Here is a 144,179-nt window from a genome sequence, read left to right as displayed (position 1 = left end):
CACCTCTCACCTATTTAGAAAAAATAAAATTTATATTCATAAATCACAATTATTACAATGCAAAACATAACAAAACTCATACTACTTTAATTAAATAAACAATACTGTATAAATTCAAAACATAAAAAAAAATTACCATAGGTAGTGAAAAACACAAAATCCCTATATTTCATAATTAAGGGTTATAATAATTTAGGAAAAATTATAACTAGGGTTCATACCAATTTCATAAAAGAATCCCAAAAATCATAATTAGAGTTTATATTAATTTGGGATAAACTTAATTTGGAAGAAACATCCTAAAAAGAATCATAAACTAACTAACATACATAAATCATAATAAGATACTAATCTTGATTTGTGAGAGATCATGCAAGAATGTATACATGAATCTCAATCTATGTGTTTCTAACCTCTATTTTCCTATCTATCTCTTTGTATTTATCCCTCTTCACACACTTTTATGATAATTTACATGGTGGAAAGATCTTATAGTCAGAAAAAAAAAACCCCTAATCTCTTTTATAAATTAATGTCTCTATTAAAAAAATTTATTTTATCTTTTATTATAATTTTCCATAATATAATCTTAATATAAATAATATATAATATAATTTTAAAAAATATATAAATATATATAAAAAAATTCAAAAAAAAGAAAATGGGGGAGGCGTGGCTCCCCGTGTCATATCCTAATTTCGTCATTGCCTATCCCCATTTACCTTATTAAAATATTCATAATCATTTAAGTAACCTTAAATGACTATGAATATATATATATATATATATATATATATATATATATATATATATAAAATTGTGCACTTTCTATTTTTAACATTTTTTAATTGTTTGGTTTTTCATGAAACTTATTCGTATCTCCAATATATTTTTTATCTTATCATACCCTTAATTATATATTTTTTTTTGTTTTTCTTTTGTGCGATTTCATTCGATAGTCTCTTAGATTGTTTCTAAGACACACATTTGATAATTTTTTAATATTTTTATTTTTTGTTTATTTCTATCATGTAAAATACTATTTTCATATATTTTATATAATTATTTTTTATCTTCTAACTCATTATCATATTGTAATTTTGTCGCTATAATTGTATAAAAAAATTATTTACTATAATATAAAAAATTTAATGTAATTGTCATGAATTTTTTTATCACCATCCAACATATATTGAAGTTCAAAAGTTACAAAATTTATGTTAAAATTTTATTATTATTAGTTTAATCTTTTTTCTTTACGTGATTTTGATCAAATGGTGTATTATAATTTTTATTATTGTATAAAAAAAGATTCATTAGAATTTAAGAAATTGAAGTAAACAGACATTTAAAATATATTTTAATTTGAATATTTGTTTTCCTTTTATATTTTTTTAAATATATTTTTAAATTTTATCAACTAGATTTCATTAATGTTTGCAAAATTAAAAAAAATGGTTCTAATGAAATTTTATTTGGTATTCTAATTTGAAATATTTACAATTATAATTTCTTTCTCAATATTTGATATCGAAGAAAGAATCTTCCTCTTAATATTGAATATTTGATAATATTATATTTCATATACTGTAATTTTTTATTATTTTATACAAATTAATTAATATTGAAATAGTAACAAAGCAAGTACAGGTATGAGTACGAGTATCTACACGTTGTCTAGTGGGAACGAGGATGAGATAAAAGTTTGATATCCATTAAGTTTGGAAATGGGGATGGGGATAATTTTTTTTGTATGCGGATGAAGATGAATTTTTTCTATTGATATGAGTATGAGATAGCGAAATATGTTCCCGCCACGTTACCATCCTTATACCCATCCCAGTAAGGACCCATAAATATTAATATAAATAACACATCACACGAGATAAATTAATTACATTTTTATTAATCACTGTATTTATATTTACTGACACACTTAGCTAACTTGAGCGTCGAATGAGTACCTTTAAAGTTAAAGGACTTTGGAGTCTTCAGAAGATATATTCAACTCGTAAGAAATTACTAATTCATGAGTAACAAATTGTTTTTAATTTATAAACATCAAACTAACAAATTAGTTTATTGTATTAGAAGTATTTAAAATAAACTAATATATTAAATATTTAGTAAATATAATTATATAAATAAAATTTGAGTTTTTTTAGACAAAATTATATTATATAATTATTTTAAATTATTTAAATGATTAAATTCTTAGTAAAATTATTAGTACTTCGATTTATATTTCAAAAGTTATATATCTTTTTTATTTTGATAATATAATGATAATATAAAAGAATTAATATAATGAGTATTAGTTAAATTTATGTTATTTTTTCAATTTAAACTAATGATACATTGAATTTGTATTTTATAATTTCTACGTTAACATGATCAATTTATAATGTAATTTGTTTTCAATTTGAACTAAATAAAAATTAAAAAGTAACTCAATAAATACTAAAATAGTGATAATTAATTGCCTCTATAAAATTTATATAAGTAATAATAATATATTAAGAAAATATATTAAAATATAAAATATTATAATAAAAAAATTAAACATGCTGCAAGTTATATGAACTAAATACTTTGAAGGACTTGCTAAATTTTTTGTGTTAATTAATTTAGATTTAAAGTAATCAAATAAATTAATAACCAATTTATATGTTTTAAGGTAAAAAAAAAATTAGTCAAATCTAGTAGCTTTTACCAAAGTAATTGTTATTAACGGTGAAAGGATAACTCACAAGAGAATAAATACGAGAAAAAGTGGACTCCAGAATTTTTATTAGTTTTGTTGGCTGTCCTTTACCGAGTATTAAAAATATATTAATATTTTAAATATTTTTTTAATATATTTTAAAACATTAAAATTAATAATAATCAATATACTATAAAAACACCATAGAGAAACAATACATAAAAAATCAGCAAAAAAATTCAAATTAAAAAAAAAAAACGAGTATAGGTCTACTCCACCTTTTTCACAGTCCAAGTGGATCAATGACCGAGCAACACCGAAAAAACAATTTATCATATTTTAATATATAACTTAGACAAAAATCTTATTTTATTTTATTTGTTTATTCCTTCACTCCATATTTAAATTTTTAATTCAATTCTCTTGATTTGCATAACCCATCAATTATTAATCTCATTTTTTAACACAAACAATTTGCTTGATGAATACTAATATTATTGGAATTTCAACTTTAAAGTTTGAGTTGTGATTAGGAATTCCTTTTATAATTTTATGTCAATAAGAAATTCTGGTGCGAGTCATTATTATTGGATTTCATAAGTTTTCTTCCTATCAAAGAGCTGTGTCCCAACCAAATACTCAGTTTCATCTCCCCAAATCATTCAAAGAAAGTTATGAATAGTTTTCTTCATGTCAAGAGTAAGGACAAATTTTCTCTTTCCTAACAACTCCAAATTATTTATGCTTTGAAGTAACTTTGGAAGTGTAGCAACAAAATCTTCTTATATTTTAACGTAAAGTATAGTATAATTAAAATTGTGCACAAATATAATCTACTAATATTTCTATCCAAAAGAATTGTTCCCGTTAAAAATGGAGAGACTTGTTAAAACAAAATTATATGATAAATTTTCTAAAAGAAATTAGCTGAAAAGACACCAAGTCAAATTCTCATATAAGAAATATATTGTTTTTAATTTAAAACTTTAAAATAATGAGTTTATAAAATTAATTTTCTCATAACATACTGAAATTTTTTATTTTTATTTAATGTGAGATTTAGTCTCACTTGAATTTCTAATATAATGAAAAAGACTAATTTTTTTAAAAGAAAATGTAAACAAAGTGTTATTTAATGAAATAAGAAAAACAAATTTGGAGAGTAGATATGATACTTTGGAAAGTAAAAGGGTGAGTTTAAATTTTTATAATAATGGATATGGAAAAGGAAAAACAAGAGAGAAGATAATGGATGTGGAGGAGAGAAAAAGTAAATGTGTAGAAAATTAATTATTTAAAAGTTAACATGTATGTAGCATTATTCTAGCTGAAAAGGGACACATGCATGCATGCACAAATTATAATAGAAGTGAATTCGACAAATATCACTTTTGATAACATCATCAAATAGTTAGATCCTGAACAAAGAGACAAGAACACAAAAGTGGAGCATAATTATAAGTGATATGATGTTTTTTTTTTCTCAAGTAGGAGAAAAGCTGGCATGGTCTAATGGAGAAGAATGAAGTTTGAGAGAGGAGATGATAGAGACTGTTGGAACACCTGCAACACTGTCTGTTTCCTCCATTTGTGTGCAGAAAAATAACATGAATCATGTGGGTGATACTTTTAGTTATGTTCTTTTGTTTACAAAATTCAAACCCAGAAACTTCTTAGAAGGTTTGATTTCAATATCACTCAATAAATTATATGTTAATGCAGAAGTGGTTTTTATATATAAAAGGATTGTTGACCAAATATAATTTTAAATAAAATTGATTTTGATTAAAGTTAAATTTAAAGTAGTGTCATTTTTTAAATAATTCTTTACTATATAAATTAATATAATTTTTTATGCAAAGTAAAAACTATAAGAAAGAAGGAGTTAAACCAAAAAATCAAAATAAAAATATCCAACACTTTTGAATAATGCATAAAAAAACTCAGCATTTTGAATATAACACTACTTATTGTTAACATGAATATATTTATTAGTAAAAAAAATAAATATATATATATATATATATATATATATATATTATACTTATTTTAATTTTTGTTAATCTTATTAGTATAAAGCAACTTCTCGAATTAAATTATGATGAATTTGTTCTTTAATATGGTTGATTGTTTTTAGGCTGTATTTAGAGTTGAAGATGGATTTAAAAGAATGAATTTAAGTGGATTTAAGAGAAAAAGAAAAGATTAATATGAAATTGTTTGAATTAGGAAAAAGATGATAAGAAAGAGAGGAATTTGAGATGAAAGTTTATAGGGATTAGTGTGTGATGTAATATGTTTGATAGATTAAAAAACATTTTAATTGATAAAATTGGATTATTAAAATAAAATACAGTTAGTGTAAATTATGTTAAAATGATATGTAAATTCTATTTATTATTAACTTTATTATTATTACTACAATTTATTATTTATAATATTATTATTATCTATAATTAATATTATTATTTCAATATTAATTTATATTTTATTATATTATTATAAAAATATAATAAAATCTAATTATATAAAATTATATTGTATATATATGTACATATAACAAAAATAATGTTTTTCTATCTAAGAATGTGGTCTCTTGTGATTATTGATTTGGAAGAGAAGGAAATGATGAATTTGGGTGGATTAGAAGATGAAGTTTGTGTTGTTCTTTTTATGGAATTTGGAGGTGAAAGTGAGTAGATACACAAGTAAAAATTATGAAAGTTTGTGAGTGATTTGATTAATGTGATATATTAAAAATTAAGTCTAATTGAAAAAAAACAAGATTCTAAATTGCCTTGATGTTGAGAATAATATAAAATCATATTTAGATAAGTTAGATTTACTTAATAAAAAATATTTAAATTAATAAACTAAACAAATATTTTAATAAAAAAATAATAATACAATATATTTACTTTTCCAACTATTTTCTTATAAACAATTTAGACATTTGGGATATTAATTATTATTGTGCATATTTTTAAAAGTCGCATTTTTATATTATTATCATAATTATGCAACATTATTAGTAAATTAAGAAAAAAATAAAGAAATGAATGGAAGACATAATAGTAATCTTTCTCAAATCATCCTTAAATCACTCTCAAATCATCTCACACAAGGAGAGATGCTAAGATAAGGGAATCCACATATTCATTCATTTTCCTCCTTCTGAAATCTCTAATAATGAACATGTTACTCACCCTCAAATCATGTCTCTATAATCTCTCTAAATAATAAATTCTTTCAAGTGAATAAATCATAAATATTTCTTTGTAACTTGACTGAGAGGAGAATAAAAATTTCAATCTTAATTTATATTATTTTTCGAGTAATGTTACATTGATTTTTGAACTTTTAACTCAGTACAAAAGACAATACATTCTTTTTAATTTTTTCACACTTATATAAAGATTTACAAAGAAAGATATGTAAATAATATATATATATATATATATCTAAAAACATATAACATAATAAAATATTTATTTTTATTCTAATATAATAAATACTTAAAATATATAAACAAAAATTAATTTTAAAAATATATTTAATTAATTAATTTAATTAAAAAATTATTTATTGATTCATCAAATCATTCACAAATTTTAATAAATTTTTCATTATTTCTCAAAATCTTTCTCTTATTCTAAATAACTTCACTTTCATTTTTTTTTCTCAAATCCACGCCCACACATCCATTCAATTCCAACAAATTACATAAATTTTACGAAAAATATATATTATCCCACTAAAAATAGTGAACATTGTCATTGATAAGGTTCCAACTATTATGATTGATGGATTTTGTGACATTGCCTTTAGAAATGACTAAAACGTTAAAAAAAACAAATAAATTTACCCATTAATATTTGTTTAAATCTATAAAAAAAAATACATCAGCAATTAAAATTTCCCAATCTTTAAGCTTCTGTTTTCATGCATCAATGGTTAACTGGGTTTTTCATATATATTTTTTAATGTTGTATTACGCTAACATAACACTTAAGATTATATATAAATCACCAAAATTTGTTAAACCTACTACAATGAAATGAAAATCCGCACTGTAATTTGGATAAAGAAGTTGGTTGTGTGATCCTTTAGATTTTCTGATCATGTGAAAAAGTCTTACCAGGGTAAGGGTACAAGTGGTCCACATTAGATTGGTTTGGTCTAGTTTAAAATGGTAAATTATATTTGATTTAAAAATTTGAAGAAAAATAAAAAAAGTAGTGTTTCTATTTTATAGTCACTATCTTACAGACTACAATAAAAAAGTAGTAGGGTAGGACTTCCCAACCAAAATCCTTCTTATACGGAACCCAAACAATGACTTGACACTGACATCCACGCGCTGCTAACGTGCGCATCCTCTCTGTCCTTTCTCTTTCTCTCTCACTGCACCTCTCTTCTATCTCATGCAATTAATTTCATATTTATAATATATATAAATAAATAAGTGTACGTATATATTAAGTAAATCAAAAATTGAGTAAATCTTTGGCCACCATTAGTTTCTTCATTTTAGTTTCCTACACAGCCAATAACTGCCTCATAAATCAAACTTTCTACTATTAATGTATCCTATGAATTTATCTTAAATGAGTATTTTTCTTAGAAAACCAGGAACATGCAAACGGCTTAAGAGAAATTAAAGCTCAAATTGTTTACACAGGAAGTTGTCGCTACTGGAATGAAAATATTGTTAGTGTTAGAAACGAAATCACGTTATTAAATAAGATTTACACCAAACTTGAACTTCATCCAAGGAATTATTTACCTCAAATATAGATAGAATTATTAACTTATATTTACTGCAAAAAACAGCACTTGTGGTGTGATTCACTGGATCGAATATATGTACACATGAAGTTTTAAAGTGGAATGAGCTACTTCGAACATTATTCATTCATATCACTGGACATGAAACGGTTTCCTGGGTGTGGTAGATGCTCGATTTTCCATTGTTTGCAATCTCTGTTTGAGATGAAAAACTTCATACTGTACAACACGCAACAAAGATAGGAGAAGTTCGGTTAAAACATTGTAGCAACATGAACCCGATACAGATGAATGGAAACATTAATTGGAAACAAAAAAGGCCATATCTTAAACTAATCGATCCAAAGATGTACCTGTAGTTGAAATGCCCTTGCTCTTTCTCCTGCAATGACTCCTCTTGTAGAATGCAGCTCCTACAGCAAATTTTAATCAATCAATAATAATAATAAACATATATGCAGAAGCTCCAATCAAATGAGGTGTCATGCATGTACTACCTTCTGAGTATCATCTAAAACAGCCTTAAGGAAGGCCACATCATGCTCAAGTCGTACGTTGTCAGAATGTACAATGTTTGATAGGTTGTTGGCCTCTTCCTGGGCCAACTCTAGACTGGCCAGCTTCTCTCTCATCATTTCCATCTCCTTTTGTGCATCTGCCATTTTCCTCTCCATTTCCTGCTTACTTTTAAGAACAGAGGTCAAGCTTTTCTCTGCAGCTTCTTTGCTTGCCAGGGAAGCTGCAAGTTGTCCCTCCAGAATTCCATTTTTCCTTATCAGGGAAGCCACTTTACTTTCATAGTAATGATAGACATTTGATGCTGATTTATTGTTTTCAGAAAATGACAAATTATCACTTTCTGGCATGTCATTTTCAAATACTAGGTTTTGTTGGTTTGAAATCCCGGATAACATGGCCTGTTCCTCTATATTGCTCTTGGTTCCACCAGTGTTCATCTGTTTGCCATGGTCATTTTCGTTTGTTCTGTGATCACCAGCCTGAAATGTGTCAAAATAAAAACACCGTGTTCGATCTTTTCTTGTCAGAGACATTAGCACAAGGATAGGAATAGGAATTATTGCTAAAATTAGCATGTGTTGAGATCTTTTAACATTAGAATATCTGGTTTTGACAATGGACTCTCAAATTATAAAATAACATCTGTATTATTTGTATTACACAATCTGCATACCAAATACATGATATAAACAAATCTCATTTACATTTATATTATTTGTATGCATGTTGAAACAAGATGCATAAAGCTCTTTAGATGTTTCAGATAAAATGCCCAAGGTGCCAAGACTTTATATATAAGAGAACACAAGGCTAATGAAAGAAAAATTTTTTACCCGAGGGAAAGAACTTCCATCAGAGTTCTTGTCCATCTTGAGATCAGTATTGTATTCTTCATCATGATCAAATTGTTTACGGAGGGAGGTGTTGGTGGGGGGGAAATTTGGGTCAGCAACCAAGGATTCTGACAGAGATCTCCTGCCAGAACCATGTTCAATTGCAGAAGCTAGATTTTGTCTAGCAACTGAGTCAACTAAATGCTGGGAACAATCTTTAAGTTGGGAGGCAAATCTAGCAGATGATGAATGCTTTTCAAGTAATACAGAGGCTGAACATTTACTGGGAGCTGATTGTCTCCCTACTACTGATTCGTTCTTTTCCATTATCAACACTTCCACCTGTTAAGTCAAGAAGAAAAAATGTTAAATTCAAATGAGAATAAACTCAAATATTAACTTCATATCTTCTGTCAAACCTGATTTGATGGCTCCTTTTTGGATCCCCCAAATGCAACAAGAAAATCCTTTTCCTTGTGCTGCACAAGTACCATGCTGAAACCCTGGTAATTCAACATAGATCTGTTCAATTTATCAAGAAGAAAGGATGGCCATGCATATCAAATATAAGACATCAGAAATAATAATTATAAGAATGAATTGATTGGCTTGAACAATGAATGAGAATATCATATTTGATAGATATCTAATTCACAGTTAACCACTTCGCAACAGCGTGGTGGTCTATCTAACTGATTCTATGAAGAAAATATCACCATATCAAAGTTAACCAAGAAACGAAAAATCTATTGACTAAAACTCATTTGAATGCCCATGGACCTTTGGCAATGGAATCAGCATATCATAATCACTTAATTAGCCATTATTCATTTAATATAAGCTTTTAATTAAATAATAAAAGAAATGGAAGTTGAAAAAAGTGAGGCCAGTATGTGACAGCAGATGAATGAGAGCCATACCTTGTTTGTAGAGATAGAAGATGGAGGAGAAGTGATCGCCACAGACCATTCATTTTTTACAATATCAAATATTACAGTCTCTCCATGTCCTGCAATGTGAAAAAAAAGGAATATTGAGAAAAAGATAACAGAATAAGGCAAGTATTTAGATTGTGAAATAATGTACAGGACGCAGTAAAACGCATAAAGAAGGCAATACTAAATATAATCAAAACTACTTTAACAATATTTGCTTATATTACATATAACTTCAGCTAGGCCGCTTGAGCCAAGGGTAAAATCTTGCAATGCTTCCTTTCTAGTCAGAATTCCCAACACAATCAGATTTTTCCAGATACCCCTAATACATCAAAACTCACTGCCCCATGGATAAAGAAAAACCGTTTCTATAAAAATATTGATTTTTCCAGTTAAATAGCCCAACAAGCTTGAAGAATAAAGTGAAATGCTGACAGTTTACACAACCAACAGAAATGACACCAGACAAAACACTTCAGGCCAATGTATAAATTATTACTCCACAGTTATAAGATAGCAGAAGTTCAAAAGACACAAAGAATAGTAGGTTTAATGTCATGAACAAATGCTTCCATTGCAAAACATACTTTTTTTCCTGCTTCCACCCCCTGTAATAAACCATTTAGTACCACATAGGACACCACAACAACCAGCTCTTGGTGATGGATGAAAACCTCGTATCTTTACTCGTGACCATGCCATCTGAAGAAATATATACTTTTATCAGGTTAAATGGTCGATGAAGTCATCCGCATGGTATTTCAGTATAGAATATAGACACATATGGACCTACAGAACTTACTCACCGTTTCGAAGTCAAGTGAATATAAATCATTTAAGGTCCTGGACTTTGATGATCCTCCAAATATATAAAGAATTTTATCATCATAAAGAGCAGCTACATGGTTGAATCTAGGAGAAGGTGCTGTTCCCCTACAATTGATATAATTGCAAAGCAACATAACATCAGAGTATTGGGTGATTATTATGCCTACATAAACACAACTAAGTCCAACTTTTTTCTTTCCAAAGTTTCTTTTTCTTTCAATCACTTACGTGTAGTGAAGTGGAAGCCATGTAAAGGACTTGAGATCGAACATGTGCAGATCATTCAGTTTCCTCCTTTTTGCATCCTCACCACCAAACAATATTAAAACAGTGCCCGCTCTAACAACACTATGACCACTGCGAGCAACCTACCAAGAACAAACTCGAAGTGTTAGAGTCCATATATAGATTTTAATTCAAGGAAAAGGATGATACATTAGTTATAGTAAATGTGCAATTACAGGTTGTTACAGTAACTAAACAGCATTCAAATGCAACATGACATGAGAATTACATGCTTGTTGAGTGCGAAAAATATCAATTTAATTGCAAAACAAAGCTTTTCCATTCACTGGGAAGTAATCAATCATAATTTATGATCTGGTTCATTTTTTTTACGTTCTAATCATCAAGATTTAATAATATGATGGAGCAAAATATGTATCATAACATCACAGTTACTAGCATTTGGTTCAATATATCAATAAAGACAATGCCCAAGAGCAATTTATATCAGAAACGGATATCCCTACTGGTATGTCTCCTTTCGCCTCCATCAGTGACCAGCATTCTGTCTCTGTATCAAATGCCCATACTAAACAAATACAAAAAATTACAATCAGAATAATTTCACAACATTAGACAGAAAAGAGCCGTTACAGGTAGATAGCGTGAAAGTGAACCTGAAATTCTGTCACTTCCCGGGTCTGTTTTCCCTCCAATTAAAAGTGCCTTTTTCCCCCAGGATACCTTGTCAGTTTATCAAGTGTAAGAGACTCAAAAACAGACACAAATCATATCAATTATTACTATAACTTATATAATTGATACAAAGCTCAAGCATAAGAGTACGTTGAAGTAGTCAACTAGCTATGGTACTTCTCTTGTTCCTCACATCAAGCTTCTACTTATTACCGTGAAACATATTCTTGGTGGATTTTCCTTTAGTTTTTAAAATTGGAAAATGCTGTCTTTTCCATTCTAAAATTTTCTCTCAAACCTCTCTTTCTATGAACATCGTATGTTGGAGGGCCCAGACTTTCTATATAATATATAATTAATAATTCCTCCACTTGCTTCATCAGACCAAGGGGTCATGCAACGAGATATGATTGATTATCATTATTAAGTAGAACATTCATTTGTTGCAGACAGGACTTGCTGACTGTCGCAACCGGAATCGCGACGGGAGGGCGAACCAAAAAAAGAAAACGGGTTTAAAAAAGATTTGGGAGTCACCACCGACGAAATTGGGTGTTGACACTGACGAATAGTGTGTATATGGACACTCATTGGGCCCCTTATTTGCTTTTTCAACTTGTTTGAGAAATTCAATTTTATGACCTTTACATGCATTGAGACATGTTATCCCATGTTTTGCACAATGAAGCAATGTCGATAAGAATATCTTGCTAATAGGACATAAGTACCAAACTATGGCCCTTGCATGCTGGAATCTTCAGTGGCAGACTGCTTGGTGATAAGTAAAGCTTTGACGATGCCTTGGTCCATGAAAATCTATCAAAATTCAGCACCTGAAAATAAAAATGTATAGCACCTAGTTGAGATGACCAACAAACAAGCTAGTAAAAGTAGTAAATAATGTTCATGTTTCTGCTCACAATCTCAGTAACAATCTCCCACTTATACCTGTACATCATCCAATAAGCCTGTCCCAGATTCACCGCCTACCACCACCATCTTATTCCCAATGACTGCTGCTGCATGCTGCACATTTGAAACAAATCATGAATGTATTACAATATCATTTGTTGATACTCATTTTACCATTGTTTAGTCTATAGGAGCCAAATCCCTGTATACTAGTACTAATGGAAAAATAAAACTTGCAGTCCAGAAAAAGATGAGAAGCAAAAGAATGATAAGATTACAGACATTGGATCTAGGAGTGGGCTTTTCCCCAGCAATAGATAGCACCATCCAGTTCTCTGAGCTACCTGATGCACAACTACTTATCTCAGCTGAAGGCAGACAATCAACTTCATCAGAATGGCCACTGGACCCTGCATCTCCTTCTCCCTGAAACAACCTTAAAACTTAGGCAACATCCCACAATCCAAACTCATAATTTGAGTGGAGATGAAAATATGTTGGAAACCCCACCCACATTGACTATGACAAAAATATCCAGTATATAACTGAAATTGAGTTAGCTGAAAAAAAAAAAAAATCTTACATTGGAGTTTCCATTTCTTTTGGGTTGCCTGACTGGAGTTCTGGTTCCCGGGTTGGCCTCAGAAAGCTGCACCTTTAATCTGACACAACACAAATGTCACACTATTACATCACACAAACACACTCTAAAATTGCAACTCAGGTTACCAAATCAAGTGATTGAAGAAAGAAACGGTTGATATACCTGCCAAGTTTCATACGACGACGAGAGAAGCCAAACATGTTGATAAAAGGAAGGAAGAAGAAGAAAAGGTGCAGCAGAGAAGAATGAAGATTGAATGAGTGAGCAAGTAACCCTAAAAAGGCAGAAAGGGAAGACACATTATTTGATATCAGTCTCTGGAAGAGTTTCTTTGCTTTGGTTTGGGGTGTCTGTGCCCAGAAAAAAGTGAGTAATAATAGTAATCAGATTCACAATAATGAGAGAAAAAGGGGAAAAAAGAAAAAGGTAAGAAGATAGTGAGTGCAGTTTTTTTATAATAGATTGTGGTGTGGTTAGGAAGAAGAGAGAAGAAAAGATGATGGAGTGCAGACAGAACATAGCATTGATGACAATAAGAGACAGAGACAGAGGATGCGCACGTTAGCATGCTAAATAGTGCAGTGTCAGTGTGAGGCCCGCAAAAGAGGGATTTGGCTGGCTACGTTGCTGCTTTATTAATTATTAATTATGCATGCATATGCTTTTACAACTTACCGTTGAGACCGCAAAAATAAAACTATTTAATCCAAGAAAAATAAATAAAAGTAAAAGTATACTAAAGTTCTTTAATTTTTACTCCAATTTTATTCTTCCAAATAAAAGTTATTGCTTTCATAGTTTATGTTGCTCGAATTCTCTTCTCTGAAAATAATAATATGTAATTATTCTAACTTTTTAGGTTCATTTTATTTTTAGTATAATAAAAAATTATAATTTTAAAATAAAAAATTTAAATTTCATTATTTAGTTTAAGGTTTTTTAATATTTAAAATAACTAAACACTTGTTTAATTGTAAGATGTGTTTGTTTAAAAAAATATACAAATTATATAAAAATTGTGAATTTTATAGAATATGGGGTATAAAAAAATAGAAAGAATAAGTACTTTACACTTGTAATTTAGTTCACAAAAGGAGTAAATAGAATTGACTTTGAGTTAGTAATATTTGTCTCTTTGTTGAATATGTAATTTTATCTTGTATTTTTTTTATATGTTATATTCTTTATTTTACTTTTTATTTCTAGCATCCTAAAATATTACCTATAAAAATCGAAAGTATTTTTAACTTATAACTATAATCATAATTTTCAAATAAATTTATAATTGTACATTCTTTTATGCAAATTATTATATAACTTTAGGATTATAAAAATATTGTTCTTATATATATATATATATATATATATATATATATATATAATTGTCATAATTTTAACACAAATATTAGACTTATTTTTTATTAAATTTATTATAATTTTTTTAATTATATTTTACTTTTATTACCATAAAAAATTTAAAACACATGTTTCCACTATATAATAAATTTAATAATTTTTATGACAATTATCTTAAAAAAACATAACAAGGATGATTTATAATTTATTCATGATATTCACGATAGATAATATTATTAAATCTTTTAATAATATTTCTAGGGTTTGTATTTTTCTCTTAAAAGTTAACAATGTTAGGTTAATAAGTTACTAATTTTATATGAGAAAGCATAGACTATATCACAAGTCAGTGTTTGTGTTTTCGGACCCACCACATATGCAGTAAAGGACAAAACCACATTAATGTTTTCAATTGTATTTGTTTGTAAGACTGAATCACTAACACCTGTTCCTAAAACTGAAAATAGCTGACACATCATGGGAAAATGAAGAAAACTGATCACAAAAGATAAAGAACATGAAAATGGAAGAGAAATAAATTAAGAAAAAATAAAATAAAATGTTATGAAAGTTTTGTAATTTGATTGATCCAATCAAAGATAAGAAAGAAATAAAAAAAATATGCAATTAAATTTTGTAATTTAATTGAACATATTAATGTTGGCAACTGCCGTTAAGGTTTGTGCTTGTGCTGGGTGATTGATGTTTCTTCTTTGAAGCAATCCAAGAAAGCTTAAATGGTAGCTACCAAATTGGTAACCTTGATGAAACAATGTTCAACTGTGAAACAGGCAAAACAAATCCATGCCCACATATTGATCAATGGTTTTACTTTTCTTCAACCCCTTTTAATCCATCACATGCTTCTTTGGGATGTCACTAACTACAGAACTGTGGCACACTATGCCTACTCAATGCTTCACCATTTGCACAATCCAGATTCGTTCTCGTGGGGTTGTGTGATTCGGTTCCTCTCTCAAAAGGGTCTATTTACTGAAGCTGTTTCTCTATATGTTGAAATGTCCAGGATGAGATTGTATCCAACTTCACATGCTATCTCCTCCGCACTCAAGTCATGTGCTAGGATTCAGAACGTGTTGGGAGGTGTATCAATTCATGGACAAGTTCATGTGTTTGGATTTGATACTTGTGTTTATGTACAAACGGCCCTTCTTGATTTGTACTCGAAAATGGGTGATATGAGGACTGCTCGACACGTGTTTGATGAAATGGCTGAGCGAAGTGTGGTTTCTTGGAATTCTTTGCTATCTGGGTATCTAAAAGCAGGTAACTTGGATGAGGCCCAAGATTTTTTTGGTCAGATTCCCAATAAAGATGTTATATCTTGGAACTCTATGGTATCTGGATATGCCAAAGCAGGAAATATGGATCAGGCGTGTACTTTGTTTCAACTAATGCCAGAGAGAAATCTGACCTCTTGGAATGCAATGATCACTGGTTTCATTGATTGTGGAAGCATAGTGTCAGCAAGAGAACTTTTTGATTCAATGTCCAGGCGAAACTGTGTATCTTGGATAACAATGATTGCTGGATATTCGAAGGGTGGGGATGTTGATTCTGCTCGTAAGCTCTTTGACCAGATGGATCACAAAGATTTGCTCTCGTATAATGCTATGATAGCTTGTTGTGCTCAAAATAGCAAACCCAAGGAAGCCCTTGAACTATTTAATGATATGCTTAAACCCAATATCTACATACATCCTGATAAAATGACTTTTGCTAGTGTTATATCAGCTTGTTCTCAATTGGGGGATCTGGAACATTGGTCCTGGATTGAATCACGTATGAATGACTTTGGAATTGTTTTGGATGATCATTTGGCTACTGCTTTAATTGATCTGTATGCAAAGTGTGGAAGCATTGGAATGGCATACGAGCTATTCCATTCCCTGAGAAAGAGGGATTTGGTTGCATATTCTGCAATGATATACGGATGTGGAATAAATGGAAAGGCCTCTGATGCAATCAAGTTATTTGAACAGATGCTTGCTGAATGTATTATTCCTAATTTAGTCACCTACACTGGACTCCTAACTGCCTATAATCATGCTGGATTGGTTGAAAAAGGTTACCAGTGCTTTAACTCCATGAAGAACTACGGACTGGTGCCTTCCATTGATCATTATGGAATCATGGTTGATCTCTTAGGGAGGGCAGGATATTTGGATGAAGCATATAAGCTTATAACAAATATGCCAATGCAACCCAACGCTGGTGTTTGGGGAGCTCTGCTTCTTGCTTGCAGATTACACAATAATGTGGATCTTGGGGAAATAGCTGTTCAGCATTGCATTAAACTGGAGAGTGATACAACTGGTTATTGTTCTCTTCTTTCAAGCATATATGCTACTGTTGGAAAATGGGATGATTCCAAGAAGATGAGAACGGGTGTGGAAGCAAAGGAAATCATCAGGGTACCTGGATGTAGTTGGACAACCAACTTAACTTCTCCATGATTGGCAGTCTTTGAGGGATTGAATAACAATGAAGCAGTGACATGAGGTAACGAGGAACGTGATTTGTCTAGTGACTCAATTTCATAATTTATCCACTATGTTTGAGTAATTTGAAGCTCATGATCCATAGCCTTTCCTTAACCTTTTGCTCCCATTCCATTGCAAATCTAGAATGCTTTCGGTCTACACTTTAGAGCTGTGTTCCATCAAGCCTGCTTGTTTCTCTCATAAAATTTTTAGAGGTTTTGAGAGGAGTCACAAGAGGGCAAGGGCACAAGGGAACTTGATGGTTTGAGATGCACGTTGTTATTTGATGCCTAACTGCCCATGGATGGTGATGAATTTTAAGTTTTAGGGAAAATTTTTGCTTTCACCTCTCCTGTGGGATAAAACAGGATTGTGGTGTTTAGCTGTAGGCTATTTTAGATTCTTTATTGTATATAGAGAGACGTTGTTGAACATTTTTGTTTGTTGTGGTTTTTAAATTTATACTCTCGGGTTTCTTCTTCAGAAATATTTTGGTATTTATAATAATTGATTTTGGAATATAATATATTTTAAATTGTTTAAGAAGCACCCTTTAGCTTAGATTTAATATATTGCATTGTGTTGAATCCCCTTATAGGTCATTTTTTCTATAAGACAGTTTATGGATTTCTGGACTTTAGATTTGGATTTCTTTGGCCTTCATGTGAGACCCTTAATGTGGATTCAAACAATGGTACACTCTCAACATCATCAAAAACATGAAGAGGGGTCAATCAGTTACAGAGTTCAGAGATTGGCAAGTATCAGTTTCTGAGGGTATCATGTTCTGGCTTACCCCTTTCTAGGTTATACTTGCTTAAACAGATGATATTTTCTTAATTATCGACATTCCCCGTGTTTATACAGAAAGAATATGATCTTTTGCTGAATGCTGGTGATTTGGATGCAATGTGGGGGTGCTTGATAGAACTGTGTGATTGATGATTCTACTGCTGCAGAAAAGGTTTGGCATTTTCACATTCGTGTTTTGCTCCTCCATATTTCCAGAATTTATGGCATATTAAAACTAGATTTGCCTTATTAAAAGTATGATAAATATTTCAAATCTACCATAAAACATATCATATGGAATTTTTCTGCTGAGACAATCTTATTTGTTTCAGTGATGATTTAAATTTACTCAACCTTCAAAGATGCTGCCTATTTGCCTGTCTAAATTATTATTTTTTGTTGAATGGGTCATAAAAGTTTATTTTATTGTTGGCTGAGATTTTCAACTTGATAATCTCAAAGTTACACTAACACTCTTTATATGGATATTATTTAGCTTTACAGCAACCTAGTGCAAACTTGAATTTGTTTCTTATAGATAAATTTCGGAAACTTTTGCCACATTGCTTCTGTATGTACAGAACAAATAGGTCCTAAATGCCGACGGTTTTTTTCCTTCAAACTTTATGAAGTTTTGAGAAACGACATGGCTGATGTATACACAAATTCTTCTTTTACTCTTAACAGAAGAGTTTACCGAATCATGGCTAAACATTTGTATTATCTGCTTAAAGATAAAGAGGAAACAGCTTAATATTTGCACTGTCCAATTGTTAGCACGACTTGTAGAAACTGTCTTACCTTCATCTATTAATTGTATTCGCTAGGGTATCTATTTTACTTTACTCCCTTCAATAACATGAAAAGGATAAAAAGATCAGATACAGAGCAGCATACCCTGAATACATAAGAATTTCCCTTTTGTAACTTCAAATTCATCATATATAAAATGCGTTATTACCAATATATTGATTACACACTTTTAACACGCGGATCAAAATTTAATTATATTTTAAAAATGCAATAATTTACATGTGGTAAAGATTTCCAAACCTAAGCGCTCATTGTATGTAAAATGTTTTTTAAATTACTTCATAAATCTTTAATCTTTAAATCATTTAAAAATTAAATAATTTTTCATAACCAGGTTGTTGAGCTTCTGAAAACTGCTTTGAATTATTTGTCATATTTCTGTGAAAATGTTACAAAATATAAAATTTTCAAACAATTCATGAATTAGAACTTCAGTTTAATTATCTCCGTAATTGTAATTTAATATCTATTTGTGACGTAACGATCTAACAAAAATGGGGACAAAAACTCGATTAAATTGTTTATGAATTCAAATTCAAATTACAAACTTTTATAACGTTAATGCCTATTAAAAAATCTCAATATAACTTGTTTACAACTTTTCAACAAAGATTAATTTAATAAAACAAACAAAAAAAAAGCCTATTCATGCTCCAATTGAATGCGCAATTGAAGGAAAAGAAAATTTACCCAATTAATTTTGATTTATCGCAATCACACTGATTTTTTTTCCCGTTGGGTGTGAAAATGTATAAAGTTTCAATTTATTGTAAGAAAAGAATCCTCTTAGAAGTATCAGACAACTTTTAGCATAGATAATAACAAAGCAATATCATTACTTTATCTCCAATCATCATAAGCATTTGGCAAAAGTTTAGGACCGAACTTTGAACCCATGGCTATACTACATACACACTAATTTATGATGTTTTTACAGTTAACATGTCCAGAAACACAACTAATTCAAGATTTAATAATTCAAACATATGAGCAGTGTTTTACATCTTGTGATTGTGAGGAATCCTAAGTTGAAATGTACCCGAGGCAGAAGTTTTATGTTAGCAAGTCCCCTGATCAGAATTATTCTTCTTCAGGTTCTTCTTCCTCCTGGAGAAGATTCTCTCTATTGTCATGAGCCCAGAAACCACGCACATCTATGAGCATGCTGGCTACAGTTCCACCCTGTTTGCAGGCCAGTAGGTCTGCCAATGTTATCTTGAGTGGATCAACTGGCTTAACCATATCCCAGATTTCATCCCTCACATCTTCAATACAAAGTTCATAGTTTCCACCCTCAATCCATTTATGGTGTACATCTCTGTTTTTTCACAAAAAAGGGCTAGTCAGTCAAAGTTTAAATAGCAACGTCAAATTATGAGTATTACATCCAATTGCCAGTTAAAGGACGCCAACGATCTCCGTGGGTTCCATCTTATAACTAATAACTAATGTGTGACTGTCTATTTGAGACTTGCAGCACTTGCTCAAGCACTGCAAGCAGGAAACAACAGCTCTTCTTTGTAGGAAGATTGTATCAGGCAACATCTGACCATCTAGATGCTCCCCTTCTATTCTTCCAATAATAGCATTAAATAATCATTACTTACTGGTTTAAAAGTTTGATAACTTATTGTGAAAGAAACTAGTATTATCACCATAAATGAAAATAAAAAAGCCCAAGAAATATAGTGAAGAAAACAAATACTAGCAAAAGATCGAGGAAAATACTTAATAAATACTAGTATACCAACGGAATGACAGTTTACCTGAAAAGGGAATGAATGTCAGCTGTAGTGAGGTAACCCCTCCCTTGAAGATCAAGGCAACGAAACAAGTATGTCAAGCCTTCTGGAGTGTCTTTGTTTTCTAAAGCCAGAACAAAGTCCAGGAAACTCTCAAAATCCATCTCTCGAGCATTCCCACCACCACTCTTTCCATGACGAATATGTTCATCATATACTACAAGAAGTGCATTGTTTTAGTTACTCATTTACAAATGAGTATCAAACTATCAATCACATACTCACGTTAAACATTGCTAAACTAAACTAAGATTATGTTCCAATTCAGCACTAAAAATTAGAAACACGAAAAATAGAGAACATATAAGGGCATCAACCATAACTATAATTATCAATAGGAAATTGGAGGAAACCAGCATATTGGAGTTCAGAATATGTAAATAGACGTCCGTACCAGTGGTGAATATGTACCAAAAATTACACCATATCTGAAAAGGGTATTGCCATAGTAAATTTTACCTCTCTCTATAAAAATATCAGTCAGAGTCCCATCGGCATAGTCTCGCAGCTCTTGCTTGCTTAATGTACCATTTGTATCTTTATCAAGAGCAAGAAACATGTCTGCATAAAAATTCAGGAAATAGTTTTAAACCTACTTATATTCATGATTTCAATTCATCATGACGGACAAGAATGGAGCAGAAGATTTGGGTAAATGAATCTCAATCCCATAACTATACAGAAAACCCACCACATATGCGTTGAGCAGAAGTCAAAGAGAACCAGTTTTCGGCTTGCTCTGTGTCTGTGACTTCTTCTTCACTTTCCTGAAATACACATTATAACAAAAAATAAGTATTCAAGCTTATGCAGAGTTAGAACAAAATACAGTTCACGGTTCCTAAAAAACAAAGCGAATTAATCATGTGAGGCAATGCTTTTAAACACCAGAAGGTCCCATGACAATATCAACCAGCAGAGAGAACATTTTAAACAACCTACCTGGTGAAGCTCCATGAGTTCCTGGAGACAGTTACTAAGCAACACTTTCTTGATGCAAGCTTTTCCTATACAAAAAAAAAAACGCCATATATAATACTAGGATAAAAATAATCTGCATTAGCTCAAATTCAAACAGAAAAAGTACTTGAGCACAAGCATTTAAAAGATAAATATGATTATGATATGACTAAATCAACATTTTATCGAGCCCTAACCTAACAACTTATTTACTGACCCTTACTACTTAACTTGAAAACCAAAACCACCAATGGGAACAGTTTTTCATTTCTACATCATACTATGAACAAGGTACGTTAATACGTTAATGCATCCCACCTTGTGCTCAAGGCCTTATTATATTAGTAGCCTTATTATATTAGTAGTAAATTATTTGCAACATAGTATCTAACTGAACATTCATGAAAGAAATTGAAAATTATATTTTAGGTGCTTGAAGGAACAGTAATTTTTAGTGGTATTCAAGAAACTAATTTGCAATGCACAAACTACCATTGTCGATGTAAAATTCAAGGTTGTCTCGTGAATAACAAATAAGCAATAGGCAACAGACAGGATGACAGCACCAATATTAGTTACTAACTAGATTCCACAATAAACCAGCCAACGGTAGTTCAAAGTGTTTTATGGTACAAAACTTTATAACACGGCAATCAACTTCAGTGGCAATTGAATTGGGTTAGAATCTAAGCATCAATTGCTTTTATTTGATAAAACCCAGTATAGAGACTGGGACATTCAGTGGGGACATATTTGGGAAGATTGTGTTTCATCAAGGTGTCATCTAGTCATCAGTAGTACCACACGTTGGATTCTGAAAATGGAAAAACTCAGATGGAGAATGGCAACAGATGCTGCTCCCTTGAGTGCTAAATATGACAAGCAAGGTGTTGATTAGATGCAGATTAGATACTCCTTGAATCTCAGAAACAATAGGTTTAAATATTGGGACTTTCTCCGTGTAAATGAGTTTAATGATTTATTGATAGCTTTATGGGGTCAACAGTCCACTTCAATGACAATTGCTAAACCGCATCCCGTATTTGGATAATCGATTACAGGATGAATATTGAAAATGATAGGATTGCAAGCTGTAACAATTTGCAAACTACAATGAAAACATTGAAGAAATCTACTTTATATATTCAGTACTCAAATTTCTGTCTTTTTCTCTTATTTAAAGAACATACTGAAAGCTGCTATATGAGTTATGCCCCTTTGGATTTGCCTCAATATATTTCTTTTTATTATTCTAAAATCTAAAAAGAATATCTTTTGTAAAAATACCAATATTCAAACAGAGGAAATACAACTACGAAGCAACATCTAAACTTAAAAACCAAAAGATATCAGCCATGCAAACCTCGTCTATGAGGATCACAAAAGAAGAAGAATTTGTGTGCAGCAATACGACAATACATCTGAACGAAGGCAGCCGGCATGTCACGTAACTGCGCCAAGTTGGGTATCAGACCTCGGATATAGGACTCCATTTCCTGAAGAGTAAAGTAAATAATAACAATAATAAATAATAATGAAGGTTAACATAATAAGAATGTTAGAAATTGTTCAAATAAAATTTATTTTCCAGCTTCATATTGAGCATACTAAATAAACCACTCCAGAGATTACAATTGTCAAAAACAAAATTTGGCCAAAAGAGGAGTTTGCTCACTGTATAAACATAAGGTTAGAACATACGAACCATATGCACACCAATAAAATAAAGGATATGTAATCATAACAAGGTGAAACATGTGATACCACTCCATAAGCATCGTTGACCAGTGAAATGCTTGCTATTTGAAGAAAAGCAAGCATATAAAATTATATCAAGGTAACTATTTCCTATAATAGAATACTAATGTACATGCGTACTGCAAAGTAAAAAGTGAATAAATGAAATAGTGACTTATGGTTCAATTTAAAATGATTGAAAGCCTAACAGCAATAAGAATTCATACATGTGGCTGAAGAAAACCATCAGAATCCTCATCAAGCTCACTCATGTCAATTCTTGCCTGTGTAAGTGAAACCTGCATAACCCATAACCAGTATTCAGTAGCTGCCACAAACATTAGATATATTCATCATGTTCAGGTACATGCAAACAACACCAAAAGTTTTAATGAAGAAACTATAATATAGCTGCATTTGTGCTGAAGTATTCAGAAGAGTTAAACAGCAATCCCACTGAAACATTTTACATTGGCAGGTGACATACCGTTCGCATCACATAAAGGTAAAAAGGTAGAATAGCAATTCTTCCCAGCTCATCTTTCTCAAACTTCATAAAGTTTGAAGGACTGAAAAACCGTCGGCATTTAGGACCTATTTGTTCTGTACATACAGAAGCAATGTGGCAAAAGTCTTCATAGTTCATCTATAAGAAACGAATTGAAGTCTGCATTAGGATTACTGTAAAAATGGCGTATAAAGCTAAAACATATCCATATAAACAACGTTAGAGTAACTTTGAGATTATCAAGGATAAAATCTTGGCTAAATTATAAATTAGGTGAATAAAAGCAACTTATATCACCCATTTAACAGGGAGAAAAATAATTTAGATAGGCAAATAGACATCCTTGAAAGTAGAACAAATTTAACTCATTACTGTGAAACATATACGATTGTGTCAGCAAAATTCCATTAAGAGTTTTGAGGTAGATTTAAAAGATTTATTATAAGGCAAATCTAGTTTAATATGCCGTAAAGTTGGGAAATATGGAGAAGCATAACACAAACGTGAAAATGCCAAACCTTTTCTGCACCAGTAGCATCATCAATCACACAATTCTCTCTTAAGCACACCCACATAGCATCCAAATCATCAGCATTCAGCAAAAGATCCGATTGTTTCTGAGCAACACACACTGGGAATGTCAACAATTAAGAAAACATCAACTGTTTAAGCAAGTATGACCAAGAAAGTGGTAAGACAGAACGTGATACCCTCAGAAACCGATACTTTGCCAATCTCTGGACTCTATGACTGATTGATCCATCTTCAGGTTTCTGAATGAAGATGAGAGCGTATCAATGTTTGGATCACACGAAGGGTGTCACATGAATGCCAAAGAAATCCAAATCTAAAGTTCAAAAATCCACAAACCATGCTATATAACCCGTAATAATAAACAAAGTGACCCATAAAGGGATACAATACAACACACAAGGGTGTGTTCTGTCTGTTCTAAACATCAGGGCACTAGTAAATGACAGTTATCTTATTGATTTGAACTCGTTCCATAACCTAGTCAATCTGCGTGTTGTTACTTTTGTGACTACAACAAACATATTCATACAGAAATACTGTGAGAGAAAATGCAAAGGCAACTGTAAAGGTGCCCATCCTAAAAAAAAATAAAACACAACGATGTCTTCATGAGTCCACCATCGGTAATAAAGTATATAAGAATGTAATAAGCGTAAGTGCAATCAATTCGTGCATAAAATATACAAGAAAAATGAATATGATGAAGCGATGCTTTGTTTCACGTGCCTTCTTGTAGAAACTTGGAATTGTACCAGCTTCGGCGCTTTTCTTCTGCTTTTCTTTAAAAATGTCGAGAAGAATTCTCTTCGTTTCGAGTTCTGCGAAAGGGGGAAAATGCATTGAGCAATCATTAGGGTTTGAAAAAAAAAACGGTACCCAATTAACGGATTCCTGATCATGACGACGCCGACACAACTCATCAACAATAACGAAATGTAACCACGAAATGGGGCGAAAGCTGACCCATCAAGGCTTCAGATCCGAGACCGGCGCCGGATCCGATGAAACGGCGAAGATTGCGGACCCACAGCATGGATGACGCCGGGGGGATTTTCCGATGAGGGGCGTCATGGGTTTCGCCGTCGCTGGAGCCGCTATACATGGCGAAGTGAAGTCGTAACTCGTAACTAACTAATTGGTTGGAGAAAGGATCCGAACGAAACTCAGTCAAGTTTGTTTTCTTTCAGCTTCAGCTTCAGCTTCTGAATTCACCATAACATAATCATCTCACTCACTCACTCACACACTCATCCACCGTTGGATCCTTTTACCACACCTCTTCCTCTTCTTTCAATCCCTAACCAAACTAATTTTTCAACTCTCTACTTTCATTTTCAGCTTAGGAGAAAATTACTCTACAATTACAAATTAAAAAATTTATACAGTTATAAATTTAAATTTCAGTTTTGCATTTTTTTAAGTATTTTATATGGACGATATGAATACAGGAATAATCATATGGAAATACAAAAATAGTTTTAACTAAAACAATCACATCACTGTAGTTACATTATTTTATCTTACTAATCAACAAGTATTTTATATTGTAAGCAATAGTATACAAATATAATTGTAAATACAATAAGAAAAATGATATTTTAACCTACTTTTTTTATCCACTTTTAATCCATTGCTTTAATTACCATTAGATCATCTTTTTAATGATGTGATAATCTAATGGTGATTAAAGTAATGGGTTAAAAATGGGTTAAAAAAAGTAGGTTAAAGTATCATTGTCCATACAATAAACTCCTATAAAGGTAAATGTAGCATGGCCTATTTCATAACTTTGAAATAACTGAAATTAAGAGTAATAATACGACAGACACAGTAGAGTTAACTTACAAAGATAATACTTTTTTTATGCTCTGGTTTGCATTTATTTATGATATGACCAATAGAATAGAAGAATCATTGTCATTGGTGACACTAGACATCTATAAAATTGTCAATGTCATATTTATAACAAAGCCCAAAGAATATTGAAATTTATAATTTTCCACCATACTTTTTCAACTACTGGTTTGGTCTCATAATAGAAATGCATAAATGCAGGGGCAAATAGTAGAATCAAGAAGAAACAATGTCCAATGTGGTTGAACACATTTTGAGAAGATTGAAAGAACGTGAAAGAATTTGAATTTCTCAAACTACTCTATTTCAAATGCATTGTTATTGTGGACCCAAACGCAAAAGATAAAAAAGATTGAACTCACATCCACAATTGTAATTTCAAAAATAGGGTGCACAAATCTTGAAATTAGTTTAGACAGAGGGTAATTTTGGAAAAATACGGGTCATAAAAGCGAGGTGTAATAATCAAAAAAAGGAGGTTTAAATAGCAATTATCTAGATTAAAATTTTATTAGATGAGATGGCAAACGATAAGGTTGGTTAAAGTGTATTTCCCTCAATGGGCTCCTAATCAGCAAACAGCCCACTTGCTTTAGAGTTTGGGTATTGCTTTCTGCACCCCACAATTATTGTAATAATTTTAGAATTTTATTAAAATATTTTTTAAATAATGTTTAAAATATGTTTACTTTTATTTACAAATGGATTTTTTTCATGAGTTGTGAAATTTTTTAATATGAAATATCATAAAATTTCATTATTTTTTTAAACAAATATGAGTTATCATTATTGAACATCAGAAAAACTTATTTATAATATTTAGAAGTGTTAATTAACTATTATAAAACGCTCTCATTAGAAACAAATCTATTGAAACTTTAGTTCAGTACAATCTTATAATATTTTTAAAATTGAACCACTAGGTCTTTGGAACAAGGTGAAAAGAGGAGACATAATCGGAGAAAAAAGCTGTCATCATCTTCTGTTATATGGGAGGAAAATGCGAAAATTGAAGAAGAAAAACATGTTTTTCGACACAAGAAAATAAGTTCAAACTAATTATTATCATAAAAATATTTATACATATTTATGTTACACGTCACAAATGCTTTATTAAGATTTATATTTTTATTTATTACAATAAATAATTTAAATATTAAATAATAAATAAAATTAAATTGTTGACAATAAAAATACCAATCTCACTTTTCATCGTGTTATAATGTTTTATATTTGATTTAAAAAATTTCATTGTTCACTTATTTTTACTCCCTGTTCTCTTTCTGTTTATTTACTCTTATTTTCTATCACCTAATAAGGAAAAACACAAAAGAAAATTATTGGAGTTATATAAAGTAAAAAGAGGTGATGTAACTTGTGAGGGCCACAGAAATAAATTTATACAACTAAACTAAAATAAGTATCATTAATAAAGACACTAATTGGTTTATGAAGGCATGTGACTTTGGTAGACCCTAATAAACAATGACATATGCAGCTAACCAATCCCTTAAAGATGTTTCTTTAGAATTAAAAAGTATAAAACACGATGTTTAAAAAATATATATATTAAGAGACTCCTACACAGCATTATTAATGACAATATTTGTAATTATAGTTTTTTAATTAAAACGTTTTCAATTTTTCATTCTAATTAAAATAAAAAACAAAAACTAATAACACTTGTAAATTTTATCTTGTCCTTAAGAAAATGATTAAAGAGAGAGAAGAAAAAGGGGCATCATCTTCATAGGTTTTCCCTTTCTCATTATATGCTTAATAAACTTTGTTCTATTCCGAAGGGCTAAGACCGATACAAAATATTTAATACAACCAATCATACACTTTGTCCCTATTCTTCATCACGAACAATAATATATGCACGTCCTTATACTTACTACAACGTTAAACAAGTTTAGGTATTACGAAATTGGTTTTGGTTAACATTTGCATCTCAAAAAGTTTTTAATGTTCTAAGCATTTAGTAATATACACATAACTTTATTATTTTTGAATTAACAATATTAAATCATTATTCGTACTGTTTTTCTGACTTCTCAATTATTATCTTCAATGTCAATAATATCTTTGGTCAAGTAAGTATGTGTCTACACAATAACATTTTTATAATCAATCACTGTTCTCGACTTAAGTGAAGGTTAACATTCTTATAATCGATCACTTGAAAATTATATACGTTAACGTTCCTATAATCGATCGCTTCAAAGTTTTTTACTTGAAAGTCTCAACTTGAGTATTCGGTTTGTAGTGACTACGGAAGGTGTAATGTACAATTTGATTACTTTAAACCTAAGTTTTCATTTGAAAAGTATGAGTGTTGTCTCCAATCACGTGAGAGGCTTGCATGTTATCATGTCACTTTGACTAAAGCAACAACAATGCATAATTGGATGGCATGGTTGCGAAAGAAGAGGGTTTAAATTCGAAAAAAAACATTAGTTTGTGGAAGGACACGAGTGTGAGCAGAAAGAAGCCGAAGCATCAAAAGCTAACATGGGACAGCTTTGAACCAAAAGTGCTTCCAAGAACACTTGTCACTTAATTAAACACCATTACTTAGCTTCTTCTTCCGTCAAAATCCAAGTCCTAAAAAACATGTTTATCTTTTTCCCTAAATCCCGGACGACCTTTAACATTAGCAAAAAAGTGTGTGCCACTTTTGGAGAATGTGCACAATTCCCTTCTGACCATAAAAAGTTACGTGCTAAAAACCATCTCAGACAAAATAAAAAACAAGACATAATAAACAATATAAGAAGAGAGAGCTACCTTTCTTTGCGGTCTTGTTTGGTCATTATGGAAGAAAAACATCTATTTTAGGGATGTCTAAAGCACCTTGTCAACAACAATATGTACCCTTTGCCAACCCAACTTCAAAGTCACATCTTTTGAGACACCCATTGACTAACCTTTTTTCTTTCTTAATGGTAACTTCCAAAACCTTCCATTGCATTTCATTCTTCTTCCTCTCTTCTAAAAACACCTTCTTTCCTTAATTAATTACCCATCACTGTAATAATATATGTATACTTTTCCAATGAGGGTGTTTTTTTCTTTCCTATTTACCAGATATTATTCACCAGCACTCTTGATGGAAAAAAGAAGCAGAAAAACTAAGACAAGAGAAAACTCCATGTCCATTTTCTGAATTTTCTATTGGTGTGTGTTCTTTTCTTTCATATTGGTGTCTTGATGCACGAGAGCACTATGATACCGTGATCAATACTAATATTTTGCTCTTTCTCTCTGGGGCCCAAATGGAGCTAACATACTATCTTTCTGCCTCTTGGAATCTTTAGTGGATGAGTCAAGCGTCTTGGATTGATTCAAACCCCAATCAATTAACAAACACAAATCACTAATCAAAAATCTTAAACAAATGTAGTTGAGTCCGTGTGACATCTCTATCTTTTCATGGTAGCAAAATTTTTGGCACTGTTAAATCCGTATCCTACTGGTTAAGAAGTTTTAAACAGGGTTTTTCAGTTGAAATTCATGCATTGAAAGTCATTGCGGAGATACATTACTGATGTTTTTGTTTTGAAATTCTTAATGATGGTCAAAAAAGAGAATTGGCACTATGGAAATAATGTGCTGAGAACAACAAAACGGCTTGACCCTTTTGTATGATTAGTATTGTGCTATTTCCAATGCTTATAGGCATGTGATTGCAGACTTATTTAAGGCATTACTAAATTACATTTTCCTTGTAGGAACTGTTAACTAATAAAAATATGCCCACTAGCTTAAGCTTTGTGGGGGCTGTTTAATCCAACCCAACTTGCTAATCTCCTTTAAACTTTTCATTACCCTTTTGACTACACCTTTTAATATTGGCTTTTGGAGATCAGAGATAGTAAAGGTGATTAACCAAAAAGGCATTTTTATGTTATCTTTTTTAGTTTTATGCCATTAAGTCATTTCCTTTTTCCTCCACTAGCCTTAAAACTCTGCAGTGTAGATTCATAAGTTAAGTTCATCTTATAATCTGTATAATAATACACAGTTGTAAGTATCCATGAAAAAGTCCAAAAATACAAGCATAATAATGCAGGCAGTTTAAAAATAAACTCAAATCTTCTGGAATGTTTTGTTCAAGGATGTGAAAACTAATTCTAGTTCAGTAATAAAAGAACTGATCTACACTTTCATCTAAGAGGTTTAGCTTACATGAATGAGTCACATAATCATAACAGGGCACTAAGCTAAGACCACGGTCAACAGCTATGATCAGTTTGGCCCAAATAAACTCTTGTACTGGAATTAAAAATTCTGCAGTTGAATTGCCAAAAAGAAAATGGAGGAAAATCTACTATTTTTATGTGAAACATGATGTGTGTGTGTGTGTGTATTATAAATATAGAAGAAACAAAGTTAAGAGTTTGTGTTGTGGGCCATTGAAAAGAGAACTTTATAATTTTGTAGTCGAGTGTGGGGTTGTTTCCATGACACAAGACAGGGAAGGGTCACAGAATATAAAATTGTTGGATAATTTTGTGTGTAGTTAGAGATGATTTTAACTGCTCCCTTTGAAAATCATGAAGCAAACAAGAACCTCCGATGTAATTGGTTGATTATTTTGCATAAAACGCGGATTCACATGTGCATAATGATAAATGCAGCTAGTGAATGTCATGCTAAGATTAGTACCTCAAAATTCAAATGTTTGAGACTCTCAAGGAGTATGTATGTAGACAAAACCACGCAGTTGTTTTTCCCTTTCTGGTTTTTGTCAGGGACTGAATCCTGCATAATTAAATTTTTTCAGATTTCATTTACACCAATCATTCAATCACCCAGGAAAGTTCTCTAAAAACAGCAGCGTATGTATCATCTCAAAAACGTAACCTTATAGGTCAATATCTATCTGTCTATCAAGTCTAGAGCAAAAACTGAGAGGTTTTATTTCATGTTACAGAAATTATAAATAAAAATAGTAATTTACTGGGAAAGTTTTTCTTTTTTTCTTGCGTTGGAAATAGCACAATAGAGCTTAGCAGGTCAATTCCAGGTAGTTAGTTGATTAGCTGGGCCTTTACACGTGAACTGATATGAATAGAGATTTAATCTTTGTCAATTGTTATCAAATCCCAATAGCTTGCATGGACCTGATGTAATAATTACCTCACTAACTTTTACATTATTCAAGTCCAATGTAATAATTTTTTTGGTGTATTTTCCAACTCATTGTCTGTGTCTGTGCTTGTTATTGCTAAGAAACAGAAAACACATTTTATGCTGTCGTTGGAACTAGAAAGAAAGTGACTGTTGCAAAGAAATAAGATCTCAAAAGTGCAGAGTGTAGAGCCCCATTTAAGGTACTTGACAAGTGAAGGGAATCTTTATTTTCACTGTTTAGTTGTGAGTCTTAACTAAATGGGATGGAGAAGTAGAGGTTTAATAGAAATAAGAAAAAGAAAGACTTTAAAAAGTAGGTGGAAAGGGGAGGATGGTCTCCAAAGAATGACATCTGCAAAATGTCCTTTTTTCTTCCTTCCATGATCAAGTCACAGTCTTTAAAACACTCTCCAACACACTTCACCATTCATCATAACATAACATCACATAATAATAACAACATAACATAACATAACCTTCACTGCACTGCACTACTGCTCCTAAGTCCTAAATCCTGAGTCCTAAGTTGTGCTGTCTCCATTCTCTTTTGTCCTCTCTTCATTTGGCACACTATTTAACTCCCCCTACCACACTCACATTTCCTCACCCCATTTCACTCCAAATTTTCTTTGCCATTTCCCTACCCATGTCAACCTCTAGAACCTCAGATACACCCTTCAAAGGATATGATCCCAACCAAACCCAAATGTGTCTCTCTCTTCTCCAACGCAACACTTCTCCTTGTGGTGAAAAAAGAGGCAGAAGGAAGCAAGCAGAGCCAGGAAGGTTCCTCGGGGTCAGAAGACGCCCTTGGGGTCGATATGCTGCTGAAATCAGAGACCCCACAACCAAAGAAAGACATTGGCTTGGCACCTTCGACACTGCTCAGGAAGCAGCTCTTGCTTATGACAGAGCTGCTCTCTCCATGAAAGGAACACAGGCAAGAACCAACTTTGTTTACTCCGACAACATCAACTTCCACACTACACTTTCTCCTGAGGATGTTCAACTCCAACTTCAACTTCAACTCCAACCTCTCCTCCCACCTTCACAGTTCCTCACCAACACCACTCACACAAAACAACCAAACAACCACCAGAATACCCTCGTTCACACTTCAAACTGTGGAAACCCCTCCCCATTGAACAATGACGTCGCGTGTGTTGAAATTGAAACTTCAGATAGTTTCTTCTTTTCCAGTGATTCTAACTCGGGCTATCTGGAATGCATTGTTCCTGATAACTGTTTCAGACCTTCTGCTTCTGCTTCCGGTTCCTCCAGAAGCAACAGTTCAAACTCCAGAAAGAGCGATGTGAGCGATCAAAAGGCTCACACAAACTACTCCATTGAGAGTACTAATCATCATCATCATGATCAGCAGCAGCAGCAGCAGAAGCAGTACCCACATGCTGACATGAGTTCATTCTCTCAAGAAATGGCAGCAAGGGGTTCTAACTTTTCAGAGTTTTGTTATCCAAGTGAAGTGAGTCAAGGATCATGGGATGATCAACAGTCATGGGATTGGAACTGCAGTGAACTTTCAGCCATATTTAAGAACCCATTAAGGGTGGAAAATGGGTGCATGGATGCAATGTACCACCACCCCATCATGAGTGATGATGATCAGAGTGGAAGCTATGGAGTAATGAATAATGAGGGTGCTTCTTCTACTACCTGTTCTCCATCACTTCCACCCTTTGGGGACGTAGACTTGGGATACCCACTCTTCTGAGTCTCAGAGTGAGAGGTGCATTTATCAAGGAGTTTGTGTCTTAGTTAGCCCTTGTGTACTTGCATTGCATGCACTTGTACGTTTTTTTCTTTTTAATTTTCCTTGTAACTTGGGTCTATAGCAACCCTTTTATCCTTCTTCTAATGTAATTACTAAATTGCACACATCATGGGATGAGTGATTTAGGTTTTGAGATGTTGAAAAAGGCTCCACTACTACTTTCAAATCAATGGAAACCATTTTCTCTTATAAATGACCAATTTTTCTTTCAACGTAATAGCAAGCTTATTATTCAAAATCCAAATGAAAAAAGATGTGAACAGAATGGGAGAAACAATTCAAAATAAAGGTTTCTGAGTAAAAAAAAGAAGAAGAATGTAAAGAAGAAAAGTACAGGAAAAGTGATTATTTATATTGATGCATATTAATGGCATGATTTTATCCTTGTTTTGGGCTAGTTGCCTAAACTTTAGGGTACAATAAAGGTGGTGATGGCACAAGCATATCCATCAAACAGCATATATAGCTTCACAGAAAGACATATTGTGAAGCCAATAACCCGCGATTCTAATCTATTGCTTGCAGTACATTCCCTTTTTCTGACTATTGATTGATTAGATAATGAGTTGTTTTTTCTTCTTTTCCTCTTCCTTTTTCCCCTTTTCTTTCATCACCTTCTAAAACAGGTTTAACATTCAGACCAAAAATAAAACTTCTCTGCTTTATTAACCAATATCATGGTTAGGTATGGGAACATGGGAAGCAGGAACACCCAGGATCCCAAATAAATCTTATCACTTCGGATCAAAATATAAGAAAATAGTTATCAAATATATTGTAGACGTGTTATTAGGATAAATTTCAAAAATAAAATTTTCTTGATGAACAGAAGTTTATTTATAAATAAAATAAAAAATAAAATTAAAATTTTAAAAAGTTGTGTGGAAGAAGTTTTATAAATTATTGTATACGTAAAGTAATTTAAATTTATGACTAAATTTATTTTTCTCCCAAAAACTATTTTGGATAAATTTATCCAAAAGTAGACTACTGGTTGAGTTTCATGCTCTCTACTTGAAAAACCACACCAAACACGTAATGTGTTTTGGGTTTATACTAAAGAATTAATTGTTTTTATAATGACAATACTATTAAAACTTCATATCATGTGCAAACCTTTTTAACTCTTTTAATTTTATTTTAAGTTAAAGTAATTTAATGTATTTTTTTTGTTATATAAACAAAATGGTAATGTTTATTATTAAATTGTTCCTACAATAAAAAATTCAAACATAAAAAAATTTAATTTAAAAATTATATAAAAACCAAAATCATTTTTTTTTCAATTAGAATTAATGGTCAGAACTACCAAAGTATTTTTTTTTTTTTTTATTTGGGTACATAACTTTACTACAAAACTTGACTAATACTAAAATAAGCTTTGAATTAATAGCTATTACTTCTTAGTGGTTTAACTTCTATAACCTAATTGGAGCAACTTTTTCTAATGGAATCCACTTATATATAAATCATTCATTTTTACTCTTCTCCATACAAACACCTCTAAACATTTTTTTCTCTGTAATGGAGCAACTTTGTTTAGATGTTTTTTAATAGGCCCCATAAAAAGAATATACATCGTTATGCTTTATTGATGATATGTAATGCTTGTCAAATTTTAAAACATGATATTTTGATAATAATCATTTATATATTTTTAGAAAACATCAGAAACATAATACTAGTAACACTTGAATGTAAATATGTCCAGTTAAATCATTAATATTTATAAATTAAATTTCACTCATTATTTAATGAAGTGATTCAACAGGTAAAGGTAATAATTTATATATACTACACTAAAAGCAAAATTATATATATATATATATATATATATATATATATATATATAAAGAAAAAGACACCAAGTGGGTTCACCGGGTAGAGTAAAAGTGAGTCAAATTGACTTGTTTTACTGGTCCGAATATTTTGTGTAACTATCATTATTAATTTTATCTAATTCAACTAATGAAAAAGGATCATAATTCCATGGTGTGTCCAAAAAATCTATAACAATTTGGGAAAACTCATCAAACCTAGTTAAATGAATACGCATGTAATGCTCTGTATGCATACTTGATATTGTACACCTGTTTTATGATGGTCATGATGTTCTCATTGTTCTCCTTCAAAGTAAGAAAATGTTGACCAACTTTTCTAAACTTTTAGTCATGTTAACCACCATTTTCATTATCTTTTAATTTGTTAGTATATGAATGGCATATTAATGCATCACTTACTTCGTTATTATGATTTTTATATATTACCTTCACAATATTGGTTTACCTCATAATTTAAATGAATACTTACATTTTCTTTCTTGTTGGAATCAAAGTGAAGATGAACTTGTAAACTACTTGTTGACTATGTTAAATCCTGTTTGAGGTTTTAAACCTCTTGTTGAAGCTAAAAACATTAATGGCTCGACCCAAATATATGACATAATATTAGGAGAGCTCCAGTGGAAGCTTTGATACTATGACAAAAACTTTAGATATAAAGGAAAAACAAACTTAAACAAAATACGGGTCAATGTGCATATATATTTATCATCACATCTGAAAAACAACACAAATTGAACCCATGAGAAAGAAAGAAGGATGGAATCTTTTTCTGCATAATAAAATACCAAAATGCACCATTTAACATAATGAAAAATAGCATGCAATGCAAGCACAACTACACAAGGATGATTCGATAATGAGGAAAGAAAGAGAGGCCTTCAATATTGGGCTTCAATTGAGCTATTCTCTGACAATTTGGTCCCCATATTAAAAAATACTATCACACTATTAATTTTTTAGAATAATTTTTTAATAAGGAAAACATTATTTTTAATGTAGAATTTCCGTACATGACATCTGTAAAGTTAAAAAAATATATATTTAATAAATCTTTTCTCAATTTTAATGGACTTAAGTTCGAAGAACCCAAAAGGGGACCATTAGAAATACTTCGAAGTCCTCCATCAAAACTATTCTTTTTCGTCTTGTCAGCTGTCCCGTATCGTTGATAAAAATTCTGCTATCCAACTACAGAGATACTATTAAGTACAGTAGATACCTTCATAATAGAATAAGAAAAAACCAAGTTTGATTAATCTAAAAAAAATATATGGAAAAACAACATTAGTTTAATTTTCTAAAACAAACAACCTTAAATCTTAAAGGTTGATTAGTTGAGGTTTTTGTAGTGTCACGTCGGTTGGGTTGGTGAGGGAAGGTGCAATACACCTGTCCTTCAACTTTGAAGCGGACAAGAAATAAGAACACGTGTAGCTGAACTGCGTTGCATGCTGTGTCGCGTGGCACGCTGCGTTAGCTCAAGTAAAGTGTATTGTATTGATAAGTACAAAGATATCGGAATCTAATGGGGGAGGGGTGATGAAAAGAATTGAAAGGAAACCCTCCAGAAAGATACCTGATCCCTGAGGAAAGCTTGAGCAGGTAAAATGACAGTGAAAAAAGAGATTATTGGGCTTTCAAATGTGTTAATTTAAATGTCTTTCTTCATATATGTATTCTGTAATAAACTTAAGTACCAAGTCAAGCATTTTACTTGTCACAACATCACCGTGTATCTAAATTCATAAAAGATAGCAATGTGAAGCCTCATTGTAGTCTCCTGATTACTACTCTTCACGTCAAACCTTGGATAACTTGGGAACAGTGGCAAACGGGACCTTCCCAAATGCAAAAGGGGTTCATGTGAAGAGGGATTACACATGGTGAATGAAACTCCGGGCAGAAATTTTCTCATCAAAAAAGATTGAAGCATAAATAAGCACCAGAAACTACTAAAATTGGAGATGTGGATGGACATGTGCAGATACTTTTGAAGTTATCCAAAAGCAAGGTGCGTGTATGGGTTGCTAAAACTCTCAAGGTTGGCCATGGTTTATTCAAGATAAAAAGGATGGCCACAGAAAGATTATATGGACACAGACAATTGGTGGAAAGTGTGTGCTGCTACACCTGAATGTGGAACTGGAATAATTGAAAAATAAAACCTATTTGAGAACCTCCTTGAGTGATGATGGCCGGTTGAAAAATTGAGATAAAAAGGAGTTGATAATGAGGAATTCATTCACATTGCTTAGCTTGAGGTATGAGAGACAGTGCTACTTGTGGTAGTAGCACTTGTGGTTGCTGAAGAACTGGAACTCTGAGCAGATGGTTGGGTGCTTGATTGAGAAATGGGTCCGACGCTTGACAAGGTCAAACCAACTGATCCGGTTGATGTGCTCATTGAAGACATTCTGGACGAAACAGACTCCTTACTCACTCCTGCACCAAGTTCAGGCCGCAACTCCGATGATGAAGATGACGGAGCAAGAGTGCCGATTGAGGAACCCACAGGATAGGGTGCAACTGGCATGTCGGCAAGGGAAGACGCAGATGGACTATAACTAAGTGATCCCATAGGATGATCGAATTTGCATGCAGAACCAAATTTGCAAACTCCACGCTGTGTATAGTGAGTGCAAGGCGGTGCCCCCTGATTATCAAACACAATTAAGAATTCAGGAATGCACTCAGACAATTTCAAATTAAAACAGAATAGGCACATTTATCATTGCATCAACAGTCCTTTAAACAAATCATGTCATAATGAGTAAAAACAAATACTTGTCAAAATCACAAGAATGAAATACAAAATTACCAATAGAAATAAGGTTGAACTCCTCAAGCTAGCATGAGAACATAGCTCTAAGGAGGAGAACCACAGATAACAGAGCACATAACCAGAAATTCGTTGCATCGACAAAGGTTAAAGGAAAATACAAACAACGTCAACCAATTCCATAAAAAGCCAGAAACCCAATCACAACTTCATATTAGAAAGACATTTCATGATATAGATAAACTTCAAGCATACAAACAAAGAAAACAACATGGAACACTCCAATAGACCGAACAATAGCTTCACAGAATGTAAATAATAAACATCCAATAAGATGAAAATTAGTAGGAAATAGCACGTGACATATAAATCAGACAATGAAAACATTGATGCCATGGCGATGCATAAGGTTTAATAAGTTATGGTGCATTTAGAAACACAATGTCGAATATGTAACTGAAAAGAACTTAACGCTATATTTAAACAAAATAAAAAAAAAGGGGGTTGTAAAATGATAATATTCATTGAAAAAGAGATAAAAACCAACACGCGTCCTTTATTGAAAATGGGTAACTGGTTGTTAGAATAGTTTCCCATAATTTAAAGTTTTTAATTGAATCCCTCCTAATTATAAAATTTTGTACTTGGTGTCCCTGAAACCTGTATAAGTTGTAACAACAAAATGGCTTGCACATGACCGAAAAGATCCACAAACAGAGTCTAAATGCTGGCAACCAGCGGAAAACCAAGAATCTATTTTGAAAATGTAAGTATAAGGACTATATTTAAAATTCAATAAAACTATAAACAAAATAATCGAACCTATTAATAAGAAAACATTTTGGCATTTATATTAATATGAGATCAGGGATTATCTGGTTATTGAGACAATATGCTACCGGAGAATCTAACAAGTACATACAGATTTGATCCTTGCTGCCCACTATCTTTTGATGAAATAAAATTTTAGCGCAAGGTGTCAGTAGGCTTTTGGTTCGTCCATTCTTCAAGGACAAGTAACTCAGCAAGAGAGACTAATCAGAGAAGTATTACAATATCTCAATTATAAGTGTTATGTTTTAGTAAATACAATTTTAAAGATGTGAACAAAAGTTTCAATCATTCAAGAGTTTGTATAAGAAAATATTCCCTGGCCAGTCATAGATCAGATACATAGAACGAGAATTGAAAAATGGAGTTAACATACAGATATAAGTATTATAAGTATTACGGCGATACACTACAATTTAACAAAACCTAAACCTAAAGAAGGATCCAGAGGAACACTTATAATGCATGTTGCACAGACTACAAATTCTAAAATCCTAAAAGGTGACTCTAAATACCAGCAGAATGTGTAGACCAACATGAATGCATGATACATGGAAATAGAAAGGTGCCCTAAAAAGAGCTAGCATAAAATAAGAACGAAAATACGGTTCCTACTGTGATCCTTTTTTGATGACAACCCAGTATAAAGCACCAAAGAACAAAGAAGTTGAAATTACCGGACGCAAAGGAAGACCCACAGGACTAAGGATTACATTTGCTTTAGGTGCACCCTTGTCTGGTGGATGATGATATCTGCAAGATGGACCAAATTTGCACTCCCCTGTTTTCATGTAGTAATGACATTCTGGTTGATCAGGTCTTTCTGGAAATGGATGCTCCTTCTGAATAGCAGCTGAAGGACCGACTGAGGAACCAGAAGGCTGATAAGGTGCAGTAAAAGTAGCTGCGGACGAAGGTAGCGGGGTTATCCCATAAAGCTGTGTTGAACCAACATTAGACGCAGAGCTAGATGGCATTACAGGGGTTGTTGCAGGAGCCTGCACCAAGTGCTTAACAGCTTTAGTAAATGTGCACATAACTTGAGTAAGCAGCGCATAGTGGACGTACCTGATAAGGACCCCAACCTGAAAAAGGGACCATGGCAGGAGACACTACCATAGGCCCATACGGACCCTGAACTACTGAGCCGGGTAGCATAGGTGGCCTTGCAACAAGTACACCATATTGTTGCTGCGAAGGACCAGATTGGGGCTGTACAGTTGGATATACTGGTGAAGGTACCGGTACAGGCAGATGTGAAACTGAGGGAACCGGTGATGGTGCAATAACTTGGACACCTGCAGGCTGGGGATGGTGGAATTTACAAGTTGCACCAAATTTGCACTGTCCAGTTTTCACATAATAGGAACACTCTTTCTCACCCTGTTATCAATTATGAAAATAGTTTGAATCCAACATTCACAAAGAACACATAATATTACACAATAAACATAGAGCGATGATACTGACCACTCGCAACGGATATCCATAATAATTTAGTGGCACAGGAGTGGCAGCGCCTGCCGCCTGCCTAGGATGGTGGTACTTGCAGGATGCACCAAACTTGCATGATCCCGTCCTCATGTAGTACTGCAGTTCAACCACGAGCATAGACAATAGAACCAACACATAAGGAAGGCCAGCAGCATTGAAGACAACCAGAACAAAAATAGAAGTCAATTTCAATTTTCACCCAAACCTTGACATTTATTAAAAGAAACACCAGAACACGTCATTTTGCAAAACCTAGAGTAATTGCATTTACAGTATCACCAATCAAATGTAACCATTTAATACAGGTGCAGCACAGAATCTATGAATGAAAGCCATATTAAAAACCTGGCACACAGGCTGCCCCACGCGCTCTGGAAACTCCCCTCCGGTCCTCGCCGCAGCTCCAATGACCTAAGTAACAAAACATGCAGAAGTAGTTTCAACTTAGGAAACATCATTCGATCACAGTGTCCAATGCAGACCTCTAAATCTCGCCCAACTGAGTTCAATTAACCCACAACACAAGTAAAATTCAACAAACTGAAGTGTAGAAAGCCAAGATCAAAGGCGAAATTGGAGACACACACTTACAGAGGAGTAAGCAAGAAGCAAAAACCCTGAGAAACTAGAAAGAAGAAGAAGAAGATTTATTTATTACCGCAGCACGGTCACGAGGATGGTTGAAACGACACCGTGTCCCGTAACCGCAAAATCCCGTCCTCAAATAGTAGATACAATCAGCCTCATCGGGTCGCAGAGGGTACGATTCGGCAGCTGCCAATCCGTGTTGCCACGAGGACTCTGCATTATTAGTGAAATCAAGATCAAACCTACTTCCATTATTACCACACTCTGCATTATTCAGCGCAAATCGAGAATCGTGAAGGGAATAACAGATAATGTAGATAGAGTCACCTTCGATGCCGGCGTCGGCGCCGGCCGCGGTCCATTCCGGCGACGGATCAGACTGCGACCCCTCGCTGGCCCGGCCGTACCGCTCCATTGTACGGACCAAACGGAAGAAAAAAGGGACTCAATCTGAAGGCAGGAATGAGAGGTTCCGATCAAAAGAGTGAGAAACTGCTTTGGATTTTCTCTCTCCTTCTCTCTCACTCACTCACTCATACACTTCCTCTATGTTTCTTCCACAGTATTAGTTGCTCTCTTTCTCTCTCTATTTTCTCTCTCTTTCAGTTTCTAGGCTTCTTTTCTTATTTATTTTGATTTTTTCCCTTCGAGACACTCTTTTCATTGGCAGGAGAAAGGGTGCGTTGGTTTATTATCTGTGTACCCGCCAAACATGTCACAAAATTACCCAAATATAAAAACAGTAACATAATCTCCTTGTTTCATTATTAACTATTAACATTTCCAAATCACTTTTTTAGTAACCAAGAATCTATACACAGGTATTAAGATTCTAATATTATTCTTTCAGAAGATAGTCCCTCATAAATTAATAAATGTAATGTTAAAATTTTAAATAATTATTTTCAAAGTGTGACAAATTTTATTAATATTTTTTAAATGTGGTGGTAAGAAAAGTGATACAATACGGTGAAGAGACATTGTGTGGTGGAGACTACGCATTTGTCCTATTTATATTAAACAGAGAAAAAAGTAATGAATAAATTTAATGAGATAATTAATTAGTTAATCTTGTTCATGGTTGCGGGCAGGCGTTGTCGCTGAGGAAAAAAAGGAACACGAGTAGATGTCATTGGCTCCACGTGGCCGAAACATGTTAGATCTTCCTTAAAAGTGGTAATAAAAAGGTTAAAGGAACACAGCACTATGCTATGATGTTACTGTGGGATTTCGGGATCTATTCCCATATACATATTATGAAGTTCCAACTAACTGGTTTCTTCCTTACTTTCAGACTCCGGTTATTGAAGTTCAAAATGTTTTGTCGCACAGTGTATGATAACATAAACTTCCAACACTCGCGTGAACATTGGTTCGTTTCAACTTTGGCCGAATCGAATGGGAACAAATTATTCATGCATTTCCATTCGCTTCCACTTAGATCCTGTCTCTGCTTAATTGTGTAATGAGAATTCGTTTTATCGTTATCTTCATCGGTGATTGGTTAACACCGAGTAGTAGGTTTTGCAGCATTCCTATGCCCTCGCAAAATAGGTCAAAATTACTTTTTACTCCCTCAAAGTGTACTTTTGAAAGAAATTGTAATGTCAATGTTTCTCTTCTTTTTTTTTTCTTAAACATGTATATTGTGTAGAATTCTCAAACCTACACGCTGGCATTTAACTTTGTACTTGTACATACATCATATAATTAAAACTATTATTCTTAATTAAACTCCAAACTTCAATATCCAGGGAGATATAATTGTTATAAAAATAATGATTTAGAGAATGTGCATTAGGATGCTCATTTTTGTGCAAAGTTCACCCTCAACTTAACTATTAGTTGTTTTCTTAGATTTGATTTTGCATCAAATTCAATTTAAAGTGAATTGAAATAAATTAATTTCTAAATACTCTTTCATGTTTGTAAAAAAATTTGAGGACTCTTATGAAAAAATATAATGTATTTTAAACAAAGATATATATAAATTTCTTTATCCTCCCCTTTAAATTAAATACTATTTTAAATACTACAAATAATATGCATAGACTTCTCTATCTCTCCCTCCATTTTTTAAAAAACCTTTTAATTTTGTTTTTATTAACATTTTCTTGTTTATTGTATTTGATTTTATGAATCATTTCACTCCTTTTTTTTTTTTACATCAAAAGGTTATATAGTGAATCATCATGGTTAATTCTCAATTTCTTCTCTTTCACAACTTCCTCAAAATAAATTATCACTTGAAACCATCAAAGTTATATAAGTTTCATCATCATAAAAACATATTCCATTAACCAAATTATTCATCTATGTAAGAAATTGTCAATCTCTAAATTGACTTAATCTTCCAACTTTGCGATCACTCTCATTATAATTATCTTTCCTAATTGTGTGATACATAAGTGTTTAATCCTTATCCCACAATTCTCTATGTCCTTATATCCATTATTGTTTTAAATTATTAAAATAGTATTAGTTTATTCGGTAATATAACAATTTTATATTTTTATTTCTTTTGTCTTTGGTTATGTAACTTAAATAAATTTGACTTAATTATTAATCTAATCCATATATTTAACTTTATGACTTATTTTACTTATATTTTTTTAGTAAATTGAGTATCAATTTGTTAAATAAAATCAATTTAGTTCTTTTATTAAATTGATGATAACATTAATTGAAAGTGTCATGTGTCAAAGTCTAAATCTTCCTATGCTAACTCTTTGATTTTTTTTCTCCCTTCATCTTCATTTACCTCCCACCACCATCCTTCACACTCTTTTCAAATCTAAATATCAAAGAGAAACCTTAACTCAAATTCATTTTTCACCTTTGTACAATTTAAAATCCTAACATTTCCAAAATGTTCTTAATTTAGGCATTAATTGGTTGAAATATTTCCTTTAACTTCACTATTTAAAGAGTACAAAGATGATTCAAATATTCACAAAAACATTTTTAAAGGGTGTTAATGTTAATCTTGAAGTGAACTAAATTAAAATAAAATATATAAAAAATATAAAAAAAAAACTAAATTATTAATTAAGTGAATTATTTAGTATGCACAAACATAATTATCATCTAATATACTTTTAATGACAATATTTTGGTTTAAATAATTAATGTACTTTATAATAAGAATAAAAAAATGATAAACTTTTATTCTTAAGATGAATAATTTTGATTTGTATTTATGTTCTTACCTGTCATCTGATTTTTATCAGACAAATTTTATATTTTAGTTTCCAATAAAAATTTCCATCACACTTGAGAAACTATTAGAAAGACTATATTATAATATTGTTTATAACTTTTTTATAATTTAAAGACATTTGTTACTAAAGTAGCCTATTTTTTTAGTCGGAGGTAAAAAATGAAATTAAAAATGTTAGACTTTAGTTAATCGTATAAAATAAAGGTTTTATACATAATATTTCATGAACATCTTTTCTTTTTTTTTTTTTCAAGTCAAGGCATCCACTTCACTTTTTACACTTCCAATACACTATGATTGACTACAAGTACTATGTGCCATATATTTAGGTATTTGTTTCACAATTTTGATCGTTATAGTAAAAAATTCAGTTTCATACAACTGTTAAAGTTTATATTTTATTATATTCACACAAAAAAACTGTTTTTAATTACTTATGTGTTCTTATGAATCAGATCTTTCACTGTGTGATTTATATCATCCCACAAGTATATATTTTACCTTAAAAAAATCAATTATGTTCCCAAACATCATGGTTCAAAGTTTTGTCTATCATAATGTTGGACCTTTTTGATTGACAGTAATGCATAAAGACAACTTAACTGTTTTGATGCATTCTTTGTCTAGGAGCCTAACTTAATTATCACAATACAAAGTCTTAATGCTCAATTATATATATATTTTTAATATCTTTCTTATTTTCACAAATCCATAGCAGCAAAACCTGAACATTATTGATGACATTTCATTATTACAGTTATGGTTCATTTCATTGCAAATAAGTAATTTGTGCACCTAATTTTCAGATAGTAAAGACTTTTGTATGTTGTAATCTAAGGGTAATTGGTGATTGATTTTTATGTCTCTTTTTTTTTAATATATTTCTCAAGCAATTCCTAATTCCACACAAATCTCAGGACACTTGTTATGTGTTGAAACAGGAATAAATAAGCTAGGAAGATGTTATCATAAACACTATATTTACTTCAAATATTTAATATAGTTAAGTTTTCTTATTAAAAAGCAGGGTAGCATATGGTTATATGCTTGTATATATATGTTTACTGTTTTTTTATTATAATAAAATAATTAATATTATCTTTTGTTAAAATATTATTACATTTATAAAAATGATTATAAAATAATTTCTTTTATGATTTTATTAATATTTATTTTTTATCATAAATAACTTATTTATTTAAATACTTAAAAGATAATAATACAACGAGTTATATTGATAAGAGTTAAATTATTAATGAATTATGTAATTATAAATAATTGATAGATCTATTTAATGCTTTTAAATTACTCTCTATTATATTTATGAGACTCTTGTCATTATCTAAGAGTGTTTTAAAATAATAAAAATCATTTATATTTAAATATATATAAAAAAGAAATCTTTTCATTTATCTTCCGTGGAAGTATTTTCTTCCCAGTTTATGATTACTTTTTGAAATAAAACTATTATAAGATAAAATACCAAAAAGGAAAAATAAATTATACAATATTAGTATCCATATCTATTTAATACAAAAATTTCATATATAATAAATTTGTCAATTTTTATACACTATTTTAAAAGTGTGATATATACCAAGTTTTTATATTTATTCTGTGTAGCATACCTAGGCCATGAAGACAAATTAGTCACAGGAATCTCTTTACAGGTAGGCTATAAGGTATTGGATTCACAAAAAATTCAACTTTTTTTAAAAGGGTAAAATTGTAGTTTTATTTTGATAGCTCCAATATTTTGAAAATGCATTTTCTTTCGGCAAAGAAAAAATAAATCTTTTATATTAAGAATTTTTGTTAGTTTTAATAAATATCTCAACTTAATATTATGGATATCAAAATTATCCATATTTGTGAGTATTTGCGGATAAAACCAACAACGGGTAGAAAATTGATACCAACGAATAATGGGTACGGGTATTTTGTATATCCGCGTGTTAACAGGGCAGATATAGGTGTCATAATATTCATACTCGTACCTGTTATATTCTAATCTAAATTGAAAATTTTATTAAAACATTAACACATTAATTTTCTATGGGTTATTTTTTATCAATTGGTCTTGATAAATCTCTATTTATATATAAACTGTCATTTAACATTATTTAAATAAGTTATTTTCACTTTGTTTGAAATTTATAAGGGTTATGCAATGTATTTTTATTTGAATTTATGGTTAATTTTTTTTATTAAATATTATTTTTTTCTTTTATAAATATCCGCATATATCGTGGATATTTGTGGATATTAAAAAAATATGTGGATACTCACATAACGGATGGATATGAATACAAATATGGGATGAATATTTATCTAGCGGGTACGGTACATGGGAGCTACTATTCATATTCTATGTGCCTCGTTGACATCCCTACTAAAAACTTTAAAATCTTTTATAGTATGTTAAAGGCTTAATTAGTCGAATAGTACCACTTTCGTTAAAAAGTTTCAGTTTGGTACCCGCTTTTTAAAAAAGTTTCAATTTCGCCCAAATTTTGAAGAAGTGTTTCAATTAGGTCTCTTTCAGAACAAAATTATTAACACCGTTAACAGCGTGTCAGCCTCTGTTTTATTTTTAAATTTTAAAAAAAATTGTCAGGTGTCAAATCTTTTGTGTGACACGTGGCATTGTCAATGCTACATGACAAGGTACTGCCGTGTCTCTGTCAAGTGTCATTGTCTTGATTTCAATTTAGTCACCATATATGTCTATTTGTTTCAATTTATTCCTCACATATGTTTATTTGTTTCAATTTAATCCCCACCCTATTTGTTTCAATTTTGTCATAATATTTTTTTACAAAATATTGTCTCTCCCTTAAGACCAAATTTATTATTTATATAAATGTTATATTGATATTTGTTATTAAAAATGACTTACAAAATTAATTACTCATATTTATATTAAAATTAAGTAGTAAACGTCATAAATAACAAAATACGAGTATAAAAATTTCAATAATACTCATATTTTTTTATTAAAAATGATGTCATAACATATTATATTTTCTTTCTTAATTGTTAATTCATGTTTTGTTATTTATGACTTTTACCACTAAAGTTTTTTAATATAAATATAAATACTTAATTTTGTAAATCATTTTTTAGTAAAAAATATTAATATAACATTTATATAAATAATAAATTTTGTCTTAAAAGAGATACAAAATTTCTCTATTTTGAAAAAAAAAATATTCTGACTAAATTGAAACAAATAGAATGGGGATTGAATTGAAACAAATAGAATGGGGATTGAATTGAAACAATGACACTTTACATGGACACTAACATGTGATAGTACCTTGTCACGTGGCATTGATCATGCCACGTGTCACACAAAGGATTTGACACATGACATTTTTTTAATTCAAAAAAAAACATTAAAAAAATTAAAAATAAATATAAAAAAACCATAGGTTGACATGTGGCACGCTGTTAACGGTGTTAATATTTTTTTTTAAAGGACCTAATTGAAACATTTTTTCAAAAGTTGAAACAACATTAAAACTTTTTTAAAAGCTGGCACCAAACTGAAACTTCCAAACGAAAGTGGATATTATTCGACTAATTAAGTCTGAGTTAAAATATTATTTTGGTCTCATTTTTTACTAAAATTTTAAATACTTTTTTAGATTTTTTTTTAGTCTAAATTAAGTATATATTTTAAAAAATGTGTAACAATTATTAACTTTTTTTTTTTAATTTTAAAAAAAATTGTGATGTGTCACGTCAGTCAATATGGTGACATGTGTCAAGTCATTGTCTCAATCTCAATTTAGTCAATATATTTGTTATTTTGGCCCCATTTTAGTCCCAATTTTTTTTTACAATATTTCAATTTCATCTCATCCAAATTAAAACCAAATTTAAATTTTATATGAATGTTATAATGATATTTTTATTAACATTGATATTTTTATTAAATATTTTAACAACATTAAGTTTATTTAAATTAATATTTTTTATTAAACTTTATTTGTATTTTATTTGTATTTTGTTTTAAAATTTTAAACATATTTATTTTAACTTGTTAAAACATTATTTTAAAATTTTATATTTGAATTTATAAAATTGTTATTTTTAAACCAACTCTAACATTTGTATATAAATTATTGATATATAATATTATACAAATATTTGAAATACAAATTTACCAATGTATATATTAATAATTTTAAAATAAATTTTGAGGTAAAATATAAATTTAAATAAACTTAATATTGTTAAAAATGTGTAATAGAAATATCACTTTAATAAAAAAAATCATTATAACATATTTATATAAAAGTTAAATTTAATCTCAATCTGGAAGGAACGGAATTGAAATATTTAAAAAAATAATTAAGACTAAAATGAAATCAAAATAATAAATATATAGACCAAATTGAATTAGAAACAATGATTTGACATATATCACTATATTGACTTGACACAATATTGACATGACATTTGATAAAAGAATTTATTTTAAAAATTATAAAAAATACAAAAAAAAGTTAACACGTGATACATATTTTATTATTAGTATTATCATAAGAGAATAAACATGATTGTTATGTATTTTTAAACTTATGAATCTAATTAAAACTAAAACAATCTTGAGACCTATTTAAGATTTGAATAAAAAAACAGGATAAAAACGTATTTTAACATTTATATTAAAAAAACTTTCAAAGTAATGTTTGAAGTTTATCTTTTAATTTTTTATATTAAAGCACTTTGTAAAAATATTTAAGGTAACTTTTGAAAATTTTCAATGAAACTGCTATCGTTTTATGCAATAGTCAAGTTAAATAAACATTTTAATCTCAATTATTTTCTTACATAATTTGTATAGAAAATAATTTGAATAGAACTGCACAAATCAATAATTCTTTGGTATTATTAGTAGTGAGTATTAGAATTAATATAGAGCTTGTTTTACATCTCATGGCTTTTTCAATTTATAAAAGTGTTCAGCATTTTTATTTTGAAAGTTGGAGAACCATTGTGTAATTTTATTTTTTTTACCTTCCAATACTTTTATTAATAATAAAAAAACAAATTGTCACTATCTTTTTTTCCATAGGATTATATTACTGTATTTACTTCATTTGACCTAATAATGGTCATATATCATTATTTTTTTACTCGTTCTATATTCGTCAAACTTGCACTTGATTTTATACACTTTCTTACTTTTTATTGTTTTTATAATGAAAAAGTCTTCAATATCCAAGTTTCATTGTCTTAAAATATTCATATTTTATTATATGTTGCATCTCACCATCTTATAAATTTTATTCTCCTTTTAAATTTTATGACTCGTGTTTTGTTATAAGAAAAGTTGTATTTGATATGCTAAAAGATTCATAGTTCAACAATTAAAGAATGTTAACGAGTCGGTGATTTTTTAGATATACTTATTTTTCCCGTATAACAAAAGTAATAAAATAAACATATCATGTTAAAGGAATTTACTCGAAGAATTTATTCTTAGTGATAATATTTGTGAAAGAAGCTTATGGTTTAGGAGTTTAGGAAAGATAAATTACTGTAAGAATATCTTCGTACTCATGCATCGTTTATGTACCAAGAGAAAAATTATATATTATTAAGTGTGTACAAAATGTCACAAGAGGTATGTTATGTGTACACACAAAACTAGCTATATAAACCACGAGTAAATGAACTTAAAATATGGATCTATGCTAACACCTTGGTGGATCTATAAATAGATATTGTTCTTCCTCTAAAAACATAACAATTCATTCTCTCTTGTCTCATGTGCATAAATATGAAGTTCTTAAAGACAATAATTTTGTTGTATCTTAAGAAACTTAAGTAATATATCGTAGATAATTTTTTAAAGACAATAAATTTACAAATCTAAAGAATTATACTTTGATTACGATTTTAGTCTAACTTTTTCAATACTCATAATATCATCTATTTTTGTCCCAAAATATTAAAAACATCGTCTAGTTAAGGAGTTTAAATTTTATATTGCATAGAAAATGAAATAATTGAATATAAGAAAAAAAAACTATTAATACTCATAACTCATTAATATTCTTGTAGTACAATAGAAACTATACATATTTTCTTAAAATCTTGTAATAAATCAAAACTTCTTATGATTACAATAAAGAAAATAACTATAATTCATTTAATATTTTCATACAGTAAACTCTCAAAATTATTTTAAATATTTATTTATTCATATATCTTAAATTGATTATAACCCGGACTAAATTTGAACAAAGAGGAGAAGTGGAAGACTTTAAATAATGATGAAAACTAGACCAAATATTATTTCTCTCTAAAAATAGAAACAAATCAAAGACCTTTCAAAAAAAAAAAAAAATCAAAAGTATAATTAGATCATATTTGATGGTGGTCCAAGAAGCGCGTTTGTGGGGTGGAAAAATCTACAATAACGTTATAGGAGTTGGTGACAATAAATTAAGGGCCAAGATGTGATGTGATTGTCCAATCAGACGGTAAAGGTGCGAAGGATGTATTTGGAGATTCGTACAAGTGACGCATAATACAATATTTGACCAACGTGCAATTACTCTGTTTTTTTGGTCGCAATTTCCAAATCCAACCATTTTCTTTCACTTTCACCTTCTATACTATACCCACCAAAATGTCGGTCAGATTTTTTGTTCATATATTTTTCTTTTTTTAATTATATAGTTTTACTTTTTACATATTTTTAGACTTCAAATATTAAATCAAACCTTCATCATGTCATTTTTTTTTGTTTTTGATAAAAAAAGAAAGAAATGAATATAATTAACATAAAAATAATAGAGATTTTGAAAACTCTGAAACTCGTTTAAAACTGATTAAAAACCCAACATGTTTTAAAATATTGTTTATTAATTTAAATATTAAATGTTTATAGTTTGTAGCTTCAAGGTAAAAAAGTTGCGCAGAATAGTTTTAATAGCCATGCCAAATTTGAAAATCAACATAAATTAATTTAAATTATGAAGACTAAAAAACACTTTATAATTTAGGACTTGAAAATTCACTCTTAAAGTTATAAGGCTAAGTTAAAATAAATAAATTAGAGGTAATAAATATTTTTTTTAAATTAATGTGCTGTAGTAGAATTTAGTTCAAATTTCAGAGACTACACAAATATTTTAGTGAACAAAAATTAATTCTTTTACACTATTATTTCAGTTGTATGTGAGAGATCAAAGCTGACATCTTAGATTTTGTAAGAAAAAATTTATATCTTTTAAAATAAGAAAGAAAAAAAAATTAGGAAATAAGATGTGTTTAACCATGAAATTATTTTATTTACGAAACCAGAGGTATAAATACAAATAAATATACTTAGAGTATCATTACATTAACCAATCTATTTATTCCACACGAATATAACAATAATTTTTCTTTCTTTCTTTTCACTTCATGCATTTCATTATCTCATTTTACCTGAAATATCTATCTATAATTCTTGTAAAGAATATTTAATTTAAAATTTCAATTCTTAATTCTTTTTAAATTTTGTAATGTTCATTTCTTAACAACTTTTTCAGTTTCATCCAATGTGCACCTACCCTGTTATATAAACATTAAGGAAAATGAGGTGTATTGAATTTAGGGATGCATATAGTAATATATGGGGAACATAAAGCAAAGGGATCCATTCTCGTAATTTTATTGAAGTTTTATTTGGTCATAACATTATTCGGTTTGAAGTCCAGTTGATAGGCCAAGATCCACACACGACACTGTGAAGAAAGCCTATTATCTATTTTATTTGAATTCTCCTTGGACCTCCAAACATTACTTCTACTCTCAATTTTTTTTTTTTTAAATTTTCACTCCTTAAAAAAAAAATACAAAAAATAATATATATATATATATATATATATATATATATATATATATATATATATATATATATATATATATATATATTAACTAACCCTTCCTCAAAACCTTTCTTTCTACTAATATCCGACATTTAATATTTTAACAGATGTAAACATTCAATACTTTACCTTTTTTTAATATTTTTTTATTATGAATGACGATATTCAATATTTTATTTTATTTTACAGTTATCAAAATCTGATATTTTATTACTTTTTTAATTTTTTTTTCATTATAAAAGTCGACATCCAATATAATATATTTTTTATTTGTCAATGTCCACGTCCAACTTTTATTAAATTAACATTTAAATAAACATAATCATCTTTGAATTAGAATTTATTTAAACAAAAATAATTTATTAGATCAGATTTTAAAAAATAAAATATATTTTATTTTTATATTAATAGGTTAATATTTATTAATTTTAATTAAAAGAATATTTAAAAAAAAGCGTGAACCAAACTTTTCGGCTTTGTTAACATATAGTAAATTATATTAAAATTTTTATTTCTTATATTGAGTTAAGAATGAGAAAATAAGTGAGTCTAACCCATTGTAGCAAAGTCTTTTGGACAGTCAAAATGAGTCGAATAAGACTGATCCGTCATTGTAAAATAAGTAAAAAAAATTGCAACTCATTTTGTTATAGGAGAGTTGACAGACCAACTCGCCATTTTTTTATTTTATAATTTGTTAACTTTTAAAAAAAATTTTATATAATTTTGTTTGTATATATAAAACATATTTAATCATATAAATATTTTTATAAATTTTTAATTAATTAATTAATATTTTTTATTGGATAAATTAAAATAATTATTATATTTAAATTTTAAATTATTGTATTATAATTAATAATTAAAAATATGCAAGTCATGTCAAAATTTGTGTATTTTTTTATCTTGAAAACCTCTTCTTTTTTTTACATACTCTTTCACCTGCCTCCACTTTTCATCGTCACCTTCACCTACATCCACTTTCACCCCCTCACACTAATTATTCATTTTGCATAATTTTCAAAGAATAAAACACCACGGCATAAAAGAAAAACCTATTGATGTAATTTAAAAAACAAAATTTTCACCAAAGCATAAAGAAAAAGATGAGAGACATTTAAATCTCAATCTTATTTTTTAACTACCCAATGATAACCAAAAATGCCAAATTTAACTCAGAGAATCAAAATTAAAGTCTTAACTTAAAGTAATTTTTTCAATTCAGAGTTGAATATTTTGACCCATCCATATAAGTTAACATTAATTCAACGAAATATTATTTTATTTTTTAAACAATATTAATATCAATTTAACGAAATATCACTTTTATTTAACAAATATTATAACTTAATTGAATAAAAATCAAAATACAAATATCATACCTTTAAATATAATTGAGTTCGGCTGGAATTTTAAGTATTCCAATAAAAGAAATAAGCTAGGCATTAGTGATATATAATAATTATTTTATAATTACATATTTAGCATTTTCATAAATGAAATAATAATATAAATTTAGATATACGTCAATCTATAAAAGATTTTAAGATAATATATTTATATTTATATTTTTTAATTTATAGAAAATATTATTTCATGTATTTCTCTTCTCCTTCTACCGTAGTTAATTTCTCCTGTTGTACTTCCATTGTATACTTCTAAACCCTCCATACTCAGACAGAACCCTTCTCTCTGTCCAAATGAAGAAGTTCTCAACCCTAAGAATCCTTCACCATCGTCATTCTCTTCTCAATCTCAATCTCAATCTCAATCCACCATTCTCCGTCTGCTTCAATTTCAATTTCGCCACCGTTCCCCACTCTCACTCCTTCGTTGTCTCCTACCTCGTCTCCACCTGCGGCTTCTCCCCGGAATCCGCCCTCTCCGCCTCCCGCTACCTCCGTTTCGAGAGTTCTCAGAAGCCCGACTCCGTCCTAGCGTTCCTCTCCACGCATGGCTTCTCCGTCTCTCAAATCCACACCATCGTCAAACGGGAATGTCGCATCCTCCGCTGCGACCCCGACAAGGTCCTCCTCCCCAAATTCCTCTTCCTCCGCTCCAAAGGCGCCTCCTCTGCCGACATAACCCACATGATCACCACCGGACCCCGATTCCTCTTATCCAGCCTCGACAACCACATTGTCCCCGCCTATCTCTTGATCAAAAGTTTCGTCGACTCCGACAAGCAAGTCATCACCTGTCTCAGGCGAAACCTCTCCTTCATTGCCGACAATCGCGTATCTTCCAACGTCCAACTTCTCCTCGATAATGGCGTCAAACGCTCCAGCATCGCTATGATGTTCTCCATGTGGCCCTCTATCCTCTGCTCCTGTAACCTGTCCCACACTATTTCTGAATTGAAACAAATGGGGTTTGATACTTCCAAAACCTCCTTCGCCGTCGCCATGTTGGCCAAAAAGACTGTGAATAAAGCCAAGTGGGGCGACAAGGTTGAGGTTTTTAAGAAGTGGGGGTGGTCGGAGGAGCATGTGCTTGTGGCGTTTAAGAAGCAACCTTATTGCATGTTGACCTCCTGTGAGAAGATTGATGCCATGTTCAGCTTCTGGGTTGAGGTGTTAGGGTATAGCTCTTTGGAGCTTATCAAGTATCCTGTTATTTTTCAGATGAGTCTCCCTAAGAGGATTGTTCCCAGGTCTTTGGTTCTGAGGTTTCTTGACAAGGAAGGATTGAGGAAAAAGGGTGCAAGCAATGGCACGCCTCTACTCACGACGGAGAATGTGTTTCTGAAGAAGTTTGTGTATTGTTTTGAGAAACATTCTTCTCAGTTGTTGAAGATATATGAGAAAAGTTTGAATGAAGGGAATCCTGGTGAGGAGGAGAAGAATGTTTGCTTGTAGCATTGACTTACTATTCACTCACTCATATCTACTGAGAATCTGACTGGCAATTAAGTAAAAAACGAGCCTTTTGATGAAATGAGAGAATTTGTCATATTTGTGGGTATGAATTATGTTTAGTCTGGCTTTTTTCTTGATATGTTCTGATTGCATAGACATGTGGTTTAGTTAAATTATTTACCATGCTCATTAGCACATTGTGGTGGACTAAGGAAAGAAATGAAAGAAAATGTTGGACCAAGAACATTTGTTTGAAGGGGATTGACATGACTGCCAATTTAAGCCTCAACGGAGGTGGAATTGGTTGGCTTGTCTGTATCCATCTTTTTGAGATGAACAATGCGGCTTCTTTAAACCAGTAAACAGATTTCATGTGAATATTTCACATTGGAAAAATAGAGGCAAATAATGGTTGACTTGAAAGATGATTTAGTAACTTCAACGAATGTTTGTTTCTGTATATAAATTGCTATTGGTCAAATTCTATCTATATGCTGTTATTCTCACCTTCCTTGAATGAGTGTTTAGTATGGAGTTGTTAAAGATTTTGGCTTGTCTTTTGTTTTAGGGTGAAATGAGCTGACTCGTAGAGGTATTTTCTGCGTAAACCGAGGTAAAACACCAACTCTTCAAGAAACATATATGATGTTTTCTGCCTAGCCGTTTTTATTTGTTATAGGTGACTGTTCTGTGTGGATTGACTAAAGACAAACTACAAGAGTATTTATATTCTTTGGTGAGATGAAGTGGTTCAAGTTTTTTTTACTCTTGCAAGTCTGTTTCAAAATCAATTGGAAAGAGATGTACATAAACGTAAAGTGCGGAAAGAAGAAATTTAGGAAATGATGAACTCCAAAGGAAGTAGGTGCTAACACCAAAATATCAAACTGTTTGCCATTGAGTGCACTCCAGATGAAGGATTCAAGAGTCCATTGAAGGTGCCTTAAAAAGTTATATAATAGATATAGTATTTTAAGTTTGTTTCACAAAATTTGTTTATAAGGATGAGAGTAAATGATAAACTAGTTTATAATTGAGGTCATTTATATTGTATGGATGATAATATGATCTTATAAGTTCCTCAATTCGAATGTGCATGACAATAAACTTAAGACCCTGAGTTAAAAGAATTTCTTTTGCATTATATTCTTAGGTTAAAGTGTAAATAATATATGATTAATTGGGGTATAATAAGACCTTATATATATATATATATATATGACATCTTAAAATGTAATATAATGAGACCAACAAAAAGTAAATTGAAACTTCATGTTGTAATAATGAAATTAAGATTTCTAATAAGTTAGTTATTAGTTGAAAAAACTTTTAATCTATAACTTTGAAATTGATAAACTACTTATTGGATTATCAGTTGTTGAAGAATGCACATTGACTAAAATAAGACCATATTACACTGGATGTTAAGTTTAAATCCTTTTTTCTCTCCAGGTGTTTGGTATAACTAACTCATAAATTACTAAATACATGTCAAAGACACAAAATGACATAATTATATATGGTTTATTATGTAAGAAAAAATCGTGTTTGTTTAGTCAACAAAATGTTATTACATACTTTATAAATAATGAAATTCTTATTAATTTTATAACATTTGTATTTTTTTTAAAGAGTAAATAGTGGGTTTTATACCAAAGATATTGACATATTTAACTTTTAGTATAATAAAAAAATTGAATTTTATTAATTTGATTTAAACTCCATGGTTAAGACAATTTAACATATTTGATTTTTATTAATCGTGAGAAATTTAGAAAGCAAAATACAGATGTTCCTTGAAGGTTAATTACTTATTAACATGATTTCTTTAATAAATGCATATGACAATTACTAAAAATAAAACACATAATTAATTTCAAACAAAATAATAAAATTAAAACTTTTGTCCTAAAATTGTAATTTTTTTATTGTACTAAAAGCGAAACAGGTTAATACTTATTATACTAACCTAACTATTTATACTTTTAAAATATTTTATATTTTTTTTTAGTACAAATAATTTTACAATCTAATAAATATATATTTTTTGTAATTTTTAGAAAAATAATTTTCTTTTTCTCAATTCAACTTATTATTAACGATGTCAAAAATTATCATGTCAGGTATTATTTAATTTTTTTTATAAAATAAAACATTTGAATTAGTTTAATTTACGCTTTTTACAATTAATTAAAAGTTAAATAAAATTCAATATACATAGGTGTTAATAATAATATGGAGTGTATGAAAAATAATAAGTTCACCCAACCACAACTTTCTATTATTATTATTATTTTAATTATATAATTTTATAATAATAATAATATTATTATTATTTATAATAATAATAATATTATTATTATTTATAAAATTATAATATTATTATATATTATTAATTATATTATTATAAATAAATAATTATATTATTATAAATAAATAATAATTTATTATTAATATATAATAATATCATCATTAAAATAATAATAATAATAATAATAAGGTTGTGGTTGGGTGAGTCATTCATACACTTTCACATACTCTATTTGCACTTTCATATATTGAGTTTTTAAATCCTTTTTCTAATTAATCATACAAATTGTGGGTTAATCTGACATAAGTATTTTATTTTATAAATAAAGTAAATAATACTTCAAACACTGTTTGTTGGCTAGAATAAACTTTTACATTATTAAAAAGTAATGACCAAAATTAGTACTTTTAAAGTTCAAGGACCAAATGATATACAAGTTTCAACTAGATATTATTGTCAATTTTACTTAATATTTCGGCGACCAAATATATAAGTGGGTAATAATAAATAAATAAAACTAAAATGCATAAAATAAAAATAGAATAACATTAAACAAACTAGAAACTGAGTTACAAATTATAAATTTAATGATTTAATTATGTTTGAAGTCTAAATTATAAATTTAATGACTTAATTGTGTTTTAAGGTCTTGTTAAATTTTGGAAACTTTCAATTAAGCTATAATACATTTTTTTCATATATTAAATAGTCAACAAATTTATATTTTTCAGTTATCACCACATGTTATTTTGTTATTTTTAAAATTTATAATTTTAAAATTTTATAATTATAATTTATAATTTATAATTTATAATTTAATATTTTATAAAATAACACGTGGTAGCAACTCATTAGAATAAAAATAATAATATAAGTCACTTAACAACATCCAATTTAATCATGAGAGATTAATTGAAAAATAAACAATGATATATTGACAACTAAATTTCGATAATCTTCTCTTATAATCGAGGTGACATCTTCTAAGTAATCTCAAAATATAAAAAAAAAAATGAGAAAAAAAAATGAAAAGCCACTTATAAGATGAGTTGGAAGATAAAATTGTCAAAATTTAATTCTTAAAACATATTTTTATTTGAAAAATATAAATCTGTTAATCACCATAAAAATCAATTGAAAATTTATAAATTGATCAAGTACTTAAAAATCAACTTTAATTTAAAAAAAAATAGTTAAATGACCTCATTGAGTACACTATTAATATTGCTTGGAAGTTATTGAAAGTTGTGATTTTTAATTACAAAGGGACGATTGTCGTATAATATATTTTTGGGTCTTGTTAATCAATGTCCTAAGGGCACCGATTAAAAATAATTAATATGCATTTGAATCTGGTAGAAGTTTGTTGTTAACTTTGATATTAAATAAAATCTGACATGATAACAATTGATGCAATTTAATTTTATTTAAAAAAACAAAAATGCCCACAAGTATTTCAATTGTGTTTAATATTTTATTTAATGTTCAAGAATAAAAGTTAAAAAATAATTAAATGATAAAACAATTATATTTTAATATTGGTAAAAATTAAAATACAATTAAACATAAAAAGTCCAAATTAATAGAAAACCAACAAAGAATGATATTAAACGTCTAAAAAGTAAAAATAAAATAAAATCAAAGTATCAATTTGAGACTTCATTAATTTTCATCTCTGATTTTCTCGATAATTTTTTGCAACATTCCTGTTAATTTAACTAAATATCAAGAAACAAACAATATTCCAATATCTAAAATTATTAATTATAGATACATAAATGAGTAATATAAAAAAAATTTATCTAAACATTAGATAGAAACCTTAAAAATTTTAAAGTGTTTATTTTTATTAGAATTATTGTTTACAAATTTCAAAAGATAATTTTACTTTATAAAATTCATGATATTTATTTATATTATTTTAATTAAAAGACTTAATTATTATAATTTTTGATATAAAAATATGAAACCAATATACATTAATTATTTCTTAACTGATGGTATAGTAGAACTAATTATCTCAGAGGATGGTTATCATTCTCCTAAAATTTTTGAAAAGAAAAACAATTTAATTTTCAATTATTTTTTTTTGGGTTGACTAGTTTGAAGTAATAGTTAAAGTTGATGTTCTTGTTTCGCTTGGGCGTTTCTCGTTTTAAATTTTATTTGGGGAATAAATTGGAGGACGTTATTTGAAAGAGGTGAGAAACGAAACAAAATAAGAAGAGGAGAAAAATAAAATAAAAGTAATGGTACTATTATTTTAAAGTTTCGCGGTTATACCCCCGATTTCATGTTTTGTTTACGCCAACAACGACGCCATCACAACTGGAGAGTTGTTTGTTCATCATCCTCTTCTCTTAGCATTTGTGCATCGACTGCTTCACTGGCACTAGATCCCTCTCTCGCAGCTTCCATTTGCAACTCAGATTCTCTTTGATCGGTGAGCTTCTCCTTCTTCCTTTCATCTCTAATTCTCTTCACTTCCTTTGGATTTCGAACATGCTTTTACTCATTCTCTCTTTGCAAGGGCTTTTCTAACTCCTCAGATTCCCAATTCCAATCGCGTCTCGCTAGATCAGAGGGGGAATTTCGTGGAATATTCCAATTCCGCGTTTGCTTTCGGCTTTCTGAACTCAAATGCGGGGTTCGGTCGGTCTTAGGGATGAATTAACTGAATCACCTCGTTTCTAGCTGTGAGTTTTGAATTCGTCTTCTTCCTCGGACCTGCCTTTGCTTCTTTTTCCTTTTCTCAGCTGATGAACTGCAGTGTGGAGCTCTAATTTTGCTTTTTCCTGTTTCTTGTTTTCGCCGAGACTTCCTTTTTCGATTCTCTTGTCGCTGAAGTAAAATTCAAGCTTCGATGTGGCTTTTATGTTGTATTGCTTTGTGTCTGCATGCTGTGTGTTTCTGGATTTGAACCGGCGAACAACAGTGAGACAAATTCATCCAGTGTTTTGAAAACGAGGGATGGCTGAGATTAGAGAGTTTGGGTGGGATACATTCCTTTCTAGATGTTTCAGCATTCTGCTGACTATTTTGGCAAATGGTTGCAGTGATGCTGTTAAGGACTCCGAGTTTTGCATCTTTTCTTTTTGGAGGTGAGGATTGGACTTAGAAAATCTGTCAGCGAAAAGGTCTGGTGCAATACGGGCTAAGGTTTGTTGTCCTTTGTTGGTCATCATGCTGCATGCACCCTCCACAGAGTGCAAGAGCAGTGGGACCTCCTTATAGCTGTTGACTAGCCTGTCTGGTTTCTAGTAAAGGGATAGGTTATCTTGTTATTTTATCATTTTTTTCCTCATTAATATGTCCTTTCCAATACTTTCATCATTCAATCTTTGTACTATTTCCAATCTTAGAGAATTTCCATATTCATTTTTCTCTCTATGTGCTGACCAAGGTAACTTGTTTTGCTAACAGTATATCGTTGCTTTGTTCGGTGTCAAGTTTTATTGTCTAAGCTGTTTTTGGTTTACTTTAGTATTAAGACTCTAATTTCCGTTCAGCGTGTTCAATTTGTTGTTTTGCCATAGTACACTCTGGTACCACCTAACCTAGTATATGGTACAGACAAATGTTTTGTAGTTAAAGTGATTCTTAGGTTGGCATTAAGTTTGGATCATGTTGTTTTGACATACGGTGCCCTATACTGTAGCTGTAAAACTGTGCATTATATCTTCAATTTAAACAGATTATTTGTTTTCTTTTGCGAATACCTACCCATTACTAGCTTATTGTAAAACATTCTATTCTCTTCATTATAAGTCCTCAGGCTATTTACTTACAATTATCAGGATGCATCTTCTGGTTTTTGAACCCGTTATTCTTCATCAACATTATCTGTACAGGGAAAGGAGGTGACATTTCAGTCCGAGCAGCTTTGTATTCTGGAGTATGGAATCTTCTTTTCTGTGAACTCCCTCCCCTTCCCCCTCCCTCTCTCTCTCTCTCTCTCTCTCTCTCTCTCTCCTCTTACTCTCATGATACGATGCAATTATTTTTTTGTGTGCCTAAACTGTTCCAGTGTATTTACTTAATTAGGCTGTATTTGTTTTTTTTACTCCTCTGTTTTCCTGGTAATTTTCAGACAATCAAAGAAATCAGTTATGGCTCCATCTAGGAAATCTAGAAGTGTAAATAAGAGGTTTTCCAGTGTTCGTGAGACTGCATCTAGTAAAGACAAAATTACAGAGAATGCTAGCAAAAATAAGCTGAAGGCGAGTCCTGGTATTCAGAAGGTAATTTGTTTCTTTACTTCTTTGAAAAGAAATTCTTTTTCATACGTTATACATTTACTGAATTAAAACAGAGGAAGAAATTTCCCCTTTGCTCTTTATGGTTTGCCTCTCAGTGCTCTTATCAAGAAGTCATTATAATATATTAAAATATCTTTCTTACATTTTATCAATGTAAAGTTGGGTAGTAAGTGTTTTAAGAATTTGGTTAAAATGGTTAGGTGTTATGAATTTTATTTCTGAAGATGTAATTATTTATCAAATTTCAACCTTACGCAGAAGAGAAGATTGGCTGACATGTTAGGACCACAATGGAATAAGGATGAGCTTGGGCATTTTTATGAAGCTTACCGTAAATTTGGGAAAGATTGGAAGAAGGTTAGTTATTGTTTCATAAGTTGCTTCTTATTGAATAATGGTTAAAGATCAAGTCCCACTGTCAGGTATTTTTCTAATAAATGGGCTATACACATGTAGTAAATACTGCTTAATGTTCCACTGGAAATTGAAGGTCCAAGGTTGTGTCTTAGTTTGTTAATCTACCTTTTTCTATGCACTGCAATTTTCCAGTGCAATTTTATTACTAAACATGTCCTTTTCAGTGACATTTTGCCTGTTTACAGGTTGCTCTTGCAGTACGTAATCGATCTGTGGAAATGGTAGAGGCACTGTATACTATGAACAGGGTAAATGCATTACAAGCATCAACATCCTTATTAATTTACTGATATTTCTAAAATGCTTGCACCATGTGTTCCCTATTTACATAAAATTTTAGATTCTAAAATACACTAAAATTTCATGTATAGAGAGATATGTACTTAGGCTGTACTTTTTAGTTTCTTTTAATATTTTCCGTATTTTTCAATTGATGAAATTATTCTTTTTCTTCTATATGTCTGGAAAACAAGATTTTCTCACCTCCATAATTTCTGGTTTGAGCAAGTGAATGTTTAATATTTTTTTCCTTAAAAATCTAAATGAAGATAAAGAAAAGAGACATAAAAGAAAGAAGCTAGATCTCTTCCTTAAAATTGTCAATATTGCACATTTTAGTCAGTGGTATATGTTTGTAAGACATGCTAACCTTTGGGTTGGGTTTATTTTAGGCATATTTGTCTCTCCCAGAGGGTACTGCTTCAGTTGTTGGACTTATAGCAATGATGACAGATCATTATAGTGTACTGGTAAGAATTAATTTAAAGTTTTGACTAAATTTTGGTAATATTTTACATTGGTTTTCGAGATTTTGTAACCTTCTTGTGGTAGCTGTTATATAAAATTTCCATCTCATTACAAATCTTTTTCATAAGTTGAGTGACGAGAAGAAACTGTATTATTCAAGTGTAGTCTTTGTTCAAATTGTTTTAAGCACTGTTTCTTTTTCAATGAGAGTTTTTCCATTCACTTCTGCGATGATAGGTACATTATGATTGGAATTTTGGTAATCTGCAGTGTCACTTGACTTTGTTATAATTGAAATCTAAGGTCTCTTCTGTCAATATATGTACATCCACTTACTTGTCAATAAGTAGATAGAAAGGATAAATGGATGGATAATTTAGGTTGCCTTGCATAGTGTTCTGACCAATTGACTAAGAGTTTATTTATTTGATAATGCCTTTTGATTTTAAAAAGATTCTTTTTATTGTCAATTGTCATGGAGGTATTGAATTTGGAGGGAGAGAGAGAGAGAGAGTCTAATAGGGTGGAATTGCTTAAGTGACATTGATTGATTGCATAGTACTTGTGCAGAATATATATCTAGCTATATACAAATGGATTCTTAACAGACAAAGTGGAGAGATTTCCTAGGGCGAAGAGTACATGGGTGCTACTTCCTACATTTTAAATCCTATGAAAACTTAAAATGCATTCGACATGAAACACATGAATTTGTTTAAGATATGATATATGAGTTCTACCAAGAGTGTTAGTGAGCTTTCGTCTATTTAAAACTGGGTTCAGGATGTAATAGTTTGTTTATCGATTTGGAATCCAATTCCACCCTCATGAAAATAAATCAATAAAAGAAAGACAAATTTCCTTCAATTGATATGCGGTGGCATTGGTTAGGTTATGTTATAAATTTTGTATAAATTGCAATAGACAACACGACCAGTATTTGACAACTGTTCTTAAGCAATTAAAATATGAGTAATTTAATTGTCAGGGAGGAAGTGACAGTGGTAAGGAAAGCAATGATGATGCAGAAATATCTAAAAGGCCTCAAAAGCGTTTGCGGGGAAAGCATCTAAGTGACAATAAAGCATTAGATGGGCACTTTTCAGATCATTCTCAGTCACATTCTGTTGCATCAGGTGATGGTTGCCTGTCATTGTTGAAGAAGAGACATTCTGGTGGGTTAATATACCAAAATACATGTTAACATTACCTTGGCATCACATTTCTTTTGTACCTCTTCAATTTTTTTGGGTTTTCAACCATTATTTGTTACAATAAGATTGACCGAAGTTTGGATGAATTTCCCTCTTGCTCTGGATGTTTGGCTGCTTGCCTTTGAAGATGTTATATTTTGTTTTGTACATAATGAACTTTAGAAGGGATATTTTTTGTCTTGCTTAACAAAACCTATTAATTTGTTTGTGATTTTTTTTTTCAGGAATTAGGCCACATGCTGTTAGGAAAAGGACTCCCCGTGTCCCAATTTCATATTCTATTGGTAAAGATATTGGGGAGAGGTTTTTTTCATCTGCAAGGCAGGGTTCCAAACAAATGGTTGATACTAATGATGTTACTCATAAGATTGCATTGGCATTGACCGAGGCTTCCCAAAGAGGTGGCTCTTCGAAAAATTCTGGATCACCAGATAAGAAATTTTTGTCTTCACCAGGGCTGAAAAGTGGGAAGAAGGTAACAAGTTATTTCGATAAAACCACCAGTTGTCTTTTTCTGTTATTTCTTGTAATGAACAGTAATTATAGGCAGTTACTATTTTCAGCATTCAAAATCAGAAAAAGCTGGATCCAAGTTTTGCAGTTCTGAGTTGGATGATGGTAGTTCTGAGTTGAGTTTGGGAAGCACTGAAGGTAATAATGAAGACTACTCTAGAAAAACAATTCATCGCAGTGGTAGAGAAATTACTGGAAGAGGAAGGAATGAAGAAAAGAAAATAAAACAATATGGGAAGAATTTAGAGCCTGAGGGGAATGAGGGGAATTTAAACAAGCATTTGAATGACATAAAGGAAGCCTCCAGTGGGACAGATGATGGTAAAAATTTTATCAAATCCAACTTCAACACTGATTTTGTAGATGCAAAAAATGCAAGGTCCTCTTACAAGGGTTCCAGGACGAAAAGTAAAAAGCCACTGTTAGAGAAAGGTATTTGGTAGTTGTTTTAATTCCCATTCCTCATTCAGTTGGATGTCTTTTAATTTTTAACTTTATGTTTTCATCTTTCAAATTGTTTTATATCACTTTTTTTTGGAAGCTAAATTCTTTCGTCCATGAAATATTAACATGCACAAGAAGTCTTTACAGGCCTAAAATTTTATTGGAAGGTTGAAACATTAAGTGATATATGCATTACTAAAACCTTTTTGCTGGGCTAAAAGTTTCAAAATTTTGGTGGAAGAGTTGTTGTACTTGCCTACTTGGTGATGTTTGAGCAGGAAAAAAAACTTGTGTATCTATTTTGTTTTGCTTTTCATTATTGAATAGGATCTGAGATAGATTAATTGAATTAGATGTTTACACGATGCAACCTCTAGCTTTTTATTCTCTTAAACATTAAAACGTTATATTGTTAGACCTTGAACCTATTTTTTTATGGTAATAGTTATAGAGTTTGCTTGAACTTTTGGAATTCATATTGGTTTGCCCTGTACTTCTTTCACCTGACGACCACTTTCCTTGGGTTCAAATACTTTCCTGATATTCTTCCAAACTTATAATAAGTTTTTGTTAGTGTTATCATTCACCACTCCCTTTCCCGTTGCTTCTTTCTTTGTAGATGAAGGTTCTGCTTTTGATGCTTTAAAAACTTTGGCTGATTTGTCTTTGATGCTGCCAGTAACAAACCCTGACACTGGTAAGACATTTAAGTTTTATTTATAAAATATTAATGTTAAAGTATTATTTAAATGTTTTTTTCTCTCATCTCCCGTAGATCAATCTGAATAAATAATAAGTTTGCAAGTACTACTGTTTGTGGTTATATGCACCTATCCCCACCCTTTCCTTAACCTCATTAATTGGCATAACCATTCATTTACTCAATCAATGATTTTACAATGGAACTATAATCCGTCATGTAATTTTCTGTTATACGGGTCGAAGATTTTGTGCATGGTAAGGCTAAAGCAGTCTTCACATTTACAATTTGAATCTTCTATTCAAGAGACATGCTAACTAAAAGTATGTAACTATAAATTCTAGATGTGCATAATAATATGAATGCTTGAAAAACAATTGCTACTAACAAAGGAGAGTCATCACTAGTTAACATTAGAAGAAAGTACAGAGATACAAGATAAATGGTCCAAGTAAAATTCCCTTGCCCCAAAAATACAAGCCAAAAACTGAAAGAAAACCACAACCGGGGCTCAATTTTAGTATTAGTTGGATCCATAATCCTATCTGTAATGGATGTGCTTTTAAGTATGTCTTTTTCCTGGTGCATACTTTTATGTTATGAATCTCTTTGTGGCCTCTCCTTTGTGATTTCATCATGGTTGCTTCCTTTGCTGGGATGCACTATTCTATGCATAAGCTTAGAACTGAATGCTTAATTAGTGAACACACTGAGCTTTTATTGTATTCACTTTAGGGAAGTGAAGAAGGTGGAGATGGTAGTCAGTGGAGAATAGGTAAAGGATAGCTTGTTGCTAAGCTGGAAAGGGCCTCCTACTAAGTAGTGACAAAAGCATAATATGAAGAGGAAATCTTGTGATACAATAATAGCAATAAAAGTCCTATTCCCATAATTGAGATCTTCTATATGTTGGGAAGTCCCACATCACTTGACTCAAACCTTAGAATGTGACTTACACATTTGTTGGATGACTTCGCTTAATGCTAATTTTATTTCAACATGGTATCAAAGCCTTTCAGTGGTCTTCTTTGTGTGTTCAAATTACCTTAATTGGCTATCTGTTATGTCTTTCTCAATTTGTGTTACACCAACATATCCTTGTATACAATTATTTTGTATCTTTCCTTTTCGTGTGGCCACATGTTCGTCTTACCACTCTCGTTTAGGCTACTCCCTTCTTTTCTCTTGTCCCTTTTAAGTTCACTATTCACTACCATAGATATACAACAATATGATGAGGTTTCACTTTCAGCTTGGTAGGTCTTTTTGCAATCACAAACACTGGATGACTTTCTCCATAGTTGCCATCGTGTTTGTATGATAAAGTTTCACTGTCAGCTTGGTTGGTCCTTTTGCAATCACAAACACTGGATGACTTTCTCCATAGTAGCCATCTTGTTTGTATGATTGAGTTTCACTTTCAGCTTGGTAGGTCTTTTTGCAATCACAGAAACACTTGATGACTTTCTCCATGTAGCCATCCTGTTTGTAACCTGTATGACATTCTAAAATATTTCCCTGTAATATTATAATATTGATCACTACGTATTTAAACTTGTCAACCTATAGAATGACATCTAATTTTTACTTATAGAACATATTCCTTTTGTCTTTTGCTTGAATTGGAATGCATATACTTCGTCTTCCTTCTACGTAAGTGAAAACCCTTTGTTTCCAACAAAGTCTATCTCTGAAGCTCAAGTTTAAAGCTAACTGTTACCCTTGATTTTTCAATTAAAACTATGTCATCTGCAAAAAAAAAATTACAGTACGGGATTGTCTCTTGTATGCCCCTAGTAAGCAAATAGACTATATACTTTTATGGAGAAGAAAAATATGTGGAAATTATGGCTTGTATGAGAATTGCATACAGAATATGTGATTTTATGGACAACAATTAGTCGATTTGTCTTGTCAAATACCCATGCAGATTTGGAGTAGAAGATATTAGGGCAGGAGTGATTCATCTAAACTTTCTATAGAATGCTCCTCTATTGACATGGGATGCCCATGACAGTGGTAAATTATGAGTAGAATAGTCTCTGGGATGCTTCAATGTAGGTGACAAAGAGGCCTTTCTTGAACTCAAGGAGAAGGAACTGAAGAATTAAGACAAGGAATAACTAAAACTTGAGAAATAGAATCCGGTTCTATAGGAGAGGTAAATAAGGGATTACATCTAAGAATGTGACATTAGACATGTGGAAGCATGTGGGTACTGAAAATCTGAAATAATGCCCCTGGGGAGTTCCAACTGATTAGCAAAATAGCCAGTTCACTGCCGTCCAACATTAACTTTCAGTCCTCCTGTGTCAATCGCAGACATGAGTGCACCCATTGGCTGTGAAACAAAGTGTTTCATGTTGTTACTGAAGGTTATGATGGTCATCCACCTTAATGTGCAGGGTCTAGTCCATGAGAACATGAGGAAAAATCAATTTTCTTGTTTTTCTTTCCCTATTTTATTGTATTTTGCTGGGCTCATTAACGCTAAAAAGAACTTATGTTAGAACTACGGGGAATAAGACATTTAGGATATTGAATAGCTAGTTATCAGGTTAATGTGTTAAATAAGTAGGGGGACGTAAGGAGAAAGCATTATGCTAGTTTGTATCATTTGTAAATTGAGCATTAGCTCTTTATGAAGGGGAGACTTGGATGAGAGATTGCTCTCCTACTCTGTTCTTTTCTTACTATACAATAAAGTCTCTATTTTCTTTTGTATTTCTAATTCTTGGTTCATCGCAAATTATTTCCTTGTTCAACTTACACCTTTGGGCTTGGTCCACTAGATAAGGAATTGAGCCCCCTTCATGTAATTCCAGCTCAGCCTTTTTGTCCTCTTTTCCCAACTAATTGACCTATTAGAGTTGTTTTTCTTTTGTTGCTGTTCTGGAATTTTTCTTGGTCCATTCACAGATTTTATCTCTTCCCTGCCACCATGATTTATTTTTCTGGCCTCTTGATTTGATCCCTGGAACTTCATCTTTACATTTGTTTTCTTCTTCCAGCATGAAATATTGCTCACACTTTCCATGCTGATAACCTTTTCCATGAAACATTGGAAACAGAAACTTGGTGGGTTCTGCCATTCATGCACTGGCCAGACTTGAGACTCGGATTGCTTGATGAAGATAATCCCTCAACAATGCATATTGATAATACTGAATTTTAATCAAATTAATGGGATGGGAATATTGTCCTGATTTTTGGACACAAATTAGATTTGTACAAAAAAATAATGAGAAATTAAAACAATCGTATCTCAACACCCCTCAATCCGGAGCATATAAATCACTTGCTTCAAGCTTGGTACATATAGCAAATTGCTTGTACTCCGAGAGACTTGATGAATATATCGGTCAGCTGATTGTTAGAGTTTATAAATGAAGCAGTGACTTCCCTGGAAGTGATCTTCTCATGGATAGTAACAATCTATATCTGTGTTTAATCCATTCATGAAGACTAGATTAAATGCTGTAAGTCGATCTATTTAGTTGTCAAAAATGAGTTTCATTGGCTCAATTTGCAAAAGCTTGAGCTCACTAAGGAATTTTTAAACCAGATAATTTCACGTATGGTAATGGCCGTAGCTTGATATCTAGCCTTCACACTACATCTAATGACAACACTTTGCTTCTTGCTTTTATAAGAAATAAGATTTCCTCCCATTAGAGTACAATATCCTGAGTTTTTTCCATGTTCACTGGGAGATTTACCCCAATCCACATCTGTGTAAGCAAGATGTGTTATTTCTTTGACCAATTAACCTACTGTCTAATTATTATCACTGACAAAGCAAAGAATGTGTCACCATAAGACCTAGGGTTGACCAGCAGTCCTTGACAGCAGCTGCATGGTGGGATTACTTGCATTTAGATACACATATGCCAACTTGAGACTCAGAGTAATGTGTGAAATATTACCTAATTATGTTCTTATTGTCATAATCTGGATAATGTCAGGGAGACAAACAGAGTAATTACAATACAGATGACACAAAATCTCAACAAGAATACTCATAATGCAACTCTTCACTAGTTTATGAACTGAGCTCACCTTTTTAATCTGCGGAAGAATAATAGACTTCTTAGCCTGGTATTACTTTTTTAGTAGTATATTAATTTAAAATAATTTTTTAGATGCTTCTCTCTGTTGATATTCCTTTCCTTTTGCGCGGTTTTGCCTTGTAATTTTCTCCCTGTATTCTGTATCTTCCTGCAACGTACTTAACAAGCTTCATACAATGACAATATCAGTTTCAATTTGGCTTCATCGAGTTCCTTTCACCCCTGCAAAAGAAAATATCTATATGTATTGAAAATCCTTTTTTTGTCTACACTTTATGATTGTTTAAATATTTTCTGTTTTCTGTGTGTTAGAGTCATCTGCACAGTTCAAGGAAGGGAACCGTGATGTTGTTGATGAATCTAAAATGGAATCACATAAAGTATTTCCTAAGATTGAAAGCACTGCTTCAAGTAAGTTTTCCAAGGTTTTTTCTGATAATGGAGTTGTACCCGAAGCAGAGGGAACACCCCATCTTAGTGCAGGATTCAGGAAAAGGAGACAAAGGTTTTACTTGAAAGTAAGAATTCTTTATTTTCCAGTATCAATTTTGTGGTTCCTTGTTTAATATTTTCTGTTATATTGACTCGTTCCATGCAAGTATGATGTATTTTGTTTGTTGCAGAATGATGAAACTCATACTGGTTCTCATTTAAGTGGTTCCCAGAAAACCAAGGTATGCAATTACTGATTATTAAAGCAATAATGATATATAATTTGGTTCCCAGACCTTTTGTTCCTTTTTAAATTGGGTGTAACCTGAGATACAACTGTTAATTTTGATGGAGAATAGCAACCTTGCTTCTAATATTTGATGGGACTTCTGTCTGGATTGTGATAAATTCCAATTGAAAATATTTGACATGAAAAGGTCAAAATTTTTAGTGACATTATAATGAGAAGGCAATTTGAAAATAAAGTCAAAATTTAAGGTTTGAATGTGTTGTTGCAACCAATTTATGGGTATTTGTATGTGCTGGTTATTTGCATGTGTTACTACGTGGAATCCAGTCCTAGTCCATGAGAAATTGTCTCACTTTATCTTTAGATAATTTGAATATGATAATTTTCAAAACTCATGCATTTATCATAAATTGTTTTCCACCCATTGTGGTAAACATATAAGAAAACTAATTTTAGATGTATGATTTCACAATGACTTCTTTGATCTCTGGCTCTTCCTCTACTATTTCAAAAGCAAACTGAATTTGAGAAAACACATTTAAGTATTTACCTTTTTTCTAGGGATGACAAAGTGGGTTGGGTTTTCGTAATTAAAATAAAAATAAGATACTAATTGAAATGATTACAATTTTTGTATTGTGTTGTTTGAGAATACAAATATAAATAATATTGTAATTTAAATCATTAACACTTACAAATTAAGTTCCAATTATTGATTGTAATTGAGTAATTTAACATGTAAAAGCGTTAATCCTCAATTTATTCAATTGGAGTCATTAATTAATCAAGTAAGGCTTTGAAAATATTTATATCATTAAGTGTAATTTTAATATATATATATATATTCTCTAGCATGGTCTTAAAACATGCATGAAATTGCTTTCCCTAACTCATTATATTTGCTTTAGACATTAAAACTTCTATAAGTGCCTCTTGTTCGATATGTAATAAAAGTAAGCAACTAATAAGTAGGCTTTATATAACTATTATAAGTAGTTGTTTATTAGGATAGAAATGTCTGGGGTCGTCTTCGTATCTCCTACGATATAATATCTTTAGAATCTTCCTATTTATTTTAGCATATTTTTTTTCCTATTTTAGGTATTGATAATTACAAATAGAACAAAGAGTGTAATTGACATGATTGACACCAATAAAATTATTTCTTGTTTCCCTGCATAGTTGAAGCTGGTATCAAAGCTTTCAAACTTGGGATATGAGATGATGACTAAATAACACCTTTTCATGGAAGAATGATTTTATTGCTTGTTATGAATTGAGAGCAGAGTGTTTAATACGTGGGTTTTTAAGTCTAACTCAACCCCACAAAACCGGCTTGTAAGGTGAGGATTGCGCCCACTTATATATTGTGAATTGGCCTTATCTCTAGTCGATGTTGGACTTTCAACACACACCCCCTCACGCCGAAGTATATTCATCTCGTACGTGGGACAAGAAATTAGTGGGTGGTCTTTTAGCGGCCCGAGATAGCAGGTGAAATAGAATGTCCAAGAAAGTTTGCTAGGATAGGCTCTAACATGGATCTGATACCATGTTAGAAGTGGGCTTTAAGCCTAACTCAACCCCACAAAACCGGCTTGTAAGGTTAGGTTTGCACCTCACCTATATACTATGAAATTGCCTTATCTCTAGTCGATGTGAGACTTCCAACACTTCCCCTCACGCCGAGGTATATTCATCTTGTGCGTGGGACAAGAAATTAGTTGGTGGTCCGTTAGCGGCCCGATATTGGGTGGAACAGAATGTCCAAGAAAGTTCGCTAGGATAGGCTTTAACTTGGCTTTGATACCATGTTAGAAAGTGGATTTTTAAGCCTAACTCAACCCCACAAAACCGGCTTGTAAGGTGAGGATTGTGCCCACTTATATATTGTGAATTGGCCTTATCTCTAGTCGATGTGGAACTTCCAACAATACGAAACAAGGTTCTTTCTCCGTATTGAAATATTGTAGAATTTTGACTGAGTTGCCGATCAAACTAGACTTGTACCAAAATTTGATGATTCGTAAGTGAATGTTGCCACACTTGTTGAAGTTGTGGAAAAAGGAAGAATCTCTAAATTATTACGTAGCCTGAACCAAGAGTATGACCCAATTTGGTTACAAATCTTAGAGGAGTATAATTGCCTCCATGGTTATAAGTATTTTTAATTTTAAGGGGATAAGAAACTTGGAGGCTGATATTTTGATAGTGGAAGCTCCATCACAAGCTATGCAATGACAACACGTAAGAGGATCCACAAGAAATCAAACGCTGAAGAGAAGTCTTCTGCAGAAGGCAACTATGAAGAATATTGTTAAACTCCACAATAGATAGTTCTAGAGCGCATGGGAGGCAACAATGAAACCTTACATTGATGGGCAAACTATACTACCTCAGAGCATGAAGAAATAGATCAACCCATTGCTCCACCTTAACCAGATCTTGGTAAGAAGCCTATGAGGAGGAACATGATCGTTTTAGAATAATGATTGATTCGATAAGTAAACCCTATGAATTGTGGAATCTTTTTATGGAAGGTAATAGGTCATTTCAATACTATTAGTCATGTGTCTTAGAATGTTTAGATTCTTGATTTAGGAGCAACAAATCACATGACTCCATTTCCTATGCTCTTCAACTCATGTCAAAACAACTAGAGAACAACTCATTATAGTTCGAATAGTGATATTGGACCCATTGCAAATTGAACCATTTATTGTATTCAAGGATGTTTTATGTCCTACAATTGGTCAATATTCTTATATCTGTACAAAAACGTATGAAAGATTTGAATTGCTTTGTAGCATTTTGTCATGATTTTAGGACTTTGCCATGAGGAAGAGATTTTAATTTAAGGAGCAAAGCAAGTTGTATATGTTGGATCCCAAAGATTTGAATGAACCAAAGGTCATAAGCCAACAAGCAACATTAGAAACATGAGGAAGTTCCCAATCATGGCTTTATTATAAAAGACTTGGGTATCTCTCGTTCAACCTAGTCAAATCCTAAACCCCTCATTTGCTTACCAAAGAATCCTGAATCATTCAAATATAATATTTGTCAATTGTCAAAGCACCACTGTGCATCCTGTTCCATTACTAATAATAAATGTAATACCCATTTTTAATTCACTTATACATGCTTAAGCCTCCGAAATCATAGTTTAGGAGATGTACAAAAGTAATGGTCTTTGTAAGATTCAGGTAATACCAAAGAGATTATACTTTATTCATAAAACACTCCTCTACTAGTAAACACACTATACTCTTGTCTATGTAGATGATAAAGTTGAGAGATTGACTACCCAAAATGAAGAACCTTGGAAAACTTATACTTTCTTGAATAGAGCTTGCTTACTCCAATAAAGAGATTTTTATCTCCCAAAGATAATATTTACTTAATTTCCTAAAAAATATTGGAAAGTTGGGATATTGGAACTACTTAAGATTGAGACTTTAAAAATATGAGTAGTGGACTACTCGACCACTCTCCCTTTCTTCTATTTATAATGAAGCAAGTACATAGAATATGAAAAGACTGCTCTAAGATACTAGGCATGATTAGATACAGCAGTAGATAGTTTCCCACACTCAACATCCTATACATAGGGTTAATGATACAATAGGTAATAATTCTAACACTCCCTCTCAAGCTGGAGCATACAAATTGTATGAACCAAGCTTGGAACAAATGAACTCAATCCGAGGTTCCCTTAATGACTTGGTCAACACATCTGCAAGTTGGTCATTTGACCCAACGAACTCAGTACAAATTTCCTTGGTCATCAATCTTTCTCGAACAAAGTGGCAGTCAATTTCTATGTGTTTAGTTCTCTCATGAAACACTGGATTTGATGTAATGTGGAGAGCAGCCTGGTTGTCACAGTACATCTTCATAGTCTGAATTTCACAGAAGTTAAGCTCTCGAAAAAATTGCTTTACCCATATGAGTTCACACGTGAGAGACACCATTGCCCGATATTCAGCTTCAACGGTGGATCGAGCCACTACATTTTGCTTCTTACTTTTCCAAGAGATAACATTTCCTCCAAGGAGGACACAATATCCTGTAGTAGAGCGTCTGTCAATAAGAGAGCCTGCCCAATCAGCATTACAGTACCCAGAGATTTGAACATTTCCTTTATCTTCATATAGCAAACCTTGTCCTGGAGCCTTCTTGAGGTACCTTAAAATATGGATGATGGCATTCCAATGTCCAAGACATGGGGTCTGCATAAACTGGCTAACAATCCCAACTGCGAAAGATAGATCAGGCCTCGTAATAGTGAGATAAATTAACTTTCCAACAAGCCTCCTATATCTCTGGATCAGAGAATAATTCGCCTTCTTCTATTGTTAACTTCTGATTTGGGTCCATAGGACTCGCTACTGGTCTGCAGTCAATCATACATGTTTCTTGTAATATATCAAGAGCATATTTCCTTTGAGAGATTACAACTCCATCTTTTAACTGAGCTACTTCAATGCCCAAGAAGTATTTGGGGCTTTCGAGATCCTTGGTTTGAAAATGTCTACACAAGTGCTCCTTCAGTTGAGATATTCCAGTAGTATCATTTCTTGTAATAACAATATCATCAACATATACTATTAGGTAGACACATTTCCCAGGAGAGGTATGTTTGTAAAAGATTGAGTGATTTGCCTCACTGCGTCTTAACCCAAATTTCTGAACAATGGAGCTAAATTTTCTAAACCAAGCTCGTGGTGATTGTTTGAGGCAATCTAAAGATCGATGCAATTTGCATACCATACCAGACTCCCCTGAGCAACAAACCCAGGAGGTTGCTCCATGTAAACTTCCTCCTCAAGATCACCATGAAGGAAGGCATTTTTGATATCCAATTGATGAAGCGGCCAGTGACGAATTGCTGCCATTGCAAAGAAGAGGCGAATAGTAGTCATCTTGGCCACGGTAGAGAAAGTGTCACAATAGTCAAGGCCAAAAACCTGAGTGTACCCTTTTGCAACCAATCGGGCTTTGAGTCGATCAACCTGACCATCGGGGCCAACTTTAATTGCATACACCCATCGACAACCAACAGCCTTCTTGCCCGAAGGGAGGGGCACGAGCTCCCAAGTATGATTGCTTTCAAGAGCCTGCATCTCTGCAATCATGGCTTGTCGCCATCCAGGATGATCAAGTGCTTCATTCGCATTTTTTGGAATAACAACAGAAGACACTGAGGATAAAAGTGAACAATAGGAAGGCGATAATCGGTGATAGTTAAGAAAATTATAAATGGGATGTGGATTTCGAGAGGAACGAGTACCTTTTCTGAGAGCAATGGGCCAACCTCAAGAGACGTGGGAGAAGAATCTGAAGTAGGGGATTCACCATGTTCTTGAACAATTGGACTATTTGTCGGCGTCCTGTGTTGGAAAGAATCAATAGGTGGAGATGATGGTTCAGGAGGACTTTGGTCGAGACTTGGAGTGATAGGGACATTGGAAATATTGTACTCAACCACGGGAATAGGAAGGACCTGTTGTATGACATGGACATCTTGAACAGATGGAGAGAAGTAAGGGGTCTGTTCAAAAAATGTAACATTGGCAGACATGTAATATTTCTTGGTTTCAGGAGAGTAACATCGATACCCTTTTTGAAGTCGTGAATAGTCCAAGAAAACACATTTAAGAGAGCGAGCAGAAAGCTTGTCTAACCCGGGAGACATGTCATGAACAAAACATACACAACCAAAAACTCTAGGAGAAGGGTGAAAGAGAGGATTTTCTGGAAATAGATTGGAGAAAGGGACCTTATGATTGAGAGAGGAAGATGGCATCCGATTAATAAGAAAACCTGCAGTTAAGATGGCATCTCCCCAGTGATGGACAGGAACGTTAGCACTAAGCAAAAGGGTACGAGCAGTTTCAACTAAGTGTTTATTTTTTCTTTCTGCTATACCATTTTGTTGTGGCGTATGAGGACAAGTAGATTGGTACTGGATACCATGGAACTCAAAACATTAGAAAGAGCAGATGAAAAGTACTCTTTGGCATTGTCACTTCTTAAGACTTTAATTACTTGACCAAATTGATTCTTGATTTCATTCAAAAAGAATGGCATTGTCACTTCTTAAGACTTTAATTACTTGACCAAATTGATTTTTTATTTCATTCAAAAAGGATGTGAAGAGGGATAACAATTCAGAACGATCTTTCATAAGATAAACCCAAGTACATCTTGAATATTCATCAATGAAAGTAACAAAATACCTAAAGCCAAAAGATGAGACACGACTAGGTCCCCAGATATCGGAATGGATGACAAAAAAAAACTAGAAGTACACTTTGATTGAGACCTTTTAGGAAAGGTAGATCTAACATGTTTTCCTTGTTGACATGACTCACATTCTAAAGTTTGGAGACTACTAATTTCGGGAAACATTTTCTTTAAGGTGAGGGTGACTAAGCCGATCATGTAACATTTTAGGATTGGGAGCTGCAACACATGACACCCGTGGACGAGATCCAAAATGGTATAATCCGCCCATTTCATATCCTTCTCCAATCTGTCTCCCCGAGCCACGCTTATGTATAACAAAAGATTTGTTATCGAAGGTTACAGAGCAATTCAATGTTTTGATTAACTGACTTAAGGAAATTAAATTGAAAGGACAATTAGGGACAAAAAGGACAGATTTTAGATTTAAGGACGGAGATAAGATGGCTTGACCGACTCCCTTTGAGGATGTTTTAGAACCATTCGCAAGGGTTATAAAATGAGATTTTTCTTGCAATGAAATGGTTGAGAACAAGGAGGTATTACCAGAAATGTAATCAGAAGCACCAGAGTCAATTACCCATGAATTGTGACCTTCCATGGATTGAGAGATGCAAACAGTTGATGTACTTGGAGCTTGAGATGACTGTGCCAAGCTGTTGGATTTGAGTCGTAGGTACTCTTGATACTCGTCCTCAGTGAACTTGGAGTCAGTAGTCTCTGCCTGGGAAACATTGGCTTTTTTGGCAAGAAATCCATGTAAAGTGTAGCAGTTTTCTTGGATATGACCCATCCTTTTACAATATGTACACTGAGGACGCCCATGACCTCCACGTCCACCTCCTCTAGTTCCACGACCTCCTCTTCCTCGGGTGGCGACCATGACAAATGGTTCCATTACAGCAAGATTTTCTGGAGTTTGAAGAGCTGGAACACGTATCATGCGGGAGATCAAAGTTTCCATGGAAGGAACCTCATGAGAGGTCAAAAGCTGATCTCGAATATGATTAAAGTCTGGGTGTATAGCGCGGAGGATCATTACCATATAGTATTTGTCAAGCTTTTTCTTCATTTCATCTAGAGAGTCGACTTCCAAGAACATTCGAAGTTCTTCCACAACAGCTTGAGCGTCATTCATGAATGAAATCATATCATGGTTAGTCATTTTCATAGATGCCAACTTGTTCGCCGAATCATAGAGGCGCTGGATATCATTTGCATAGATATTATGAGTTCGCTTCCAAAACGAGTGCCATGTTTTGAAGGCCCGTAGGGACATCAAAAGTCGTGGTTCCACAAACTGCCACAATAGAGCACATAGTTGGAAATCTGCTTGTTTCCACTGTTCAGCTTTTTCAGAAGGTACGTGGTTGCCATCTTTCTCAAGGTGGTCGTGATGTCCTTGACCGAGAAACCACATCTCGATGACAACGGACCAAGGTAGGTAATTTTGGCCATTTAGTTTCTCGGAAGTAATGCAGGGGCTTCCGGAGAATGAAATAGCACTCCCAGTACCTCCAGTGGCCATATCTGATCAAGAGAATAAACAAAAAGAGAGAGGATCTCGGAAAACAGTGAAACAGTGACGATTTTCGAATACCCTAGGGAGATTTCCACAGGGGGTGCTACTGGACTTCACCGGAACAGAGGTTTGAAGGTCAAAACAGGTAGAGGAGGCTCCGGCGACGGCTATGGAGGTGGCGTGACAACGAACCGACGACTGGATGACGACGCGTGGGCGGCACACGCCTGACTGCAGCGGAAAAAGATGACTCGCGTGGAGGCGAGTGGCGACGGCGCTACCTGCGACACTGGCGGGGTTGGCTGTCGCGCGGAGAGGTAGTCCAGATTCGGTGGTTTCTGGACGGAACTGCGTCGGTGGACGGTGGCGGACAGCGGCGGAGGACTGCAGACAGTGACGGACAATGTTGAAATGTTGTTTGACAGTGTCGGGTAGTTCAAAAACGAGGTTAAACGAACTTGGACAGCGGCGGTGACTAACGACGGTCAACCGCGGACAGCTATGACGGATGGTGGCAGACCAGATGAGACAGAAACCAGAGAGGGATCGACCCGCTCTGATACCAACTTAAGATTGAGACTTTAAAAATATGAGTAGTGGACTACTCGACCACTCTCCCTCTCTTCTATTTATAATGAAGCAAGTACATAGAATATGAAAAGACTGCTCTAAGATACTAGGCATGATTAGATACAGCAGTAGATACGGCAGTAGATAGTTTTCCACACTCAACACCCTATACATAGGGTTAATGATACAATAGGTAATAATTCTAACAGAACTCAAGAGTTCCTATTCAACTTCAAGTGATTGGAAAACCTATTTATCTTTCACCCACAAGACCAAATATTTTTTATATATTTAGAATGGTGAGCTAGTTTATGCACCACCCAAAAGAAAGACCCATGTAAAAACTTCACAAAGTTCCTCAATACTTGAAGTCAAACTCAGGAAGGAGGTTACTCTTCCAAAAGGAAGGCACTTTGGCCCTAAAAATATATATTGATGTTGATTATGTAAATTCTATCCTAAAAGAAAATCTACCTCTGTGTACTATTTGTTTCTTGGAGAAAGTTTGCAAACTTAGAGAAACAAAAAATAGGATAAAGTATCTCATTCTAGCGCAAAAGCTGAGTTTCGAGCTCTTGGTCAATGTATATGTGAAGAACTAAAGATGGAAATAGTTTTGTATGACCATAAAATCAAGGCAAACATTCCTATGCTATAATACTATGAGAATAAGTCGGTTATGACCATTGCCTATAATCTATTGAAGCAAGGCATGACCAAACATTTAAATTTAAATAGATTACACTCCATAGAAAATAATCTATAACATGAACTCTGTGGTTATAGCTCATGTCACTACAAGACTTCAGATAGTAGACATTTTGACTAAGGGGTTTCCTCATTGTAGATTCTAGGTTCTTGAAAACAAGACGAGAATGATTGATATTCATTTACCGACTTGAGGGAGAATGTTATAAAGAGTGGTTTATTAGGATTAATATCTTAATCTTTCTATTTATTTCAACATATTTTGTTTCATTGTTTTAGAGAGATTCATTGTTACACATGGAAGAACTAATAATGTAATTAGCATGGTTATTATCAATAAAATTATCTCTTGTTTTCCTGTGTAGTTCAAGTACTAAAGCTTCTGGGAGTTCTGTGTTGGGTTACATTGTTAGATATAAAACCATTCATAAGCTTTTGCCTAAAATTTTCAAGTTGTAAGATGAAGGCTCATCAATGGTTATATTACATTTGTATCTATCATATTTCATGTTGCATTCTATTATAAATGTATCTAATCACTTTCCTTTTCTATTTTGACTTTTAATATAATTCTAATTTTCTTTTCTGTATTTCATTACCCATAAATCTTTGAGGCCGCGTTGCTTTGCAAAAAAGTATCTCCTGTATTATTTGCACCTGATGTTGTTTTGTATATTACTATACTTTCATGTGCCTACTTACAGTGTGCAAATATTTTCTTCGTTTTAGCCCACTGATGAGGTGAAGAAATCCTTGGTTAAAGGTAAGCGGTCATCTGTTTGTACACCACATCCAAGACAACTAAAAGTGGGGAAATCCCCAGGAAATCTGTCTTCAAGCACTAATGACAAAAGGGAAAGGGATGATTCATTTTTTTCTCCCATAAAGGTTTCATCAACTAATGAAGTCAGTCCATTAGACAGAGGAAGGCCAAGAAGAAAAATGGAAAAACCAAAACCAATGACACAAGATTTGGTGGCGTCCAGAACTACTTTTAGCAGTCAACATAATAAACCCATTGCTTCACTCCCAGATGGTTCTTTTAGTCAAAAGGTTAATAATCTGTCATTTGTACTGTGTGGCATCAATTGATTTTTTTGTCTATATTAGGAAAGTAATTTTACTTTTGTTATCATAGGGAAAGCTTATCAATTGTCTGTCATCATATCAAATGAGGCGATGGTGCACTTTTGAGTGGTTTTATAGTGCTATTGATTACCCATGGTTTTCAAAGAGAGAGTTTGTGGAGTACTTAGACCATGTTGGATTGGGTCATGTTCCTAGATTGACTCGTATTGAGTGGGGCGTCATTAGAAGGTATTTAATTTGAAATGTTTAAATGCTACTTCATTCTACACTATCATTGCATTCATGATTAAGTGGGTGTTGGGGTTGATGAAAATTTCATATTAGCTCTTTTTAGCTTGTTTCATTGAACTTTTTGGTAAAGCTTATCAAAATAAGCACCTTTTAGACCATTTCAACAAAATTCATGGTTAAATTTATGATGCAAGCTCTGATATTATTGGAGCTTATTGGATAAGCATTTTAGTTGTTTACCCAAGTGCATCCAAGACTATTAGATATATGAAATCATTCATATACCTCCACTTGATGGCTTAACTTTCTGAGTTTAGTTTGTTAGTGACGTGGTATTAGAAGATTTATGATGAATTGTCATAAGTTTAATCTTTGCACCCAACATTCTTATAATTCTTATGATTTTGGGTTGAGTTGGTATTGGATAAATGACTTCATATACATGCTACTCTTACGCAGTTCTCTTGGCAGACCAAGAAGATTTTCAGAGCAATTTTTGACAGAAGAGAAGCATAAACTTCATGAATACCGGAAATCTGTTAGATCACATTATGCTGAAATTCTTGCTGGTACCAAGGAAGGTCTTCCTACTGATTTGGCCCAACCTTTAATTGTTGGGCAGCGTGTTATTGCTATTCATCCAAAGACAAGAGAGATTCATGATGGAAGTGTACTAATTGTCGATCATTGTAGGTATAGGGTTCAGTTTGACCAACCTGAACTTGGGGTTGAATTTGTCATGGTATGCTTTCTTCTCTTTTAACAAATGATAATGGGAGGAAGAAGGAAATGTAGTGGCTGCCTAAACTGTTGTTTTATTATTGTAGTTAAGACTACTTGAAAGAATATATATGAGGAAAAGAGCCTGAAAGTTCTTAATTTAGATATCTCTGCTGATTATATATAAGGATCAATGGCTTACAATAAAAGCTTAAGAAAAGAGAAAGAAATTTCCCATAGGATTCTAGGTTACGTATAGGTACATCTAAAAATAGATTTTGCTCAAAATATAATGTAAACTATTCTAACACTCTCCCTCGAGTCAAAGCCTACAAATTGTATTTCTAAGCTTGGAACATATATGTCGAATCTAAGCTCTGCTCAAGGATTTTCTCAAAAATATCTTGAAGCTGATCATTGGAACCAACAAACTCGGTGCAATTTTCCTTGGACAAAAGCTCTTGTCGAAAAGGATGACAGTCAATTCCTCGCCAATACATCCTTTGTTCTTGAATTTCATAAAACCTTTGTCAGAGAATTTTTTTATCCACACAAGTACACAAATGAGTGATGTCATTATCCTATATTTAGCTTTCAACAATTGGTTGAACAATTACATTATGTTTCTTGCTTTTTCAAGAAATAACATTCCCTCCAATGAAAATACAATATCAAGTGAAACATTTCTAGGAGACCATACCCAATTAACAACACAATATCCAGATATTTGGTTACTTCCCTTGACTTCATATAATAAACCTTGTCCTAGAGCCTTTTTCAAGTATTTGAGAATGTGAAACACAACATTCGAGTAATCAATGTGAGGAGTTTGCATAAATTAACTAGCCATTCAAACTGCAAAAATATATGATAGGCTTAGTAATAGTGAGGTAATAAGTTTTCCCTCAAGTCTTGTGTATCTCTTTGGATCTGAAAAGGGCTCACTTTGTCCTACCATTAATGTTTGGGGTTTGGACCCATAGGACTATCCAGTGGTCTACAATCAATCATCAATGTTTCTTTCGAGATTTCTAACATTTTTTTTGGAGAAATAAAAATATCTTCTCTTGATTGTGTTAGAATAAATGACCTTTTAGGATTTATTATTAGGTGCTTTGTACTTTGTGTTGATCCTAGTTTCCAGAAATTTCTTTTAGAATTCTCTTATGTTCATTGTAGCTGATGTATATGAAGATATTATAAATATGAAAGTCTTGAGAGGGGTTTACACACTCTCTCATATTCACTCTAAATCTCTATTCTTATTTCAAGTGATTGAGTCACTTCAATGCCTAGGAAGTATTTTAAGGCACCTTAGATCTTTGGTTTGAAAGTGTTTGCACAAATGTTACTTTAACTAAGCAATTTTTGGTTGCATCATTCCTTGAGATAATTATATAATCATCATACACAATTAAATAAACACATTTTCTAGGAGATGTATGAAAATAAAAGATTGAATGATCAATTTCATTTCCCTACATCTCAAGAAGCGTTGAAGGATAAGAATTAAGTTAAAGTCATCAATGAAAATGAGTGTCTTGGAAAAAATTTTGAGATGAGTAGACAAATGTGTAGGCAGTAAGCAAAAATTATGGAATTACTTTTCTTGATATCAAAAAGAAACAATACATTGGTATTTAAAGGAAAAACAAAATTAATAAATGCACATAAAGACTCTAAATCAGGAGCAAATCTACGCAATAAACTCTTAATTCCAATCCTTTAATTTCAACAGTTCGAGATTGTTGACAAGACACAAGATAAAAAGGTTATGGGATGCAAGTAGGTTTATAATGTAAAGTATCTGTTATGCACCACATGCCAGAGAAGACCAAAAACAATGAGAAAAAAGAGTGCAACTTTGGTTGGGAATCACACCTATTGAGGACAAACAAACAGAACTGTGAATTAACGTCTTGTCTTAATATGCTATGCAAAATTCCATTATGTTCTACTAGTGGGGAGGTAGAAGTTCTAGCATAAGGCAATAATGAGGCAATTACAAGTTAGTTAGAAGCACAAGAACTTTTGTCTTACTGTACAAAATAGTTTAACAAAAAGTATGATCATTCATACATCAGCTAACAAGATAACAACCACTAGACAATCTAACAAAATAAACGATGCTAATAAACCACGTGTTCTATCAGATGATCTAAGCTATTAGAGTTCTTATGGAACAGAACCATAGGTTTAGGAGTGATGAAAGTAGTTTTGCAATGAATAAGGGTCAATACGGTAGACCTGTGGTGAAACTCAGTTTTAGCCCACTCTAGACCTGACATAACATATGCTGTGAGTGTGGTCATCCAGTACATGCATGATCTAGGAGAGCAATAATGCACGTTGTAAACAAAATCCTTAAATATTTGAAGACAAGCTTGAGATGGGTTTATTGTTTAAGAATAATGGAAAGCTAAATATGGAGGTGTATACTGAAGCATATTGTGTAGGGTTTGTTACTAATAGGAGTCCAATTCAAGATATTGCACATTCTTGGATGGAAACTTCATGACTTGGAGAAGTAAAAAACAAAATGTAGTTGCAAGGTCCAATGCAATGGTTGAATTCTGAGCTTTGATGCAAGCGGAGTGTGAATTGTTATGATTGAAAATAATCTTAAAGTGAAATGTGAAGAACCTATGATTCTCTATTTTGATGATAAATCACCTATTAAGATTGTTCACAATTGAGTTAAGCATGATAGAACCAAACACTTCATTAAAAAATTCTGGACAATGACCTTGTCACTACTTCCTACATCACATCATGACTTCAGCTAGCACATTTGTTTGAAAAAAGTCTTCACATAGGACAATTTCATGATCTTACATGCAGCCTGGAAATGATAGATATTCACTCATCAATTTGAGGGGGAGTGTTGACTTATTAAAAAATATTATGTTGAGTCACTAGTAGTTACTAACAATCATTGTAACTACAATTGAGATATTGTAGGGATTCAAGAAATTGTTGCAATCATTTCTACGCGGTGGTAAAGTTCCATATATATATTGTTAGAAGTGGACTTTAAGTCTAACTCAACCTCACAAAACCGGCTTGTAAGGTGAGGATTGCACCCACTTATATATTGTGAATTGGCCTTATCTCTAGTCGATGTGCGACTTCCAACATACCCCATCAAATCGAGGTATATTCATCTCGTGAGTGGAACTAGAAATTAGTGAGTGGTCCGTTAGCAGTTTGATAACGGGTGGAACAAAATGTCCAAAAAAGTTCGTTAGGATAGGCTCTAACTTGGCTTTGATACCATGTTAGAAGTGGGCTTTTAAGTCTAACTCAACCCCACAAAACCAGCTTGTAAGGTGAGGATTGCACCCACTTATATATTGTGAATTGGTCTTATCTCTAGACGATGTGGAACTTCCAATATATATATATATATATATATATATATGTATATATATATACATATATATATATACATATATATATATATATATATGTATGTATGTATATGTATACATACATACATATATATATATATATATATATATGTATGTATGTATATGTATGCATGTATGTATGTACGGGCTAAAATCAATTAAACCAGATTTTTTTTTCTCACATAAGCTTTTCAAGTTTTATCTTTTTATTTGTCATTCGATCTTAGGATCTTGCAATCCTTCCTATTATCTGGTGTTGTTATCTCTGAAAATTTGAGTAGGATCCTGATTTTAATAACCTTAGAAGGAATTGTTACTCTACTAGCCAATCAGAACAGAGTTCATTGTTGTCGTTTTGTTTTTGAATATCTGCAAGATAGTATGACCACTTCACAATTCTCTGTCAATAGCATAATTTGACACATTTTTGTATCTCAGGATGTTGACTGCATGCCTTTGTATCCACTTGAAAATATGCCTACATCTCTGATACAACACAATACCTCTTCCGCCCAAATTAACGAGAACTTTGTTGAGCTCAAGCCTAATGGAAAAATGAAACAGAGAAAGGTTGCTGGGCACACAATATTGTCCCCCGGCGAGAACTCAGATACCAGTAAAAGTCTTCATATATCACCCACTCTGCATGGACCTGGCGCTTTATCAAAACAGGTACAAATTTGTTTTGAGATGGATTTTAATTCTGTATTGTGATGATAATTTGATTTTCTTAATGCTGTAAATTGCACATTAGTTCAGTTATCAGTGGCCGAGCTAGACCGTTAGAAATTTAGAAATATCATTCTATAAAGGAGGGCTAGTTCAGAAAAATAAAATAAATAATAGAATAGTTTCCTTAAAAGATCGTGTATGGTACAAGATTTAAAGGAATATACAAATTGAAGAAGGCTACTGACTTGCTGTCGAAGAACAAGGCCCTGCCTCGGAGCTTGATATTTATCACAAAACATTTTCCAACGGATCATTTGGGACTTAATTTTTGCCTTATAATATTCTTGTTCAATCGTTCTGATTTCTTAACTCCGCTGGACATGAAGCTCTTTCAACTTTTTTGTGCACCAGTCAGTGAAACAAATAAACGATTGTGGTAAAAAAATAGGAATATTGCTTTATCATAATTTAGGCGTATATTCTCCAAACGCATGTATGAGCATTCTGAACTTAAGGAAGAATGGGTGCACCTGAAGCTTTTTGGAGGAATCTAAGAAACATTATTGAGTGCAATAATGATTCTGGAGAGAAGGATCCTGTTTTGTTACTTCAAATGGCAACTCATGGTTGGAATGTATCTATCTTGAATTAACACTCTCAAAGTCTCTACCTCCTTGCTTAAAGTTCGCAAACCCAAAACAGATTCCGAGTTCTCAGAGAGACCGGTGAGGAAAACAAAAAGGGGGAACTCAAATTATACTTTTCTAATGTTTTTATTGAATTACGGAGACGTAATAGAAAATCCTTTATCCAGGAGTTTCTATTTATTAATAGAGTTAATGCTCCATTCCCAACTGCTAACAATTGAATACACCCTCCTATTATCTAATATGCTAATTTACTCTCAGGCCTCATCACTTGATGAGTTCTCATAGGATTCTACATTATTTAAGGCCTGGTTTTCACAGCCCTCCACTACCCCCCCACCTAAAAAACGCTTTTGTATCAATGTACCAGGACAACTCCAAAGTTAGAAATATAATTATTTTTCATTTTATTTCATAATGATCCCTGTGTAGTTTTCTAGCCTTATATTTTTCCCTTCAATTCATAGGTTTTTTCTTCAAGCTCCAAACCACAACCAAAATTTGTGTGCAGCGAGATTGGTAATCCGCAACTACCATCAAGTTCTCAACCTTCCCTTCTTGAACATGTACATTCAAAAGAAGCTGACACATTGGCTATTTCAGATTTGAATCGTGCTCTAGACAAAAAGGTGTTTCCCAATTCATATGTCTAGAAAATATCTTTCTTTCAAGTATTCCTTTCTAAAATGAGTTTTGATCTGTTGATTTTGAACTTTTAGGAACTTATATTATCTGAACTGAAGCACATGAATGATGGGATATCAGAGAGCCAGAAATATGGAGACAACTTGGTAAAGGATTCAGAACTTTTTAAGAGGAATTACGCATCAGTACTAAAGCAATTAACTGAAGCAAATGAACAGGCACGAATCTTCAATTGTTTTTCATCCTTACAACTTCTCATTCCAGTAATTTACAATTGTGTGAATGTATTGCACTTTTGCAGGTTTCCTCTGCCTTGTTTTGCTTGAGGCAACGCAACACATATCAAGCAAGCTCCTCTGTTTTTTCATTAAAGCCCATGGCAAATTTTGATGATCCTAGTGGTCAGGCGAGCTCTTCCAATTGTTCAGCTTGCCACATCCAAGAATCAATATCTCAAAGTCATATTGCTGAAATTGTTGAAAGTTCTAGAAGAAAAGCGCGGACAATGGTTGTTCAAGCTTCTCAGGTATAGAAAGGCAGCTAATTGCATCTACTTAAATTAGTAAATGCAACATTCGGAATAAATTATGTTACAAACTAAAAGAACACAGCACTTAACAAAGTTATATATAGAGTGATATTTACTGTTCGTGCCAAATAGTTGATCTTCCAGTTTTCTCATTTTTATATTAACATGAATTGCATACACTGCATAGTACAGTCACTGCTGTGTCACCATCTATAAAAGGTCATTACATCTCCCTTTAGTCAATATGTAGTGAAGTTTCTGAAAAAATATTCATGAAAATGTTCCTGCTGACAGAGATCTATTTAGGCCTCGGTTTTATGATAAGATTCTTTGTTGATGTTTTCCTTGATGCACCTTACAAGTAAATAAACTAATAACATGACATTTTCACAGGATATCATTTTCAGTTTTCTTGCTGACTATATTCTAGTGATGTACTTATAAATTCTCATAAAAACCATTGCAGGCAATGTCAAATTTAAGAACGACAGAAAGAATTGAGGATGCTATAAATTTTATCAATAACCAGCTTTCAGTGGACGAACCTACTGCTGCTTCAGCCACAACTTTTCCGCCTGCAGATCCTTTTTCTCTGGCTTCTCAGGATCAATTGGCTGCCAGCGTATTAAATCCCTTGACAAGTTGTCATGTACAAGATGCTGAACTCAACAGTTCACCTGACCAAAATGAAATGAAAATTCCCTCAGAACTCATATCTCATTGCCTAGCTACGTTGTTCATGATTCAGGTAAATCACATTCCACTGAATTTGGATTTTACTTTCATGATTTTCATTGTCAATCTCCCCTCAGTATTTTCAGTTGCTTAGTCATTTGAACTTGTGGTAGTTCAACAAAACCTGACCTTATGCCAAACACTAACTATTTTATGGACAATTTCTATGGTGCTTTTTTTTCATATAAAAAAAATATATAATTAAACAGTATCATGGTATTTTACATTTCGCTGTTTATTTATTTTGTTATGGGAAATTACCAGTTTATGTTCAAGGCAATCTTCTCCATAAGACAGGGCCATTTGCATGACTTGAAACTGCCTTATTTTTTTTTTTTTAAAGTTATCACTAAATTTTGAACCACAGTAAATAAAAGCTTTTAAGAGGGGCTACAGAATATGGCTGTTATTGTAAATAATTGTTTCTATCAAAGTATCAACACTATCAACTTAATTTGTTGCCTTCAATTATTTAGGATGACTAATATTTACTCACTTTTTGTTGTAAAATTATTTTCCTGTACCATCTTGGTTAAAGAATATAAACCTAGGCTGAATACGTAGTGGCAAAATAAACACCAAGGTGCAAATAGCAGCATTCTGACAATGCCATATTTTACTTCTCAGATCTCTCTACAAATATGTTGTCATGACTAATTATTATAAAAGCTTAAGTTGTTTGGTGAAGATGCGGTAATGGTTTATCTAACCTCCTCTTGCACAAGAGGCCTTTGGGCTCAGTTGTAAAACACACCCAAGTTTTTTGTTGAAAAACCATTATTTAGAATTGGAGCAGTATCAAAGTCTAGACCACTTGGTCATAGAGCTTTCATACAATGTCATGGGCCAATACCAATTAACCTAAAAGCTTAAGCTATTAGGTTAAAAAACATGAATGGGTTTATTGATCGTATAAGTGTCATATTTAAATCAGGAAAGGTTATACCTATATTTGTGGTGCACTTTTAAATGCTAAATTGAATTTAATTCCACTTGTTATCTAAGTCTCAGGAAGAAAAGAAATAGGTAGAAGTTATCATTTATTTTACAACATTGGAGTTTCTTTAATATCTAGTATTGAAACTTTTAAACTTCAACTTCTCTTCAATTTAATATTCTATTTGTTGAGCATTTAATATCTAGTATGATGAATTCAGTGTCTTTAGACCATATCGGAGCTATTCAATTTATAGGTGAGAAAACATAATTACATAATACTCAATTACTTATTTTAGGCTAATAATATAAATATAGAATCAGTTTAATTGATCATATTATCAACAGTTACTATGTCTATAGGATTCTAACTTATTTACGAGATTAACAGTTCCTCTTGGATAAGCAAATAAGTTGAAGCATATAGGTCATATCCACCATGTTTCTTTTTGTTGGTTACGAGAGTGACAAGATAAGAATGCACAACTAAAATAAAAGATGAAAATAAGAGCAAACAGACAATAGGCAATAATGTAATTTTACTAAAGGAAAAAAAATACATACTCTTCTCTTTAACTCACCCTCTCTTGGGAATAGAAAAAATAACTACATGAAGAACTCTATAGAGAAATTAATTTTCTCTCTTAATTTTTCTCAAACACTAAAGCAATAGTAAAGAAAAGGAAGAGATTTTCATTCATCCAACTAAGTAAACATTGTGTTCCTTTTATAACATGGAAATAAGCACCAAAGTAAATTTTCTCGACATGTGACTTCTCTTTTCACATACTCCCATTTGTGGATAAATAGTTCGATAATAGGTGGCACAATAGGTCTGGTAAATTCCATTAGAATAGGCTGATACCATGTTTAGAGGAGAGAAACTCATAAGGGATATAATGAATTGTGTTTAGACCACAATGGAGCCATTCGATTTATAGGGAAGAAAACATAGATACTAATTATTCATGTACCCTATTGTAGGCTAGTAATATACATATAGAACCAATCTAATTGATCTTAGTATCAACCGCGTTGCTATATCTTTAAGATTCTAACACTGTAAACTTTTTCCCTACTAAGTCTGTTCACAAATTGTTTTCTATTCAATAAAAGGACTGTAATACAGTTGGTCAGTGTCTCTTATTCATAAAGCAATTAAATAGGGACACCATTCTCTAAGGTTGCTTTATCTAAATGCTCATGATAAAAAAAAGATAAAGTGTAGAGTAATAGAATTGGTACATTTTAATGAAATATTCAAAATAAATGATTAGATCAGTTGTCCAATTGAAGACCTTTTACCTGTACAATTAACCTATTTTTTGGAAAAACAAAATGCAGAAGTGTACAGAACGACAATTTCCCCCAGCAGATGTCGCTCAGGTACTAGATTCTGCTGTCACCAGTTTGCAGCCATTATGTTCAAAGAATATTCCAATATATGGTGAGATACAGAAATGCATGGGTATTATAAGAAATCAGATATTGGCACTCATACCTACATAACTGGGACGCTTTCCTTTGTTGTTTGTAAATGTGCAATACTTGGGTATATGGGTGGTTTAACTCTTGCTGACGTGATCTCTGTGGAGGCTCGTGTGACATACATACCTACACTGGGACCCTGATATTTCGTTTTAACATTTGAAGGAGGGAAACTATTTATGTACTGTTAATACTATTGTAACAGGCAGAAAAGGGAAGATTATGCATCTTATTCTCTTTTCAGATGTACATATTTTTGAAAATCAAATTATAGTGAGGGACTAGCATGTAGCATGTCTTGTTAAGACCAGTATTGTGTTTGTCAATCATGTAAACGCCAAGAGATGTGTGCATGCTAGTGCCAAATGTGAACAACTTAGTGTATATTCCTACACTGTAATTGTAATCTTAATGTTCTCTTCTTTTCTTTTCTTTTTCACTATCTTGATGCTTTTAATATCTGGAATCCATATTGATAACAGTTCATGCGTTACTGCAGTATATGATTTGGAACGGTATTGGTAACATTTTGTCCCTGCCCTATTATGCTGGGATTTAAATCTTGTGCGATTCTTTTTAACATACGCATTACCTGCTCTATTCTGTGACTTTCGAAATATTATTCCGGGTTTCCTTTGAAATGAAATTGAGTTCAAATCAAATTTAGTTCAAATATTATTACTAACTCTTAAACCGAGCAAAACTGTACTGTGCAGCATCCAACCTATCCTGTTAAGGCTATTTTTATTTACCCTAATGAATTGATTAAAGATCATTGTTTTACGGTGTGCATCATGTACTGCTATTAAAGATCATTGTTTTTCTTACATTCCGACTCTGGAAATATTTTTGTTCTGTCAAGAATAGGCACCGAATAAATAAATTTCATTTCTTAAATTAAGTCCCAACGAAGAAGAAATTGACGCATTGATTTTCTTACATTTTTCATTCATTACCACCAACTCTGTTACCCTTTCGTCCATTGAAAAAAGAAAAACCACATTCGCTTAGGGTTGGGAATGAGGAAAAAACATAATATATTTGCCCATCACCACTCCACAAAAAGGATAGTTAACAAATGCTATTTCTCGAACTAAAGCTAGTCAACAAAAAATAGTATTTGGAATATTGGTCCTCCCATAATTTTTCCCCCGAAATTTGTCACTGGACAATATATGAAACGATTACACAGATTGTGCACTCCCCTTTGCCTGTATCCATATGAGGAAGACAACATATTTGAACATAATATGAGTGGGGAAAGATGAATAAATTTGGGGCAATCAGGCTAAAATTTACAGGCCTCTTTCTCTAGCCTAAAATCTTAAAACAAGGCAATGAAGCAAGAGGCCAAACCAATTGTATTTCAATGAAATAAAGATGAAATCACCGTGTAAAAGCTCTGGAATCTCTTCTTAGTGCCTGTGGCTGGGCCGATGATGGTTGCCTGACTATATGCATAAGTGTCATGACCACCACACTGTCTGTCAAACTTGTTTGGTCACCAACAATCCAAACTAACCAAGGAAGAACTTGAATATGTCACTCAGTGATATGATGCCTTCTACCCTCTTGCTTCCCGCTTCCACAATCACTAGCCGCCTCACACCTGCATTCAATGAAGTCTAGTTAAACTATAACTCAAAACACAAAGTGCCTTTCATCTCATAAAGGCCAAACAAACGTACCTGGTTGTGACAAACGTTCCATCACTTTATGCAGAGAATCAGTCCGCAAACACATCTGACATCTTTGACTTCTCGGTTCGAAAGAACTGTAAAAATCCTGCCCCAATTGCAATGCCTGCAAAAATACACCAACTTAGGTACTATCTTCATCAACAGTTAAAGATGCAGGCTTTCTCCCTTATTCTTAAACTGATTTAACAATTAACATCCACCAAAATTATACAAGGAAATACTGGAACAAAAGGTAAACAACTTCAATTTTTCATCCCTAAAATGTGACAGTGTAAAGGAATCCAAACAATGGGAAGAAACCAAGTGACTTTCAGGAGATAGAAATACAAATAAATAGCAAAATCCTTATAACTGGCATTAGCAACGAATTAAGAGGTTTGATGACAAATTGGATAGAAGAGTCCGTTTTTCCCATTTAAAAGAAATACAGCGGCAATCCTAATTCAAATCAGCCACTAAGAGCAATAGTGATTATCCTATTAAAATCAGCATTTTTCTTGACAGCTTAAACAATCAGCTTTTAGCTTCTGCTAAAAGTATTCTCACTAGGTGTGGCCTAAGGTGAAGGTGGATTTACATCAGCACAATCAGGAACCGAACATTGAAAATTACAAATTGGAAATAAATGAAAGATTTCATTGAATTGAACGTCACACTCAACACAAGTCATATCATCCAACTTCTCCCAAAATTGAGCTAAGTTGATTTTAGCTCACGGGAGATTCCCAATTTATTTTAATTTCTTATTTTCTTCTTTATAAGTGTTTATAGATAAGTCTTAAAAAAGAAGTTCCTTCATCATTTTTCTCCTTTACTACTAATTCATCCTCATTAACTAAAACTCACTTCTTATCCATATATCACATTTTTGGGAAGGCCCCTCATTTTGATCACCAAAATGCTACAAGAAAACTAGTACAATTTGACCTGGATTATTATTGCCGGTATCTGTAATTCATCTGCCTAATTAATTCTTCATGACAGGTTCCAACAAATGGATACATTACCAAACATTCAAAGGATAAGTTCATTTGAAGTTCACACAAGACTTGGTAGAAAAATAAACATAGGAGAAAGTAACTCTTTATTGGTAAAGTGAATGCCTATTTTCACTATGTACACATTAATTCATTGGTGCATATTAACTTTCAACACCAAACAGAACGATATCGAACCTCTGCATCAACAGCACTACTATGCTACCATTCTGAATAAAAGCAATCTAGTTCCATGTAAGACTTTACTTTACCAATTAGCATCACATCAAGCTCTATATCTCTTTAACAGCCAATAATCAAGCAAAAGAAACAAATGATCAACTATCATTTTTGAGATGAGAAACGTTTAAAAAATTATGGATATTACACAACTTCAAAAGTAGGGAAAAACACAATTAAAGTATCTTAGTTCTAGATGCTCTTTGTAGTGCTGCCTAAATTTAGAGAGGAATAACTGATTTAACTAAATTCTCAACATCATCCTCATGCAATTAGTGTCATGCAGTCCGCAAAACTACCTAACCAGAAAAAATGAACTGTTCATATTTCTATTTTTTTTATTTTCATGAATTGTCAACAGAAGTTTTAAGGAAAAAAGCTTACCTGATGAACCGTCATTTCATCAAGATTAATATGTGTATATGTTCTGTCCTTTGCCAAAGCTGTTATATCACTGTAAAAACAAGGAGGGGAGGAAAAGTGAAAACTGGACAAGTGCCTCTAAACATTGAACTGTTGGTAGGACAATTTAATGATTGGACCATAGATTAATTCCGAGTATCTCAAACAAGGCATCAATAAGTGTACTGACAAGAATAAAAACAACTAACCTTCGACAATATATATCCAGTAATGAGTCACTGTCATCAACTATTGGTATTGAACTTACTTGAGCTACAAAACAAAGAACAAGATGTTATATTAGCATAAGCAAACACCTCTATCAAAGGTCATTTCTTTAAATCAGAAAATGGATCATCCTTACTTTTTTATTTATTCTAAACATTTATCTTGTATTTATTGTTTAATTACACTTGAAAACAACCCTTCTTCTAAAAACGGAGTACCCTCTACCATCAACTCAATGCCTCAAAAAAATAATAGGATACCAATTTCTTTTGTACAATATGTTCAAAGTTAGACAAAGAAATCACACCTTGAACTAATAAGTTTAGGGCTGAAGTAAGTGAAGCATTTGGTCTCAACATTGCTAGAGGCTGGCAATTTGTCTCCCCAATTTTGGGCACCCACGTACCCACAGGGATTGCACAGATTGGAAGTTGAAGTATGGGCAATGAACTAGAACAATTCCTAAAATACCTGCAAATGCCTGAGAAACCAATTTGGTAAGAATCAGCCAAATCTGAACAAACATACATATAAAGAAAGTTCGGGAAAAAAACTTACATTTAAGGATTCCTGAAAGTGAAGCAAGATGTAGCAGCTGGGGAAATGAGTCATCTTCAGAAGATGAATGAATAATTGGAACTGTTGAAATTCCATTTTGCAGGATCTTCAGAGCAATCTCTTTCAGATTATCATATGGCCCTGCCTGCATAAATGAAAACAATCAATGTATAATGGTCAGAATGAAAACAAGTATCATCATATAAAAGTAGAATTACACAATAAAGGCATTCACATATCAATGACAGGAAAAGCCAACATAAAATACTTACACGGATAAAACCCTGTGTAAATGCTGTCCATTTTCCTTCTTTCCAAGCTGATATGGTATGTGTTTCAAGCTCCTCTTCGGTCAGATTGGACCCATGATTTCCAAGCTGAGAAAAGGACCAAGTTTTAACAAGCATTACGAAATACTGAAGACAGATGGAGTGCAATTCCCTAAATTTCTATTTTTAGAAAAAAAATAAGATAAGAAATATTTTCTGTTATGAAATTTCTCCCTTCGTTATTTAAAATGTGAATGATTAACAGAAGAGTTAAATTACTTACATCATGTGTTACTACTCAGTCAAAATTATTTTTACACTCATAATTTTTATAATTTAAATTTATAACTTAATTCAACATAGTCTTAAAAGAAATTGGTTTTAAAATTCAGTACATGTCTAAATTATATATTTATAGAGATAATTAATTAACTAAACAATTATAATTTGTTAATTAGATATGTTTATAATTTGAGATAGTATATAAGAATTCAAAAAATACATTAAGTTTATTTCAAAAAATTATATACAATTCTGTCAAACCGGTAAGTTGTCATTTAAATATGATTTAGATTATGTCATTTTGGTCCGTCTCAGAGAATCAAACAAAACATAGGATGATACTATTCTTATCCTTTTACATCTGGTTTTGTTTTCCAGTGAATATTAAACAAAAGATTACAGTTACCTAGTTCATAACCTATCCAACTCTAATCAAGCTCCCTTGTCCTATTCCTATCCTTTTTCATCCCCTTAATGTCCACCAAATGGACCGTATTAAAAGGTTTCTTACAGGAATTTGAGCAATACAAAGGTTAGAAATTCTTAGAAGACAGACCAAATTCAAATTTTGAAGTTGCTTCTTTAAAACTAGAAGATGAATGTTATAGTAACTCCGTAATGTATTGTTTACGCAAATAACATACATTATCTATTGATCACTTATTCATCGTCAATTGCTCAAATATATTCAGATTCTTCTGTTTATTTTTTTTGTTTTTGTAATCAGGTCTGGCCATTTATTTGATAGAGCTTGCCATGGGGCAAGGCTGGAGATACAGTTCTTCCAAGAAGATGGTTGAACTTAGTTCTTGCAAGAAGATGGTTGAACTTAACACACAAGTATACAATCGGACTAAATTAAAGGAATATGAAGCAATAGGTCTACCTTTCATGAAAAGAATAAACTATAATTCTATAACCAAGCAATAAATATTTCTCTTTGGTTTTCTAATTCATTTTTTATGTTCTTCATACCAGTTTCTGTAATTTGTCGTACAGCTTGTATATATTGATATTAGCCTTTCCAAGTTATTTTAAGTGTAATACAAACCATGACGACAAGAGCTTTGCTACCAAAAATATGCCAATAGAATGGGCTAATATAGTCTTGTACTTGACATACCTCTCTTAAAATTAAAATAAAATCCAAGGCACTAAGAACTCCAACAAACTGCCCCTTGCAGATGTCCCAAAGAGGAGCCATGGGAATTCCCTGTAAAATTACTCGATTCATATAAGTTGTATGAACAAACTACTAATCAGCAACAGAAAAAACATACAGTAATACTACAGATGAATATGCTAGAGCATAAAATGAAAGATGCAAAAGACTCAGACATTGTCAAAGCAAGAGATTTTGAAACAACCTCTCAAATTCAGCAAAAGGATTCAAAAGCATACAAGTTATTTCCAGCCTATTTACCAGGGAAAGAAAGGAAGTAACATGCAGTATCCAGTATTCAAACAGATTTTTAGCATAATCACTCAATATATTTGAAAACTCAATATAAAAATTTTAGTCCAGGCAAAAAGATACCTGCTCATGCAGTATGTGGAATGCCTGTTTCACAGGCAGCTCGACATCCAAGGTAACAACCTGTGGCCAGATGTCCCTAAGTTAGTAAATTATGTAACTCTAGATGGAAAGTCACAAAAATAAGGGGTTGATGGTAAAAGTTCCAAACCTTGCCTGACTCAGGAAGTAATTCATACGCTGTGCACGAAGATAGGAATGAAGAAATACGCTGACGAGAGGTCTGTACATCAGCATCTGATATTCTTGGTAACAACACATTACTTAATGTACCATCTGTCAATCGGACCTGAACAATGAATTTTCATAAGCAAGGAAACGAAAATCTTAATATATAGCAATAATAAAGGTGATATGATGTTTTGGTAAAGACTTTCTTAGACTAAATTACCCTTCAACGGTTGGCTCCATAAACTACTACTTCTCTCCCACTTCCACATATTCTATTCAGTCTCTTTACTCTCTCTCTCTTTTCCATTCATCCCACTCCCCAAAGCACTGACTATCCTAAACTTTCTAAGATGTGGGCAAACATTTACACCAAAAAGATATCACTTTATGTCAAACCTAGATAAATGAGCATTGTAGAATTGAAAGACATTAAAATAATGGATCTAGGAGTTCCAAAAGGAGTTACAATACAATCTTTAGATAGATATCAGTATGAATACCATTGTCAAAGTACCAAGTACAACTCCACCGGCCAGTATGCAAAGATAAGATATGCTCATAACAACATTAACAACTGTCAAAGTATGAGTAATGTTTACCATGCGTCGAAAAGCCTCGTTATCCACATCCATGTTAGATCCAGAAACTATCTCTGGAGTTAAAACAGGTACAAAATTAGGATCAGTAGCCAATAAAACGGTATTAACTATCCCATATTCTCCAGATAAACAAGGTTGATGCTCATCATGCCGCCATTCCCCATCAACATAAAACTTGTACTGCATTCAAATAACTATGTAATAAGTATCTAGCCACCAAGAATAAATGTCAAACATTTTATTCCCATGACACCATTCATAAACAAACTTCAATCGGAAAAAAAAGGGCTGTATCTCAAAAAACATTCATTGAGAAAATCAAACATCACAAAACAAAATCTCAAAAAAGACTAAGATTGTGAATAGATCTTGCCCTAAACCTCTAGAAATAACTGCACCAAATAACATTTCTCTTATGCTGTCTATAAAGTATTGTCATTAACACATAGCTCAGTGCCAAATGAACATTTTGCCACCAAAACAAAAATTATAAACAATAGACCACAAAAATTATGAAGTGAACAAAACTTGTTAGTCAGACACTATAAAATGACCTGATGATAGCCAGGAGCCAAGCTATGAATGACTTGAAAAACAGTTGGGCAGCCTTCCACTGGCGACATTTGTAGAAGTTCAGACCACCTGGAAAGTGACACGAATCCCACGAGAACCAACACAACAAAATCAGAACAAAGTGGAGCCCTTTTCACCAAATGGATGATGATTGCAGAAGGATTAAGGTGTGTTAATCAGCAAAAGACTCACCGTGTGAAAGAACCGCTAAGATACACACTTCTTCCCCCATATGGCCACACAAACCGCATGGGAATTAGCACAGGCCCTGCCACACCACCAGCATCCCTAGCAGAATCCACGCTTGGACTGAACATTTTGCCTCCAAATTCAGAGTGCTAAACTGATAAGACCCTCCAAGAACAACACTTCATTGCATCATGCCACCTTGTTCAATTCGTATAGTGAATGCAGCTCCAATTCAATGCACTAAGAAGCCAACAAGAAATAAAAACGAGAGAGAGAAAAGGCAGAATTCATCCAAATCAAAATCCTGTCGGGGAAAATAAAAAGTTAAAATTTTGATGCTTTGTTTCACGAAAAAATGTAAAACAGCCAGTGCCCATAGCTCACTGCAACAGAACCAAATAGAAATTTGAAGAAGGTACGAAAATCGACACCACAAATTGCATGCAACAAACCCATTGACTAACAGACACAAAACCCTAACCCTAAATCGAAAGAAACGTACCAAATCGAGCCTTGAACGTCCACGAATTTAAGAATTTCTGGAGAAAAAAAATGCTTAGAAGAAAAAAAAAAGAAAAAAAAATATAGAAACCCTATTGAAACATAAGAGGAAACAGGCTGAGAAAATCGAAGATGAGTGAGCTAGGAAAGAATCCAACCGTGAAAAAAAAAATACCAAAAAAGACGAAACCTTGAAATAGATGCTGAAAATTTATCACTGAAGCCAAAAACAAAAAATTGATGTTAATTTAATCGGAACATAAAGAGAGGAACAGGGTCAATGAATTATGATTTATGATCTGCTGCTGACTAATCATTGTTAGAGAGGAAAAAGAATTTGTTTTAATTATAATAATAATAATAATTACTATTATTATAATATATATATAATAATTATAATAATAATAAAATGTAAACATGCATGAGTTTAAACATATCTAGAGAAGTAATTTTTAATTAAAAGATGACATGTTAATTAATGTTTTAAGAGATTAATCATCAGTCAATAAATCACTTAATTTTCAAAACATAATTAATGAGATGCAAAACTGCTATAACATCAGTACATCTAAACTAAATTCTTGGATACAGGTATATAATCAACTTATTAGTTTTATAATAAAAAATACTTAATATCCTTCATACTTAGTTTAAGGTTATACGATTATTTACATTAAAAAAATATATATTAAGCAAGTATGCACAGATTTGCATTAATGGGTGGAAGAATGGGAAAATTTGTGAGATAAACAAATTTACCCTGAGAATATTATATCACATACTGTAATTGAAAATTACATGTCCTTCTATTTATAATTAACTGTGATTTTAATCTATGTTTTCAGAATATATAGTAAATTTTTGTTATAATTTAAATATAGGTCTTTTTACTTGTGTGAATTAAATATATGTTAAAAAATTACAATCATTTTAGTATTTGTTACTAAACTATATTCTTGTTAATAATATAGTTTGAACTCTATTCATTTTTTCTTAAATAAAGAATAAATATTATAAATATTATTTCAATTTAAATACTGTTTTCCTTAATCCAGGTGTCATCTTCTCTTTGTAAATTTTACATTATAAAAGAGGGACATGCAATGCAATAATGCATCCAATCCCAGTTTTGTTAACTTTTTATTATGATTACTTTATAGATTGTACAATGCTTCTTTATTAGTTTATAATACATTTAGTTACACTAGTGATAAATTTGAAAAATGTTTGCATGGTATATTTTCTACACTTGTTTTGTTCACTACTTTGCATACTGTTATGTTTTTATCTCTTTATTTACTATTTACTTTTTTATTTCTTCATCATGCTCAATCTTAAACACATATACCTTAAAAATATATTAAAAAACTTGACACATCATATATTAAGAATTGGACGTCTTTTCATTTTTAACAATCGTCTACAACAATAATTGTCTTTGGCCTCAAAATAAAAAAAAAAAAAAATCAACTTTCTAATTGTATCAGACTTTGTTCATTTCTAAATTTGTGACGTGTTTGTAAAGTTTTGAATATCAATAAATTATAGTTTTTAATTGAGTATTTAATAAAAAATTGTTATTTTTGAGAACAAAATATCTTTATAAGTTTTTTTTTTTTTTTACATTCTTTTATTAGATCAACAACTTATTAGTTTCAATTATTATTAATGGATATTTAAAGCACGGAATTTCTTTAAGAGATATAATATTAATATAAGACATGAATCCAATCATATAAAAAATTGACATCATTTTCAATCTAAAATATTGAGACAGAAGTTTAATGCTCAACTTTTTCTTTTTTACTCAATGTGAGATTTAGATTCACATTTAAATATCCAATAATTTTTTATACATTAGTTGTTTACGTATTAGTTAAATAAAGAATTTGTTTAATTGGTTACAATTTGATTTTTTTTGAATGTGCGGAAAAAAATGAAGGCATGAAAATGTGAAAGATGTGATTTTTTCACATCCTTGTATATGAGGAAAGAAATGCGTAAAAAGCCAATGAATTTTAGTTGAGTTTACAAAAGGATATTGATATTTTGACTACTAAATTTTGACAACTTTTTTTACATTATGATGTGTCATCTTCTAAGTGAAATATTGAAAATAAAAAATGAAGAAATGGAGAACCATTTAGAACATGCCACATAAGGTTGTAAGAGAAAGTTGTCAAAATTTAGTAGTAAAAAAATCATTTTCCTTTAAAAAATATACTTTTTTTGGTTCACACATTCATATGTTCATATTGATTGTTATAGTGAGTGAAGTGTAGAGTCATTGGTGATGAATGATGAAAAAAAAAGTAGATTCTCATTTTTCACATATTCGTATAATATATATATATATATATGATTGTTATATAATAATAATTTTTACTATAAGGTATTATTTCCTCATTATATCTCTCGTTATTTTTTCCTTAAATTAAACATGAGTTTCATTTGTCTTTCTCCTTAAATAATTTTGAGTCACTCAAATCCATCATCTAATCCAAACAGAGCAAATGTGCAATAGTCTTTCAAATTGTTTGTAAGACACACATTTGATATTTTTTTAATATTTTTATTTATTGTTTATTTTTATATGTAGAATACTACTTTAATATATTTTATATAATTATTTTTTATTTTCTAATTCACTGTCAATCATACTGTAATTTTGTCACTATAATTGTATAAATAAATTTTATTCAGTATAATATAAAAATTTGATGTAATTGCCATTAATTTTTTTTATCACCATCTAAGATATATCGAAGTTCAAAATACAAGATTTATATTAAAATTTTATTAGTATTAGTTTAATATTTGTTCTTTGCGTGGTTTTGATCAATTGGTATATTACAACTTCTATTAGTATTAAAAAGATATTCATTAGAATTTAAAATTTAAAATAAACATACATTTAAAATATATTTTAATTTGATTTTTTTTTCCTTTTATCTTTTTTTAAGGATATTTTTAAATTTTATCAACTAGGTTCCATTAATGGTTGAAAATTTAATAAATATTTTGGTTCTTATGAAATTTTATTTGGTATTTTAATTTGAAATATACATAATCATAATTTCTTTCTCAATACTTGATATACTTGATATCTAATAAACAATCATTTCTTAATATTGAATGTTTGATAATATTATATCTCCTCTACCGTAATTTTTTATTATTTTATAAAAATTAATAGATTAATATTGAAACGGTAAGAAAACGGATACGGTTAGTGGTACGAAAATATATTTGTCACCCGATGGGAATAACGATATGGATGAGATAAAAGTTTGATACATGTTGGATTTTTTAAGTATATAAATGAGGATGCTTTTTTTTCTTTTATAAATATAGATATGAGATAGCAAATCCTACCTAGTTTTCTTGACTTGAGATTGTTTTGACCGAGATTCAAGGACTTCTATGTAGGGATGACAAATAAACATGTCCTCATGGATATTATCCGAACACATCCTCGTTTTGATGGGGAATTCCCGCATTGATTGGGTATGAGAAATCCCAAACTTTTTAATTTGGTATGGGAATGGATATGAGCATGTACCTCGTTCCTGTTCCCATACCCGTTAATACTCGTCTCTACCATATTCTCGTCCTCGTTTAAATTATTAAAATATTTATAGTCAATTAAGTATATATATATATATATATATATATATATATACATATTACACACTTATTATTTTTTATTTCTTCTAACTTTTTGGTTTGTCATAAAATTAATTCGCATCTCCAATATATTTTTCATCTTATCATAATCATTATGTAATTATGTTTGAATCATGTATGTTAATTAAATAATTTGTGTCTTACATTTGAATATTTTTATTATTTTTTTATATTTTTATTTATTGTATATTTTTCTCTCACATGAGAATGTTTAAGACTCTCAATTTAAGTGTTCAATAACATAAACCTTACATTTACTAAGTAACATCAAAAACTTATCTTCTTTACTTTATTATTATTAATTTTTGTTTCATTTGAAAAACTATATTGTTTCGCTAAAATAATTTTCTTTATTTCTCAACCATTAACTATGTTGATATTTGAAAAGTTTTCTTAAATCTCTAAAGTATTTCTCATTTAATCATACTCCTAATTATACATTTGTTTTTCTTGGTGCGATTTCATTTAATAGTCTCTTAAATTTTTTCTGAGATACATATTTTATAATTTTATAATATTTTTATTTGTTGTTAATATGTAAAATGCTATTTTTATATATTTTATATAATTATTATTTATTTTCTAACTTATTATCATACTGTAATTTTCTTACTATAATTGTATAAATAAATTTTCTTTACTATAATATAAAAATTTAATATAATTGCATTGAATTTCTTTTTATCACCATCTAACATATATTGATGTTCAAAAGATACAAGATATATGTTAAAATTTTATTATTGTTAGTTTAATCCTTATTCTTTGTGTGATTTTGAATTATAACTTTTATAGGTGTAAACAAGAGATTAATTAGAATTTAAAAAACTGAAGTAAACAAACTTTTAAAATATATTTTAATTTGAATATTTGTTTTCCTTTTGTATTTTTTTTAAAAAGTATTTTAAAATTTTATCAACCACGTTTCCTTAATGTTTACAAATTTAATAATTGTTTTAATTCTCTTGAAATCTTATTTGGTATTTTAATGTGAAATGTATACAATTATAACTTATTTCTAAATATTTGATATCGACAAAATAACTCTCATCTTAATATTGAATATTTAATAATATTATGTTCTTTACCGTAATTTTTCATTTTACAAAAATTAATTAATTAATATTGAAAAGTAAGAAAACAAATACGGATATGAATACAAGTATATAATCGTTGTTACTCATAAAGATGAGACAAAAATTTAATACCTATTGAATTTGGGTATAAAAACAAAAATAAGGGTTAAATATGTTTTTGGTCCCTCAAGTTTCAGCGAAATCTGGAATTAGTCCCTCATCAAAACTTTTAACCAATTTAGTCCTTCATATTTCAAAATGCATGAATTTAGTCCTTTAAACCAAATTTTGTTAAGTTTATCTGACGTTTCAAGCGCATTTCATGATAGTATTTAAATTATTTACAATGTTTGACACATTTTTGCTTTGATGTTAACTTAAATACTATCATGAAATGTGTTTGAAATGTCATATAAACTTAACAAAATTTGGTTAAAAGGACTAAATTCACGCATTTTGAAAGATGAAGGACTAAATTGGTATAAAGTTTTGATGAGGGACTAATTCCAAAAATCACTTAAACTTGAGGGACCACAAACATATTTAACCCCAAAAATAAAAATAAATTTATTTCGATAAAAATGAGTGTATAATAGTTGCCATCTCTATTTTTATAAAAACCTAGGATTGAAACTTGTTATGACTTGTCTTGTGCTATAATTGACAATCACAAACGAACATGTTTAAATGGCTGCATAAAACCTTAAACTCAATTTGATATGTGTCAGACATGTTCTAAATCTTTACTTAATTATGTTTGAAACGTATCCTCTTTTATTACATGACCAAACTTTTGACTTTTTATCTCGTGTGAAAACAATTTTTTTTATTTTTATTTTTATGAATGATATGTAAATCTATCTCATTATAATCATCGTAATAAAACAAAATATAAAGTAAATATTGTTAATGAATATTTATTATTAAAAAATGTTTATATTTAATATATAATGTACTAATATGAAAAAGAGTCACATGTGGTATAAAAAATTATTTGCAATCTAAATAAGTTGATAATCTTGATTAAAATAAAAATTATGTCTGATTTAAATAAAATTATCGCTGAATTTTTAGGAAATATGTTTTGTTAGAATATATTAATGATAATATTTTGTAGAGTAGTGAATGTGTTTACAAGTGCCTTTAAAACTAGTAAATATCAGCAGTACTTTGTTTGTGTATGTATCACTTTAAAACAAATAAATATTAAATTGACACATAAAAATCACGTGTTGTTTCAAATAGTCAACTTCCTATAGTGCGTGTGACTGTGATGCACGACGAACGATGAACAATTTACGTTCACGCGCTACACTTGCACGTGTCATTCCTTTTTAATTTATGGAGATCTTAGTAATAAACAATATAATCAATATATTTGATTATTGAACATAAAAAATTAAATATTTTTATGTTCGTATGATTAATACTATTTTGAATAAAGATTTTTCAAGCATTTTCGAATGTTGAAAACTATAATCGAAATTTAATTTTTTCACTTATAGATGCACTTTTCTTATTGGATTTACGATTTAATTTTGATCATTTATATATATATATATATATATATATATATATATAATATTTTATCAATACTTATCAATAAAATATCTAATTTATAAATAATAATATAATAATATTTTTATGATAATAATAATTTATAATTATTTATATCAATAATTTTAATATATATAATTTCAATTTGGATTCACATAATAACTACTGAATTTATTATTTTTATTTTATTTTATTAAATTTTAAATGATGTATATATTTTAATAAGTTTTAAAAATATTCTTTTACACACGCGTACGAAGTTCAACTATATTTAATCGTATCAAAATTAAAAGTTTATAAAAATTGTAATTATATTATAGAAATACTTATGTTTTCTCAAAGTACATTTATAAATTATAAAAGAAGTATTCTCATCTTTGTTTAAGTAAAAACAATATCAATTCATCGAAAATGATTCCACAAAAAACAACTATATAACTGCAAATTTACATTTCACAATTCAATTACTAGTTCAATACTTAATTCATATATTACAATTAAGCCAAATTATGCAAATAAATTACATGAATAATTTCACATTTAACAACTCATGAGTAGTTGTAACTCAAATTAACATTCACTAAATCTAAATAATATAGATCAAATGATACAAAATAATATTAGCTTATCTTCTTCCCTTAATTAAACTACCATTTAAATCATTTTGCTTTTATGTTCATCAAATAAAAAATTAATATACAAGAAGTTCATTAAATAAATAATTAAACTAATATTTTACTATCAAGTGAATTAAAAGATAATTATTTTTTTTATTTCTTCGAGAATGGAAAAAACAATTAAGAGATGAGGGAAAAAATAATAGATATTTTCTCTTCATAAAAAAATATATAAAAATGAGAGATGAGAACAATTTATGAGAAACTCAAGACATATAATGAAACCACAATTAAAATTCGGTTATAAAAAAACATACAATATAATATTTTTTATTCTATATTCATAAAATAAAAAATTAATATAAAATAAACTCATTAAATAAATTATTAAACTAATATTTTACTATCATTTGATATAAAAAATCACCTTCTTTTTTTTCAGGAGAATGGAAGAGGACATAAGAGAAATAAAAGCAAAAATAATATATCTCTTTCTCTTGAAAAAATAGGTGAGAAGGTGAAAATGAAATATGAAAACAATTTATGAGAAACTCAAACCATAATAAATAAAAAAAAATATCTTGATAAATATTTTTATTCTTTGTTTTTTATTATGTTTAATTTTATATTTTATTATTTATTATTAATTATTATTAATTTATAATATATTTTTTAATATCTACAATATAAAAAGATTTAAAATATTTATAATATAAAAAAGATTTCAAAATTTTTGGGGTCACTGATACCACAGTGCTCCGCCAATACCAATTAGAGAAATCTAAGATCATGTAAAATTTTATCCTATCACAATTAAATATATAAGATAAAAGTCTTTTGATCGGAGTTTGACGTGGTTTAAAATCTTAAACATCTCTTATTGTCGATTTTAAGTTTATTAAAGACAATAAATAAATTAATCAGATCTAAATTCTCATAGTCTTAGAAATAGTGAAAAAAAGAAAAACATAAAACGCTTATATACTCAAAATAAATAACTTAAATCAATTTTCAATAATATCTTCACATATGCATCTATATATAGGATGTTGATTTAATCTTATAACTTTATTAGTTATAAATAAGAACACAATCTACTTTTAACTTTATGATTTGAAGTCATTCTTGGATCTAGAACAATCTTAAATACTCACTTTAAAGTTCTTATTATTTGGATTACCATACTCTTAAATCTGGACAAAATATAATGGTTAGTAAAAAAATAAATTATTTTTACGTATACTTTATTACAATGATATTCTTTTATGTTTTGGAAATTATTTTTCATGATAATAATTGTATCAATTTTTTTAATATATTTATTAATTGTTTTTGTTATAATAAAGAAATGGAGTATTGTTTCTAAATAAACCCTTTTTTCCCAAATCATGAACCAAACACAATAAGATAGAGACAAAAGTTGGGCGAGGTAAGGCAATAAATAAATAAAAATAAAAATATATAGTATATTAAATTGCTAAAATTAAGAGACCAAACACAAAACCGAGGTCTTTCATTCTTTCTTTCATTCTGTGCTGGGCACATCAAACAATTCAAGAGCGAGAAAGTTTTGGATTTCTTTTGAAGTCTGCGTCAATACTCAATTCATTCATTCCACTTCTGTCGTCACTCATCGCTTCGCCGATCTCCACCGTCTCATCAATTCTTCCCTTATTCTTGGGTCAAACCCAAAATTAATTTTTAATTCAAGTAATAATTCACATCAACGATTCTTGTCCCATCGGCATGATCACACTTCCTTTCATCTGCTTCCGCTTCTGGGTTCTCCTCTTCCTCTCCTGGGTCGGGGTATTTTGATAAAAAATTGATTTTTTTTTTATCACCAATTTATGTATGTTGTTGGTTGAAGTGATGCTGGACTTCAGGGAAGGTTCCAGTGTAAAGGGGTTACTATTCGGGTTTTGGGGTTTGGGTTTTTGGGGTTAATTTTGTGATGGTCAAGATGCAACGCAATAGTACTACTGAGTTGGAGGAAGGAGAGGCTTTCTATTGTTATGAGGATGAGGATGATGACAACATTGACCTTGATTCTCTCTCTTACATTGTAAGGGTTTTTACTTGAAATCTTAACCGAGTACAATGTTTTCTGGTTTGGTTTCTCTTCTACTCTGTTCTTGCTCGCAAATGGAACAAACAAGTGAAATTATTTAGTACCACTGAGCAAGGATTTTCAATTTGTCAATTTGTTTCATTCCCTGTGACATACAGGGAATCGAACACGTATTGACTTTTTTTATTTTATGATTAAACAAAGCTATGTTTTGTTTTATAAAAAAAATCAGGTCTATAAGCGAAGAGTACCAAATCGTAATAGAATGTTCCGAAAACTGACAAACATATGGATCAATTATGTTTATCTACGGATACTGTAGATGCTTTTCAGTGTGTTTGTTTCTCCATTTTAAAACCCAATTGAACGCCAATCCACGTTGAAGAAAACAAACACACTTTCTTGCAGCTGTATCTGCAATCTGCCACACACAATACCATCAATAATTACATCCTGCATCAGTTGTACTTCTGCGTAATAGTGGTGATGCAAGTTTATCTTTCTTGCTTGTTTTTCAGATTGTTAGTGGTATGCTAATGTGCAGTTATATTTTGGCCGTGGAATAAGATTCTTACCTACCAATTAAATAATAAAAGTCATGAATAGTACTTGAATTTTGCTGCTGTGCTTCATGGTGTCTGTCATGATGTTGCTTCATTCCTCGTGATACATTTGGCCAATGCAATTTTCGCTTTAATCAGTGTAATCTTGATTAAATTTCATCTTTAAAATAACAGGACTGATAACTTGCTTACCGTTGTTTCTAGGATGAGAGGATTCAGCATGTTCTGGGTGATTTCCGAAAGGAATTTGAAGGAGGTATTTTTCCAGATCGTTTGGGTAAGTTCCACATTAGAAATCATGGCATGTAACCAGAAATGAAATATCTGTCTATGCACTCACATAAGTAACTTTGTCGGATGATATGAACAACTTTTTTAGGTTCAAAATTTGGTGACTATGGCTCCTTTTTACCCACCTATGAACGCTCGCCTCGATTGCGATCATGTCCAAAGGCTCCAGAAAAACCCAACAGTTCACAAAAAATTCCCATCAATAGCCACACCACGGTATATAAAATTTGTTATTTGTTTTCCCCTTTTTCAACCAATGGATAGGAAAATAATGTGTTACCTTGGAAGAAGTACGGTTTACTCTAGCATCGTTGGTTATGTTGTTACACAGGCTGCAATTTATAACTCAAGAGCACCTCCAATTACAACCCCTTCCATGAGGCTTGGAACTGCTTCCCCTAATGTTCTTCCATCTCGAGATACAGGAATACATTCAGAGAAGAACACAGGCATTTCCTCGAATAGAGTAACAGGGACGTGCAGTTTGAAAGAGGGATGTGCAAATAAGGCAGAAAAGTTGACCGACCAAAGAATGCCGATATTGCAAATCAAAGTAAAATCAGATAATTTAGCAAAAAGCAATGCTGCAATTTACAGTGGACTTGGGCTTGATGACTCTCCATCCTCTTCGACAGAAAACAGCCAAAAGGAAAGTGAAGATACACCACATGTATCTCAAGAGATGCCTGAAGAATCTTCCACTAGCATTATTCAGGTAGATGACGTGTTTCTATTTCTATAGACAATTTTCTGATAGCTTAAGCTGTCAAGTCATAAGTGATTATCATACAAACGCTTCAGTATAAGTTGTTTCTGTAATCGGACAGAGCAAACGGGGTTAAATTGTTTCGTATAAGTTGTAAGCTTTTTCACAATAGCTTATTGAGGTAAGTTGAAGCAACTGATAAACATATCATAACTATTTTGAAAAGTTTTTCCAAACAGTTACACAAGTTCTTATGGCATAAGACAAGTTCAAATGAACTGGAAACAAACTCTTCCAAATTCACCCTTTATATCTAACACAATCATTCATGCAAGAGCATTTTGTTCTTGAAGCATGGATGGTGCATTGGCCTACTTTTTCTTGTGATGACACTTAACTTTTACCAAAAAGGAATCATGGCAACAAGGATTGAACTCTGGACTACATGGTCAAGAAGCTTTGCTATCATGTTATAAACAGACTAAAAGCTTAATCTTTTTGGCGGAAGTAGATGAACTGTTTTATGCATAACAATATTTTTTGATTTTTTTTTATGTTTGATGTTACAGGTTATGACTTCTTTCAGTATCCCTGGAGGTGTGCTAATATCACCTCTACATGACAGTCTACTCAACTTGATTAGAAAGGGAAAAGCCCTTGGAGACAACAGACCCATGTCTTCTCTTAATGGTCATCAGGAGCATTATTCTATGTCTACTGATGAATCAGATTCCTTGGTTGGGGATTCACATTTGTTGAAGAAAAGGAAACTGACAGTGGTAGACAAAAGTGAAAAGCATCATATGAATGGTAACTGTTATGAGAATGATACGACATTTCATACGAAGAAAAGATTAGGAAATAGAACTCCAGATCGTAAGGACTTTCTGTCTAATGGTCGGAGATGTACACCACTATCAAGTTCAATTTGTGATGCTGGTGAAACAGCCGAAGTCACTGGTAAGGCTATTGAAGTATCCAAGGAGGTCAATAAAAATGGTGCGAAATGTAGAGTGGATTCCACTGAAGCAATGAAGGAGGTTTCATTGGAGTCAATATCTGATCGGGATTTTGACAAGGTTGTGAAACGAAATACAGGAAGTACCTTTGGGAAAAAAGTGTTAGAGCATAAAAGGGAGATGTCTCAGGATAACAATTTTGCTGATCCTAAGAACAGTAGAATGTGTAACACTTCTGCAATTTCGAAAAGGTTTAAGTCTGATGAAATGAAATGTAAGGTGGATCAAGATATTCAAAAGTGTGAGACTAATCAGACCACGGTAAAATCTGTAAGCAAGAACAACTTAAAAGGTGAACAGGGACCTGGAAAAGTTATGGCCGATGCTGAAAAGGATGTCATTGGTTCTAGTAACAAAGCAATGGTAAATGATAGAAAGAGTACTAGCATTGGTGTTACTTCTTCTAAAATTGAAATGCATAAAATGAAACTGAAGGATAATAAGGTGAGAGATTGTGACAGAGGTTCACTGAAAAGAAAAAAATTACAACTGAAGATTGATGGAATAGATCCAACTGATGGACCTCCCCTTAATAAGGATACAGTAAATGCTAACCTTGACCATGTTAAAAAGAGTGCAAATGGGGTTAAAGTAAAGGAAAAACCAAGTGGCAATAAAGTTGTTAATCAGTTGTCACCTGTGTCATGCGTAAAAGATGCTCCAGGTGCATTTCCTGTTGCTGAAAATAAACCAACTTCTGAGATGGTTCTGTCATCATCAGCAGCAGCACCTCAACTTATAGAAGAAGATTGGGTTTGCTGTGACAGTTGCCAGAAATGGCGGCTTCTACCTATGGGTTTAAAGCCAGAGCAGCTTCCAGAGAAATGGTTGTGTAGCATGCTATATTGGCTGTAAGTTGATTACTCTCATCTTGGGTTCATTTAGGATCATATTTTACTTGTTAAAAACCCAGTTTGTGAATTATAACCAAAATTGTGCAGTATGTAGAAAGATATACAAATTATGACATATTTTATCCTTTCTCCAACTTTGCTTACATTTTATCTTTGCTGTATGCATTACTAGATTCACATTGTTCTTCTGAAATTCTTGTTAGGCCTGGAATGAATCGGTGTAACATCAGCGAGGAGGAGACAACAAAATCACTTTATGCTTTATATCAAATGCCGATTTCTGATGGTCAAAATAACATGCAAAGCCATTTCACTGGACCCAAAATTGGAGTGCAATCTGATGTAATGGTTGATCGGGGAAACAAGAAACATGGTATTAATGAAAAGGCAAAGCCAGGACTCAACAGTGACAGGCATCAGTTGTCAAATACAGTAAAGAATGCTCAAGAGTCAAATGTTAAAAGTAGAAGCTTGAATGACATGAATCAGCGGTCTGCAGACTCAAACCGTATGAAGAAATCTAATTCTCAAAATTTGAACAAGTTGAACAATTTGATAGAAGATAAAAGAGTGCCTAAGGCAAAAGAATATGAAATGAATGGAGGTATCTCATTCACTTTAGGGTTTATATGTTTTGTTGCTGCTTCATATTTGTTTTATGGTACAAATAACTGTATATAAAATTTTTCTAAAAGAATGTCATTGTGGTTGTCAAATGTGTGCAGGTGACAGACAGGTTAAATTGAAGCGTAAGATGGAGGACAATCAACATGGATCTGGAACTCATAAGAAATCTAAGATTGAAGTTGTTGGCAATGCTGATAAACATCTGAAACACGGTATGGAATATAAAAAGGTAGGTCTAAAGTCAAGAAAGGACTTACCAACAAAGGCTAGTGGGGAAAATACAACGAAATATGATGATTATTGTTGGTCTGACGATAACAAGTTTGTAGTTCCGGCAAAGAAGGGAGATCGGGCACAGTTTTCATCCGATGATGGTTCGTTGGATGCTACAAACAGTAGGCAAAGTGGTTCGATCAAGGAAAGAAAAACGAGTGACTGGCAGGATAATGAGAAACATAACAAAACATTGTATTTGGAAGGTGACATTCATCGCGTTGAAAACAGCAATGTAAATAGGAAACAGAAGAAGTATACAGTTTTGAATACAGCGGCAAAACCAATAACTGCAAGTGATGACGAATTTATTAAAGAAAGTGAGATGAAGCGAGCTTTCTTGCCAGACAGCAGGGACAAAATGGGTATTGGGACAGAGGTGAAAAGTGATATGAATAAGGCCCACCAGCCTAGAAAGCACAAAAAAAATGTTGCTTCGTACCAAGCTTTGGATTGTTTTGATCCATCGGGTGGGGATTTAGGCTCTGGAAAATTTTCATCGGCAGCAACTTCAAGTTCTTCTAAGGTTTCTGGGTCTCACGAAGCTAGAACTAACCTTGAAAAGGCCATAGGCTCACCAGTAGAATCTGTTACCTCGTCACCTTTGAGGACTTCCAACATTGAGAAATGTATTTTGGCTTCAGGGTTGGACACATCAGAAAAAGATGATGCTAGAAAAGGTGGTTTATCAATAAAAAATTTAGATAGTAGGGAGAAAAAATTATCAGTAAAAAAGGAGAGAGTTTCACATGACATACATCTTGCACGTGTTAATTGTGGCAGTGGTTCACATCATGAAGAGAAAATGAACAAGAGTAATCAGGAAAATGCACTTTCTTGGCAGAAATCTGGTAGGCTCACATCATTACGGGTCAAGCAAAAGGTTAGAACTTCTGGTTCTGAGGTGAGTAGGGATAAGATGAAGGTTTCAGTATCAGATAATGATTTTTCCAAAAATGGTGTGAGTTATGAGTCAGAAGTTCATCCTAATAATCACAGTTCTGGTACTGAGACAAGACATGATGTTAAGTCCGGCTTTCTGAAGTCTAAACACAAGATTGACAACCTTAGCAGCCAAAATCCTTCAAGGCATTGGTCAGATGAAACTGGAAAACAAACTGAGCCAAAACAAGATGATTTTGGGAATTCAATTTTGAAAAGGGAAACATTACATTTGGGTTCTAGAACTGCACCCAAATCGCAAAATGTAGATATGTCTATTGGGCATCTGGTCAATGCATCTGGCAATGGTGATGTTCCTAGGCTTGTGAGAAATGCAGTTGATGTTAGTTGCAAGGTTGGAGTTGATCACAGTTCAGGAAGTTTAGTACCTGACAGACAGTTTAATGGTTCAAGTCCTGTGACAACAAATTCTAGACAAACTGCCTCTAGCATTCTGGAAGAAGCCACAAGGCTAAAGGATTCTGCAGATCATTATAAGGTTATTTCAACATTAAAAGATTTTACCTCACATCTGTTTGATGTAGCATCTTTCTTTTTTCTAACCAATTGTTTTATTCTGACTGTAGAGCTTCGGTTTTGAGTTTGAAAGTAACGAAACTTACTTTAAAGCTGCCTTAAAGTTTCTGCACGGAGCATCACTTATAGAAAAATCTCACAGTGAAATTAGCAAGCACGGAGAGATGAATCAAATGCAAATTTATGCTGCTACAGCTAAACTTTTCGAGTAAGGAAAATTTGGAATCTGTAAATATGTTATTTCTACGATCTCTGATTTATTATGCTTTTGGTGAAAGTATATTTTGAGGGGAAAAAAGATTCGAGAATGTTCAATAAATTCGAAAATGCTAACCTTCCTTTGGAGACTTCGATATGTATGGTAGAAATTAAATATAATAAAAACTATCTCTACTAAGTTTTTTTTTTTCTTAAGTTCTTGTCCCTAATTTTCTACCGAATATCTCTCCTTTTCTTTTCTAGCGTTCCTACTTTTATTTTGGGGGGTTAAAAGAATACTTCTAATGTGTTAAAACTATTAGCATAAAATTTTGCTATCATATTACCCTATAATTTTTGTATTCTTTGTTTTTCTTGATCCATTTGTATTACCTTTCCTTTAATTATTAAATGCCATAAAATGTGTTCCAGATCCTGTGCCCATAAATATGAAAGACGCCAAGAAATGGCCACCGCTGCCTTGGCCTATAAATGCATGGAGGTGGTATACATGAGATTGGTTTACAATAAACATTCTGCCATAAACAGGGATCGTGATGAGTTAAAATCAATTCTACAAATGGTTTCTCAAGGTAATTGAATGCAGTCAACTTTAGATACAAGTATGTATTATGTCTTTAGGCTTGTTGAGCATTGCTGTATGTTGGTGATGTTTCACTGGTTTTTTACTTCATTTTTAGGTGAATCTCCTTCGTCTTCTGCGTCTGATATTGATAATTTAAATAACGTGGGGGCAGTGGATAGGACTACTTTGACAAGGGGTTCTAATACTCTTGTTGCTAATAATCAAGTCATATCTGCACAGAATCGCCCAAATATTATCAGGCTTCTTGATTTTGTAAGTTTTAATTTATTGATAAACCTTATGTTTCATTTGGAAATCTATCTGGGTGTTTTGATCCTGAAGTACGGTGGAGTTAATTTTGGGATTTAGTTGTTTAATGATGTAACATAATAGTAGGAAATTTGTTCTGTATTAGACTACCAGATAAAATGTTTGAGAAAAATCTGTATGGATGGAAGCCGATCTTTCTATGTTAAATAGGAAGATTGGATTTTTTTTTCTCCTTAAAACCGCTTTTTGTTGCATGCAAGATCTAGGCTTACATACATCTGTAATTCTTGAAGACACATTAGTGATTTTTATATAACAATCATATGCTATTGCAATTGTCAAATTGGCTATTGTCACAGTGCACATTTTAACTTGTACAGTTATTAAATTTCATTCAATTGTCACAGTAATTTATCTGAAAAGTCACAATGGGTAAAAGTTAGCTTGTGATTTTTCAGACTCAAGACATAAATTTTGCAATGGAGGCTTCCAGAAAATGCAAGAGCACTTTCATGGCTGCTAATTTGAACATGGATGAAGCACGGAATAATGATTTCATAACTTCGATTAGGAATGTTATTGATTTCAGCTTCCAAGATGTAGATGAGCTTGTACATCTGGTGTTGATTGCAACAAAAGCAATAACTCGAGCTGGTCTTGGTGGTGCTAGAGAATAACTTGACACTGTATATAAACTTTTTTTGGGTTTCTCTTCTCTTCTGAGAGATGGTGTCCTGAAATGAAGTGGCTTAACTTAAGGATATGTACATAAGCAAGCTGGCACCTGGAAACCTGCTAAATATGTTACCCTTGTGTACATGTGTACAAATGAGATTATTAGCAAATTTTGGAATCTATTTTTAATGGCTCAGGTTCTTATTTGTGAATAGGATCAGAATTTTCTCACCCTTAAATTGTATGGGTTAGATAGAACGTAGTGACTCCTTATTAAGTAACTGAGGATGGATATCATGTAATTGTTCAGTGCTACATTCTTTGCTCCACTGATTTGGAGCCACATAAAAGAAGAAATAAAACAGTGAAATGTTAGGCAACCAGTTTTGAGGACTTTTGATACTTTCATATATCGTAGCTTGAATGGTTAGAAATCTTTGCAGAAATGTTGTTATTTGTGTGTCTCAGTGGTACAAATCCATCTATTGGACATACCAGCTTTTTGGAGTAAAGTATTCAGCTATACCTGTCATATTGTTAAAGCTTTTCTTTGTTTTATGTTTGTCTTCTGACTTCCTAGATTGGTTTAGGTGATGTACTGTTTAATCATTTGGATCTGACAAACTAGACAATATGGGATAATCATCAGTAGTTTCAGTTGACTTTTATATTCTGTCTTGGCTCATGACAAGTACAAGCACTTTGTGAGGAATATTAGTTGGTAATGCTGTTCTATACTTTGACCAAAGTTCTCAAGTTTTTTATATTTGATTTCTGTCAGAATATTCTGTCACTTTCCTTTCCTATTTAAAAAAAAATGTTAGGAATAATGACTAATATGACTCATTTTCTAAGTAAAAACAACATAAATATCTTTGCCAATGAGCTATAAACCAATAACACTACAATTTCACATTATTTTCAATTCAAAATTTTAAGATTTGAAGTTTGTGGGGTTTTTTTTTACTCATACATTATTCAATTTGTCTATTTTTACATCATGTGAAACTTGGTTCAACAAAAGACTCATGATTAATTTACTTTTTCTAGTGTTACCTATTAAATTCAGTTTTTTAAGGTCATTTGTCTATCTGAGTATACAATCTCAAGCTTCTTCACAGCCACCTCCGCATGTTTCATTCAAGGTTTGGTACGTGCTTTTCATATTTTCATTGGTTCAGCATGTCACATTTGCCTTTCATGTTTTCAGATATTGGTTCAGCATGTTACATTTTCCTTTCATGTGGAACTAGACTTTTGTTGTTTAAATATTATGTTACTACATTTTAGTGTAAATAACAGAGTAACCTTGTCTTTGTTATCTGACATATTGTCAGATGATACATAAAAGTTTGTGATTATAGAATCATGCAAAGACTCTGGCCCACCAGCTGAATTTGATCTTTTCCAAACCAACAAAATATGTTTTGGAGTATGAAGTTTTCCTCTCCTTTTCACAAGTACCTTTTCATAGGTTTAAAACTCTGACATTGCACAGAATAAATGCATATACAATGTAATTTGAGGTTGTACACACTTCAAGTATGATTTCTGTTCATCTAAATATACCAAATTTGGGTTTAAGTCTCTAAACTTTGAGTTTTAATTTGTTTTCCTAATTTATTTATTGGTAAAAGTGAGCATTTTTCTCTTCTTCCTGTTATATTAGATCCATTGATGGTGGACGAATTAGATCTATGGTAATGGTAGTGTACAGTGACAGAATTTGCTTATTTATTTAAAAAAAAAGAAAGAAATCAAAACTCAAATTTTGTATAGACTGAAACATTGTTTTATCCATTGAAAACACATGAAGCAAATTTTATATTTCAAGCAGATCAATGTTCTGTAATATCCGTGATTGCCATGAATATCTTAGCATTAGATTAATATTGATTTATTTAATATCACCACATAATTAACTAAAGTATGTTTTAAAAATAGTGATGTGGTCCATATTTTGTTACTGCATCATGTTGGATCAATGCTTGAATTAGTCTGTCACTGATTGAATAGTATTAGATCTCTATCATAAAAATTTGAAAATTGAGTACCGTTCCATATAAAAAAACACCAAAAAAAATGGAAAATAAAATGACATAACAAATTAATATAATTTATCTGTTTTTAATGTTGTATGTAATTTGTTATTTTTAATAGACACATTATTGTAATTTATTAATTATCATTATTATGACATATTTATACACTTATTTGGAATGTTAAGAATGTATACAAAAAAGTTTTTATTTTTAGTATTATAAAATTAAATTTATTAATAACATTTATATTAATTATTATTTAGTCAAGGCAGAATTGTTAATGATTTTTAAAACTATAAATAAAACTGATATCCTGATATGAGAATAACTTATAATAAGATTTTTGTCATGTTTGGAGTTTTATTCCATAAGAAAGCGCGTGATGAAGGGATGCTTAGTTTATTAATGTTAAGTTAGATAAAAAAGGGAAAATGTTTTTGTATGCAATTGGTTTATACTAATGATGATTATGTTAATTAGTGAAATTATACCTTATGTCCATTTAAAGAAGATCAATTTATGTTTATTTCTACTTTTAATAGCATGTATTCCTTTTATGATGATAACACCATGCATATACCAACTTGAATAAATATTGTTGATAGGAAAGTTGTATTCCTATTATTATTGTTATTGTTAAGACAGTGTTCATTGAATTGAGTTATTTCAACTCAACTCAATTCGACCTAAATAATTAGATTGAGTTTCATTTATAATTCAGTTAAATTTAACTCAACTTAAATTAATTCACTCTTATATAGGTTGAGTAATTAGTTTAGTGTAGATGACTCAATACCCAATCCAAGACCCACTTCTATATTTGTATTATAGAAAAATCCAAAATCCACTTTTATATTTCTATTATAGAAAAATTGAATTGTTTTTTTTTTTCAAATTCATTTGGAGAAACTTATTATAACTTTTTATTGGTTTACTCAAAGTCTTAAATTAATTTTTGTAAAGATTGTATTATTTTTTTTATTAAATTTATACTTGAAAATACAACTTTTAACAAAAAAGAAATTCAAAATCTTAACCCAATAACGAATCTTATTGCAGTATCCTGCATTTAAATTAAAGTAAACATGCGATCAGTGTGTAGAACACAATCTGCATAACAAATCCAACTGCAAGAAATAGAATATTCAAACTACGCAATGTCCAATTGAAAATTCCTTCATGATATAGAACTACCAACTTTGTTTCAATATTTTACCATAAGTCACTCTACCTATACAATAACTCAAATTCTTTACCACTCAGTACAATAAAATTGATGCCTTTCAAGTTTCATTCAACTATTAGGAAATATGTTCATGGAATTTTCTAACTAGTGCATCTGCAAAATAGTCTATGCTAGCTATTAAATCTTTTTTCTGTTCTTCTTCACGTGCTGATAATGTAATTTTCAAATGAATAAGGAGCAAGAATCAGCCATGGTATATCAATAGATATAAGTGCGAAACTCAGTGATGAACCCAAATTGACGACAATGATTGTCCATTGGTGGATTGTGTTAGTGATGAAGTATAGGGTTGCTGTTCTGAGAAATAGTAAACTGATGAGACAAATCATTACCAAAAATCTCTACAAGTGCGTAATCCATTTTTGAAGTGATGAAACCTGTTCACATCTCTCACAATAAAATCTTTCCGTAGAATATCGCTAATCAGCTTGAATGCCTCATGACAATCCCTGAACAGTACCAAGTTCTTCATTATTCTGATTGTGACACCTTTAGGTGGGTGCGTTTATTAGTCCAAAGGCCAAGGCAAGTTCTTCACTATGTAAGCTCACAATTAATTTCCTATTTGGCTTCCTCTTCCACATCAACAGAAACACCAACCCTTTAGTTCCTCCTACGTAACCCTCCCCTTTCCTTCATTCTCTCTTTCAATTCCCTAGGCAAACTCAGCATCTCTGTTTCGTTACGTACATTTAGACATGTCTCCAGCACGGAACAACTAAGTGGATTCTTTTACCTCAATCCAACTACTGCCAGGTTCCTTGTAGACTCCAGTATGCTTCATTTCAGATCGTAGATTATGAGCATTTTCCCAATCCCCTGCCAGTGCATATGCGTTGACCAATGTAACATATGCACCAGCTACTTCTTGGTTGGACTCTAGTATCCTATTACTGGCCTCAAGGGCAATGTCTAGCCTGCCATAAAGCCTACTAGCTGAAAGAATGGTCCCCCACAACATGGCACATGCATCACCTTCAACTTCAACTGATTTTGCTAACTCGTATGCTTCTTCAATTCGTCCTACTCGGCCAAGCATATCTGCAACGCAGTTGTAATGCTTTGCATCAGGAATCACCCCATATTTCCCATTCATTGAGTTAAGCAACTCAAGTCCTGTATCTACAAGCCCTGAATGACTGCAAGCGTGCAAAACCCCAACAAAGGTGACATCGTTGGGTTTTATTCTTCTAACAACCATTTCTTGGAACAGTTGAAGAGACAATGTACCAAGTCCATACTTTGCAGCACCCACAATCATTGAAGTATAGGGAATCACAGAAGGAATTGGGATTCTCCTAAAGACTTTAGCTGAATAATTCACACAACCACATTTGGCATACATGTCCACAAGTGCACTCGCAATCACATCACTAGCATCATGTCCAAGCCGGATGACCACTCCATGGGTGATCTTGCCATCACCCAGGCTTCCCAGACTCGCACAAGTGTTGATTGCACTGCTGAGCATGAAATGATTTGGTCTGCCCAAACCAGAATGATTGAATTCTTTAAACAGTTGTAGAGCAGTGTGCCCTTGTGCATTCTGAGAATATGTGGTGATCATGGAAGTCCAAGAAACCACATTCCTTGTACACATGGAGTCAAAGATCAGGCGAGCCTCAACAACATGGTTGCACTTGCCATACATATCAACGAGGGAAGAACATGCAACAAGGTTGGACTGAAGGCCCGAAACCTCAACAAGAGCATGAAGTCTTCTACCAATCTCAAGATTGACGAGGATAGAACATGCATTGATGAGAGTGGCAAATGTAAACTCATTGGGCAGGACGAAGGTTCCTTGCATTTGACGGAAGAGACAAAGTGCCATGTTCGGTTGACCCAGGTCAACATAACCAGCTATAAGCGAAGTCCAGGACACAACATTACGCTGCGGCATTTCGTCGAACAGTTTTTGTGCATTGTCGATTCTGAAGAGTCTAAGGTAGCAATTAATGAGATGGTTGGTGGAAAAAGTGTCATTTGAGAAACCGAATTTCACAATGTTAGAGTGGGTCGATGTTGCAGATGCTAAATCCTTGCAAGTTTGGAGCTTTGCAACGAAGTGAGCTTTGGTATTGGTGTGGGAATGGAACAGTGGTAGTTTATGTTGTCGGGGAAGAGAAAAAGAGGAACAAGAGGTGGTGACAGAATTTACCAAATTGGGTTTGAATGCCCGATTCATGTTCCCTCAGTTCATTCTGCAGATGACCTAAAAATAAAATTACAAGTTAAAGACGACCTTCTCGACATTTCATTGATAAAGAAAAAAAAAAGTGGGTTTTACTTAAATGGTGATAAGATTTCATAATAATCATAATCACTGATTTACACTGAAATTGAATAAATTTAATACTCATAAGTACAAGGAAATAATGGAAGAATTTATATAATTATATAACATATAGTAGTGATATAGTAAATATTAAGATTAATTGAAAATAGTAAATTTACATAATTCGTAATGGTTCAATTTTGAATGTTAATTAATTGAATTATTATGTCATTTTAAGTTATAGAACATTGATGATTATAATTTTTAAAAATAGTTAAATCTCCATTTCTTTTAACCACTTCCATTGATAATTCAATATTCGATGTCAAAGTTTATTTTAACTATTATTAAAATTTGTTTCCAGTGAAGAAAACACCCATAATTAATTAATAATTAAAAATACATGACATTGAATAATTTATATTTATGAGAAAATTTTGAATTTAACACATTTTTAAATTTTTAACTTCAAACTTTAAATCATAGAATCTATTTATAACAATATATTTATCTTAATTATTGCTTCACAGGTAAGACTAAATTGAGCTAGATTTTTAGAAAAAAAAGAGAGGAAATATATATATATATATATATATAATTTTTAAAATATAGAAGAGTCTTCGATAAATAAATTTCCTCCAGAAATTGTAAACCTCGTTTCCATTCTTAACTCTACTAAGTTTTCAAAATAAATAATTAATAAAATGATATAATAAGAAATCAAAGAGAATGAAAGAAAACAAAAACGTATTGTGCTCATTTTTTTTTCTTCCTCCAACTTTCCCCTTTCTTAAGTCTTTTATCCTCTTTGCTCTACTCTCAAATGGATCTCCTATTTTCATCTATTTAAGAAAAATCAAATAGTACTATGTAAAAATTGAAGTTTCAAATAACATTTTGAACCGATCAGTTTCCTTATTTGAATAAGTTCTATTTCTATTCGTTTTCGTTGAATCCATTAGATTTCCACCTTGCATGTCACCTTCTTTCGATTACATTCCGTTTTGTACCTCCTAGATGGTATTTTATCTCATTTGCAATCTTAGAATCACACTTTGATCTTTGTTGGATCCTATTGTGTGTGTAGGAAGAGCAAATCAAAGAGAAGAAGTTGTGCTAGGAGGTGGTCTTTTTCAAGGAACTCACATTGAGGTAAGGAAAGTTGATCATTTGAAATTATTGATAACTGCAGAACCTGTAATTAATTTGGTGAAGTTTGATTCAGTGAAATTGTGAGATTTTTTGTGTTATGTGTTGTGTTTAGAAATGATTACATATTTGACTGTTAATGAAATATAGAGTGATGACATAACTTATTTGTGTGATTCTTATGCAATAATGATAATTAGGAATTTTCTTGATGATGAGTACTATTTGTGTTACTGCATAGTGGTGATGGTGTTGGTGTGATTGCAATTTTGAAAATAAATAAATAAATAAAAACTATCTCTTGTATGAATTTCTTGTTATAGAACAAGGGATTTTGAGCTGATAAAAACTCATGTTAAGTTGTTCTGAATTTTTGTATCGTTTATGACCAATTGTGATATAAATGTGAGATGTGATGTTGAAATGATCGAAGAGAGTAACTTTTGGTATTCTTTTAAAGAATACGGTTGATCAGTTGAGTATGATATTTTGTTTAAATAGTTGAGTATGATGTTGAAATGATCAAAGAGAGTAACTTTTGGTATTCTTTTAATTAGTTATTTCCAAGGAAAAATGCTAATCTAGGATGAGTCCAAGTAGATTAAAGGAAATTTGCTATGTGAGACTATCCTGACTCTGTTAATGTCTAACTCACATAAAGAAAGACAATTAAGGTGGTGAGAGGCGAAGGAGACTTCACTTGGTAAACGATATGATAAGAAAGAGGATAATACTTGTAGAGTTAATGAAGTTAACCATGTTAGTATTAGGTGAAATGTATGAGTTACCCGTGATAAAAAGTTATAAAGAAGAAAAAGATGAAGGATAGTATGATAGGTACAAAGTCTATTGAGTCCATTCAATACATGAGTCTTCCGAAAGACTAGGTCTAGATATTATTCTTTAATTTGATGATTGGATCTAGTTAATTGATTTTATTGTTATACTTATGAAGAATCTATTTTTAACGCTTTTTGTGAATTTACTTTTTTTTCTTTTTCGTAATGATCATATTTTAAATACTTAAATATGGGAGCAGGAGTTGGGAGCAATAACACTAGAGTTAGCTTCTAGTTCCTAAAGAAGTAGTATAGAAACATTTTATATGATATGTTTTAGTCTTTTTTGAAAACTTACATTAAGCTGGATATTGGTTCATATCTTGAAATACTTAAAAATTATGTTGATCATATTTTGAGATACAATATTTTCTAAATTAAGAATTATAATGAACTCCGGTTTAACTATAATTATTAGTGTTACTAAGGTGTTATAATGTTATTTATAATACTATGAACATGTTTAGAAAAATTGGGATGTTACCAAATTAAAGTTATTTTAGTAAATATACAGTAAATAAATAAATTAAAAGGCATAAAAATTAAACAATAATAAAATATTGACAATTAATGAATAATTAAAAAATATAACATAATATTAAAAAGTTAATAAATAACATTTATCACAGTCAAATAAAAGCTTAAGTTAAAAATGTATTCAAATTTTAAATTTATAATGCATATCATAAAAATATAACATTTTTAATTACTAACATTTAGAATGTTTTAAATAAAAGATACGCCGTCTACAACTATTATATAGGAAATTCATTTTCATGATTACTTGTAATCTCTATTTTAATGTACACATTTTTTATCGTCAATTTTATTTGTACTGATATAAATAACTTTATTATTTTACAATTTTAATTTTGAAATTCTTTCTTTAAATTTAATAACTATCTCTACAAAACTAACAACTTATAATTTATAAATATAAATAAATAAATATATATATATATATATATATATAAAGAAGATTTCTTAACTATTTTTTAGTATATATATTTTACTACCTATTTTACTCTTATTACTATAAATAATTTTACTCATTAAAGTTTACATATATTTCTTTTACAATTATATATTAAGAATTTGTAATTTTTAAAAGTTAATAATATTTTTATGTTAATAATAATTAATTTTTAATTTTTTTTATTTATTATAAGGTAGAAGTGTATGCACAAAAATGCGTGTATTTTCACTGAAAATTTATAAAAATTATTCATTTTTTACTTACTTATATGACTAATATTAATATTAACAACATTGTAATACATCATGATTTTATGTCTTGATCTGCTATGCTATCTCTTTCTCACATGATATAGTTAGTTTGTATGGATTGGTTTCATAGAATCACAAAAATACACCTTTTTTACAAAATTTATGTGATCTTCATTAACTATTTATCTTGCCCCATAAAGAACTCTCTACAACTTTATGGAAACGATCACCAAACAATCATATTAGTATTCAATTCTGATTCACTCACAGTATAATAAGAGATATATTTTTTATTCCTTAACTTTAACTGAAAATTATAATTAATCTATGTTTAAAATTTTGACTTAATTTAATCTCTCAAATTGTAAAAGTGTATGAATTTAATTCTTTTAATTAAATTTTATAAGTTTATTTGATGTTTCAAATACGTTTTTCAGCTAACATTGAAACAGAAATATGTCAAACGGTAGAAACAATTCAAATGCTATCATGTAAGACATTTAAAACATCAAATAAATTTCACAAAATTTGCTTAAAATGACTAAATCTACACATTTCTAAAATTTGGAACTAAATTGAACCAAAGTTTTAATGATAAACTAATTTTAATTTCCACCTAAATTGAACCAAAGTTTTAATGATGAACTAATTTTAATTTCCACCGAAAGTTGATGGACAAAAACTTATTTAATCCCATATTTTTTTCATACAGAGACTTTCATACAGGAATAAGGATAAATGCACCTAAGAGTATAAAACAACTAGAGATAAAATATATTGCACGTACAATAACCGAAAATATTGATATGGATTAAATGATTTGAAACAATGAAATGAATTTAGTCCAAATTAGATTCAACTGTGGCTTGAACTAGGAATATCAAAACTTACAAACCTCAACTCCAAGCAAATAATTTTTGGGAATTTCTTCTTGCACCCATATTTTTTTCCACATCTCCGTGCTTTCTAAAATCACAATAATGCTCTTGTTTAAAAGTGTCAGAACCAACCAAGCTTACATGGGTTGAGCTAAACAAATGTCAGTTTCATCCAGTTCACCTATTTGATGAGTCAAAAATTGTATAATTTGATTCGATTTACTATGAGTGATTTGATTCATTACGAATTGGTAAATTAGTAGATTGATTCATTTACGAATGTTTTATTTTTGTAATTTATTTTATATATTTGTTGTAGTATAACGAAAGGGAATTGACTCGATATATTTTTTTAATAACAGTGAAATCAAATATCAAAGTGTTTATCTAATTTTTCAAATATTATTATAAAGATAATAGTTCAAAATTAAAATACCAACATATATAACTAGACAAACAAATTAATCAAATTATTTAAACATTGTTGAATAACATTCTAGTATTTAAAAAGATCAAATAGTGAACCTATATAATTAGAAGTAATAAAAAATGTCAATAGAGATAAATAATGTTGTGATGGGTGGATTGCAGTTCAACTCACCTTTAATCTGATTGGAATCCCAATAAATTAAGTTAGATTCGGTTCATATTTTAATCTACTTAAAATATAGTTCGTATATGAAGTTTGTTGCTTCTTAAGATTCTGGTTCTCTATTAATTTTCAATATATTATTATATTATAATATATTTCACACATGATTTATTTAAAAACATAAGTAAATTGTTCTTTTAGAAAACGAGAAGAGTGGTCCCTCAAAACTTTACTGGTTGCATCGTCCCTTAACTGACACCAAAAAGATGAGTTTAAAATTGAAACTAATTTTCTCATTATCTTCCGCCGGAAAGTATCTGTAAAAGCTTAAAAACGGCAACAGTTGCTTTATCAAAGATTATAATTGCAGTTGGAGGAATGATGAACAACAATGATATAAATCATAAAGATTCATAAGTAAGACATATACATCATTAATGATCTTTAGAATCCTAGGAAAAATCTGATTTTCAAACAGTTATAAAATATCATATAGACACTACAAAATGTAGTAGATGTCACTGAAATATTGTCATAGACAAATAATGTAAAAAAGCATAGCTACTGGGTTTAGATTTAAAAGGCGTACCCATTCACCTGATAATTTTTCTAAGCTGATAAACTATAATTTCCCTGGAGCGCTTACACAATTTTTGGGGAGCAAATAACAGACGGCATCAAATATGTTGAGAAGGAATTGCAGCAATCAGAGAGCTGGATTATGAAATTGATTACAATTTCCCAACATGATCACACATCTACAGGAGTTGTCCATACCTGGACATGGACGCAAAATATACAAGCACGCAGCTCCTCCTTCAAGGAAACTTTTAAAACTAAAACTCATTTCTTTTGCAGAAGTTCAAGCATTTTCATTTCGCAGTAACCACATCGTTTGCAAAATCATTTAGACCACGTCAAGCCAAGTACTTGAACATGTTAGCATTATCTTTGTCTCTTTCCAAGTAGTCTCGAGAAATCAAATCTTCAATCCGCTTTTTAATAGCCTTGACGTCAGGCTGGATAATGAAATTCCATATGGTAAAAAATCAGAATTTGAGAGAAAAACATATAATATTATGTTAGAAGAATGGCTAAACATGCACCTTAAACATGCGACCCAACTGTTCAACACACTCCACGACTAATTGTTGGTAGCCCAAAACTTTCCGACTCTTCATAATACGCACAATTGAGGCATCGATAGCATATCTTCTGTCCTTATCAACATCCTCAATTACTTTCTTCTTCTCATCCACAGGAGGGAGAGGAATCTGCATACAGAATTTGTCAATTCCGCTCTAAAGTTCATAAATAGAAAAAAGGTCAAGATTAAAACACATTTTAAATAAAATTATACCTTGATTCTTCTCATTTTGTCAGTAAATTTAGAATTAAATTCAAAATAATCAGTGGATGATATTGTTTTTGTATTTGGCTCCTTGATGAGAATCTTGTACTTGGCACACGACAAGGAATGAAGCAGTCTAATAACATCATCGTCCGATAGGTTTAATTGAGTCATTATCTCTGAGTAACTTAGTCTATCTGACAAGTTAAAAAGCAGCAATGCTGAAGCCTATTAAAAAAGCAACAAAGAGAAATGAGGTCAGTTTAAAATATCCAAGATTCAATGGACGTCACAAATGTGAAAATGAACAAGTGAAAAGGCGTAAAATTTACATAATTACAGATAAATAAAGTAGGTAAGTAATATTACCTGGTAGGTTGTAACAATCAGCTCCACGGTTTTTGGCTCAAATTTCCCACTTATATTACAGGTACCCAAGGAATATATCCATGTAAGTTTTCTGTGCTTTGTTTTAGTTTGATAAAATTCTTTGAAAACTTCAACACACCTAATCTAAAAAACAGGAATAAAGAGATAGTTATTAATTACAACCAAAGTCTATAAAATCTTGGTTATGTAGAATAAAAAACTGAGCATCAGACGCTTTATATCAAGAGGATCCAAATTACCATTTCTGCAGGAAGATTGAGATCAAAAGATTTGTAACTAGGCCAGAAGCCAGTAGTCAGAACCGTGACAGTCAAGTCTATACCAGGGTCTGCATTGGGATTATTGCTTAAATACTCCTCAAAACTCGTTTGATTCTCCTTTGCCAATGTCAAATCCGTAACCTGGTAAGAGAGAGAAAGCATTTAAATTTTATTGTCAACAATCCAAAAATGTTCATCATAGTATTTCAGCTTATGTTTACAAAGAATAGAAAAAGGCTGACCATTCCTTCCATCTTTGAGGTAAACTGTCCACCACATTGTTGCTTCAATTTTGTCAAAATACTTCTCTCATGATCATCATTGGCACTCTTGTCAAAGAGAAGTCTTCGAGCAAGCTTCTTCCTGAAAGCAACAGAGCAAAACCCCAGTATTAATATTATTTTTCAAAAATCTAACATAAACAAAAGGGTATTCTGACATTCAGATATATGACATATCTACAGAAAAGAGTTTAAATTACACCTGAAAACTGCAGAAAAATTGCTTTAAGTTAAAAATGTCAAACAATATTGGAAGCAATTATGTAAGAAAAAAGTTTAACAAGGGCACCATAAATCCTGGTAGATCACTAGACACCCACCAATGAGGATTGTTCTTACCTAAAATAATGTTATACATTACTAAACAACATAGGATATGTTTAGATTTCTGCCATTAATTTTAGAGAAAAAGTCTGACATTTTCTAGAATCTTAGTCCAGAAAATTCCTAATTTCTCATTATGTTGTAATGTGTTCAGATAAATTGATAAACAAAAGTCTACAGACATGATTAAATATAAAACTAATATAAATTTCTTTCTTGAATAGCTGCAGTCCACTGTCTCTTCAAATCTTACCCCACCCTGATCAATTTCAATTTAGCTGCCTAATCATCTCAGTTTTTAGGTTTTCTCAAAAATACATTTCTAGTAAACATAAAATAAAGTACCAATTCTTTCTATAGCTTACAGTGCTACGTAAAGACCAGTATTAGTTTTACATCTCTTAACATGTCACAGCTTAAGCAAGGGCATTTTGGGCCTAAAAGGTGGACTATGCCGAGATTAAACTAGAGCAAGAGTATGACAAGACTTGACTCCTAACCATTTTATCATAGAGGGCTTCGGTCTTATGTCAAGGACTAATTCCCAAATAATGAAGGCCACATATTGGTGGTATTGCATCTCTCCTAGATGTAAGGAAAACAGATTGTACATGCAACATAGCACATTTAATTGCCAGACAACCAAGAAACAGTGTAAGTAATTTTTATGATGTTATGAAATGAATATATAAACACTGGAGATTAGAAGGTAAAGATTGAAGCACCAGCCAAGCAATATAAAATCCCTTTTTGACAAAGATATCCAACCCAATAATCATAATAATAATAAAAAAATAAAAAAATAAAAACTCTCTTCTCATTGATGTATTACCTATAGAATTCAGCAAACAAGTCTTTGTCACTGATATATGCAAGCAGCTTCACCACCTGCAGATAGACCAAAACAAATTGCAAATTCAAAAGTCAGGACTATATGTATCGTGCTTATTTACAGAAGTAAAAGTGGAACATCAAGATGACACTGACCTTTTCTAGAGTCTCTTCAATTGCTTCATCACTTAACTTTTCACTTCCTCCTTTCTTAAGAATGTTATCACAGAAGGAGGCAAGCAGTTCTGCACTTGAACTTCCAGCAACACCTTTGTTGCAAAAGACCTCAAAAGCCTCTTTAAGAGCCTAAATGATCAAAACATTCAGATTAGCAAGTACACATATCAATCCACATGATTAAAGGCACTTTCTATTTAAAACCTTGTGAAAAAGAGTGTGATTCTGGAAACAATCATTCACATATGCCAGGTACTTGTCATGCAGCTCGATCACTTTCCGAACAAAAACCTGAAGCAAGAAACTAATTTAAATTTTCACAACTTGAACAAAAAAAAATGTAGTAAAATTAATAAATCTGTTTTTTATCACCTGCTCTTGCAGACCAACAATATCCTTCTTTTCTGCCTGTATGTATTTTCATTTAAAAGGACAAAATAACTAGGTCAGAAACAAAATAGATTGCCCCAAAAAGTATGACATCGATCAAAACTAGAACAGTAAGAAAATACAAGTAAACGAAGCTATTAATATATTATTTAGTCAGAAAGCAACTTCAAAATCATGTCCAAAACCCCCCATTAACAATTTTGAACAGAACACTGATCCATAATGAGATTGAATATTGAAAACTCAGAATGCTAGTGCACAGTAATAAGAAAAAGTGCAGAATAGACCTTTTTGTTGCTAGCTGCATCTTCAGCCTGCTTCACCAATGCCATACCTTCAGTGGTAACATGCTGAGAAAAGGGAAAGAGAAAGATAAGCAAGTGAGGAAGAAAGAAGGAGAACAAGAGAGCCCAAAAATGGCATGAAAGCACAACGATAGGTTCAACATGACCAACCAGCTTAAATATACTAGAAACAGGATCCAAGCCTCTAGGTATTTTAGAGAATAGCCTGAACATCCTTGACAAGTCTTCAACCTGAGCATTAAAGGAAACATGAGAACACTATATACTTTTGGTTAAAAAAGGTGTACATGTAAGAAAATAAAGTTTCATGAGTACCTTGTCATCTCTAAGTAAAGCATGACATCCAGAGTGCTCTTTCTCAAGGAGTTGGTTTGCATACACAGATAACAGCTCATGTTGAACTTTCTAAACAAAGAAATTTCCAGAAGAGTAAAACAAAACACAAAACTTCAGAAACTATAAAATAAGACAAAAGGAAACATTGTAATCATTAAAAAAATCCTCAACAACAGACCTCTAATAACTTTGGTTCACTACTAGAGTGCAAGTAATGTGCAACCCTATCTTTCTCCCGTTTTAAGCACTCCTCAGCCTGTAATAAAAAAAATAACACCAAAAGATCAAATAGAGGCCAGAAAGTAATGTAATTGAAGAAACCAAGTTACAGTTAGCATAAACGGAAACCACACCTTGAGCATATAATCAGGACAAGAATCTTCTAGGATCCAGTTCGAAGCCTTCCGAGAATAATAAGCAGAAGTGTCTTTGAGCATGGCAGTTTCAAAATCATTCTCATAGTGATCCATTTGCCCCATTCCAATTTCAACAAATATGTCTAGTACATTCTTTAATAGAGCTCTATCAATCTGTTCTCCCTCACGTTCTTGATCAATCTTCATAAGCAAAAATACTTTAATTGATCTGAAATTTATAATCATAGAAAATCTAGCATACTGAGGAAGAAAAACATACAAGTGAAATAACTGCATCTCTAACTTTCCCATTTACTTCCTTGTAAACCTGCAAATGATAAAACTCAAATTTATTTTTATGAAGTTGCATTAAATGAAATGGCAGTAATAGGAAAGACATCTAATCTGCACTAGCATGCATGTCTTTTTTATAACATGTACAAGACTAGTTAATTGAAAGAACTAGTGCAGCAGAAATGTTTATTGCAACATCATTAGTTGCATTACCAAATCACGGAAGCAAGTCAATCCAACTTCATTAAGGGGTGGAAGTGATCTCCGAGCAATAAAGTAGCGATCCAAATAGTGAAAGAACCGAGAAAGCCATCGAACCATAATTTTATGGTTTGCCCATCTTTTCACAAGTTCTCTCAACATAAATTCATCATGCTTCTCTCTCAAAGAAGGCAATACCTGGAATAAAAGAAAAACAAGACAATTGAAAAAATAAATAACGAGTACATCCATCTTCAATGAAAACAGAAAATATAAATATTTTATAATGACATGTAGATAACCAAGAAATCCAATTTGCTGGTACAAAGATGAGCTTTGCTTTTGATATATAAGTAAATAGGATAGATTGGGGATGCTAGCTTTGCTTTTATTTTAAGTAAAGGGTAATAATAGCTTTCGTTTCACTTTTTACTCTCATTCAAATGTGGCCCGAAATGCAGCTGATGGCTCCAGGTCAAGGATGTTTGCATTGAAGAGAAAAGAGACAAATGCGAGTAGAGCATTATTCATTCAGCCTTCAAACTTCCAAAGAGGAAAATAGGGTTTGTGTTTTGATCAAATAAAAAGGAGACAAATGCCGAGATCCCTCCCCCAAACAGCATTATTTCAGGGGTCAAAAAAGGGGTTTTAGTGTCTGATGCAACAGCAAGCTGCATCAGGCTTCCACAAAGCACCTCACCGCTGTAACACTGCTACTGGCTACTACGGAGTACGCTGGTTAAAATTTTAAGATTTCAGGCTCTTACCTTCAACTTTCTTCCAATATTAAATAGATAAACATGACAAAGTCATCTTCTTTTTCATTCCAACCTTTCAACTCCAATTTTATTATTCCCTTTCCATTGAACCCCATACCTATAAAACATCCTAACGAAGCTTGATCAGCTAAGGAGTCTTTTCTGAGCAGGATACCTTTGTCTGACTACGATAACGGATCTGTGTTTTGACTGCCTGCACCGCACGTCCTTTACCACCAAAAACTGGATGCATGGTCGGTGGGGTTGCAATAACAAGGATTTATCATCCAATCATGGTTCAATCATCACGCGCCCTATATTTCTACAATTTGCTGGTTGCGTTTGGGATAAAATGTTCCAAAACATGATTCAATCGGTGATCAAACCACATTTTATACTTGTTTCAAAAAATTTGGGACGACCGCAACTTATATAAGAACTGGACAATAAATTTTCGAAAAAGAAAGAAAATAAAAGCATCGAAGTTCCATAAATGTACCGAAACAGTATAGTGGTGTTTATGCAACCTATACCAATATCACTCCCAAAGAGTAAACATGAATAGATATGACACTCCCTCCTAATTGTATTAAAATTGTAAACAAGAACGCACAATAACCAAATAATACACCAGAAAGCCAATCCATGACCCAAAAATCAAATGAGAGTGTCACTAACCGTCGATACAATGTACTCTTCAAAAGACTCCCTATACTTGTCATAAAGTTGCTGGGAGTAGTCATGAGGAGGCTTCTGAGTACACATATTGTAGATGGTCCTGCAATACGAATCAAGAAAAAAAAACAGTGCTCAGATAAAAAAAAATACAAATAAAAAAAAAAGATCTCAAACAACCAAAAACAAACAAACAATGCAAAGACGAATACGTATAAAGCATCATGTAGTCCTCAGAGCTGAATTGAGTCTCGGGCACGCCTTCCAGAATGTTCTTGAGTTTGGTGATGCCCTTCTGCATGAAATCCCATCCCTGCTCGAGGTCGATAGTCTTCCGCTCACTCATCGACATGATGCCAAACAAAACCACCGGAATCTGCTCTCGAACGTGAAATAGTCGCACACGCTAATTGAAATTGACAGGTCTCGAGGTGGATGAGAGAAATCAATCGCCGCAAAGGGAGCAACTATTTGCGGAACGGAACGGATTCGAAATGTGGAGAAGAAAAGCGGTGGCGATCGGGGTGGGAGATTGAGAGCGAGAGAGAGGGTTGATTAAGGAGGGAACGCGAAATCGGAGAGCGAACCCTAGAAACGGTTGGAGAAGGAGAAGAGGGGAAAAGGAAGGGTCGCAAGGAAGGAGTATGAGGAAGAAGAAGAAGAAGAAGAAGAAGAAAGAGGCAGAAGCATTGATGGGAAAAGGAAAGGGAACACACGACCCCTCTCCCCCTTCAAAAAAATCCTTCTCGACCAAAAATTGCTCTTTCGGTGTCGGGTCTATTATTTAAATGGAATCCCTCTTGTTCTTTACTAATCATTTATGGTTTATTCACAACACCCTATTTTAATTCTACTCTATTTTTCATTTTTAGTATTTATCAACTTAATGGGATCAGATCATTCATTACTTCAAACCAAGTTCTGTAGAACAGATACTAGATTTCATTTTTCTCCACTTTCATTATTAACATAATTATTTTTATCATAATCTTGTTGCTGGACTATATAAATATTTTGAGATATGTTATGATTTTGTCCAACTTCTAAATCTTATTCGTCTAATTTTTTTTTCTATATCAAAAGCATAATTATTATTGTCATTGTTGTTTAGATTATAGTAGTTATTATTTTGTTTTAATCTTATTTTGTTAAGTTTGTGTTATTTGTTAACATATAGGTTGTCAAAGTGGTAAATCTTTTGAGGGGTATAGAAAACAAAAAAAACAAATTATTATGCATATAATGAAGAAGATTATTTTTTGTTGAACTTGATAAATATTCCATTGAGAGATTTAATTTAATATTAATGAATCATTAAATTTACATAAATATCACTTTTTGAGATAACAACAAATTTATTCTATATAAATTCACCATCTCAAACTCGTTAATATTAAGTAGTAAATTTTTGTAAGGGTATAGAAAACAAATAAAGAAACTAGTACACGTAGAGAATTTAATATTAATGAGTGATTAAATTTATTATTAAATATGTTTTTGTCTCTTAATCTTGAGAATTGAAATTAATCCCTCCTCAGAGCTTTAGCTCAATCTAGTCCCCCAACTTTAGAACAGTGTAAATTTGGTTCTTCTAAACAAATTTTGTTAAGCTTATTTGATGTTTCAAATAAATTTCATGATATTTTCTTAGCTAATATTGAAACAGAAATGTGTAAAAAAACCCAAATACTATTATAAAATGCGATGCGCTTGAAATATTAAATAAATTAAACACTTAATAAAATTTGGTTCAAAAGACTGAATCCACGGTGTTCTAACGTTGGAGACTAATTTGGGAGTTTTGAAAAAGGACTAATTCCAATTTTCAAAAAAAATAAAATTGAGAGACAAAAATATATTTAACTCTCAAATTTAGATAAGAGACTTCACAATTAAATTTATGAGTTTTTTTTTATTATTTCACTTAATATAAAAATCAAACTCACAATTAAATTTAATAGTTTGTTTACGTTACAATTAAAATTTTAAATAACATGATAACTCATTAATTTAATATTAATGATTCATTAAATTGATACACGACATCACTTTTGAGAAAATAAATTTATATACTTTTTTATATTATTTTTCTTAATGAAGAATTCAAACTCTCAATTAAACTTAACAGTTTTTTTACGTTACACTTGGAACAATTAATAGAATAAATAAGATGGAAACTCATTAATTTAATAATAATGAGTCATTAAATTTAAATAAGAGACTTAATATCACTCTTGATATAATGGATTTATAGATTTTTTTTAATATTATTTTACTTAATATAAAACTCAAATTCACAATTAAATTTAACAAATATTTTACTTTACAATTAGAACAATTAAAAATTAAATAAGATGGTCAATTTTTTTAAGAAATAAATTGTAAAAATAACGATAAAGTTTGTATGTAATTAAAGTGATTATCCTCGGATGATTTAAAAGATTAGAAATAGTAAATTTAAGGATCCAATTGAGTTTTATTGTGTTATTTTTCAAACTAAGGAGTTAATAGTTATGTGTATGGTTGAGAATAAATTTAAGAAACATGAGTAATATTGTCTCTGACTTTTTGGTGCTAAAATTTTTCAATATTCAAACTAAAGAGGGTAGGGTGTTTTATTTATGGACGTAATAATGCAAATTCCATTTACTAATTGACTTAAGGTAAATATTGATAATGTGCTTGAGGATTGTCATGATTTGGCTTCATGTGCTAACATTTTTAGAGGAATTTGGGGTGACTATGTAGATAGTTTTTCAGTTTTTTTAAGGGTTCAAACTTCTATTTATACTGAGTTTATATAGTCATTTATGTTTTCGAACATGATTGGAGGGAAGGTTTTTCAAAGACTTTGGTTATAAAGTGATTATTGTTTAGTTTGTCATGGTTTTTTGGATTAGCGAGTGGTTCCTTTGAGTCTTAGAGATAGATGATATCGGTACTGGATTTTTGTATGCATATGCAGTTCAAAGTTTCTCGTGTTTTTCGTGAAGAAAATAATTGTGCTGATAAGTTAGCTAATTTAACTTTCATTCATAGAAAATAATTGTGAAGAAAATATAGGTGGTTTAATGTTTTATCTCAATGTATTTATTTATATTTTTTCATGATAGGTATAGTCTATCTACATCTCGTGAACTATAAATTTTATCATGAGTTTGGTGTGGTCTTCTGATGCTTTCTGTTCTTTTATTGTTCTTTTATTTTATTTTATTTTTTAATAATTTTTCATGGGATGACAAATGATTGATGACTTTGAGATGTCATTGTAACTAAAATGTCAAAGTTTATAGTGATGTTTAAACTATCTTGCTTGAAAGGTGAATATATTACATCATTTGACACCTTTGTAAGGGTAAAAGTGTTATAAAAACGTAATTTTTTGTATCTCAAAATAAAACACAAAAGTGAAATGCGATTTATAGTGGTGTCAAATGAGTGTAAAAAAAGTTTGGATGTCAAAATATCATTGTCTTAAATGAAAATTTATTTGACATCATTTTACAACTATTTGACACTTATGCATAGGTAAGATGGTCATTGAAAAAGTTAAATTTTTGTAGTTACAAAGATAAATTGAAAAGTAATGAAGGATGGTGTCAAATGGTGTTAAAATATTTTGGGTATCAAAATACCGTTGTCCCAAATTGAAAAACAAATATTTGATAACATTGGACAACCATTTGACGTTTATCTAGGGGTAGAACAGTAATACAGAGATTTTTTTTATTTGTTAAAAAAAATTATGTAAAAAATTTTAGGGTATCAAAATATCATTGTTTCAAATAGAAAAAACTATCTCACACCATTTGACACCAATATAAGGGTAAAAGTGTCATAAAAACGTAAATTTGTGTATTTCAAAATAAAACGAAAAAGTCAAATACAATTAATAGTGGTGTCAAATCAGTGTCAAAATAGTTTGGGTGTCAAAATATCATTGTGTTAAATGAAAAAGTTATTTGACATCATTTTACAACCACTTGACACTTATATATCAGTAAGATGGTCATTCAAAAAGTTAAATTTATTGTAGTTGCAAAGATAAATTGAACAATAACAAATGATTGTGTCAGATGAGTGTAAAAATATTTTGGATATCAAAATATTGTTGTCCCAAATTAAAAACAAATGATAGCATTAGACAACCATTTGACATTTATTTAGGGGAAGAATAACAATTAAAAAATTCTTTATTTGTAACAACAAAAAAATTAAAAAATACATAAAGGTGTAAAATGGGTATAAATTAATTAAGGTGTTTAACAATTGAGTCATTTTACATGTATTCAAATGATAACATTGGATACTACATACATCTTTTAGGTACACCATTTCATAATAAATAATATACATGTATTTTTTACTAGGAATATAAATTTACATGAATTTCAAAGACCACAACTTTTATAGTTTTATTAAGTACTTTATAGGTTTGGAAGCATGTATTATTATCGTATGTGAGTTAAGTAAATGCAATGATATAAGAACTATGTTTAGTAAACAAAAACATAATCCTATCTCACCTTTTTATAACCAAAATGTTGATAGGAATTATAACAATTATATGTTTATTTTTCATTTAAGTTGGTTTATTTAGGTGTATTAGTGTATTTTTTATGTATTAATTTTGTTTTTGTGTAATGTAATTTATGCCGACATAATTAGAGATTTTTTTTAAAACATTGTAGACATGTATATCGTGGGGTTTTAAGTTATTTGAGGTTGTTAAATTGTTTTAAATGATTTTTCATATAATTTATATATTATCTATTATTTATTGTAAATTTTATTTATAAAAAAATAATGATTAATTAATGAGACATTGTTTAATTTTAATTTTGTTATTTGAGTATGGAATTAGGAGTTTTATATCGAGGGGAGATGGGTGAAGCTAATAATATATAAGAAAAAAAGACTCATACAAATTAAAGATTTTGGGTTAGAGATAATGTTAAGTCTCTTATATATGGGTTGACTCATGGTTTAATCCTTGTTAGATTCATATTTCTTAGGTTAGATTTTATTTGTCACCAATATAATTACTTAAGGTAGTGTTATGTGAAAAGTTATGTATAAATATAAGACTAGTTGATAAAACACTTTTGAGATATAAAGAGTTTGAGATGTATGAAAATTTATACTTAAATAAAAGATTAAGTAATCAGATTATATATTTATTTTTTAATTTTGTTGTTAATTGTTTATATTTAAAGGGTTAAATATGTTTTTGGTCGAATTAGTCCTTCTTGAAAATTTTGAACCAATCTAGTCTCATCTAGTCCCTCAGCTCTTTAAATGTGTGGATTTAGTCATTTTAACTAATTTTTATTAAGTTTATTTGACGTTTCAAACATATTTTATTATAATATTTTAGTTGTTTGTTTACACCGTTTGACACATGTTTACTTTAATGTTGGTTGAAAAATACATTTGAAACGTTAAATAAACTTAAAAAGATGGTTTAAAGAAAAAAATTCATATATTTATAAAGATAAATGACTAAATTGGTTCAAAGTTTTAAAAATATACTAATTTTAATTTTTACTAAAAATTGAAGGATCAAAAACATATTTAATCCATATTTAAATGATTAAGAAGTAAGGTTGCATTGTGTGAAGTAGAATATATGATAAAGTTGGTTATATATCAAAAGTTTGGTTAATTAGTGTTTTCGTGAAGGATAATTAATAAGTATCGAAGTTTACAAAAATTTTATAGTTAACTATAATATTAAATGAATTTCATCTAATTATCATGAATGCAATTTTATTTTATAATATTAAATGGATTTCATCTAATTATCACGAATGCAATTTTATTTTATTTAGAGGACAAAAACGTTCGATATGTGAAAAGAACTCTAATTAAAAATTTATTTGATAAACACTTATAAAAAGTTTAAAAATAATTAAATAATAAAATAATTGCATTTTGATATCGGTAAAAATTAAAATATGATTAAATGTAAAAAAATAATTTGAAAAAGTGATAAAATACATTATGAAAAAAGAGAAATTTTTTCATATAAAAATGCAATATTTTTATCACAGAATAATCTGAAAAAGGTTATAAATTTCAATTTTTTTTTCGCAAAATTTAAATAGTGTACATTTTAAAGGTTTCAAATTTTTAATAAAGACTCTCTGTAATTTAAAAAGATATTTTTTCTTACATTTTAGTAAAGACTTTAAACAACATACTTATTTTTTGTTGAAGATATTATTTAAAAATTTTAAAAGATACTTTTATTTTTATAAAATTTATTATATATTTATATTATTTTAATTAATAAAATTAATTATTTCATTTTTTAATATAACAATCATAAAATTAAACATCATTAATAATACTTCATGCATTGAATACCGATTAGCATTCTCCGTATATTAATATTGTTTGTCTAAATTGATTACGAATGAAAAAATGTTAATAAACTATGAAAACAATGTTATTATTGATAAATATATAGTAGAACGGTTAATGAATTATGACAAACTATATAACAATTAAAACGCAAACAAAAAAAAAGATATGTGCAATGAGACAAAAGACTTGTAGGCTCATTATGAGGCTCATGTGTCAATTCATCACGTCATTCATATTACTTGTCTGGATAATAAATATTGATAAAAGCATAATATTAATTTCAAGAATCAATATTATTTAATAATACAATAACTAAATAAATTAATCCTAAAAAAATCCAACCGGCCAAAAGAAAATTAATCAATACATTTTTCTTAGGACAATGATATCATAATTTATATTTTTTCACTTTTATTTTTTCATTTTTTATTATATAATTTAGTATGAATTATTAATTAATATTTTAAAAAAAATTAATAATTCACATTAAATAATATATATTTTTTAATTATAACACACTTGTGAGAAATGAAAAACAAAAGTTTAATAGTTTTTCATTAAGGAAGATAGATGAAGAAAAGTTTAACTTAATTTCTATAAAATTATATAAATTGACATTCATAAAATTTGTTTATTTAAAATTAATATTGGTTGTTGTTTTATGTTACTATTAAAATGGCCTGTATATCTCATTTCGTTTTTAAGTAGAAAATCAAATAAAGTGCACTTATTTCTTTTATTTGATTTAAAAATAATATATTGATAGAAGTTTAAATAAAAGTTAAAAAAATTTAAAATTAAAGTTTTAAATCGTAAAACTATAAACAAAGAATTTAAAAAATAATTTTAATGTAGAAAATAAGTATGGAAAAAGATGAAGAAGATGTATACTTTCTTTAAAATTGTGTAAGATGAACTTATTTTGTATTAAAAATATAAATGAGATGAATATTTATTTTAAACTTAGAAGTACAGGTTTCATTTAATATAATATCATGAGAAATAAATGAATGCTTTCCTTAGAAAAAATTGATTTTCTGATTATCTATAATTGTGTACAGGAAGATTTTTTTTTTTATATTCACATTTTATAATTTTAATTTTACTCTATATAATATAATTATTTATTAAAATTTTAAAATTAATAATTATTTTTACATATTTTTTATAAAATTATCTATTTTTTTTCTTATTAATTAACAATTGTTTTTTTCTCTTTTTTCTATTCATTATATTTTATTTTTAAATATAAATCTATTTTATATATTAATTTAATAATATTATAATATCATTGATATAATATAATTTATATTTAAAATAGTTACAATACGATAATAATTTGTATTTCCACCGATTCTATTGAAAGAATAATAGCCTGAGACACACTGCCCAAGCAGCCTTCTAGACATATAATTGATATAATAATGAAGTTTTTACTTCCAGCACCTCACAGTTCTTTGTTCACCCCCTGAATTTTTTAAAATGACCATTGCCCTCCGCAAAAGATTTTCGAATTATATATTTTGGAAACTTGTTTGAACAAACCTTTAAGAATTTTTGGAACAAGATTTATGAAACGATATTTCCAAAATAGAATTTCAGAAAAAAAAATTTGAAATGATATTTTTTGAATAAAACTTCTGAAATATATGAAATACATCTCGGAATAAATTTGTTGAATGGAACTTTTGGAATAAATTTTTCAAAACATATATAATGTTTTTCGGAATGAGTTTTTCTTTTACATCAGATATATTTTGAAAAGGCATAAAATATGTTTTGGAAAAACATTTTAAAACAATTTTTCTTTTTACATTTTTTTTTCTGCAGCGTTCTCTCTGTGCTTCATTTCCTGTGATGGTGGGGTATAGTGTAGTGATAAAAAGTGTTATTTTTTTTTTCTAATATTTTGGAAGTGAAGTTAATATATACGAAAATACAGACAACAATAAGCATAAATATAATCCAAATGCAAGAAACTTGGGATAGTGCAGAAGTTTATGTGGTCGCTGCTTTAAATTGTTATTGCTATTTGTATTGCTGGTAAGAATGGGTAAAATAGAATTTTAAATTATATGGAGGTGCAAGAACAAATTATGGAAGTGTAGGAAGAAATATCCTTGCTATTTTCAAGAAGCCCAACAAGCCCATTCTTATAAAATCTGATTAATTTCAATATCTTGGCATAAAATGATTTTTTTTTTCGTAAAAATCGGAATATCTTATAAATATTTTATCACAATTTTGTGTAAATTTTTATATGAAAGAAATAGGAAACAGAAAAATGGTGAAGCAAATTAAAAAATAATTATTGTTTGGACAAATAAAAACTTTGAAACAATTTAATTTTAAAAAAATTTAACCATAATTTTTTGTTCAGAAGTTCATGGTTATTTTCCTAGAAAATGCATTTCTCTCCTCATTTTATTACTGACAATGACCCCAAGAAAATTTTTATATTACTTTTATTTACAAAATTATAATTGTGATTTCTGACCATTTCTCCAATAACTAAAATTTTGTCTAAGCTCTGGAGACTCTGTGTCGGCTCATTTATTGCAATAATCAAATAGCATTAGTTTATAAAAACAGATTATAACAACAAAAATGATGAAAAGAGATAAAATTTATTATTATCTATCATTTCTCGCACGCACGAGGGAAAACATTTAAATAAATATTAAATTAATCTTGTTAAGTTTTAAGTCTTTCTTAAATATGAATTTTTTATATTTTTTAACTGAATTTTTATTAATTTTTTATATTAAATATTTATTGTTTAAAATTTTCATTATAATTGGATAATACATCATTTATCTTATTTTCTTGTTTACATATGTTAAAAAAGTATAAGATTTTATAATTAATATTAAACAATATCAAAGTAATAAAAAGATTACATTAATTATAATATTGTTCTATATTAATTATAAAATATCATAATCATATTATTATTTATTTTTTACCTGTAACTTGTGACAAAATGTTTTAAATAGTAGCATATTTATATGTTGTTGAAATATTATGAAAATAGGAATTGTTATCAACTTATTTTAACCGGGTCACTTACTGATTTCACATTGAAAATGCATAGTTTTATATTAATTTCATATCTATTAACAGTGATGGACATTGTCATGACAATAAACATATGATGACACAGTAATTCGTTGAAGATTATACTTCAGCAATCAATTTATTGGAAATATATTATAAAATTTTGAGCGACTTTTTTGCATCAAGATGACACACGTGCTAAGAAAGTAACTATAAAGTATAAAGTGATTGTATTGTATGATCTTTCTCTGTATCTTAGAGTTGTTTGAATCATTTATGGGAAACTTATTTTTCTTCATTTCACTGTACAAGGAATGTTTAGTGTCTTAAAATTATAAAAATCGTTATACAAATTCACACATTATTTTCTTCATTTTTTTAATTGTTTATCAAGATGAATCAGTCACTCTTACATCAAAGTTATGTTCTTGGAGTGGAACTCAGAATATTATACACCAATTTAAATATCGAATAAATCAATATAATTGATCAAAATATCACTCGATCCAAAAACCTTACAGATAATAATTAACACTATATACGTGTAAAGAGAAGAATAGAATCGTAAAAAAATTGCAAAGAAAAAAAATGTAAGTAGGGGAATCAAATAAGGTATTATTTTCTTTTTAACCTCAAAAAAGAAGAAGTTTGTAACAGTATAACGGTTGTCGTTAAGATGATTATTAAGTATTATAAAGTAATTAAATTTTGGAAAATGATTTTTAAAGTCATTTTTCATTTTTTCATTTTTACATTATCAATATTCAAAAACCACTTAGAAGATGACACATCATGTCGTAAGAGAAAGTTGTCAAAAATTTAGTAATCAAAATATAATAGTTCTTAAATTTTACATTTTAAGGTGAGATTTGAATTAACTTATGAATAATGATATTTTGACTACTAAATTTTGACAATTTTTTCTTACAACACGATGTGTCATCTTCTAAGTGATTTTGGAATATTGAGAATGAGAAAATATAGAAATAGAGAAATAGAGAACCATTTAGAAGATGCCACCTAAGATTGTAAGAGAAAGTTGTCAAAATTTAGTAGTCAAAAAATAATTTTTCTTAACTTATATATTATGAACTTGCAAACATGGTTAAAATAGGCATTAAACAATGATTCTGATAGTATATTAAAAATGTGAAATTTAAGTCTAACTTAGTCCTACAAAATTAATTTGTAAGATAAGGTTTACACCCAGTTATATACTATGAATTGTCTTCTTAGTCAAAGTGGAACTCAGAACACGTAGAAAGGGAAGAAAAAAATATTAGAGAGAATATGTTGGGTGAATGATGATTCATGATCTTTAGTTGAGGTATAGAGATGAATAAATTAGTGGTAGCTTAGAGGTTTCGAACGGATAGTGTGAATGATGTTCACTCTTTTGAACTGCCTGAAAAGCCTCCTCAGCATCCATTAGCAGTGAGGAAACCAATGAAATGGATGGATCCATTGGGTGGACTTTGTCTAAACTTTGCAACAAAAAAAATGACTCTGAACTCCAATTCATTAATCACTGTTGCGGCATCAGACCCCACATTCTTAGCCGACCGCCTTGGCATCATTCGCATCTCACAACCTTAATCTTCATCTGTCACACTGTCACTAGGCTTTCCCTGCATGTGCACTTATCTATATTTTTTTCTTTACTCACATGTTTTCAATCTCACAATAATCACTTTATATATATACATATACACTCACACACGCAAACCCTTGACATATGTTTCAATTCCTTCCGAAGATGGTGGACAACGTTGGAGGCAGTTCCTCTAATCCTGAAAACAGTGGCATCAGGGAACAAGACCGTTTGCTGCCAATAGCCAATGTTGGGAGGATCATGAAGCAGATTCTGCCTCCTAATGCAAAAATCTCAAAGGAATCGAAGGAAACAATGCAAGAGTGTGTGTCGGAGTTTATAAGCTTTGTGACGAGTGAGGCATCAGAGAAGTGCAGAAAGGAGAGAAGGAAGACCGTGAACGGAGATGATATATGCTGGGCCTTAGGGTCCCTTGGTTTTGATGACTATGCAGAGCCACTGAGAAGGTATTTGCACAGATATAGAGAACTTGAAGTAGATAGATCAGGAAATAGCCCCTCAAAAGACAAGGATGCTGAATTCTGATCCTAAGAATATTGTGTTGTGTCTGAGACAAGGCTAGTTTAAGGTTTTGAGGATGTTGAGATAATCATTGTAATAGCTTTCTTGTTTTGTATGTTGTTACGTATATCTATCTATATGCATGCACTGTGTATCTGCATCTTTTTGTTTTGATTGATTTGCAGTATATCCATTCAATATGAATCATGATCGATCTCAATCGGTGCTATTCATTGACTGAACCAAGCTGAGTTTTCGCATATGCCATGTCCATGATTGGCCATGTGCACATGATGATACAATATCTTAATCATCAAAGCAAAAACATTCCGTACAGTTCCAAGCTATAGCTCCTTCTCCTTCTCCTTCTCCTTCATTGTGTTTGACCACAAAGCATGTCTTATTGGATAAGGATTATCCTTAATTAAATTCAGGATTAGCATGAAAGGATATATAATTTACTTAAATGAATATTCCAATGGAGTAATTTAAACTGAAATAAAAAACTATGTTTTGGTGTTTAATCCATTCTGGTTGTTTTGTTGTGAGGTTATATCTGAAAGTGTATCGTGGTATAGAGTCACTTTCTGGGGTCTCTTTAAACAGAGAATTGTTAATGAGAATCTTAAAAATGTAGTACGTCAGTAAATGTTATGTTAATATAGATTATGTATCTTAAATCTCATCATGTGGTAACAGTTTCTACACCAAATTAACTATTGTATTCCTGAGATGTCAACACAAAACCCCAACAAAGTGAAGCCAAAAAACGATGGGGAGTTTGCAAGCTGTTTTAGATTGATTCTTCGTACAAGGTCATGTAACACGGGAAC

The 144,179-nt window shown here is 31.1% G+C and overlaps 11 protein-coding genes, 1 non-coding gene and 1 pseudogene across 29 annotated transcripts; 6 read left to right on the top strand and 7 right to left on the bottom strand.

Moving 5' to 3' along the window:
* Positions 1-7,463: 7,463 nt before the first annotated feature.
* LOC114179509 (Galactose oxidase/kelch repeat superfamily protein) lies at positions 7,464-13,559 on the bottom strand. Its single transcript, XM_028065868.2, has 16 exons — positions 13,210-13,559; positions 13,027-13,105; positions 12,726-12,869; positions 12,480-12,557; positions 12,260-12,364; positions 11,513-11,579; positions 11,363-11,424; positions 10,839-10,978; positions 10,589-10,715; positions 10,370-10,484; positions 9,765-9,853; positions 9,264-9,347; positions 8,845-9,186; positions 7,990-8,490; positions 7,846-7,905; positions 7,464-7,711 (listed from the first exon to the last, which is right to left on the bottom strand). Exons 1-16 carry the CDS (start codon positions 13,245-13,247, stop codon positions 7,625-7,627), a joined length of 2,118 nt encoding a protein of 705 aa, XP_027921669.1. The 5' UTR covers positions 13,248-13,559; the 3' UTR covers positions 7,464-7,624.
* Positions 13,560-14,868: 1,309 nt separating this feature from the next.
* Positions 14,869-18,607, top strand: LOC114177327 (Tetratricopeptide repeat (TPR)-like superfamily protein). 3 transcript variants are annotated; one of them, XR_014993584.1, is made up of 3 exons: positions 14,869-16,926; positions 17,549-17,684; positions 17,775-18,607. XR_014993584.1 is itself a non-coding variant. In XM_085670874.1 (1 exon), exon 1 carries the CDS (start codon positions 15,141-15,143, stop codon positions 16,878-16,880), a length of 1,740 nt encoding a protein of 579 aa, XP_085527000.1. In that variant the 5' UTR covers positions 14,869-15,140; the 3' UTR covers positions 16,881-17,394. The 3 variants fall into 3 exon arrangements, 1 of the variants encoding a protein (XP_085527000.1); XR_014993583.1 differs by having other exon boundaries at positions 17,506-17,684; XM_085670874.1 differs by lacking the exons at positions 17,549-17,684; positions 17,775-18,607 and having other exon boundaries at positions 14,869-17,394.
* Positions 18,608-19,316: 709 nt separating this feature from the next.
* FASS (tonneau 2 (TON2)) lies at positions 19,317-25,376 on the bottom strand. The gene is made up of 12 exons (XM_028064980.2): positions 25,017-25,376; positions 24,780-24,871; positions 24,230-24,292; positions 24,038-24,136; positions 23,499-23,657; positions 23,239-23,310; positions 22,638-22,770; positions 21,257-21,321; positions 21,006-21,081; positions 20,774-20,875; positions 20,279-20,471; positions 19,317-19,830 (listed from the first exon to the last, which is right to left on the bottom strand). The coding sequence occupies exons 1-12, from the start codon at positions 25,153-25,155 to the stop codon at positions 19,593-19,595; spliced, it is 1,431 nt and encodes a 476-aa protein (XP_027920781.1). The 5' UTR covers positions 25,156-25,376; the 3' UTR covers positions 19,317-19,592.
* Positions 19,961-20,078, bottom strand: LOC114179991 (small nucleolar RNA snoR104). The gene has a single exon (XR_003603571.1). It is a non-coding gene; the product is annotated as a small nucleolar RNA snoR104 (small nucleolar RNA).
* A 6,039-nt stretch (positions 25,377-31,415) lies between the features above and the next one.
* On the top strand, positions 31,416-33,031 carry LOC114179328 (uncharacterized). The gene has a single exon (XM_028065633.2). The coding sequence runs from the start codon at positions 31,693-31,695 to the stop codon at positions 32,776-32,778; it is 1,086 nt and encodes a 361-aa protein (XP_027921434.1). The 5' UTR covers positions 31,416-31,692; the 3' UTR covers positions 32,779-33,031.
* A 3,293-nt stretch (positions 33,032-36,324) lies between these two features.
* On the bottom strand, positions 36,325-41,013 carry LOC114178918 (Zinc finger C-x8-C-x5-C-x3-H type family protein). The gene is made up of 7 exons (XM_028065066.2): positions 40,702-41,013; positions 40,445-40,587; positions 40,132-40,197; positions 39,763-39,882; positions 39,361-39,675; positions 38,970-39,290; positions 36,325-37,335 (listed from the first exon to the last, which is right to left on the bottom strand). The coding sequence occupies exons 1-7, from the start codon at positions 40,787-40,789 to the stop codon at positions 36,934-36,936; spliced, it is 1,455 nt and encodes a 484-aa protein (XP_027920867.1). The 5' UTR covers positions 40,790-41,013; the 3' UTR covers positions 36,325-36,933.
* Positions 41,014-53,125: 12,112 nt separating this feature from the next.
* On the top strand, positions 53,126-55,404 carry LOC114175830 (transcription termination factor MTERF8, chloroplastic-like). Of its 2 annotated transcripts, none has more exons than XM_028060646.2 (2): positions 53,126-54,318; positions 54,916-55,404. In XM_028060646.2, the coding sequence occupies exons 1-2, from the start codon at positions 53,190-53,192 to the stop codon at positions 54,918-54,920; spliced, it is 1,134 nt and encodes a 377-aa protein (XP_027916447.1). In that variant the 5' UTR covers positions 53,126-53,189; the 3' UTR covers positions 54,921-55,404. The 2 variants fall into 2 exon arrangements, with proteins under 2 accessions (XP_027916447.1, XP_085526882.1); XM_085670756.1 differs by having other exon boundaries at positions 53,128-54,450.
* Positions 55,405-58,925: 3,521 nt separating this feature from the next.
* ALY3 (DNA binding protein) lies at positions 58,926-90,277 on the top strand. 12 transcript variants are annotated; one of them, XM_085670926.1, is made up of 23 exons: positions 58,926-59,101; positions 59,208-59,354; positions 59,715-59,759; positions 60,456-60,553; positions 60,749-60,899; positions 61,176-61,274; positions 61,520-61,582; positions 62,006-62,083; positions 63,070-63,256; positions 63,520-63,770; positions 63,859-64,240; positions 64,872-64,949; positions 69,335-69,540; positions 69,646-69,696; positions 79,483-79,806; positions 79,892-80,070; positions 80,533-80,815; positions 84,642-84,875; positions 85,990-86,151; positions 86,242-86,385; positions 86,469-86,693; positions 87,163-87,444; positions 89,712-90,277. In XM_085670926.1, the coding sequence occupies exons 5-23, from the start codon at positions 60,768-60,770 to the stop codon at positions 89,874-89,876; spliced, it is 3,525 nt and encodes a 1,174-aa protein (XP_085527052.1). In that variant the 5' UTR covers positions 58,926-59,101; positions 59,208-59,354; positions 59,715-59,759; positions 60,456-60,553; positions 60,749-60,767; the 3' UTR covers positions 89,877-90,277. The 12 variants fall into 12 exon arrangements, with proteins under 12 accessions (XP_085527052.1, XP_085527051.1, XP_027918488.1 ...); XM_085670925.1 differs by having other exon boundaries at positions 59,715-59,817; XM_028062687.2 differs by lacking the exon at positions 59,715-59,759 and having other exon boundaries at positions 60,510-60,553.
* A 633-nt stretch (positions 90,278-90,910) lies between these two features.
* On the bottom strand, positions 90,911-98,334 carry LOC114178439 (sucrose nonfermenting 4-like protein). 3 transcript variants are annotated; one of them, XM_028064344.2, is made up of 15 exons: positions 98,254-98,334; positions 98,080-98,116; positions 97,581-97,817; positions 97,370-97,457; positions 96,816-96,995; positions 96,197-96,334; positions 96,049-96,108; positions 95,635-95,724; positions 94,233-94,337; positions 93,961-94,105; positions 93,710-93,883; positions 93,384-93,447; positions 93,157-93,226; positions 91,544-91,658; positions 90,911-91,464 (listed from the first exon to the last, which is right to left on the bottom strand). In XM_028064344.2, exons 3-15 carry the CDS (start codon positions 97,703-97,705, stop codon positions 91,373-91,375), a joined length of 1,446 nt encoding a protein of 481 aa, XP_027920145.1. In that variant the 5' UTR covers positions 97,706-97,817; positions 98,080-98,116; positions 98,254-98,334; the 3' UTR covers positions 90,911-91,372. The 3 variants fall into 3 exon arrangements, with proteins under 3 accessions (XP_027920145.1, XP_027920147.1, XP_027920144.1); XM_028064346.2 differs by having other exon boundaries at positions 98,237-98,284; XM_028064343.2 differs by having other exon boundaries at positions 97,581-97,881; positions 98,080-98,329.
* An 8,178-nt stretch (positions 98,335-106,512) lies between these two features.
* On the top strand, positions 106,513-115,010 carry LOC114178155 (cysteine-tryptophan domain-containing zinc finger protein 3-like). 2 transcript variants are annotated; one of them, XM_028063901.2, is made up of 11 exons: positions 106,513-107,080; positions 107,854-107,926; positions 108,029-108,156; positions 108,272-108,655; positions 109,216-110,516; positions 110,723-111,123; positions 111,245-112,860; positions 112,949-113,106; positions 113,529-113,689; positions 113,798-113,955; positions 114,411-115,010. In XM_028063901.2, the coding sequence occupies exons 1-11, from the start codon at positions 106,970-106,972 to the stop codon at positions 114,627-114,629; spliced, it is 4,710 nt and encodes a 1,569-aa protein (XP_027919702.1). In that variant the 5' UTR covers positions 106,513-106,969; the 3' UTR covers positions 114,630-115,010. The 2 variants fall into 2 exon arrangements, with proteins under 2 accessions (XP_027919702.1, XP_085527532.1); XM_085671406.1 differs by having other exon boundaries at positions 114,360-114,499.
* A 2,797-nt stretch (positions 115,011-117,807) lies between these two features.
* Positions 117,808-120,168, bottom strand: LOC114177127 (Tetratricopeptide repeat (TPR)-like superfamily protein). The gene is given in 4 exon segments (XM_028062379.2): positions 117,808-118,414; positions 118,416-118,550; positions 118,552-118,599; positions 118,601-120,168. Coding segments are annotated over 4 exon segments (1,857 nt in total). The 5' UTR covers positions 120,104-120,168; the 3' UTR covers positions 117,808-118,243.
* Positions 120,169-125,345: 5,177 nt separating this feature from the next.
* On the bottom strand, positions 125,346-132,548 carry LOC114177759 (cullin-1). The gene is made up of 19 exons (XM_028063269.2): positions 132,020-132,548; positions 131,811-131,910; positions 130,387-130,572; positions 130,160-130,207; positions 129,877-130,080; positions 129,702-129,779; positions 129,503-129,592; positions 129,338-129,418; positions 129,170-129,232; positions 128,865-128,900; positions 128,697-128,783; positions 128,472-128,621; positions 128,317-128,372; positions 127,122-127,242; positions 126,859-127,020; positions 126,599-126,742; positions 126,239-126,457; positions 125,985-126,152; positions 125,346-125,897 (listed from the first exon to the last, which is right to left on the bottom strand). The coding sequence occupies exons 1-19, from the start codon at positions 132,157-132,159 to the stop codon at positions 125,796-125,798; spliced, it is 2,235 nt and encodes a 744-aa protein (XP_027919070.1). The 5' UTR covers positions 132,160-132,548; the 3' UTR covers positions 125,346-125,795.
* Positions 132,549-142,984: 10,436 nt separating this feature from the next.
* On the top strand, positions 142,985-143,566 carry LOC114179760 (nuclear transcription factor Y subunit B-5 pseudogene; annotated as a pseudogene).
* Positions 143,567-144,179: the final 613 nt, after the last annotated feature.

This window comes from Vigna unguiculata, chromosome 3, assembly GCF_037176805.1.
Source record: "Vigna unguiculata cultivar grain cowpea cultivar isolate G323 ecotype 2 chromosome 3, ASM3717680v1, whole genome shotgun sequence".
Taxonomy (NCBI): Eukaryota; Viridiplantae; Streptophyta; class Magnoliopsida; order Fabales; family Fabaceae; genus Vigna; species Vigna unguiculata.
The sequence above is the reverse complement of the archived record's forward strand: the minus strand, read 5'-3'. Positions and strand labels throughout refer to the sequence as shown.

Excerpts from the sequence above, each read along its gene's own strand:
- LOC114175830 (XM_085670756.1), top strand. The coding sequence starts at position 53,190 with ATGAAGAAGTTCTCAACCCTAAGAATCCTTCACCATCGTCATTCTCTT.
- LOC114177327 (XM_085670874.1), top strand. The coding sequence starts at position 15,141 with ATGGTAGCTACCAAATTGGTAACCTTGATGAAACAATGTTCAACTGTG.
- LOC114177759 (XM_028063269.2), bottom strand. The coding sequence starts at position 132,159 with ATGTCGATGAGTGAGCGGAAGACTATCGACCTCGAGCAGGGATGGGAT. Across the intron at positions 129,593-129,701 it reads GTGAACCAAAGTTATTAGAG|AAAGTTCAACATGAGCTGTT; the intron begins GTCTGTTGTTGA and ends TTCTTTGTTTAG. Across the intron at positions 126,458-126,598 it reads TGATTGTTACAACCTACCAG|GCTTCAGCATTGCTGCTTTT; the intron begins GTAATATTACTT and ends CTTTTTTAATAG.
- LOC114178155 (XM_028063901.2), top strand. The coding sequence starts at position 106,970 with ATGGTCAAGATGCAACGCAATAGTACTACTGAGTTGGAGGAAGGAGAG. Across the intron at positions 107,927-108,028 it reads TATTTTTCCAGATCGTTTGG|GTTCAAAATTTGGTGACTAT; the intron begins GTAAGTTCCACA and ends CAACTTTTTTAG. Across the intron at positions 108,157-108,271 it reads CCATCAATAGCCACACCACG|GCTGCAATTTATAACTCAAG; the intron begins GTATATAAAATT and ends GTTGTTACACAG.
- ALY3 (XM_028062689.2), top strand. The coding sequence starts at position 60,768 with ATGGCTCCATCTAGGAAATCTAGAAGTGTAAATAAGAGGTTTTCCAGT. Across the intron at positions 63,257-63,519 it reads GTTGAAGAAGAGACATTCTG|GAATTAGGCCACATGCTGTT; the intron begins GTGGGTTAATAT and ends TTTTTTTTTCAG. Across the intron at positions 69,697-79,482 it reads GTGGTTCCCAGAAAACCAAG|CCCACTGATGAGGTGAAGAA; the intron begins GTATGCAATTAC and ends TCTTCGTTTTAG.
- LOC114179328 (XM_028065633.2), top strand. The coding sequence starts at position 31,693 with ATGTCAACCTCTAGAACCTCAGATACACCCTTCAAAGGATATGATCCC.
- LOC114178918 (XM_028065066.2), bottom strand. The coding sequence starts at position 40,789 with ATGGAGCGGTACGGCCGGGCCAGCGAGGGGTCGCAGTCTGATCCGTCG. Across the intron at positions 39,883-40,131 it reads TGGGGCAGCCTGTGTGCCAG|TACTACATGAGGACGGGATC; the intron begins GTTTTTAATATG and ends GTTGAACTGCAG. Across the intron at positions 37,336-38,969 it reads TGGGTCTTCCTTTGCGTCCG|GGGGCACCGCCTTGCACTCA; the intron begins GTAATTTCAACT and ends TTTGATAATCAG.
- FASS (XM_028064980.2), bottom strand. The coding sequence starts at position 25,155 with ATGTATAGCGGCTCCAGCGACGGCGAAACCCATGACGCCCCTCATCGG. Across the intron at positions 20,876-21,005 it reads TTCTGCTCAACGCATATGTG|ACATGTTTCTTGCTCTTGAT; the intron begins GTGGGTTTTCTG and ends ATTTTTATGCAG. Across the intron at positions 19,831-20,278 it reads GACATTCATTCCCTTTTCAG|AGATGTACACCATAAATGGA; the intron begins GTAAACTGTCAT and ends GTGAAAAAACAG.
- LOC114178439 (XM_028064344.2), bottom strand. The coding sequence starts at position 97,705 with ATGTTCAGTCCAAGCGTGGATTCTGCTAGGGATGCTGGTGGTGTGGCA. Across the intron at positions 94,338-95,634 it reads TTATTTTAATTTTAAGAGAG|CTTGGAAATCATGGGTCCAA; the intron begins GTATGTCAAGTA and ends TCCTTTTCTCAG. Across the intron at positions 91,659-93,156 it reads ATGAAATGACGGTTCATCAG|GCATTGCAATTGGGGCAGGA; the intron begins GTAAGCTTTTTT and ends GTATTTTTGCAG.
- LOC114179509 (XM_028065868.2), bottom strand. The coding sequence starts at position 13,247 with ATGTTTGGCTTCTCTCGTCGTCGTATGAAACTTGGCAG. Across the intron at positions 13,106-13,209 it reads CGTCGTATGAAACTTGGCAG|ATTAAAGGTGCAGCTTTCTG; the intron begins GTATATCAACCG and ends GTGTTGTGTCAG. Across the intron at positions 9,348-9,764 it reads CTTCTATCTCTACAAACAAG|GGTTTCAGCATGGTACTTGT; the intron begins GTATGGCTCTCA and ends TTGAATTACCAG.